This window comes from Mytilus galloprovincialis, chromosome 1 (assembly GCF_965363235.1).
Source record: "Mytilus galloprovincialis chromosome 1, xbMytGall1.hap1.1, whole genome shotgun sequence".
Taxonomy (NCBI): Eukaryota; Metazoa; Mollusca; class Bivalvia; order Mytilida; family Mytilidae; genus Mytilus; species Mytilus galloprovincialis.
The window spans coordinates 39590382-39717633 of NC_134838.1; the positions used below are offsets into that span (position 1 = coordinate 39590382).

General features: G+C 33.3%; 2 protein-coding genes and 1 long non-coding RNA gene across 4 annotated transcripts; 2 read left to right on the forward strand and 1 right to left on the reverse strand.

The window, feature by feature from the left end:
* Positions 1-26376: 26376 nt before the first annotated feature.
* On the reverse strand, positions 26377-28634 carry LOC143074057 (uncharacterized). Of its 2 annotated transcripts, none has more exons than XR_012977748.1 (2): positions 28454-28634; positions 26377-26792 (listed from the first exon to the last, which is right to left on the reverse strand). It is a non-coding gene; the product is annotated as an uncharacterized LOC143074057 (long non-coding RNA). The 2 variants fall into 2 exon arrangements; XR_012977747.1 differs by having other exon boundaries at positions 27724-28634.
* A 25572-nt stretch (positions 28635-54206) lies between these two features.
* On the forward strand, positions 54207-99567 carry LOC143074047 (uncharacterized). The gene is made up of 21 exons (XM_076249601.1): positions 54207-54429; positions 55601-55810; positions 56993-57211; positions 60029-60235; positions 62301-62492; positions 64992-65236; positions 66508-66830; positions 67313-67587; positions 68503-68714; positions 73817-73979; positions 74317-75468; positions 75910-76101; positions 76990-77234; positions 78223-78545; positions 79017-79291; positions 79826-80037; positions 93216-93378; positions 93701-94852; positions 95287-95844; positions 97407-97712; positions 98187-99567. Exons 6-21 carry the CDS (start codon positions 65060-65062, stop codon positions 98504-98506), a joined length of 6048 nt encoding a protein of 2015 aa, XP_076105716.1. The 5' UTR covers positions 54207-54429; positions 55601-55810; positions 56993-57211; positions 60029-60235; positions 62301-62492; positions 64992-65059; the 3' UTR covers positions 98507-99567.
* Positions 99568-110307: 10740 nt separating this feature from the next.
* Positions 110308-112968, forward strand: LOC143074068 (potassium voltage-gated channel subfamily A member 1-like). The gene has a single exon (XM_076249618.1). It carries the CDS (start codon positions 110686-110688, stop codon positions 112126-112128), a length of 1443 nt encoding a protein of 480 aa, XP_076105733.1. The 5' UTR covers positions 110308-110685; the 3' UTR covers positions 112129-112968.
* Positions 112969-127252: the final 14284 nt, after the last annotated feature.

Genomic DNA, 127252 nt, shown 5'->3' on the forward strand with positions numbered 1-127252 from the left:
CTAACGGCCTGTTTATAAACAAAATAATGAACGAAAACAAATGATATACAGAACTAAGGAAAATTACAGAATTACAGGCTCCTAATTTGGGACACGCATATACAGAATTTGGCCAAACCCTCAAACTAACCTTTGACAGTCAGTGGCGTAGCTAGGTCAGTTCAAGTCAAGTGTACGCCCGAACCTCGATCAGGGCCTAAAGGCCCTATTGGATCCAGGCCAATCATACCAGCTGGTAGTAGATGAGCGGGTGCTAAGCCTTCGGAAGTTTTAAAGTTATTGAGAATGACATACCATTCCTGTTTAATATTGAAAACTCATATCAATAACAACATTCTTTAGATTCAAAATGGTTATATTTTTTTTATGTTTATTCAATATCAGTCCATTACAGGATTTAAACAAATCAAATATTTTCATTTAATTTCTGCACAAGTTTCATTACAAAATATGGAGGTTTATAAATTAATCATGTAAATTAACTCGACATCATAATTACCAGGATGGAATTTTATTCTTGCGCTATACGCGTTTTCCTCCAAGAAAGTTTCATTAACTTTGACCACGGGTTTACAAATAATTTATATGCACCAAATTTTAACCTCAGATTGTATATACTTCAAGAAATTCCTTTTAAACATCCATAAATTACGGGAAAATTCATCATATATAATTTCGTCATGATGCACTGGATACTCTTTTGACCATTAACAGTTGTGTCCAGCTATCGTAAAATTATACGATAGTTTGACATAAATTTAGTTATTGATATATTAAAACTTTAACCACATACTGAACCTACATCTACACAGTTATAATAAAAAAAAATGCAAACCACATTTCGAATCTAAGTACATAAGGAATTGTTTTAAAATAGGAAAGCGAGTATAGAAATCACGGTAGATTTAGACTTTGACAGAAAATGAACAAATATATAAATATGACACCAATTTTGTCATTTTTATTCGAAATTACAAGCAATTGAAGAAAGTATTAGGAGGTTGATGTACTGTTAACCAATTCTTTTAATAATATCTAGATGAAAATATTTTGTTTTACCAAATTCAAGTGTACGCCCGGGCGTTTTGACGTAAACGTAGCTACGCGCATGGCAGTGGTTTAATAGCACAGAACAAGAACACGCTCCACAAACCAATAGATAAGGTTATTCCAGAATTGCGCTTCAGACGCATCAAATTTATACAGTGTTATTCATTTTCTAGCTCTTGGTTCGATTCCGCTGCTGGTGGGCTGTACGTTTCTGATTATCACCTGCTCAGTTATCAGTGCATTTGATCTCGGCATACTTAATAACATACTTTGCGCTGATAAAAAAAGATTAAAAAAATAGTAATATATTATATGTTATAGCAGAGACTTAATGTAACAACACGAACCATATAAAACGCAGGATATGAGCTCAGTTGTTCCGGAAGGGTAAGCATTCATGCCTCGAAATATGAAACTCACTGTGTTGCTGAGCAAGTAGAAATTTGACCACAAGTTCTTTTCAGGATTAAACACCATCAAAACAGATGACGACGGGATGGATTGTGGTTATGGCAATGAGAACAAATATATAGTCATATATGACACCGATATTGCATAAGGTCGAAAAAAATCTTGACAAATAATGATGAGATCTATAATAAAGTTAAAGATAATTTTTGACTACATGTATAAGGTTTTTCTTGATCTATCAATTCGACACTTTAGTATAAAAACAATTGTTACAAGATTGCATTTTTGCGAGCGAGGTTGCACTCTTATGTAAGCATAAAACTTTTCTTCCAACAGTTAACATGTAGACAATTACAAAATCACACATAAAGTTGCCTACCTACAGAAATACCATTTACATAATATGGATGCACATGTGCATCAATTTTCAAGTACCAAATAAATAATGTTTTCAAACCCCTTATTCATATATTTTTATTTAAAATTTGAAAAATAGATACTAAAGTATGGGATTTTTTTTTTTTTGAACTTTAAATTTGTGGTTTGCTTGAACACTACGGAGCCCCGCTAGGGACATGCAAAGAAAAAAAAATATAGTGTGCGCACAAAATAATATATTGTGCGCACAACTTAATTATATTGTGCGCACAAAATAATATATTGTGCGCACAATTTAAATATATTGTGCGCACAACTTAAACATATTGTGCGCACAATATGATATGGTGTGCAATAGTTCTTCTATATTTGGTTGTATGAAACGATTTTAATGTCTAAATGTCACCAAAGTTTTTTTGTGTGTTTTTGGTGTATTTCTCGGATACAGTAGGTAGATATATTTGGTGTACGGAATGTTTGTATGGTGTTATTGTCTATCTTGCAGTAATATTAATCTGACCTTGATTTTATATTCATGGTTCGTGTTATTTGAGTCTTGTTTGGTCTGTTTTTCAGATACTATAAGGAATAAGTGAACTTTATTTGTTTTATGGAATGAGTGTAATGTATATATATTTATTTGTCTGACCTTGACTTTATTTTCATGGTTTATTGGTCAATTTTAAATATCTCAGAATTGGTCTATTTTTTAGATACGATAATAAAGGTATAGTTTGACTGTATTTAATGTACAAAATAATTATAAGGCGCTCATGTTTTATAAGGTTTGTTTCTCAGATACATTTGGTTCTTCAATACAGCAAGAAAATCTCGCACCCAAAGGCGCGCTTCAGCTGGCCCATAAACAAACATATGTACTAGTTCAGCGATTATGGACGTCATACTAAACTTCTTAAGTGTTTCTCGTTTCTCGTTTTTTTTTATATAGATTAGGCCGTTGGTTTTCCGGTTGGAATGGTTTAACACTAGTAATTTTGGGGACCCTTATTTAGCTTGCAACCGTACTTAATCATGAACAAACAGTCATCTTTAATGATAAAAAATACTTGTGTACGTGTATTCAGTTTTCAGTGGATTTGACTTACTCTACACTTTTACAATGATGTGTTGAGGGAAACCACATTATTCATTAATGTTGATGACACTAAAACTTCATCATAAATTATAACCAAATCATTTACCATAAATAGAGACGGACTGATGAACGGACGTAAAGACTTTTAAACATAATGGCCATCTCCTTCGTCGACAGAGCATAACAAAATCAAAGTCGTGAATTGAGGAACATGTCAGTCTAGTGTCAATCAAAACAAAATCTTGAGATTTTCAAAAACAAAGTATAATGCATAAGTGCAAATAGTAGTTGTATATTTGTTACACGAAAGTCTACATAGGTTCGATAGTGTCCTCGCTCTATTGCCAAGTCTGTTTCAAACCGTTCCAATAAACTCTGTGGAGGCTTCCGACGCATCTGTTGGTAAACTAGGTTTCAGACAAAATAAACGTAATTTATTCAGTATTCATGTCAGGAGTCGATACAAATGCACTGATGATTTTTTGCTAGAGTATTTCCATGTAATCTAGCCCATTTCAAAAGAAAACCTTATGCATTTCTCCATTCTGTCACTTTAAAAAGGAGACATTGAAGCTCCGTACCATGTGTAAGGTCAAAGAATTTAACGCACACTATATTATGTTGTGAGCACAATATATTTAATTGTGCGCACAATATATTTAAGTTGTGGCCACAATATATTTAAGTTGTGCGCACAATATATTTAAATTGTGCGCACAATATATTATTTCGTGCGCACAATATATTTAAGTTGTGCGCACAATATATTTAAATTGTGCGCACAATATATTATTTTGTGCGCACAATATATTTTTTTTTCTTTGCATGTCCCTAGCGGGGCTCCGTAGTACTTCCGTAGTTATCTGATTTGGAAGTTTCTTAAAAAAGGTTCGACTTGATTATTGAAAACAATTCAAAGTCACCTACTAAACTAACAGAATCAGACGTCCACTCGTACAACAGGCAGAGACAGTATAACAGTTATAATCATCACCCTCCCTGAATGTTTAGGGTCAACGGCAAATAACATTGGAAACAAGATCAACACAGAAAAATAAAACAGGAAGATAGTTCTACACGGAAGATCTTGACATGATATTAAATCTTGTAAATATGTGTTAGCGTTATTTTGACAGAAACATTACACTGCCCACTCGAAATCAGTATCACTTACATTCGAATCAAATTTAGAAACAAAACGAGTCACTCTAAAGATATAAATAAACATTTAGTAAAGAAAATAACCTCGCTGTCCAAATTAAACATAATCAGTCTAATAGTTTGTACCATGAAGTACTTGTATCAGTACATGTATATCCTGAGATGAATTTTTATTCTTGCTTTGGTTGGTCGTGATTTTATCCAATCAAAATAGGGGTGTGTTTTTTCATTATGCCCGTGTCACACTGTCCCGATTTTTACGCCGATGGCAACACGATAATGGAAATTTTCAAAATCGAGACTGATCGTATCCAGATCGGGCTATTCGTAGTGCCATCTTTAACCTTCTTTAACCATCGGCCACTTTTTCTAGCCTTCGGGGACAACTTCGGGAAGGGTTCTAAATTTTTTAACATGTTAAAAAATCACCGAAGGTGCGTCCGATGTTGAGGGTTCGTATTGAGTTCGTATCACCATCCTCGCCATCGTAATGTCACCAGGAATGCATCTTTGCACATCGTATTGCATTCGTGTTTCCATCGTTTCCATCGGGCAGTTTTGACATTGCGATGTCTATACGAATGAATCACGAAGATACCCGAAGGTCGTACGATGGCAACACGACTTCGTGAAGACCTCGTAATCCCGTCGTGTTGCCATCGAATAAGAGTACGAAGGCGACAAGATGGAACTACGACGGCAATAAATCCAGCTAAATGTAAAAGTTAATTTTTTTGCGCTAAAATACATTTAAAGTGCCATCCGCGATATGCACTGGTCAGTCTAATACGACAGTTAAGAAAGACGTTCACAAAATATGGAGCTCATATCATATGATTCTATGAGAACAAGAAAGGCGACAGCGTTGTTTCTATTAATTCAAATGGAACAAGAAGAGCAGCTATTACAGGCTCAGGATTTACTTTTACAAGTAAAATATTATTTTTTGTCAATTTTTCATATCAAGTGACATAATGAAAATCATAAACGCGCCTCGTACACCAACACTGCAGGTACACGTATATATAGGGAAACCAACTTTTTCTGATTTTTTATGTATCGTCTGAGTTGTTGTCACACGAATGTTTACTCCATAACCATTTTGTTTTCTATATGTCATATTTTTCCGCATTTGTTGCTTTCCCCACATCCTTCCTTTTGTCTATATTATTATGATATTCTCCTGGAAAGAGCTCTTTTTTTTTCTTCTTAAAAGGGACCAACGAACCCATTACCTTACCTTTAAGATAGATCAGTAAACATGGGCATAATTATGGGTGATTATTCAGACTAGTGCACACATTCTACAGTTCAAACAAGGCAATGCCGAGCGTGGCATCCCCTCGTATGTACCATATTTGGGACAAATATGGACACTATATTTGTATATGACACATGCAGAAAATTGTAAATAGAATATGCATATTTGATACATAAACTAATTTTTTAGAAATCAACCATAACATTCAGTAACTGGACTTTAGAACCAGCAGGTTAAAAATGAGCAACCAATTTCCTGTGTATTATGCTATTTCAAGGAGAAAAAACAAGTCCATCTGCATGACCTTGACCTTTGGTCTTGAACGTAAAAAATGTCAGATCATTACAAGGAGGAACAATATACCAAATGTGGTTAAAATCTTTTGAAGCATATTGGTTTTAGAGTGTCCACAAGGGCGATATTGCCTTGTAATACAACTGCCACTGTGACCTTGACCTTTGAACTTTAAAGTCAATAGCGCTTAAGATATTCTTAACGAGTAACACCATACCAAGTTTTGAGTATTTTGGTTCTAGAGTGTCCATAACAATTGTATCTACACGCAACTTACATGTAGTAGGCGAGGGGATAATAAACTAAGTTTTATAAGAATTAGACAAAAAGATCGATTTCCCGCCATGCATGGCAGACTTGTACAGAAACAATATGTTGTCGAAATTCTGTTCGTATCTTTTAGACATCGTATGGCCATCGCACCATCATCGTAATCCATCGTGTAGCCTTCGTAATCCATCGTGTAGCCTTCGTGATCCATCGTGTAGGCTTCGGCTGATATATGAAGCTTAATACCCGTCTTCGGTTAACCTTCGTATGTCCATCTTTTGCTATCGTATATAATTTCGGCACCAACGTATAGACTTCGTTATTCATCGTACTTGCTTCGGTCACTTTTTGGTATTTTAACGAGATCGGGACCAACTTCGTACGAACTTACAATTTTCGCATTCGGATGTCCATCGTATATAAAAATCGGGACAGTGTGACGCGGGCATTAAAAAAATCTTTTTTCATTTAAATAATGAGTTTATAGTTTTGTTTCTTTCGTTTCCCCCCTTTTTGCATGCTGTTTGAAATAGCTTAAACATTTATGATTTTTATGAGACACTTTTTATGTATCCCTTCCTTTTTTAAGGAGTTAAAAGATCCGGATAATTGGTTTTTGTTTTGATAAACTAATGTCATTGTTATTTTCTTCAATTCGAATATTACAATGTTACTGTATTTTCATTGGCCTATTTTCGTCTTGTTCCTGTAGATTTTCGATGATTTTATGTCATTTATAAACACTAATCATTATATCATGTATAAATATCAGTAACTAACAGGCGAAGGGTGGATGTTTAACCCAATGTCCCGTGTGGAGCGATATATTGGCACGCTTTCTGTTCTCCTTTGTTGTTTTCATTATTTAAGAATTGAATGCTTCTTTTTGTAACTTGTACAAAATGTACTTCGGTCAACGCTTTTACACCTCAATGAAGTTACAAAAAGAAGCATTCAATACATATAATTACATTTTTTTAGCTATGATCATGAAAACACGAATTTTATAATTGTTTTTTTAATTCACCTGTGCACTTTTATATTGTGGGACCACGTGTTATTTTGAATGAAAAGTTTTATTTAAGAATTGAATGCTTCTTTTTGTAACTTCATTGGGGTGTAAAAGCGTTGACCGAAGTACATTTTGTATGAAGCGCTTCCGCGCTTCATACTAAAAATGTGCGCACGGTCAACGCTTTTACAACCCTATGAAGTTACAAAAAGAAGCATTCAATACTCATAATTACAATTTTTTTTTAGCAATGATCATGAAAACACGAATTTTATTATTGTTTTATTTAATTCACCTGTGCACTTTATTGTGGGACCACGTGTTATCATGATTGAAAAGTTTTATTGAGCAATGCAATTGCTTACGGAATAACACGTGATGTGCAATTAGCCAATCATAATAAAGTATCACAATGAAGCATACATCTAATGTAATTATTGAGTAATGCAATTGCCTAAGGAATAACACGTGATGTGCAGTTAGGCAATCAGAATAAAGTATTATAATGAAACATAATCTGATGTAATTATATCAATTTGATATGGCAAATTTGTTTTAATCACGTACAACTTGAAAAAAAATTGAAATCTCTTTTTTTGTTTCGATTTATCTTGATTTATATAATTCTTTATTCGCAAAACAAACAAAAACCAATTTTGGTTATGGCAAATACATAGACAAAACAAACATAACGAAAAATCGACAATATTATAATAGATATGATAAAAACAGTTATTGTTCTCCTTTCCTCAGTTGCAATGACTCTTTAATAAAAGAAACAACTGCTTTTATAACATTTGGTGTTGATGGATTTAGTATAATCACGAGTTTATCAGTAAATTAAGTGTATTAAAACTAACATTTTTTGTATATAATATTTTAGAAAGATTTCTCTTTTATTTTTATTAATTTTAAGTTAAAGAAAAAAAAGATATTACATATTTAACATTTTCTTTCATTTCGTGGTATTTTTGTATATCGTCCAGTTTCTATTAAGAGACAATGATCGCTTATTCTAAATTTTGGTTTACATTTTTTTTTCTTTACTTGGGTGCGAAAGGTAGTATTTCATTTGATCATTCATATTAGATTTAAGAATTTTTTTACATGTTTACACTGTTATACTGCTCTTTGATAGAACATCCATTTATATATCATAAAATTTGCAAATTGAAGGCTTAACAGTCTCCGGGACAAGTTTGCAATTCCGCTGAGTGCAAAAGTTGTCACCTTAATTTTTGAAGTTAAGTTAAAATGAAGTTGATAACTTGGTTGGTATTGGTTCCCTGATATTTGTCCTAAAAAATTTTGGCTCTAGCACCACTGTTGAAAAAGTTATGCCCCTTTTTTCAACAATTTCCTCAGAGGAAAAGTAGTTTTCCTCAAGGGAAATTAAATTTCCCTTAAGGAAAAACATTTTTCCTCAAGGGAAATTATTTTTTCCTCAAGGGAAAAAGATTTCCCTTAGGGAATTCTCTGCTTAAATATTTCCTTTGAGGAAATACTATTTCCTTTGAGGAAATACTATTTCCTTTGAGGAAATTCTATTTCCTCTGAGGAAATTTATGGCTGCAAATTTTCCTTTGAGGAAATTTGCAGCTTCAAATTTTCCTTTGAGGAAATTTGCGGCTTCAAATTTTCCTTAAAGGAAATACTTTTTCCTGTGAGGAAATTTTGTCAACTACAATTTCCTTTGAGGAAATGTTTGACAAACACTTTTCCTTGAGGGAAAATTCAAGACTACACATTTCCTCTAAGGAAAACATTGTTTTCCAAATTTCCTCAAAGGAAATTTCTGTACATTAAATTTCCCAAAAGGAAATGTTTTCCCCTATATTTTTTTTATTGCTATAGTTTGAAAATAATTTTTACAAGACTAAATAAAATTGATACAAATAATATTTAAAACTTTAATAAATTTTGTACGCAAAATTATCATGACATATTCAAACAATAGGTTTGGGTATTGTTATACTTTATATATATGTGACTTTAACTTTGATTTATAAATTATTTTTTTTAGCAAAACATTCTGTTTTCTTTGTTATTGTTTCAATGCAATACATTAGTAAGCAACCAATTTGAATGACAAACCATTTGTGGTGTTCTTAAGAATGCTTTCACATTTGCAGATTAAATAATAAAATAAACACTTTTCTTGTTAATTTAAATTTTCTTCTGTTTCAGCTGCTGTGTACAGTTATTCAATCCACTACATAAGAGTTCATTGCATAAATTATTCCATTCATTAAACATTTTCCTTCAATTCTTAGAGAAAACATTTTTGCAATTTGTTCTTCAAAGATCTTCTTTGGTAACGGGTATAGTTGATATGAGGGAGCGATGTGAATGAGTGGATAAAGCTTGTGTTCCTTTCAACAACAAAATACTAATTTTTCTACATTTCTCCTTCTTTACACGAACATTTGTTGTTGCATTTATACAACCGTGTTTTTTGTGCATCTATGATAGAACTCCATTCTGTTTATAGCCATTATCATTTGATTATGATTGAATTTCCTATTTCTTTTTTGCAGGAAAGCTTACATTCCATTTCACATTAATCTGTTAATCCAATAGACCACTTTCGAGTTCATCCGTCACCGGAAAAAACTCGTCAATTATACGCGCCTTTATGACGTCATTTACCAGATAGAGGGGGTCGCCTGTATCCCTGCACTATTTACGTTCAGCAAGCGTCTTGGTGATTGTCATTGTGCAGGATAAACTAGAAATAATGGCTGTTCTGTAGGTACTTAATGACAATTCCCTAATGACATCAATGCTGATTGTCAATTTTGAGAATTCAATTTGTCGTATAATTCGTACAATATAGAATTATAGTTTTCCAACCACTCGCTCAACATTGGAATGGAAGTGACGACGCCCCTAAACGCACAAATGACGTTCACTAAAACCAGAGTTTTTAACAGAAATGCATCGAACTCGAAAGTTGTCTATTGGCGCACCATATAGATAAATACATGTATCAACTTTTAGTTTCATCTTCAGTATTGACCTATTGATCCTGAAAACCAAGATGTCTGACCTATAAATACAAATAAATAAATAAATAAAATGTTATAAATTTATGGACATGATGGAAAGAGAAACAGCAATAAAAAAGCTTATTTGTCATGTTTATGAACATTTACAGAATATTTCCTTTCTTATTTGTAAGTTCTCTTAATTCAGGGCTATTTTGTCTATCCAGGTTTTTATATCAGTTGATTTTGTGCATTTTATCAGTCTTTTCAGTTGAGGAAATTGAAAAGATTATCTTAGTTTGTTCTTTATATGTTGAGCTGTTAAACCAGTCCAAAGTTAGGGTAGGGTTGACTGCTCACAAACTTGTTTTTTTTTAAACATATGTATTAGTTGTTCTTGATTTAAAATTAACTGTCAGTAATTGTGAGTAAATGTACTAACAGATCTTTGTGTCTTTTCGATTAAGGAAAATATATAAATTTCCTTCTTAGCCCAGTCAGTGTGTTTTTTTTTTTGCAGGAAATTTATGTCATTTGTTGTCTGGTGAAGAGTTGTCTAATTGCCACATCTTCTTATTTTTATATAACCTTGTCATATTCTTATTGTGCCTGTCCCAATTTCTGAGCCTGTAGTTTAGTATGACACTAAAATTTAGTGGTTGTTGTTATTCGATATTTTTCTCATTATCGAAGGCTGTCTTAGAGCCATGATCAAAAGTTTTCATAATTAATATATCACATCTTTTTATTTTTATAATAATCATCTTTCAAGTGCAATAACTTTTATAAAAGTGGCCTTACCATTTAAGTTTAGTTGACTATCATTTTTGCTGACATTTATAATTTCTCTGTATCTTCTTTAATTCTTGTCCTGTACATAAAAAGAGTTAAAAATATTATTCAATGACATCTTGTATCAGTAATTATTTTGCTGTTTTATGTATATTAATGCAGGTTTAATAAAAAGTTGTACCAGAGTGCCTTATAAGCTTGTTGCCCTTTTGGCTGGTCGTTGGCTTTAAATGAATTTTAATGGTCAACTTGAAAAACTGTGAGCACTGAGCAAATATTGGATGGAGAGTTGTCTCATTGGCACTCATACCACATCTTCCTATATCTATTTACATAACTGTAGAACGGTAAAAGTGACAGGTAGAGGACGGAAACTAAAAATTCACCAATTTTCCATTTGTAAAGGACATATTATTAACTCTAGAACAGTAAAGTGACAGAACAGTAAAGTGACACCATCAAAATTCAAACTTAATTTGTACTTTGTGGTTAAAAGCATTGTGTGCAAGTGTCATAACATTTGGTTGAGGCAAACTTAAGTTAGGAACGGGAAACCAAAATTTCAGCAATTTTTTCCAATTGTAAAGGGGCATAACTCTACAAAAAGTTACACTGACACTACAAAAAACTCACACTTGATCCGAGTTGTAGTTGTAAGCTTAGTTTCAAAACATTTGGTTGAGGCAAACTACAGTTAGAGAACATAAATTGTTATCAAAGATATATGTCTCGCTTTTTTGTAATTTCGATAATGCAAATGTTGAAATTAAAATAGCAATACTTTGACATGTAAGTTTTCAAATATTTAAAGTCAATGAATCATGACTGAAAGTACATGGCTAAACAATCTCCATGGAAATCAGATGTGTCCATTGTAATACAACTGCATACCAAATACCATTGACTTATCTTAAGTACTTCCCTTTAAACAAACCTAAACACAAACTAATACATATATGTAAACTAAGCAAAATTTCAAAGTCAATAGACCATGACTGAAGGGGCGGGGCCAAATATTCTCCATTAAAATTAGATATGCCAATGCTTTATACAACTGCATATCAATTATTATTAACTTACCACTAGTGGTTCCCCATAAATATGATAAACTGACCTTTTTATAAGATTAAACCGTTGGTTTTCCCGTTTGAATGGTTTTACACTAGTAATTTTGGGGCCCTTTATAGCTTGTTGTTCGGTGTGAGCCAAGGCTCCGTGTTGAAGGCCGTACATTGACCTATAATGGTTTACTTTTATTAATTGTTATTTGGATGGAGAGTTGTCTCATTGGCACTCACACCACATCTTCCTATATCTACTAATCACAAACTATAATACATGAAAACTAAGCAAAAATTTCAAAATCACTTGACCATGACTGAAGGGGCAGGGCCAAATAATCTCCATGGAAATGAAATATGCCAATGCTTATACAACTGCATACCAATTATCATTAACAAACCACTAGTGGTTTGCCTATAAACTAACCTTATCACAAACTAATACATGATAACTAAGCAAAGTTTCAAATTCAACAGACCATAAATGAGGGGGTGGGGCCAAATAATCTCCATGGTAATGAGATGTGCCAATACTTATACAACTGCATACCAATTATCATTAACAAACCACTAGTGGTTTGCCTATAAACTAACCTTATCACAAACTAATACATGATAACTAAGCCAAGTTTCAAATTCAACAGACCATAAATGAGGGGGTGGGGCCAAATAATCTCCATGGTAATGAGATGTGCCAATACTTATACAACTGCATACCAAATATCTTTGACTTACCACTAGTGGTTCTTTTTGACTCTGTCAAGCGAGACAAAAAAACAACTTTGGGACAGACAGACAGTCTGATATTTTCAGTATATAGTCTTTTTTGCACCTCATTTTTGCGCCTGTCCCAAGTCATGACTGATGAGCCTTTGACTTGTTAGTCTTGTAATATATGATTTTTAATATTAGTTTCTTTCATATATTTCAGAGTTTAGTACATGTAGTATGACGTCTATTATCACTGAACTAGTATACATTTTTGTTTAGGGCCAGCTGAAGCATGACTCCATGTGCAGGAATTTTTTTCGCCACAGTGAAGACCCATTGGTGAACTTCAGCTGTTATCTGCTCTTTGATCGAGTGATTGTCTCTTTGACACATTCCCCTTCTCGAATCTCAAAGGGGGGGGGAGGGGGCCCCCCCCCCTTAGGAAAAGTTCTGGATCCGCTACTGTTAAAATGTTAGGCTTCATGTTGATTTGTTTTACATCAACACAGCTCATCTACTTTAATGCCTTTAATGATGTATGGGTAGTGCTGTTTTGGTCTTCATTATAAATCACTGCCCCCCTTTTATTATGCATGTTATTATTATGGACTCCCTTCTTCTCTATCTGTTTATTATAATATACCACATATCAAATGCATTACAAATTTAAGTCCAATTAATTATTATGCCTGTTAATTATGGCATTTTGCTAGGCTAAATAATGTTTTCCTGCAACAACTTCAAATCCAACAATGAAAGATGTTTTCCTGCAACGGTGTCAAAGCAAAAATCAAAATAGCCTTGCAAGATTTTTTCCTGCAACGGCGTCAAAGCAAATAATTAAAATAGGAAGACGTCATAATTTTTTTAAACCTGTGCATTACAAATGTACCTGAGCTTTATCTTTTCTAGACCGAACTGCTCTAAACTATACTTCAGTCAAGTCCAATTAGAGTTTTATATATATATCATGTATATATGATATATAAAGGATATGCTGTTATCCAAAATATCTAACATTTATTCCTTTTATTGTTATTTTTGATTTTTTGTTTGTTTGCGACATCTTTTGATCCTACAATATTGCAAAATATTTTATTTTAAAACAATAGAAACATTGCTACAAATATAAATTATTCCTGAATTTGCATAAACCCATAGAAATCTAACATAAATTTTGCAAATATAATTGTTCGAGCAGAGATCTTGAGGTTGTATTGCTATTGTTAAGGACATATTTGATATTGGAATTGTTTAAGCCATATGATATTGTATTATTATTGCCACATGTAACTATATTACACCTTTTTTTTCAGTATTTTCCAAAATGCTCAAACTGGTGAATGTTAAGAAGAAAAGTCTAGGCACAAGGATTCAAGTCCCCAAAAAAGTCTAAGCAGTTGTGTGCAAACAGCAGTTGGCCATTCATGCACTAATCATGTGGACTAATATATATACATGATGTATATGGCATGCCTTCAAATAGAAATAGAAATACTAGTGTACAACTGAATGCCACTTTTGACCAGAACGTTCCTCTGAATATCATTTATGGAGGATATACCAACAATGTTTCATTGGATCATTAACATTTAATCTCTTCTACCTAAACTTGAAAGCTACGCTTTGTGTGTAGGGAACTTTGATAGTGACTTGATAGATGATCATGTGATACCCGGGTTAAATTGGATTATTTCTATATTTTAATATAAAAATAAATCATTGAACATCTTCTTTTAAATTCCATTACATGCCAGATTCATTTAATACTTCAAATCTGCTTGGTGTTGAGTGTATATTGACGATGTACATGTATGTGTAGTAAAATAAGCAAGGAGACATGGGATATGATTGAAATGAGACAACTATCCATTCAATATCAAATGAAGATTTTAAAAACTAGTAGTCTACATGTACAATGATTGAATCAATGAATGTATGTCAATCACCATCAACAAAACCCATGCAGCATAGCAGGTCGATAAATATTATCACATGAAACCAACAGCCCATACATAATACATGCACAAAAAATTGTTTTTATACCAAATTTGAAGTTAAGACATAAGAGTTAAGAGATGCGGGATGTGGTATGATTGCCAATGGAATGAGACCGCTCAGTTCACCAAAGAAACAAATGATGTTGATGTAAGCAATTATTCAATCTATTGTTATTTCTTATCTTGATAGACAAAAATTGTTTTACATGTATTATACAGTATATTCGTAATTATGAGCTATAAAATCAATACATGTACAAGGCAAAATTGTACAAAAAGTATCTTCTGTTAGACAATAACCATTTTATAGTTATCATGTACGTCTTATCAAAGACATTTATTGTAAAAATAGTTTTTATACCAAATTTGAAGTTAAGACCTAAGAGTAAAGAGATGTGGTATGATTGTCAATCGAATGAGACAGCTCAGTTTACCAAAGTTCAAATGATGTTGAAGTACCGGTAAGCAATTATTCAGTCTTTCCTTGATAGACAAAAGTCAGTGTTGTACATGCATATTAGTAACTGTGCGCTATAAAGTCAATACAAGGCAAAATTGTACAAAAAGTATCTTCTGTTAGACAAGAAACATTTTAGTTATGTTTACAAAGACATTTATTGATAAATATCTATATACACTACAGTTTAGACCTACCAAGCATGAAAGTTACAAACAGAAAAGTATTACTTTTGTTTTAATACTTGATGTAAACTGCTGTTGCGTACCTCATATGAAAGTGTACCAATGTACAATCAGAAAAAGATAGTCTTCTTTGATATATGACAAGTCGCTCTTTTCAAGTTAATTTCTGTATTATACGTGAATAATACATAACCAGGAATAATTCCATGACTGACTACTTGAGAGGCCGTTATACATGTATGACATGTATGACAGAGAGCTGGCACCTACGGGTGCGGGAATTCTCGCTACATTGAAGACCCATTGGTTGCCTTCGGCTGTTGTTTGCTCTATGGTCGGGTGGTTGTCGCTTTGACATATTCACCATTTCCTTTCTCAATTTTATACTATAAAATTGCCCTATCATGCCTATCAAATTCATGCACAAATTGATGAAAGTGCTCTGATAAGAAACAAAAGTGCATTTAAAGATGTAATGTTATTAGTACAATTAAAAAATTTTGCTTGCATTGATAATTTATAACACACTGGCTAACGTTTCTTTTATGCCTATATATGTTTATGATGATTGAAACCTGCTACAGTAACATGCAGAGGCAGTTTTATAGGGTTTACCAGTGGGCTCCCTCTGTAACAGTACTTGTTCCAAACTTATGATAATGACTAGCCACTATGTATATAAAACGCAATGCAGTAATTCGTCCTGAAATGTGTTGTCAGTTCTTTTTTGCCACAAAAAAATGTTTTGCACCTGTTTCCCGAAAGTTTTTGAAAGAGTTTCCGAAGATGCAAATTCGCATATAACTATAATGACATAATTTACAAGAATAAGATTTTTTTAAATTTCTTTGACAATTGACTGAAAATAAAAAATTACAGAAGTTAACATACAAACACATAATTTTTGTCAACTGCCGTTATTCACATTGCATTACAGATCATTACAATGTCCATCAAATAAAACAGTTAAATTATGCTTTTTCGTCAATTGAAACTTGAGTGAAAATCAATAATTATTACGTTTAAGAATGAATAAAGTCCTTAACCATTACTACATTGTCTATACGTGACAAAAATAAGAACACAACTCGATGCATGTGTACAAAAAAATCACGTTCCGATATCGTAAGTGACGAGTAGTAGTAGTAGTAATAGTGGCGAGTACCGAAGTCTCGCCGCGGAAGAGATTACGATAAACCGCGAGATTCCAATCCTTCTTACTATACAAATCCTTGTTTTCATCATCTTGTCTGAAATATTCTGAATAATGAGCTTCAAGGCGAAGCGCGAAAACATATTAGTCATGTGAAAATAAATACCAATATCAAACGTTGTACGGACAAACCCTTTAAAAATCCCTCAATAAATATTCATGTTGCGTTTTCTTCTTCCAGTAGCAGTCAACGTCAACTGGTTGACTATCCTGTCACTATTTTGGAGTGCGCTCATGAAAACAATTTTAAATTTCATAACAAAAAACAAAAAAATGGGTGAAATGAATTAGTATTTTGTTTAACGACAAACTTTTTTTTTAAATTGTCGTGACATGGTCAGTTAACTGATTAATTGCATGGCTGATTACCATTTTACAGGTGACCCAGTAATTTTCCATATGACAGTAGCGTGTACTACCCTTGGGGTGTGTATAACTTATTTTGAATACCTTAATTTTCTGGGGAACATCCTGTACACGTGTAATACTTAGTATATATTGCAACTGATGACATTAAACAAATTTTAGCATCGGTGTCCATTTCATGCTCAACCACTTAAATTATCACAAAAAAAGGATAATATAATAAAATCATTAAAAAGACACTAACAAATAAACTTCGTATTGAGTAAATGGGGATTTGTGTTTTAAAGGTCTTATTTCCAGTGGACATATTTCATACTATACATAACTAGACCTGAGATAACTTTAACTATTTATAAAGGACAATTAAAAAATCGATCTAATACACGTACCTCCAAAGAACAAAATTTTGAACAGCTTCACATATAAGGCCTTATCATTGGTAATGTACCATATTTGTCTCACTAATTGCTGAGAGTGTAACCAAATTAAAAAGACGAAACAGGCTCGAAACCGCATTTTTTAAAGATATTTTTTTTATCCCAAAAAAAGAGAATGGACATAAAGATTAGAGTCCAAATGAAGATTTATATAATTTAACTTTCTTTTCTACCGAAGTAAATATATTAACAATGATTAAAAATATACAGTTGGAAAAAAGTATTGCAACACCAAATTGAAATTGAAATTAAAAAAACCACTTTTCATTTTTTTGGGATATAATTTGGTAAAATAGAACTAGTTAAACATTATTTAAGTATCACCTGAGTTTAATCAATAAATATCGACTCGATATTTTTTTATCTGCACATGCAGCTACTGTACCCGTAAACAGCAAAACAGTTGTTTTTATCCTCTTTGTTTTCAACCCTTTAAATAACCAAATTTTTAAAGTTATGTGATTGACACCTTATAATGGGTCCTTGACAACTCTTAACTGCAGCCAGATGGCAGATTATCAGCACAAGGGAAGCAGGGATGTCGATGTAAAAACTGCACGTATTGTTGGTCATCACCATTTCACTATAAGTCGTTTTGAGAATAAATCAGGCAATAAACGCTGTTAAAGACATTTCAAGATAATGAAGACCCCCTATACCATTTGCTAAGGAAAATCAAGCATAATGAAGGTTGGTCAGAAGGAAACCCATTGCATACAGGACAATCCTAAAAAGAGAGTGGTGGCCATACAGGAGCTTTTTAACAAGAACTGTTCGAGATCGACTCATCGCTACTGGTGAACGTGCGATAAGACCATTTCGGAGACCTTTGCTAACGAACAGACACACAGTTTTCCGTATCCAATGTAGTGCAGAGCTCGCCAAAGTTGGAAATTAGCATCGTGGAGGAAGATTCAATGTTCAAATGGAATTCGGTTTATCTTCCATGGCAAGATCGTAGACCGGATTTCAACCATATCGAGCATATTTGGGACACTATTGGGCGGAAAGTGCGCGAAAGGACACCCCAGTTCAAACACATCGTGAAATAAACAATGCCCACATCAGAAATGGTTGCTGCTACCTTAGCAACAAATTATAGTCGATTTATGGCAGGATTCAGAAGACGTTTAGATGCGTTATCCGTTTGAATGGAGGCTGCGCACAAAGTACTAATTCTTTGGCGTATAACGATCAACCATGATATGAACAGTCATCTAAGGATTAATTTTGAAATGTCTGACATTGTAAAGTTCGACTACAGTAAAAGTTGTAAAATGCATTTTTTGGTACAAAAAACACTCCATTTTGGTATTAAAATTGTGGTTATATAAATTATTTTTTTTCAAACATGTTTTGTTCGTTTCAATGCCAATGTTATCATAAACTATGTTTCAATAATATTGTACACATATTTTATTATATTTCATCCAAAAAAAGAGGCTCATTTTTCAAATTTTAAAAAATCAAGGTGTTGCAATACTTTTTTCCATGTGTATATTAATAAATGATGAAGTTCATCAATTTTTTTTAAACTGGACATGTTAGGGACGACATCAAAAGATCGATGTAGGATAAAAAACTTAAATCGAATAGTTTGGGGGTGGGGGTGGGGGGGGGGGTCAACATTGCTGCAAGTTTTGTTAATCTAAAATCGATTTTACATATATCCATATAGGAAAATCAATTTTTCCCAAATTAAGTTAAGAAGGGGGGTAGGGGGGTCAGCGAAAAAACTATGTGAATTAAGTTTTTTATCCTACATTGAACTTTTGATGTCGTCCCTTAACCAAATAACGGAACAATTAAAATAAAGGGGGAAATTGGCCATACATTTTTAGACAGTGGACAACTAGACTAGTCAATTATAATTAGTTTATAATTGTTCAAATATATAAGAAAAAGTTCTAAAAATAGATTTATATTTATTTAATTTTTTTTAGTTTAGGAAAGTGTTTATTATCCATGAAGCCATTAACGTACTTGCCATTTTAAGTAATTGTTTGCTTAAATTAATTAATCATTATTGACTTTTAAAGAATACATTTTTAACTAAATCACTTTATTTATAGTAGTTCAAGAAAAATATACATATTTTAGATAACTTTTTCTTTATAATTAATGGAACAAGAAGCAAAATTCGTAAGCGAACTAGGGTAACTATAGAAATAAACAATAAAACGTTACTTAGAAGTAAAGAGGGACGTCCATTGGGCTGTGATGAAGCCACGTCCAACTGGGGACGTTGAATAATCGGATGCCTAGCTCGTGTAGCAAGAGTGCAATACTTTTCCGCATGAAGAACCCTTGCAACAACTTTACCAGTAGACCGTAAGTAGCCTAATATAAGGCCAAATTTATGTCCCTCCCTTTTCAATGGTAGTCGAAAATTTCCCGACCGTGTCACGGCCGGTCTCAACAAGACGGTCTATCGTATTTATTGCTAATTTTGTTAATTTGTTTTCGTCCTGAGCATACATTAAATATTTTCCACTGGACATTAATTAACCAAAACTCAGGACATACAAAGTGCACTCAGGACATGACATATATGTTTTAGTGAGTGGTGAAGGTATGCATTCGATAGATAATTTAATTCTCCATCTTATACTTTTTGTTTTGATAAAATCATTTTAACATTAAGGAGTTATTGAAATTTTCATCGGCACGCGCCGTTTTTGTGAAATATGTCAGGCATGACCGAGGATTATATTGAATAACAATTATCATGTTGATTAGGTCGTTTGATCTTTAATAATTAGGAGTGATAAAGTGATGGTCCTAACTTCATACAAGTAAGCTTGGCAAACAAACAAAATCAAGAAGTCTTTTAAAAAATAAAGAACAATTTAGAAAAAAACCGTTAAATAATCATTTTTCTTTGTGTTTGTAACAATTGAAGCCAGTCGAGAAATATGAGAAATCTACATATATAGTTGGGAAATGTTCGATAAAAAAAATAAATTTCGTTATTATTTTCTTTGTATGTTTTCGTATTTTATTAAAATTTCGTGCAATAAAAAGTTTAGTTTTATTCTTTATAGTTCAAAAATTAAGAAGAATAATTCTTTCGTATTTTCATATCTCTAGATATATTATATACAATAGAATTAAATTGCATTGTTCCATAGTTAAAAAAAAAAAAGAATCGGTGAAACACCATTTATAAATAATTTACTTTCAAGCTAACAGCTGTTAATCTGATCACTCACTAAAAATAGCGTTGAATTAAAAAATATTGGTATCATTGCGTTCTAATTATTATTTATAAAAAAGAAAGATGTGGTATGATCACTTATGAAACTCTCCACAAGAGACCAAAATGACACAGAAATTAACAACTATAGGTCACCGCACGGCCTTCAACAATGAGCATAGTCAGCTATAAAAGGCACCGAAATGACCACGTAAAACAATTCAAAGGAGGAAACTAACGGCCTTATTTATTTCAAAAACAAATATTTAACACATAAACAAACGACAACCACTGAATAACAGGATCCTGACTTGGGACAGGCACATACACAATAATGTGGCGGGGTTAATCATGTTTTGTTCTATTTTCTTGTCTTTGAGATTCATTCAAATAATTAAAACGTTTTAACCAATGAGAGGCTGTGTATGTATAACATAACGATTCAATCAAAATTTCATTTAGTTTGATTTATTCCCCTTTTGAAACTCGTTCTTGCCCAGTAAAAAAATCCTTGAACGAGTTTGAAAAGGGAAATTTTGTCATACTTTTTCATGAATTAAGATTTAGTTTTATAAATGGAACCCGTTCTTAACTGTAGAAGCCGTACTGACCAAAATATCATACGCTTTTCAAATAATCAAATCTCATTTAGTTATTGTCCTTAAACGAATTCTAATGTGAAAATAATTTCTGAAAAATTAATATATCATATTTGGGTATTATTTCTAAATAATTTCTAAGTAAACGAAGTCCGTCCAAACCACAACTTAGTCTTCGTGCACGGAGTTTGAAGTGCCAAAACACCACAAACTTGCTCGTAAGCCTAATCAAAGGAAAAGACCAAGGACAGCACATACGCAGCCAAGATATTAGACTAATACCGCAGTCCCACTAGGCCACGATCGCACTACGATCTGTGAAAAAAATGCAAATTTTGATGATCGTAGTACGATCGTGTAGATCGCAGTAAGGTCGTATCAAGGTCGTGGTGAGATCTTCAAGATCGTGATGAGCGTGGCCAACTTTGGACATGTTCAAAACAATCGTGGTGCGGTCGAGGCGAAATCAAGTCGTAGTAGAAGCGTAGTGAGAGCGCACTTAGATGGTAGTAAGATCGTAAAGGTCGCCGTACCATCGTAGCGAGAGCGTATAGCGAAAGCGTTATTCTATTCGGAGAGACTGCGCTACGATCTCACAGCGACGTTATTACGACCTCACTACGACCATCACGTTCTCACCGCGACCCAACAACGCTTCCACTACAACTATACCACGCTGTTCACGACCATAGTACGATCCTAGCACACCCTTGCCGTCCTCATCTCGCTCCTCTTACGACCTGACTACGTTCATACTACGACCATCATTCTCAATGTCAATGTCAGAAAAATATATTAAATCTCGCCAGGTTTTGTTTGTCTGTATGCAATTAGGACTTCTTGTCCATTTACTCTAACGACTCAACCATGATTCTCGTTTTTATATAGATTAGACCGTTGGTTTTCCCGTTTGAATGGTTTTACACTAGTATTTTTTAGGGCCCTTATAGCTTGCTGTTCGGTGTGAGCCAAGGCGCCGTGTTGAAGGCCGTACCTTGGCCTATAATGGTTTACTTTTATAAATTGTTACTTGGATGGAGAGTTGTCTCATTGGCACTCATACCACATCTTCCTATATATGTTGACACATCTGTGTCATCTCTGCTATCGTTCACTAAAATATCGTCATTTGAGCTTTATGGACCAGCAATAGGTTTTAATTTCGGTTGGATTGGTCGGTCCGACATCTCTGCTTGATCAGGATTCGTTACTTTGCTCCCTCTGCCTCTACATCAACATCTACTAGACCACACCCACGTGGTCTAGTAGATTTTGGTGGCATGACTGTATTGTTTCCGAGAAATCTACGTATTAATCAGAAATAGAAGGAATGGAACTGTATTGATATGGAACACGATGTTGACGGTATTGCTGAGAGCGTATAGTAAGATCGCGATATGAACGTAGTATAATCGTCAGTGGCGGATCCAGGGGGGGGGGGGGGGTTCCGGGGGTTGGAACCCCCCCTTTTTTTTTGGTCGATCAATGCATTTGAATGGGAGCATATAGTTGGAACCCCCCCCCTTTACTCTGGATTGGGAACCCCCCCTTTTTAAAATGGCTGGATCCGCGCCTGATCGTAGTAAGAACGTGCTATAATCGCAATAGAAGCGTGGTAAGATCGTGTTGCAATCGGGTAACTCGTGGTATGGTCGTAGTGAGAACGTGATGAGCGTAGAAAGATCTTGATAATTGTAGTGAGGTCGCAGAATATGTCCGATGAGAACGTGGTATAATCGTAGCGGGATCGTTGTAGAAGCGTAATGAGGACGTAGTAGCATCATTATTTACATTTTCATTTTCATTTACATTTCCATGCCGCTCATACCGCGACCTCACCACGATCTGAATTTATTTTAGATCGCGGTGAGCGTGGTGCGATCGTGGTCTAGTGGGAATGGGGCTTAAGCATATAAATAGATACTGATCTGTCTTATTTAGGTTAAATTCTAAATATTGTCATTGAAAATATAGGACCAGTTCATAATTTCAATAAACTTGTTATCTTTATTTAGGCTGTGAAAATCTTGAATAAATTTTGAACATTCATGAAAAAGGTTATAACGAATATCGTCGTAAAGTGTGCATTCCATAAGTTAATGTTTTTCAGTCTCTTCACTGTAACTTTCACAAAACTTAATAACATCGTGTTATTCATTTTAAAGAAACACAGTACTAACAACACAATTCAAGATAAGACAAGACAATAAAGATAATCCAATCAATTTTGTTAATTCATCCATCCTGTGTGCAGATACGATGACTATGAAGGGTCCTGAGTGCACATTGTATGTCCTGAGTGCACTTAGGAGGTCCTGAGCGGTGTTTAGACGTACCCATATTTTTAATGGGGTAATTATTACAGCCAGATACAGCTAACATTTTATCTAAAGAAAACGAGATGCTATATTCCAATTCTAATATATGAATCTAGTTCTTTTTAAAAAAAAATCAACATCAAATTCTACACTTTCATTTATCTGGGTTTTATTTGTCTCCGCTTCGAAGCCGCCATCCCGTACCAAACATATCTATGCACACGTACGATGTTGGGGTTTGGCAATATATACAATCAAAGTTAGCAATATACAACAGGCAGTATATCTGAATTTGTAAATTGGTATTTTGGATTTTACCTGATTAGGACGTGTCTCGTTGAATTTTCTAATAAACTTACACACACATAATCTAGCTGACTTTTAACTTGTTATGAGATCCATGAGAACATAGAGCTATAGACCTAGTTGCATGCAAATCTATACAAATTCTTCAAATTAAAAGAAAAGAAATTAGAATTAGCTTTTTTTTTATAAATATATAATAAATTCACCGTAACAGACATAAATACGATAAAATAAGTCCGTGAAAGCTCTCAGACTGTAAGATCCCGGCACTTTTAACTGTTTTATAACGCGTGCAAAAAAGGCAGCACCGGGTTTATGAATGTGACCCGGGGAGGGGGGGGGGCACTTAAATATTTCATTGATAGGGGGTGTGATTGTGTCGCTGGGGTTCTGTTACCCCACCCTTTTCATATAAGTTAGATCTTAAACATGTATGCCTCATTGACAATCATACCACATTTTTTTTTATATGTATACCTTTTCATATAGTGCGTAAGTAAAATTGTAACCTTTTCACATATTGGTTAAGTTTGGGGGAGGGGTGTTGGAAAAGTGGAATATTTAAGGCTTAGATTCTGTGTGTAATGTTTACATTCGGCGAGACTTTTGGCAATGAAAAAAAGACCGGACTTCAACTTGAGTATCAGTTTCATATACAAGTAACTAGATTCAAGGATTTGTATAGTAAGAAGGATTGGAATCTCGCGGTTTATCGTAATCTCTTCCGCGGCGAGACTTCGGTACTCGCCACTATTACTACTACTACTACTCGTCACTTACGATATCGGAACGTGATTTTTTTGTACACATGCATCGAGTTGTGTTCTTATTTTTGTCACGTATAGACAATGTAGTAATGGTTAAGGACTTTATTCATTCTTAAACGTAATAATTATTGATTTTCACTCAAGTTTCAATTGACGAAAAAGCATAATTTAACTGTTTTATTTGATGGACATTGTAATGATCTGTAATGCAATGTGAATAACGGCAGTTGACAAAAATTATGTGTTTGTATGTTAACTTCTGTAATTTTTTATTTTCAGTCAATTGTCAAAGAAATTTAAAAAAATCTTATTCTTGTAAATTATGTCATTATAGTTATATGCGAATTTGCATCTTCGGAAACTCTTTCAAAAACTTTCGGGAAACAGGTGCAAAACATTTTTTTGTGGCAAAAAAGAACTGACAACACATTTCAGGACGAATTACTGCATTGCGTTTTATATACATAGTGGCTAGTCATTATCATAAGTTTGGAACAAGTACTGTTACAGAGGGAGCCCACTGGTAAACCCTATAAAACTGCCTCTGCATGTTACTGTAGCAGGTTTCAATCATCATAAACATATATAGGCATAAAAGAAACGTTAGCCAGTGTGTTATAAATTATCAATGCAAGCAAAATTTTTTAATTGTACTAATAACATTACATCTTTAAATGCACTTTTGTTTCTTATCAGAGCACTTTCATCAATTTGTGCATGAATTTGATAGGCATGATAGGGCAATTTTATAGTATAAAATTGAGAAAGGAAATGGTGAATATGTCAAAGCGACAACCACCCGACCATAGAGCAAACAACAGCCGAAGGCAACCAATGGGTCTTCAATGTAGCGAGAATTCCCGCACCCGTAGGTGCCAGCTCTCTGTCATACATGTCATACATGTATAACGGCCTCTCAAGTAGTCAGTCATGGAATTATTCCTGGTTATGTATTATTCACGTATAATACAGAAATTAACTTGAAAAGAGCGACTTGTCATATATCAAAGAAGACTATCTTTTTCTGATTGTACATTGGTACACTTTCATATGAGGTACGCAACAGCAGTTTACATCAAGTATTAAAACAAAAGTAATACTTTTCTGTTTGTAACTTTCATGCTTGGTAGGTCTAAACTGTAGTGTATATAGATATTTATCAATAAATGTCTTTGTAAACATAACTAAAATGTTTCTTGTCTAACAGAAGATACTTTTTGTACAATTTTGCCTTGTATTGACTTTATAGCGCACAGTTACTAATATGCATGTACAACACTGACTTTTGTCTATCAAGGAAAGACTGAATAATTGCTTACCGGTACTTCAACATCATTTGAACTTTGGTAAACTGAGCTGTCTCATTCGATTGACAATCATACCACATCTCTTTACTCTTAGGTCTTAACTTCAAATTTGGTATAAAAACTATTTTTACAATAAATGTCTTTGATAAGACGTACATGATAACTATAAAATGGTTATTGTCTAACAGAAGATACTTTTTGTACAATTTTGCCTTGTACATGTATTGATTTTATAGCTCATAATTACGAATATACTGTATAATACATGTAAAACAATTTTTGTCTATCAAGATAAGAAATAACAATAGATTGAATAATTGCTTACATCAACATCATTTGTTTCTTTGGTGAACTGAGCGGTCTCATTCCATTGGCAATCATACCACATCCCGCATCTCTTAACTCTTATGTCTTAACTTCAAATTTGGTATAAAAACAATTTTTTGTGCATGTATTATGTATGGGCTGTTGGTTTCATGTGATAATATTTATCGACCTGCTATGCTGCATGGGTTTTGTTGATGGTGATTGACATACATTCATTGATTCAATCATTGTACATGTAGACTACTAGTTTTTAAAATCTTCATTTGATATTGAATGGATAGTTGTCTCATTTCAATCATATCCCATGTCTCCTTGCTTATTTTACTACACATACATGTACATCGTCAATATACACTCAACACCAAGCAGATTTGAAGTATTAAATGAATCTGGCATGTAATGGAATTTAAAAGAAGATGTTCAATGATTTATTTTTATATTAAAATATAGAAATAATCCAATTTAACCCGGGTATCACATGATCATCTATCAAGTCACTATCAAAGTTCCCTACACACAAAGCGTAGCTTTCAAGTTTAGGTAGAAGAGATTAAATGTTAATGATCCAATGAAACATTGTTGGTATATCCTCCATAAATGATATTCAGAGGAACGTTCTGGTCAAAAGTGGCATTCAGTTGTACACTAGTATTTCTATTTCTATTTGAAGGCATGCCATATACATCATGTATATATATTAGTCCACATGATTAGTGCATGAATGGCCAACTGCTGTTTGCACACAACTGCTTAGACTTTTTTGGGGACTTGAATCCTTGTGCCTAGACTTTTCTTCTTAACATTCACCAGTTTGAGCATTTTGGAAAATACTGAAAAAAAAGGTGTAATATAGTTACATGTGGCAATAATAATACAATATCATATGGCTTAAACAATTCCAATATCAAATATGTCCTTAACAATAGCAATACAACCTCAAGATCTCTGCTCGAACAATTATATTTGCAAAATTTATGTTAGATTTCTATGGGTTTATGCAAATTCAGGAATAATTTATATTTGTAGCAATGTTTCTATTGTTTTAAAATAAAATATTTTGCAATATTGTAGGATCAAAAGATGTCGCAAACAAACAAAAAATCAAAAATAACAATAAAAGGAATAAATGTTAGATATTTTGGATAACAGCATATCCTTTATATATCATATATACATGATATATATATAAAACTCTAATTGGACTTGACTGAAGTATAGTTTAGAGCAGTTCGGTCTAGAAAAGATAAAGCTCAGGTACATTTGTAATGCACAGGTTTAAAAAAATTATGACGTCTTCCTATTTTAATTATTTGCTTTGACGCCGTTGCAGGAAAAAATCTTGCAAGGCTATTTTGATTTTTGCTTTGACACCGTTGCAGGAAAACATCTTTCATTGTTGGATTTGAAGTTGTTGCAGGAAAACATTATTTAGCCTAGCAAAATGCCATAATTAACAGGCATAATAATTAATTGGACTTAAATTTGTAATGCATTTGATATGTGGTATATTATAATAAACAGATAGAGAAGAAGGGAGTCCATAATAATAACATGCATAATAAAAGGGGGGCAGTGATTTATAATGAAGACCAAAACAGCACTACCCATACATCATTAAAGGCATTAAAGTAGATGAGCTGTGTTGGTGTATAATTATTTTGATGTCAGTAAAAATGTACATTCATTTGTACACAATGTACGTTCACAATACCATGAATCATGATGCTGGTAAACACTGGGCTGAACATTTGAAAATATTACCATCCATGCATTGTCCCTTTCCACATCGGCAAAGGCAAATCTATGGAGTTTTCTATGGAACATGGCTAGTTAAAATTGATGTAAAACTATTTCAAAACACATGGTTTAACGATTTCATTTCGGTATAAACAGGAAGGAAGTATCAGATTATTATGACAACTGGATCCCCTCCCAATTTAGGCCTGGTAAATTGCGATTCATCTGAGAACCACATTGATGTTTAAAGACAGAAAAGTATCACAATTCCCTTATTTGGCGGTTTGAGTTTTCTTCAATACACTTTATCACCAATGTTTTACGTTTGTAAACATGTTTGAACATTAATCTAGGCCAATTGAAGAACTTTATTCATTTTTCCCAAGCCACCCCCATTTTCGCTCCAGAACGCCATTTTTGTTGTAATCAACTCAAAGAAACGTAAAAAAATAGGAAAACTAATGCATCAATCACTACGAAATTTACTCAATACACGAAGAAATCATATATCTATCAGAAAATATAAATTTTATCACTCATCTCCGTTTTTTGAGGAAGGAGTATAAAAATAGAAAATGATGATAGGACCGCCCAATAGGCGGGATAGGGTGAGGTCACTTCGGTCAATATGCAAATTAATTCTATGGAGCCGTGTATTCTTACTGCGATCGTAAAAGTTATTAATTACACCAGAACCCTTTTAAACTTCTTATTTCAAGCATAAAATTTGATAGATATGGATTGTAATACTTACATATCGGGTGTCAATTTGTTTAGGTGATGCAAATGTCCGCCATTAATCAAGGCACATTGAGCATTTTCCAGATGCATCACGGGTAATCTCACAAAATCTCGCGCCGCAGAAGATATTATACTACAGTCTATGCAAAAGCCCACGAGATTCCAATCCTTCTTACTATACAAATCCTTGATGAAAACAACGTTCAAGGTACTTTTTCGAATATCGTGAAGTGGCAAATTTTTAATTTAATTCCCATTCGTCCTTGCACTCTTCCTCTTTTCAGTAATTGTATACTTATAATTTCTCGTCATTTTAAAACCCTCTCTGTGATATATCCGTTATGCTAAAGTAACCCAACACTTGATAAACATGCATGCAATATCAGGGGCAGATCTAGTCAGGATAAAGGAGGTTCCAACTTATATGTCTCCATTCAAATGCATTGATTGTTCACAAAAAGAGGAGTCCTACCTTCGTATCCCATCCTCCTTCGATCCACAACTGAATATAAATATAATTTTTATTTAAAAGTCCTCGGAGGGTCCACTTCCTATATATACAAGCTAGGTGATTGGGCGTGCCGCTGGAATATGTCATCTTTTCAAGCTAGAAAATATGTGAATAGGTCGGGGAAACTATCATCTCGGCTACACGTATCCCTCACCAAACGAACACAAAAAAAATCAAAAAAAATGGAAAGAGTAACATTTTCACCCGTACGCAATATATCATGTGAAAAGGCATATAGTTCAGAAATTTAAATTATATGAAAAGGGTGGGGTAACATAACACAGCGGCACCCCCTGTCAATAAATTATTGAGGTGCAACCGAGCCACCCCCGGCCCGACGAGAAAAGTCATAGACTAGTACTGAGGACTCAGGTTCACAATTTTTATTATGGTACCCTGTCCAGCAACGGGTATGATAATAAGCAAAAACAATATCTTGTAGCAGAAAAAATACACAAAATTCTATTGATTGATTATTAAAATACATTGTATTCAGGAGCACCTGTCAGCTGCTATAATTAACCGCAAATAACTGCGAGATAATGAATAATGCGCAAGTTGACAATTGTCTCTTCTCTACTAAAAAATGTACTTGCAATATTCACATTAATTCAGATTCATTTGTGAGACCAACGACACTAATAATATTACCTCAAAGTTGGAGGTTCTCCGTTAATGGGAACTTCATATTGGATCCGATCAATGTATTGGTTCCATTCCCCTACAATTTTATGGGCCGCCTATTATTAATTAGCCATCCATTTGCACTGAACGATGAAAATCTAAAAGGTATAATTATTACTGTTGGGTTTGTATGATATACTAGTATAAGAGACATTGTATTACATGTCTCTGGATTATATATATAGTATAAGTCACTTCACTTCTCCTTCCTTCGGCTATGGCGTCACAGAAAAAATAAAATTCGGAAACTGACATGGCCTAAACAGTAACTCTTTACTTTCTGATATTTATACATTAAACAGGCGCGGATCAAGCCATTTTAATAAGGGGGGGTTCCAACTATATGCTCCCATTCAAATGCATTGATCGGCCAAAAAAAAGGGAGGGTTCCAACCCCCGGACCCCCCCCCCTTCTGGATCCGCCACTGTTAAATATGAAGACTATATATATACATGAATCAGACATGATATATGGAAGAATTAGATATTAAAAAATTACTTTACAAATTAATAAATTTGTATAAAAAAAAATCAATTTAACATAAGCCTCATCCCCCTTTAATTAAACATTGGCGGATCCAGGGGGGGGTCGGGGGGTTGGAACCCCCCTTTTTTTTGGACGATCAATGCATTTGAATGGGAGCATATAGTTGGAACCCCCTTTTTAAAATGGTTGGATCCGCCCGATTATAAATCTCTATTTTCAGACATAGGCTCATATAAATTTGATGTTTAAAGAATTAAAATAAATCTTGAGACAGCAAATGATATGAACATTAAAATATTTATATGCATGTGACATACAAAATTATAAAGTCATATATATATATATATATACAAAGCAATATTTTGCAATATTTAAATTATGTTGGCCCAAATCTTGATAGTTGAATTTGTAAGCCCTAAACATGTTAAACATTAAAAAATTAACCCCCAAAGCAAAGTTGAAACATAAGAATGACCATATAGTCTTTAATGTACCAGTATACATGTATGCTATTGCCATGAAACTAGGTAAACTGTCTTATAATGATGATAATTTCCTAATTTCAGTTCATTCCATGTTCGATTAGAATTAGTATTTCTTCTCTGCAAGGTCTCTAGCAGTCTAGTGTGGATAGTGTATATCTTACAACTGATTTCAATACTCCTTCCAAATTTATTTCTTTGAATATTAACATGAATAAGGATAACATAGTAAGTCGAGTGATTTGGTATTGTTTAACATGTTTAAAAAGGTCAAATATTAGTTGTCTGAATTTGTCAAACTAAATTACAGAAATAGCTAAAATTTTACAAAAGTTTAGTTTAAGTAAAGCATATTTGAAAATAATGATAAAAGATATAGGTCACCTATGAGTTGAAAAAAATATTTCAATTTTAATGCCAAAAAATGACATTTTTGCTGCAAAGGGAGATAATTTGGAGCTTTTTCAATGATATATAAATTTTAAAAGTCTTCTTGTGCCAAAACAAATTGATTATTTTGAATAATTTTTATACCTTATAAATGTTAAAGTAACAGCTAATAAAGTAATGAATAAAATTTGTAGTGCAAAAAAAAAAAGGGTTTATTTTTTCTTTGAAATTTGTATACCCTCGAGCCTCCTTAAACAGTAAACATGTTTAGCAAAGTCAGTGGCGGATGCAGAAATTTTCATAAGTGGGGGCCCACTGGCTGCCTAAGAGGGGGCCCACTTCCGTCACGCTTCAGTGATTCCCTATATAATCAACCAAATTTTTTTCTCAAAAGGGGGGAGCAGGGCCCCCCCCCCCCCCTAAATCCGCCTCTGAAAGTAAAATCTACTAATAAGTTTCATTTGACCAAATTTGTCAATTGACCCCTTAAGGAGTTATTGCTCTTTAAAGACAGTTTTTCCAAAAATTGTATATTTAGTTTGTATACATCATGTACATGGTATACTGTAAAAAAAAAATCTCCTTTGAAACAGCTGAATGAGTTTCAGAGTATATACTGTAGTATAAATTATGTATTTTATTTTCAAGAAACATACCCACCATGACTAAAAATAGGCAATGCTAGGAGTAAAATGCTTTTTTTTTTGCTTATGAAGAAAATATGACAGGTACAAAGAACATTTAAATGGAGTTTTTAAAAGCAATTCAGGCAATTAATTGAGAGTCCCTTGTTTTAATTGCTTCTGTAAGTAATACAGTCAAGGATATAACTCTATAGGATTATTACAGAAAATAACCTACAATTGTTGTTGTGGACTAAAAAAAAAAGAATGTTAAATGTTTCAAAGGGACAATAATATACATCATTAGTTTTGTCAAAATATATACAAGTTCTATTAATATAATTACTATTGTCTTTATGTATACTTAACCATGTTAACTGTAGAAAGTTTTTTTTAAATAACAAACATTTGTTATTACAGATTTAGAAAAAAATAGGATTAAAGAGTAGACAAGTCATGCAAGTATCTGTAATAACATACAAGTAAGTTATATTAAAACCCAGTAGAGTCATATCCCAGACTGTAATACATTAATTTGAATTTATGACAACAGACACATGCAGATTATACTGTTAGTAATATTTCAGAGTTTAACCTTGTAAAGCACACCAATCATAAAAGAATAATTAATCAGGTCATTGTTGTCCAATGAAAAATTAGTATGAACACGATGAAGAAAAAGTACGGGAATGTTTATTTGTTAAACTATTGACCAAGGTAATCATGGTAATAGTCTTTGAAACTGTTGACTGGCAAATAGTCTGTGAAATGAAAAAAAACAGAAATATTTCATTCCTTATTTTATATTATTGTATATAGAAAAACACATAATGATGTATAATAATGTAATGTAATGTAACTATAGTCATTAAATGATAGTTTTCACCCTTTTTAGGTCTAGGGCAAGAAATATAGAAGATAAAGAAATATGTAAACAGTTACAGTAGAAATGATAGACAAAACAAGATAAGCAGAAGACAACACTGCCTAAATGGTAAGGCCACTTCTATATAATAAAAGTGATTGCCCTTGAATGATGACTATTATAAAACAAGAATGTGTCCTCAGTACACGAATGCCCCACTCGCACTATCATTTTCTATGTTCAGTGGACCGTGAAATTGGGGTAAAATCTCTAATTTGGCATTAAAATTAGAAAGATCATATCATAGGGAACATGTGTACCAAGTTTGAAGTCGATTGGACTTCAACTTCATCAAAAACTACCTCGACCAAAAACTTTAACCTGAAGCGGGACAGACGGACGAACGAACGAACGGATGAACGAACGAACGAACGGACGCACAGACCAGAAAACATAATGCCCCTCTACTATCGTATGTGGGGCATAAAAATAAGAAGATTCGGTATGGTATATTCAGTGATCTTTCCACCAGAGTTCAATGAAGTGGTCCTGATGCAAGTGATTAAAGGCCAATGGTGGGCTTCGATCATGAGAAAACCGATTGTCCCCCCTTGTGTGGGAAACATTTGGTTGATTATATAGGGAATCACTGAAGCATGACTGGAGAGGCCCCCCTTTCCCTTATAAAAAGTTCTGCCAAACTTTATGAGTCAGCTGTTAAAGACCCAAACATGAAAAGTTTTAAGCAATCCAAATTAATTCAAAACTAATAACAATTAATAAAAAAAATGTCTGTGAGCACTCAACCTTACCATAATCTTATTCTAGGACAGTGGTTCAAATAGCACAACATATGAACAAATAAAAACTGTTGCAAGTTGCTCAACTTAAAATATCACTGCAAGGCACTAAAACAACCAATATTAAGTCGTGGACACAAGGCACTGAAATAAGAAAACTCATAAGTAAGAATATCCAATAAAAGTTTATTCAAACGTTCATATTAAACATGAAAGAATAAGCTTATTTTATATCGCTGTTATTTCTCCATTTATAAATTTATTTTCTTCATTTTTTGTATTTATAGGTCAGACATCTTGGTTTTCATGTTCATCAACAGGTCAATACTGAAGAGGAAACTTAAAGTTAATACTTTTCAACATTGTGTGCTAATTGGATTAATGTGAAATGAAATGAGTGCTTTCCAGGAAAAAGAAATAGAAAATTTCAACAAAATGGCTATAAAAAAAAATGGAGTACTATCATAGATGCATAAGAACACAATTGTGTAAACGCAACAACCTACATATATTCACTGAAGGATTAGTAAGAAATGTAGAAAAAAAATTGTTATCGAAATAAACAACTGCTTTATCTGTTTGTGTACATGGCTCCGTCATATCAAATATACAGCCAATGACAGAGGAAGATGTTTGAAGAACAGATTGCAAAAATGTTTTCTCTGTCAATTGAAGGAAGAATGTCTTGTGGATGGAATTATTTATGTACTGAACTGTTATGTAGGGGATTGAATAACTGTACACAGCAGCTGAAACAGAAGAAAAATTGAATTAACATGAAAAGTGTTTATTTTATTTAATCTGCAAATATATATGAGTGCAATATTAATAACATCACAAATGGTATGCTATTCATAGTGTTTTGCTTTTTAAATGTATTGTATTAATCAACCAGACTATCATGACTATTGTTTTTATACGACTGCAAAAATTTTAATTTTTTGGTCGTATATTGCTATCACGTTGGCGTCGTCGTCATGCGTCGTCGTCGTCGTCGTCCGAATACTTTTAGTTTTCGCACTCTACCTTTAGTAAAAGTGAATAGAAATCAATGAAATTTTAACACAAGGTTTATGACCACAAAAGGAAGGTTGGGATTGATTTTGGGAGTTTTGGTTCCAACAGTTTAGGAATTAAGGGCCAAAAAAGGGCCCAAATAAGCATTTTCTTGGTTTTCGCACTATAACTTTAGTTTAAGTGAATAGAAATCCATGAAATTTTGACACAAGGTTTATGACCACAAAAGGAAGGTTGGGATTGATTTTGGGAGTTTTGGTTCCAACAGTTTAGGAATTAAGGGCCAAAAAAGGGCCCAAATAAGCATTCTTGGTTTTCGCACAATAACTTTAGTATAAGTAAATAGAAATCTATGAAATTTAAACATAAGGTTTATGACTATAAAAGGAAGGTTGGGTTTGATTTTGGGAGTTTTGGTCCTAACAGTTTAGGAATAAGGGGCCCAAAGGGTCCAAAATTGAACTTTGTGTGATTTCATCAAAAATTGAATAATTGGGGTTCTTTGATATGCCGAATCTAACTATGTATGTAGATTCTTAATTTTTGGTCCCGTTTTCAAATTAATCTACATTAAGGTCCAAAGGGTCCAAAATTAAACTTAGTTTGATTTTAACAAAAATTGAATCCTTGGGGTTCTTTGATATGCTGAATTTAAAAATGTACTTAGATTTTTAATTATTGGCCTAGTTTTCAAGTTGGTCCAAATGTGGGTCCCAAATTAAACTTTGTTTTATTTCATCAAAAATTGAATAAATGGGTTCTTTAATATGCCAAATCTAACTGTGCATGTAGATTCTTAATTTTTGGTCCAGTTTTCAAATTGGTCTACATTAAGGTCCAAACGGTCCAAAATTAAACTTAAGTTTGATTTTAACAAAAATTAAATTCTTGGGCTTATTTGATATGCTTTATCTAAATATGTACTTTGATTTTTGATTATGGGCCCAGTTTTCAAGTTGGTCCAAATCAGGATCCCATATCAAGTATTGTGCAATAGCAAGAAATTTTCAATTGCACAGTATTGCACAATAGCAAGAAATATCTAATTGCACAATATTGTGCAATAGCAATTAATTTTCAATTGGAGTTATCTTTCTTTGTAAAGAATAGTAGTTGATAATATATGTTGGAAATTTGCCAGACATGACTATGATGTCATTTTCTATTTTTATTTGCCAATAACTTTATGTAAATAACTTCATTGGAAATTTGCCAATATAAAATGTTGCTGATGAAGTTTTTTTTATTGTTTTATACAATAAACAATGTATATTCACTTTTACTACCAACCAATCTTTACCATTCAGTGATAACAAGCACTTTATTTTACATTTTAATATTTTATGATGTATTTAAAAGAGTAGTTATTGTTGCAAACTCCATTAGAAATTTGAATTGATATCAGTTTTGGAAAAAGGGAAACGGGGATGTAAAAAAAAGGGGGGTGGTTTAAATTTTTCTTATTTCAGATTTCATAAATAAAAAGAAAATTTCTTCAAACATTTTTTTGAGAGGATTAATATTCAACAGCATATTGAATTGCTTTTAAGTTCATTAGACTACATTCATTCTGTGTCAGAAACCTATGCTGTGTCAACTATTTAATTTTAGATTTAAAAAGTTTGAAGAAGAAATCTTTAATTGATTTGTAAAATCTTGACATTTGTTTTGTGTAAAAAAAAACCATGTAATGTCAAAAATTTTATCACAATCCAAATTCAGAGCTGTATTCACGGAGCACCTGGTTGTATTTTACTCATTAATGAAAATTTATTGAAGTTTTAATCATGTCAATTATCATTTGTATCAACAATGATCAATTATTCATACTAGAAAAAATTATGTTCATACTGTTAAAAAGTGTTTGAACTGTTATGAAATTTCCATAGAGGAAAAATAGCGGAAAACATTTCCTTTGGGGAAATTTGATGTACAAAAAATTCCTCAGAGGAAATTTAGAGAACAATGTTTTTCCTTAGAGGAAATTTGTAGTCTTGAATTTTCCCTTAAGGAAAAGTGTTTATCAAGAATTTCTTCAAAGGAAATTGTAGTTTTCAAAATTTCCTCACAGGAAAAAGTATTTCCTCAAAGGAAAATTTCAAGCCACAAATTTCCTCAGAGGAAATAGAATTTCCTCAAGGGAAAATTTGAAGCCGCAAATTTCCTCAGAGGAAAAAGAATTTCCTCAAAGGAAAATTTGAAGCAGCAAATTTCCTCAGAGGAAATAGAATTTCCTCGAAGGAAATATTCATGCAGCAAATTCCCTAAGGGAAATCTTTTTCCCTTGAGGAAAAAATAATTTCCCTCGAGGAAAACTGTTTTTCCTTAAGGGAAATTTAATTTCCCTTGAGGAAAACTACTTTTCCTCTGAGGAAATTGTTAAAAAAAGGGGCATAACTTTTTCAACAGTGGTGCTAGAGCCAAATTATTTTAGGACAAATATCAGGGAACCAATACCAACCAAGTTATCAACTTCATTTTGATTTAACTCCAAAAATTAAGGTGACAACTTTTGCACTCAGCGGAATTGCAAACTTGTCCCGGAGACTGTTGCTTCTTCCCCATGATCCATGTAAGATATCTTGAAACATGCATATATGTATTCTATGTCAAAATTATCATTCGTTTACAATTCTTTTTTAGGCTTATATCGTATATTCATACTCATATTACTATTTGACCGATTTTAAAACTTTAAGATATAAATACATGTAAGCTGGTCACGTGAATAAAGTCGATCTGAAATACATATTATTCTTGCGTTCTGTTAGAAGACATGCAATTCTTTTTAGAGATTGGTTTTATTTGTATGGTATTAATTTGCACTGTTTTGGATAATACGTGAGTTGTTTTCTTGCTTTCATTTATTGCAACAGATTTACATATTATACGTTTAGCAAATTACCTTTAGAAAGAATTTTTTTTCTATATTTTGTTATCAATTTGTCTAATTCAAGCAAAAGCTGTACTACAAATAATAATTTGTTTTGAAATATAATTGTTAGCTAATTTGGAAATAACTATAGATATATATTGTATTCAAGCTTGGTCATGCAATAGTCTTTACTGTCAAATCCCCTTTTTTTGGGACGATCAATGCATTTGAATGGGAGCATATATTTGGACCCCCCTTACTCTGGGTTGGGACCCCCCTGACAGGGCTGATTATACTATCGGTGACTAAGAATTCAACAACAGGGGTATCGACCTAGTGTTTATAATAACATCAACGGTACTAGATGCACATTTCCCTGAATATTTCAAAGATTTGTGACTATGTGAATTGAATGCATCTATACCATCGTACTTGAGATCAAAGATACAACAGATACAATAAATTGTTACACATATCTTGACTAACATCTATAAAATGACAATGTGAATCGGTTGAAAACAAAACTTTACGACAAAAGAAGTGTTTTCAGCTTCTCAATTGTGAACTTTCCATTTCTGTGTATCTATATCAGCGCCAGCATATGGAGTATACATATATCCCAATTAATTATGTTCGGAAGGTGCAATCTCCATTGCACTTCTTGTTATTCCCACATCGCTTTTATATATCAGACGTGTATGTATCAATTTCCGTAATATGCAAAGGAATCTTGGTTTTTTTATATTGTGGATCACTAGTTGATCTTTAAAACGCTATAAATTGTTCTATTTTAGTGAAGCAGGATGCTCAGAAAGATATAGAAGTAGTTATACTTGTTATAGAAAAAGAAGTTCACAGTGGACTCACTCTCAGCACTGTGGTTGGCTTTGGAAAAAAAGATGTTTCAGACATCATAGGTAAGTATAAAAGGTAAAAAGTTTTAATGAAAATAATGCTATGCACTTATACCTATTCATTAAAAACTGTCCATTTGAATTTGCCATGTGATTATGGACTTTCCGAATTGATTTTCTTCTAAGTTCAGTATTTTTGTGATCTTACTTTTTCCAGTTATATATATACCTGCATCAAATGCAAATATGAAAAAAGACCATGTTTATCTTGTATTTAATATGCCCATGTTTATCCATCAGACAAAGACAAACTAGTTCTATTTTTGTTTTGAAGGTAAATAATTTATAGCTCTGTTTTAAATGTGGATCATGAATAACGTTTTCCTTAAAAAAAAAAATAACGTCTCCAAATTAATCATTATTTGTGTTTGTTTATCTTGCCGTTTTTCATTTCTTTTTTTATGTATAATGAAATTGGATACAATGTACCAAACCAAAATCGGGACAAATACGCGATTATTTTTTTTTCATTTTATTTTGGTGATTTATTTCTTTCAATAATCATATTATACCCTAAAATTCTAAAATCGATATTAAAAATTAAAACTTTGTCATCATTTTTCAAAAAAATAAATTTGACCCATGTTTTCAATTACGCGGTTTTTTCCACGGTCTAATTTGGTGAGATTATTCTAAATCATATATGCATAATGTTTTTCTTTAGATACTCCAACAGTTTTTCCTATTTATTATATCTTATGATGATTGGAGTTAAAACCTGTGTATTGTAATTTATTTTATTGGTATATGTACATATATTTTAATTAACTGTGCATTTGTATTCAGATATCGCAGATCAAATTTATTCGTTCATTGTTTAATCATACGTTTTTTGATTGAGTTAAGTCTGCCAATTGATATTTTATCGTATGTTTTTCTTTGTTGTGATGTTATGCTATTGTTTCAGAAAAAGGGAGAAGGTTTGGATCCATTAAAACGTTTAATCCCGCTGCAAATGTTTGCACCTGTCCTAAGTCAGGAATCTGATGTACAGTAGTTGTCGTTTGTTTATGTAATATATACGTGTTTCTCGTTTCTCGTTTTGTTTATATAGATTAGACCGTTGGTTTTCCCGTTTGAATGGTTTTACACTAGTAATTTTGGGGCCCTTTATAGCTTGTTGTTCGGTGTGAGCTAAGGCTCCGTGTTGAAGGCCGTACTTTAACCTATAATGGTTTACTTTTTAAATTGTTATTTGTATGGAGAGTTGTCTCATTGGCACTCACACCACATCTTCCTATATCTATGTTTATCAATTCTATCGTGTCAAGCATTATAGATCTCTCAGTCTGGATAGTTTTTGTTAACAGTCAAATATATAACTTTTCATATTTCAGCTACACTTACTATAGTGTGAGTGATACTTGCTATACATACAACGATTGTCCAAGTAAGTTTTTTTCTTCTCAAATAAAATATCGTACGAAGTGGAGGATCTAGATATGTGTCATCCTTTGTGATACTTTTTAGAGAGTACTACCCTAACAATGTGTTAGTTCCTTTCCCCCGTCTTTAATTGTATGATAGCGAATATTTCTCAAGACATTTAAGTATACAAATCGTACCATATTAATTTATATTTATCAAATCACAACATATGTGAGTTTTGCGTGCATTGATAAATGTTAGTCAAATGATCTTTTCACCCGAATTTCAAAAGACATCTTGAATTAAAGGAGTCTATTAGATTTTTGAATTTTGATTATAATGTGTTGATTCATGTATGTTTATATTAAGGTTACTGGGGTTGGAGCAGTTGGGGATCATGGGGAAGCTGGGGAAGTTGTTCAGATTCCAGTTCTAATCCAATCAGGTACAGATATAAATATAAAACTTGTGGCAGTTCTGACAGCGACTGTTGCTACTGTGGGTCTAGAGGGAGTCAGACATCAACTTATACATACGAGAAATGCAGTGAGTATATTTACATAATTTTATAAGCTTTATCCATTTTGATTTCAAGTAGATAGGTCTTTCGATATTTCAAGGGCATACGATATTATTAAAGAGAAGTAATTGCAGATTTATACTAATGGTTCACTTGGATGAATTTGAAATAAAATAAAATGTGATCTTTTCGGTTTTCATCTGACTCCAAAGGTCAGTGTGATCAGTTTGTTTCACTTCTGTTTCTCGAATTTTATTTCTTCGTGCTAAATTGAAATTTTGAATTTCTTCTTCTGAATAAGTAAACACCAGTTACAGTTAGATCTGCCTCACATTTACACGTTATATATATATATAGCACGCCTTTTACGAATTAACTTATTTAATATGGGCATATAGATTTTAAAATGTATTCGATGACCACGGCCATTAACAGAGATGGCCGCCATGGCTAAAAATAGAACATGGGGGTAAAATGCAGTTTTTGGCTTATATCTCTGAAACTAAACCATTAAAATAAAATTGTGCATGGGGAAAAAATGCATCCGTCATGAAATTTTCAGACGCATCAGACAACCCATTGTTGGGTTGCTGTCCATGAATTGGAAAGGAGTAGGTCCGGTAAGACCCCTTTTTGGCCCCAAAATATAACAGTTTTACAAAATTGTTAAAATGTAAACTTTTAGTTATTTATTGGACAGATGAATGCGTCTGCCACATAAATATGGACTGTTTTTGACTATGCAATGCACATATATCGGGTTGTAGCGCCGTTAAGTCATGCTAAATCACTGAAATCTTCAAAATTCTAGCATTTGAGTTAAATTTTAGACGGTTTCCGTGTAAAACGAAAGTGGCCGTATTCGTGTTCATCCTTAATATTGAAATGTAAGTTGTATTTTATGATAATACATAACATATATAAAGGTTGTGGATGAACACGGATGCGGCCACTTTCATTTTTGACAGAAAACCATCTGTAAAGTGACATTTTTCAGCATATTTGGTAGATTTTTCTTATTTGAGCTGGAATCGGATCGTTTTTAATGACTAAATCAGTTAAAATCTTTCACATAAACTAATTGAATCAAGTGAAATAGACACTTAAGTGTTTAAAAAGTGGTCAAAATCTTTCGTCAGATGAAACTGAAATTTGAGGCCAAAATGAGTCCTTACCGGACCTTCTCCTTTTAAGGAAATTGGACTGTTTTTAGTTATTATCTTGAATATTATGAAGGTAGAGATAAACTGTAAACAGTAAAATTGTTCATTTAAGTAAGATCTACAAATGAGTCAACATGACCAAAATTGTCAATTGACCCCATAAAGAGTAATTGCCCTTTAAAGCAAATTTTTCACAATTTTTCATATTTTTTTCCAAAATCCTTTGCTCTGAAACTACTGGACAAAACATTATGGATAGAGATAATTGTAAATAGCAAGAATGTTCAGTAAATGTAGATCTACAGACAAGTCATCATCACCAAAACAAAGAATTTTTGTCATGAATTCTATTCTTGTCTGTAATGTGTGTCCTTTGTTTATTATGCATATAGACCAAGGAGAGCGACACAGGCTCTTGAGAAGCTCTAGGATTTTTTTTTACATGGAATGGTAGTATTTTCTTTGACCTTTGAATGTTTTTAGTGAGCCTTTTGTATCTTCTGCCACTTTTTACGCCCTGGCGAAACTACAGGAGGGGCATATTTGGAAAGTATAATAATTGTGTTATCGTATTTATAACGGGATAATTTAAGGTCGTCAATCAATGGCCACAGCTACACTGTTTTGAATATGATTCTATGAATATGAGCGATGTTAAGTCTTGAAATTTATTACGAATGTTGGTTGAAGGAATCACATTTCATTATTATGACAAGAGTTCTTGAGATCACGATATTTATCTGTTGATTTATTCATCTCATGAATATTCATTTGTAATTTGCATATTAATCTCAGTGTGTATTTTTGGAATCTCAGTGTGTAATTAACATTTCTCGTGTGTGTTTTTCAATTTATTTCATCTCAGTGTGTCTTTTTAAAATCTCAGTGTGTAATTTTGAATTCTCAGTGTGTTTTTTATTTGTTTAAATCTCAGTGTGTAATTTCGATTTCTCAGTGTGTTATTTTAGGTTTTTAAATCTCAGTGTGTATTTTTTTCGAAAAAAGGGTTTAAACATGGTTTTGACGAGAACGGCTTGCCATAGTCCTTGGTGTTACCAACATACCTTGTATAGGTAGCAAATTAACCTGACGATATCGGGATATGGGTATTTAGTCGGATCTTAACACGTACTTGTGATTTGTTTAAAACCGGTTTTAACGAAGAAATGTCGAAATGTTCAGAACTTAATTAAATCTGTTTTTGGGTAAGATGGTGCAAGCATACGATTTTTATTGCGTCTTACACTTTGAGAAGCGAATAATCTTTCGCTATTTTATTTAAATATTGTGCAAAAACGTTAATTATGAGCTATGAAAGTCAAGTGGCTCAAGCATTTTACTGAGGAAGTTTTAAAAAAATGCAAAGAAATATTTTAACAGTGGGTTAGATTTCATTAGTCTTTACTATCTATAGATTAACAACTTTTGGTTATATTTATAATTTAGAATCATCATTGAAGGTGGAGCGCGATTGCACAGTTAATTAATTATATTGATGTGCCATTTGTATGCAAGAGTGACATATGAGGGCCCTCATGGGGTTTTTGATTATGTGATTACTTGGCCGTTTTTTTAATGATTATTTGATTATTAAGCCAAATATTTCATGATTATTTGATTACCTAGGACTGTATTTTTAGTTTATGATTATTTGATTACTAAAGATAAGCAAATATTTAATGATTATGTGATTATATTGGCAAAAAAATGGTGATTATGTGATTACTAGGACCCCCCCATGAGGGGCCTCACATATCGTTGTATTATGTGCCAATTCGAAAAAGTTATGCGAGTATTGTCTCCCTTTAACAGGTTCATTATTTTATAATTAAGTTTAGGTTTCTGATATAAATTTGAATAGTTACAAAATGTATCAATTGAATATATTTCAGTTTTTGTTATTGGTGTATCAAAAACATTGATGTACGAAAATAATTTCATAAATTTGAAACGTTTAAAATGATTACATACCAATATAAAGAACCGTTCATCATTTTTGAAAAAGACTATGATTAAAAGTCGTAATAATTATCTTCCCTTCATGATAGAATGATTGGGAAATGAATCAAAGTTCTCTACAGGTAATCACAGAGAGGGACTAGAAAGCAATTTTTAATTATAGCTTATTTAACGTTAAAACATCTTTCACTATAAACAAATGTTATTTTATACAAATATAAGGACCTTGTTAGCTAAATCTACAAATTTTATTAGATATTATGAATTTTTATTACAATAGATTAATATGCTAGTACAGGTGAAACATTATATTGTTAAAACATTGTTAAATAAGAATTATATTTCATAAATACTATGATGTCTCGCTTGTTAAACATGAAAGGAACACTAAAAATGCTACTTGTTATAATAGAATGAAATTCAAAACAGTGTGGCTGTGGCCATTGATTGACACATTAAATTCATCCATTGACTGGGACAATTTAGGTGAACGTTTGTATGTAACGAACACTGATCACTATGTACTTTTTAAAGTCACTTAAACTATAGGGTCACCAAAGGTTCTCAACACCTCAATAAAGTAATTCGAAAAAATTAATCAGAAATAACATGATGTTTTGATTTATACCAATTATATAAATCAAAACAGAAAGGTTATTCCTGATTATTTTTTCGAATTACTTTATAATTAAAGGCGTTAAGAAACCTTTGGTGACCCCGCAGTTTAAATGTCTATCGTAGGTATGTCGTGAACAGTGGTCGTTACAGACAAACGTTCTCGTAAATTGTCCCAGTCAATGGATGAATTTAATATGTCAATCAATGGCCACAGCCACACTGTTTTGAATTTCATACTATATTCAGTGAAGTTACAAAACTGGTCAATAGTGTTTCTTTATTAAAGTGGTCTCACCATTGACAGTAACTACAATGATTTAGATGTATACATTTAGATATAGTTGCAAAATAAGTGCTCCATTTCCCTATTCTATAAGATAAGAAAAGAAAAGATAATTTTATTAATCAATCATGGTGCCTATACAATCAAATGAAATACAAAATAAAGCACAGAAAATGATCAGAATGATTAGAAGTACATTTTTACAACAACAAAAAAACATGAGTAAGGTCAATTAAAATTAATTGATAGATTGTCATCCCCGCCCGCCCCTCTGAAATCGTCCTGCCCCGATTTTTTTTATTTTTGAAAAATTAACGATTTCCGGATTTTGTTCATCTCCGTTTCCGGTAACCGTCAATAATTTTGTTTCCTTCAAAACTTCCTGTTTCAAATTTCGGCTGTCGTATTTTTTGGAGTAATTAAAAAAGATTCTGTAGCTCTATGATGATAAAATCGTCTCCCGAGAATAGAGATTGATTATCGAGAAGGGCATGAAATAATTGTGTTACAAGTAAAATGTTGTCCAAGATGGCAAATTGCGGCATGACACAAATTTCTGTGATTAGAAAACGTTGATTTATTTATTGATAAAATGACTTTGTGGCCGGAATTTTGGACTGTGAATTATACCCAAAGAACAAGAATATTGAAACACATTGGTAAAAAAACATCACTGTATAAACAAAATGACACAAGCACGAACTTGTTAGATTTATGACAGTATATTGAGTTTAAAAAGTCGACAAACATACGCTTAGATTTACCCATGGCTATTTTTTGGTTGACAATCAGCAAACACCTTCTGTCCCAATACCCTCAATAGAGCCATTTAACAACTTCTCTTTTTTGGTTTAGTTCATGTTTTACATATTAAATATATTTACATCTATAAGAAGAACCATAAAAGCACCAACCCTATTGTTTTCATAAATGTTTCATTTTATTCTGTACTCGTAATTCTTTAGTTGCATATTTGTTTCATTTAATGGAGACGAGAAAAAAAACGTCGATTAGAAAGTCACATAAATTTGGTGAAGGTAGTCCAACTGAAGAGAGCAGTCTTTTTTGTTTTTGCTGTTAAGATTTCTAAATCCGCAATTACATGTAGAACAGTGGTTGCCAATTAGAGATTTTTATGCAGGTTATGATTTGAAATACATTTATATACATGATATAAGCTTATCATTACACTTGCATATTTGAAGAACACGTCACAAGAGGGTTTCATAAGAAATAAAAATTAAAAAATTAAATCCTGCCACCCGCTCCATTTATTTCCAAATTTTGGATGAAAATCTACTAATTAATTTTAGTTGGCCTAACCTGACTACAAACCTAGTTATTGGAAAAACATAAAGGTATTTTGGGTGCCACTGTGACCTTGAAAAATGACCTATTTTTTTATGTTGTCCCTGGTGTGTGTTTTTACACTCAATATCTTTTCTTCAAATTAAAAAAAAGTCTTCGGAAAATGATTTTATAAGGGTACACCATTGACACTATTTTCATCTGCGATATACCTTTTTCTTACTTTTAAGATTTTTTCACTAATTTTTAACACAGATTGTTTGGGTTTGTTTTGCATAACATGCTTACAGGTAACATTGCTCAAGGAGAAACTATTGTATATGCTGAAATCTTGAGAAGGATGACTCTTACCAAACCCCTTTGCCTTTCGGTTACAACGGTGACTTATAAAAGTGAGACTCTTCTTTTTGTGTTTTTTTTTTATTATAAAACCAGCGTACACATCCCAAATCATTAAAAAAAAATGTTTGTATGTATCAAAATGCCATAAATAGAGATAAATCCTAATAATAATTATATGTATAATAGTCCTATTTTAGGTCTGAAAGGTATGATAGAACAGTTAATTCTGGCTGTATCCAAGGGTTTCAGAAAACATTTAGACTGTAAACTGTATATTGTGTATCACAAAATATTCATATCTAACATATACAAGTGTTGTTTTTGATATTATACTTTCATGTCTGTTACTTAAAAAGACCAAATAACATATATTTGCATGTTTTTTTTAATAATGACCCAGGTATATAATAGATGATGGATAAATATTGTTATATTATCATATCTAGTTTGTTTACCAGATAATGAAATTACCATGCTAATTTTTTTATCATTTAAATATTCAATTTTCTTTACCTCCTGTTAACTTCAAACCTAAAACAATAAAAACAAATATATGTATCCGTAATTATTTTGAAAATTATAACTAAGTGCTTTCAAAAAGTTTTTTTTATTAATATATTCATCAGAATCATTTTTTTAAAGTTATATTCTGACATCACTGTTAATGTGTACATTTATATACTGTTTGCTTCACTATCCAAGCCTACATCGGATAATAATCTATGTTTTTTTTATAGAGATGCATGTATGTGCACCCTAATCTTCTTTCAACATATATAAATATTCCTGATGTATTTTGATTTTCTATACTTGATTTGTACTAGTTCTAAATCATTTTTTAGTTCATGGCGGATGGAGTGGATGGGGATCTTGGAATGAATATAGTGGTTGTTCAGCAACATGTAGAACATGTGGATCACACCAGTATCCGAAACAGAAATACTATAGAACCCGTTCTTGTTCAAAACCCTACCCTAGTAAAGGAGGACGTTCTTGCAGTGGATCTTCTCAACAATACAAGAATATCAATTGCAATACGCATTTTTGTAAAAGTATTACAAGTTTAAAAATACGTGTTTTGAATATCCGATTTTTTTTTCAAAGTAAAATTAAAAAAGAATAAATATTTAGGCAAGAACTTTCATAAACTGTGATATAGATACAATGGATAAGCGTTGATTCTTTAAAAAGAAACCATGAGCCCGGAGGGCGAATTGTTTGTTTTTCATGAATCAATGCTAATCCATTGTATCTATAACTTAAACTATTGTGTTAATGTCTTGTCAAAATTAACGCCTATTCTTAATTAGAAGGTATTGTAAGTGAGTTTAAATAACCATGTTGTCGTGTCAAACGATCCATTACAATAAATTAAATATCACAAATAAATGTTTAAAAATACAAATACATTAGTACACAACACGTCTGCCCTTTAAGATCTTCATATTATCAGGCATCTGAATATTATCTGTTTATACAAAATAAGTTCTATTCGGACTCAGTTCTATTAAAATTGAAAATGGAAATAGAGAATGTGTCAAATGGACAACAAACCGACAAAGAAGATACATATAGTGCATATATGTTTCCGAAATTTTTTAGCACGAAGCCTCATTCTAGGCACATAACGATTTTCTAGCATAGGAATTTGGGAATTAACATTTGTAAAATTATGTAGTAAAACAGATGAAATCATATTATATTAATTTATAAAACAATAAGGGACAAAAAGAATGTAATCATTTTTATTTCAAACATGTGGAATATAAAAAAGAAGATGTGGTATGATTGTCAATGAGACAACTCTTCACATGAGACCAACATAACACAGAAAATAACAACTATAGGTCATCGTACGGCCTTTAACAATGAGCAAAGCCCATACCGCATAGTCAGCTATAAAAGGCCCCGAAATGACAATGTAAAACAATTCGAACGAGAAAACTAACGGCTTATTTATGTAAAAATTGAACAAAAAACCCCACTGAATTACAGCTAGGCTCCTGACTTGGGACAGGCACATACATACAGAATATGGCGGGGTTAAAAATGTTAGCGGGATCCCAACCCCCCTAACCTAGGACAATGGTATAACAGTACAAAATAAGAACGAACTATAAAAATCAGTTGAAAAAGGCTTAAGTCATCAGATGGACAGGATTACAAGTGGACGTGGAATAGCCAACATTAATCTTATTATAAACGACCAAACTCGCTTTTATTACACAAAATATCCACAATAACATACAAAACAAGAACAAAAACTGGAAACCCAGAGATTATGGACAACTAAGAGAATTCAGGGATTCAAACCTAAACAGACAAGACCTAAACTTTAACGCATTAATCTTTACCATGAAACCTCGTGGCTACCAACTCATATTGTACGCTTGCCTATTATTAATATATAAAGGTACAAGCCATGTGTGTATGTTGAACCGATGTATATCATATATTCATTTATATATATAAAATAAACATCTAAATCGTAACCAATTGGTAGCCCAGACGTTTCATCGATATGTTGAAGTCAGTAACTTTAACAGAATTCATGGACGGGTTCGATTCCCAGTGAAGGCATATAGAAATTACAAAAATTAAAGGTAAGTTTTTAAAATAATTCCATTAGTGAACAGAAATCAGTAAATTAGTCAATTCAACTTAATGAAATTAGACACACAAAGGAAACAATAGATTATAATCTGGTGAGTCCATTTCAGCGACGGATTTAGGAAGCGTTGATTCTAGAAAAAGAATCCACGGTAAATGAATAGGCTGACGTCACCACAATGGTTTAAGTTTATATCTACACCTCCGGGAATATTTAAAAAAAACCTACGCAACACCCTCGTTATGTTGGGAGGCAGATAAACTATCTGCTCGTTCTTTAAGCAAATAAGATTATATATATCTAATGGACTGAATTAAAGGCACTTTTGGACATTATCCTGAATATGCAAGTAATCCAAATCACTGATTGTTGATGAATCGGTACCAAAATTTGTTTCCTTAAAATTGGCAACGCTGTTGCAGCTAGATGTATTCATGGAGGGACGAATTATGTTTTTGTGAAAAGCAACTCATAAACTATTAAACTTACCAAAACTTGGTATTTCGTTTTATTGATAGCATAAATATATGTTACATATACACGTATTTTTAAACTATCAGCATTCCTATGGGCACCAATAGTGCTCATTTTCTTTTCGACTTATTCATGTATTTTTATGTAGACTTAGTGTACTTTACGCATGAGCTGTTTTTGTAGGATGACAAGAATCACTATCATTTAACTTTATGTTCGACTATAAGGGATGTTTTCTCACTAAATCATTCTTATGCTTGTGGCTATATTCATTGTATGTATACACTTTACTTAAGGTCACAGATATAAGTTCAGTCTCTTTTATATCTAGACTAACATTTAGAAATAAACAAAGAGCGTCACACTCAGTTTAGAACTTGATTGAAAAACAAACGAGAGACATTCTTTTTATCTTTGCGAATTTTTACTTTATCTTCCGCATTTTAAAATGTGATGGAGCTGAAACTATGTTTTTGCTATTTCAAGCATTTTGTCGTCACCTCCTCTTCGAGCATAATAGTTTTAAACCTTCAGATGAATCAATAAAGTGTATTTTGTATATATTAAACCTGGTTCCAACAAAAAGCAATTGCTAGTAAAGGGAACCTTTGATAATATATGATTGTAACCGAATTGCAACATTCTATTCATCTTCTATAATATTGAGCCACACAGTACTTGTTTCAAGTTGAATATATGAATAAACATAACCACCAAAATGGTACAAAGTTTTCATCTGAATTTCTGTTCTAATTGGAACATAAGTGGGAATCGTTTATCTATGACTTTCATAATACTTATCTTTCAAGACGTATGGCACATGCATGTTCTTAAATATTTACAGTAAATGGTGGATGGAGTAGTTGGGAACAATGGGGAAGCTGGGACAATTGTACTGCTGAATGTAAACCATGTGGATCATCCACCGACCCCTTTCAGAACAGAACTCGATTGAGATACTGTAGCAGCCCGATACCTGCTTGTAACGGAAATTATTGCTCTGGTTTAGGGGAAATCTCAGAATCACAGACATGTAACACACAATACTGTATTGGTAAGTTGATGTTGTAAATATGGCTAGATTATTTTATAATCATAAACTCCATAATTAAAGTTATTTTAAATTACACGAAGACGTCTTATAAAACGATAACTATTTGCGGTGTATGGAACATAATAATCAAGACAAAATGTAAACAGTTCTCTGCGTTTGGTGCCCATTGATAATATAGTAATACTACTAATAATAAATAATGGACACATATAATCCCGACTTACACTAAGCAATAAACAATTATATTATGTTTAGAATTAGAGAGGACTGTGAACATTCCATTTTGTTGAACTTTCCATTTCGGTGTATTAGTTTTCCAGTAGTACTTACACATCGAGTATGTGTCTGCCAGCTGATCCGATATTCCGGGGTTTGCTTTTCTATAAAGAATTTCATGATAGATAGCTTCTTCTTTCAGAGAATACAAATGGCAAATTAGGAAGACATCCCTAAGGAAGATTACCGGACGTAGTTATTTGTTTGACGTTATTGAAAATTTGGTCATAACTTGCCGTCGGCCGTCTGTTGTCGCCGTCCGTCGTCTGTTGTCTCTTGAGAGCCTCTTGTTTGCCATAGCTAGAATCAATGTGTCGTCTTTAACTGCGAATGTGTCAGAACTTTTCTTGCCATGAGTATAGGTTTAGTGATGTGTGTACCATTTATCATTTCGTTTTTGTTCTTTTTGTTTATGTTTATTCGAATTATCACTTGATTACAACTTTAGTATCTGTCCCTCTTCCTTGGAACAAATAGTCTATAATATCACATATATGTATTATGAGCATTCTACAAGTGTTGTCTCGTGATACTACTGCTATAAAACGACATTCTAAATAAAAAAAATCTTAACCACTTGCATCACTTAATCAGATGCTGTTAAACATTACAATTTTTTAACATTAGACAGAATCATTATGAAAATTCTTTTGGAAAAAATTTGGCATTTGATGTGATCAATTACAAGTGTTTTTATATTTGTATACATGTATCTTTTTATTTTTAATTTTTAACTAATTGCCATATATTCAGCTAAAGTAATTTTATGGTACGAAACAAAACAAAAGTGAAGTAAGAGCAATAAAAATCAAACCAACAACTAGTTAAACCTTCGAAAGGGTAAGCAGATCCTCTTCCACACATGACACCCGTCGTGTTGCTTAGGATAGTACATACTACGTGATAATCTAATTCAGAGGGGAAGGGACGGAATTCTAGTTAAGACAAATTGAACATATCCGTCCTCATCTATAAAAAAGATATTTCATAACGGTTGACATGTCCGTGAAGTTTACGGAGGCATGATTTCAATTTCACTTATTGGCACTCTTGATTTAATATTTTTCTTGTGAGCAGCAACCCTTTTTCAAGAAAATCATGATAGGAAATACAAGCCATTGAATATTGTATCAATTGGGAGATTTATATTCAGTAGAAAGTCGCTGCTGGAATGTTGTTACATGGAAAGTGAAAGTTCAAAATTGGGAAGCTGAACTCAACTCGTTTGTAGTTTTGTTTTCAACTCAACTCTATTGTCATGTTCTATATGTAAGCCAAGATATAAGCCAGAATTAAATATTTCTGTGAATCCTCCTTCATCAGTTCGATGGGATAGATGCGTTCAACATAGTCACCAAATTTTGAACTTCTAAGTGAGAGAATATCATCTTTAAAGCGGAAAGTGATTTTAAAGGATACTTTCTTCATAAGAAATTTATGTATGAAATAAGCTTCATATGAATAAAAGAACAAGTCGACAAGAAGAGGAGTACGTATGATTTCATTGGAAAACCGATCGTTTGTTGGAAAACTCGACCCTAAACGTAACAAATATATTTTTATTCCAGAAATCAAGAATCTTGAGATATTTTTTTAATGAATAAGAGTGATATATTACAAAGTAATATTTTCTCTTTCCCTAATATCTTTGTTGATCATTTTGTTTTTATGAAAACCAATACTTTAAAGGAGTAGGTCCAGTAAGACCCCTTTTTGGCCCCAAAATATAGCATTTTTACAAAATTGTTAAAATGTAAACTTTTAGTATTCATTGGAAAGTAGAATGCGCCTGCTACATAAATATGAACTGTTTTTTTTTATCATACATGACACATATATCGGGTACTAGCATCATTAAGTCATGCTTAATTACTGAAATCTTCACAATTTTAGCATTTTGGTTAAATTTCAGTCGGTTTCCGTCTTAAATGAAATGGCCGCATTTGTGTTCATTCTTAACATTGAAATGTAAGTTGTATTTGTTGATAATACATATTAACATATATGAAGGTTGAGGATAAACACGGATGCGGCCACTTTCATTTTTGACAAAAACCATCTGAAAAGTGACAATTTTTGGCATATTTGATAGATTTTTCATATTTTAGCCTGAATCGGAGCGTTTTTAATGATAAAATCAGTTCAAATCTTTCACATAAACTAATTGAATCAACTAGAATAGACACTTAAGTGTTTAAAAAGTGTCCAAAATCTTTCGTCAAATGAACCTTTTTCCTTTGTATTTTAGTTCGAAATGAGAAATTCTTGTGTATAGTGTAGAAAAGTCAAATGTTTAATACTATTAAGATGAGGAATCTTAGATTGTATGTTCTCCTAAAGAGCTTTGTATAAATTTTAAAGATACATGTAAAATGCATCTGACAACCTCATTCCTCTGACATCCTACAACAATGAGACATTGTCTATGATGTTGCATCTAAACAAAATTTTAACGACAGTGATATAGTTCCTTGTATTTTATACTTTATTCCCATTAAAAAGTTCACCATAGTCAATATAAGAAAAAGAACAACTAATCGAAGAATCCCAAAATAGAAATATATTCAACCTCTTCGTGAATTATGTTTTCTTCGGTCACGCGTTTATTATGTAAACAGAATATCCAACCTTTTCCCCGATTTTGCTTGCATCTTTTTCAATGCTGTTTGCTGTAATGTTTTAAGGTTTTCTTAAACGCATGTGGTTTTTGGCTACAAAAAAGTAAGATTTGACACCAATAATAGCAAATGTGTAGTCATTATGGGAAGAGTACTCGGAAACGGCTTTCCATAAGAAATAGATTGTGATATTTGCTGACATTTTCATTGTGACTTTTATGTACAGTAATATATATTTTATACAGTAAACATGTGGATGGAGTAGTTGGGGTTCATGTGGAAAATGGGACAATTGTTCGGCTGCATGTAAACCATGTGGACAGTCATCGGACCCTTACCAGAAAAGATTACGTTACAGATCCTGTACCGACCCGAGACCTGCGTGTAATGGAAGTTTATGCTCTGGATCAGAGTATAGTTCTGTATCCCTTCTTTTGACATTTTTTTCCTATGTCCTAAGGAATATGTCAAAGAGACACCAACCTATGGACAACAAATATGTCTGTTTGTTTTCAACAAATTGTTGTCAATATAATTGAAATGTATGGCACTTTCGTAGAAGTGAGAGGTTAACTAGCTTTAAAACCAGTAAAACCTACCATTTTCTTCATACCGAAATAGATATGACATTTGGCTTGTGTTTTAGCTTTTGATTTTGCCATTTAAAATGGCACTTTCCGTTTTGAATTTTCCCTTGAGTTCGGTATTTTTTTGCTAAACCTTTATGCCTTTTAAAAAATCCGAGGAATATTTATTCACTCCTATCTTTCATCAATAGTTTTTTGGGGGTAAGACCTAAGGTGGAACTGCATAATTATGCAAGTGTGTGCAAATAATCGTAACTTTTATTTTACATAACTTGAGAAAATGACAAAATGATGAAATTTGTAATGAAAACAATGATAAAATATGATGATTATTATGATGTAGAATTTGCCCTTTTTAATATCTATCTTATTGTGATTCCGTCAATAAAACACATATGTCGCTATATACGTCAAATGTATGATTATTTTAACACTATCTCTCAATTGCTGTTTTCAAGGAGAATAACATCCACGCTATGTCGTTTAGAAGTGTTTGATTTCCCATTCACCATTGTACGATTGTACGTATATCCACTTTTAGAACATGCTACTTGGAACCCCAACAAATACCTTCAATTTTCCACGGACTGCAGAACACCACATAGGTTTTTGCAATTAAGAACAACGACGTTTTCCTTCGACGACATTGTGCCGATATTTCGTCCTTCATATACCGTTATCATATGAGTATAAAGTCGAACGTTTTCCCAAGTGAAGAATTCATGCTCCTTCAGGATCACCAGTGATGACGGTGTGAATTTAAGATCCAATTATCACCAAGATGGTACAAGAAGATCTCGAAAGGTCTGTTTATTAGCACTGTACCAACATTGTAAGCCACTTATTATATACTAAGCATATCCTGTTTTTCGTGGGTTCGTGTTAATCAGCCTTTGGCTTTCTTTGTTGTTTGTATACTGTTGTTTTTCTTTTCCACCTCTCTGTCACAGTCAATGGCGGATGGAGTAGTTGGGAACAATGGGGAAGCTGGGACAATTGTACTGCTGAATGTAAACCATGTGGATCATCCACAGACCCTAACAAGACTAGAATTCGTTACAGAGATTGTAACAACCCGAGACCTGCGTGTAATGGGAGTTTATGCTCTGGATCAGAGTATAGTTCTGAATCAAAATCATGTAACACAAAATACTGCATTGGTAAGCTTAAATTGTATATATGTCTAAACTATTCACAATGTTGACTTTGCATGCTGTATCCCTTCTTTTGACATTTTTTTCCTATGTCCTAAGGAATATGTCAAAGAGACACCAACCTATGGACAACAAATATGTCTGTTTGTTTTCAACAAATTGTTGTCAATATAATTGAATTGTATGGCACTTTCGTAGAAGTGATAGGTTAACTAGCTTTAAAACCAGTATAACCTACCATTTTCTTCATACCGAAATAGATATGACATTTGGCTTGTGTTTTAGCTTTTGATTTTGCCATTTAAAATGGGACTTTCCGTTTTGAATTTTCCCTTGAGTTCGGTATTTTTTTGCTAAACCTTTATGCCTTTAAAAAAAATCCGAGGAATATTTATTCACTCCTATCTTTCATCAATAGTTTTTTGGGGGTAAGACCTAAGGTGGAACTGCATAATTATGCAAGTGTGTGCAAATAATCGTAACTTTTATTTTACATAACTTGAGAAAATGAGAAAATGATGAAATTTGTAATGAAAACAATGATAAAATATGATGATTATTATGATGTAGAATTTGCCCTTTATAATATCTATCTTATTGTGATTCCGTCAATAAAACACATATGTCGCTATATACGTCAAATGTATGATTATTTTAACACTATCTCTCAATTGCTGTTTACAAGGAGAATAACATCCACGCTATGTCGTTAAGAAGTGTTTGATTTCCCATTCACCATTGTACGATTGTACGTATATCCACTTTTAGAACATGCTACTTGGAACCCCAACAAATACCTTCAATTTTCCACGGACTGCAGAACACCACATAGGTTTTTGCAATTAAGAACAACGACGTTTTCCTTCGACGACATTGTGCCGATATTTCGTCCTTCATATACCGTTATCATATGAGTATAAAGTCGAACGTTTTCCCAAGTGAAGAATTCATGCTCCTTCAGGATCACCAGTGATGACGGTGTGAATTTAAGATCCAATTATCACCAAGATGGTACAAGAAGATCTCGAAAGGTCTGTTTATTAGCACTGTACCAACATTGTAAGCCACTTATTATATACTAAGCATATCCTGTTTTTCGTGGGTTCGTGTTAATCAGCCTTTGGCTTTCTTTGTTGTTTGTATACTGTTGTTTTTCTTTTCCACCTCTCTGTCACAGTCAATGGTGGATGGAGTAGTTGGGAACAATGGGGAAGCTGGGACAATTGTACTGCTGAATGTAAACCATGTGGATCATCCACAGACCCTAACAAGACTAGAATTCGTTACAGAGATTGTAACAACCCGAGACCTGCGTGTAATGGGAGTTTATGCTCTGGATCAGAGTATAGTTCTGAATCAAAATCATGTAACACAAAATACTGCATTGGTAAGCTTAAATTGTATATATGTCTAAACTATTCACAATGTTGACTTTGCATGCTGTATCCCTTCTTTTGACATTTTTTTCCTATGTCCTAAGGAATATGTCAAAGAGACACCAACCTATGGACAACAAATATGTCTGTTTGTTTTCAACAAATTGTTGTCAATATAATTGAATTGTATGGCACTTTCGTAGAAGTGAGAGGTTAACTAGCTTTAAAACCAGTATAACCTACCATTTTCTTCATACCGAAATAGATATGACATTTGGCTTGTGTTTTAGCTTTTGATTTTGCCATTTAAAATGGGACTTTCCGTTTTGAATTTTCCCTTGAGTTCGGTATTTTTTTGCTAAACCTTTATGCCTTTAAAAAAATCCGAGGAATATTTATTCACTCCTATCTTTCATCAATAGTTTTTTTGGGGGTAAGACCTAAGGTGGAACTGCATAATTATGCAGAGTTATATCAAGTGTGTGCAAATAATCGTAACTTTTATTTTACATAACTTGAGAAAATGACAAAATGATGAAATTTGTAATGAAAACGATGATAAAATATGATGATGATTATGATGTAGAATTTGCCTTTTTTAATATCTATCTTATTGTGACCCCGTCAATAAAACACATATGTCGCTATATACGTCAAATGTATGATTATTTTAACACTATCTCTCAATTGCTTTTTACAAGGCGAATAACATCCACGCTATGTCGTTTAGAAGTGTTTGATTTCCCATTTACCATTGTACGATTGTACGTTTATCCACTTTTAGAACATGCTACTTGGAACCCCAACAAATACCTTCAATTTTCCACGGACTGCAGAACACCACATAGGTTTTTGCAATTAAGAACAACGACGTTTTCCTTCGACGACATTGTGCCGATATTTCGTCCTTCATATACCGTTATCATATGAGTATAAAGTCGAACGTTTTCCCAAGTGAAAAATTCATGCACCATCAGGATCACCAGTGATGACGGTGTGAATTTAAGATCCAATTATCACCAAGATGGTACAAGAAGTTCTCGAAAGGTCTGTTTATTAGCACTGTACCAACATTGTAAGCCACTTATTATATACTAAGCATATCCTGTTTTTCGTTGGTTCGTGTTAATCATCCTTTGGTTTTCTTTGTTGTTTGTATACTGTTGTTTTTCTTTTCCACCTCTCTATCACAGTCAATGGTGGATGGAGTAGTTGGGAACAATGGGGAAGCTGGGACAATTGTACTGCTGAATGTAAACCATGTGGATCATCCACAGACCCTAACAAGACTAGAATTCGTTACAGAGATTGTAACAACCCGAGACCTGCGTGTAATGGGAGTTTATGCTCTGGCTCAGGGAATGTCACAGAATCAACAACATGTAACACACAATATTGCATACTGAATATAGGTATTAATCAGTGTTATAAAAAAAAAAACAACAGAAGGTTATGGAAAAGTCTTAAAATGTGATCATATATTTTTCATAAGATAGAAGTCTTGCTGCGTCACATGCTTCTTTTTTTAAAATCATTTTATAAATAAATTATAAATAAAACTTGATCACAAAAGAACAATCTGAAAATCGGAATTGTTTGAATAATCAGAGACAACACAACTTTTTAAGGTCAACTTTATTGGGGAATACCTTTCAAAATATACAAAATGTGGTAGCTAAGAAGTTTGTTTAAAGTTAACATTTATAAAGATTAATATATACCCAAAATGAGGATGTAGAAATAGCAGTACTTGAAAGTACAATCTCGGTGATTTAAACATCAGTAGCCTGACATTGTAAGACATTGTAAAAGCATTTTTAGAGAAAAATTTACTTTGCATGTGTTCGTGAAAATTATGAAAAATCGTGTAATCGTCTTAACTTGAGCATGTTTTCTATATTCATATCTAATTTCGATAGCATGACAAAAAAAGATGTGGTATGATTGATAATAAGTGAACTGACAAGCAAAGTCCAGATAAAGCTAGTTAGAATAACTATAGGTCACTATACCTATTGTCAGCTATAAAAGCAACGACATTGCTAGGTGCGGAACCGTAGCTCTTAGGTCCTTATGCTATTTTTTGACTATTTGCGGACCATAGAGCTACGGATTTTTCCTATTTCAAAACGTTCGGAATTGCGACCCAGGTTCAGGTCGCACTTATTTTCCCAAAATTTATTGTTTATAATCAATGCAAAGCTTGTCAATATATATAGTTCGTTTCGTCAGATATTTTTCTAGGATATGACGTACCTATTTATGTTTGAATATTCATTTCCTTAACACTATTATCTAATTATTCCCATTTGTATACATTCTCCGCCTATTTTGTTCGGCCATATTGAATCTCGTGGTGACGTCACGAAAATCAAGAAAAGATAACTCAGATATCCTCGATATCCTATGTTGGAGGTAAGGAACGCCTACGAAAAACAAGAACAGATAACTCTTATAGAAAAACACATGTTGGTGTGTTTACTTATTTCTAAGCGAGAATCGAGTGTTTATAAGACTTTACAACATTTATTCATACTAAATATTTTAATTGCTTGAAAGAATTATTATTTCCATTAGTATCTAACTTTAATTAAACGTACTTTCATTCAAAAAGTCATGAAAATAAAATAAAAGACAACGTATACAAACTAACACGTGCTTTCCTATAAGAGTTATCTTTTCTTGTTTTTCGTGACGTCACCACGAGATTCAATATGGCCGAACAAAATTGGCGGAGAATGTATACAAATGGGAATAATTAGATAATAGTGTTAAGGAAATGAATATTCAAACATAAATAGGTACGTCATATCCTAGAAAAATATCTGACGAAACGAACTGTATATATTGACAAGCTTTGCATTGATTATAAACAATAAATTTTTGGGGAAATAAGTGCGACCTGAACCTGGGTCGCAATTCCGAACGTTTCGAAATAGGAAAAATCCGTAGCTCTATGGTCCGCAAATAGTAAAAAAATAGCATAAGGACCTATAAGAGCTACGGTTCCGCAGCTACGACATTGCAAACTGTGAAACTATTCATCAAACGAAAAAAAAACCAACTACATGAGTTATGATAAAACGCTTAACAAAAACAAATAGACAACCACTATAATACAGGCTCCTGACTTTCAAACAGGCACATGTTGAATGTGGCAGTGGCTAAACACATTGTGCGTGAGTGCTCAACCCTCTTTTTATCTTGAAAAAACAAGACAAAGCGTATGAACAAACTGTAAAATCAATTGAAAATGACTTCACTTATCAAATTTTAAGAGTATTCGCAGAAGCAGAAAGTTTTTTTTATTAGATTTTAGCTTATACATATAGCATTTTCACTTTTTAACCAATCAATACGAATCCAGTAGATTGCAAACGTTACTTCAATGCAAACGAATGATCTTTCAGAACAAAATTTGTAGAGGTTGTTTCATGGTATACCGCCATCTTGGATTGTATAATCACAGTACAAAATCAGTCTAGTTACCTACAAATTAGGAGACAAGATTTGCAATTTATTGGTTAGACTGTTTATTTATATAAAGAAAACTTGGTGATTTATTGTTAAACTCAAAATATTTAAACTTATATCCAATTTTGAGTTTTTATTCTTATTTCTTTTCCAAATAAGCTATTTTAGGGGAGATAACTCTTTTAGTAAAAATTATATACTGGACTGATAGGTAAATTTTAAATTTTTATTTATAGCAAGAAAACATGTTCGGTGGCACCATTTTTTCTTTTTTTTTCTTATAAAATATTATGAAACCTATCTTTTCACAATTTATTTCTAAATTCTATCTCATAGATTTTTTTTATGCACACAAATGTGTTTTTTTTTTTATTAACAATCTAACCAAATATAGGCAACGACTGCTTGCTTGAAAATAGCACTGTACCACATACTTTTTAAATTTTATAATATTTTTGAAAAAAAAACATAGTAAAATCTTCATTTTGACAAAGTATAAAAAAATTCGAACTCAAGAAATATATACCTATGATCTACTTTAAATATATTCACAATTCCAGTTATATGAATTATATGTATATCTAAAATTGATAACTAATGTCGACAAATATACTACTTTTTGATTGTTTTAATGAGAAATCGATATTTATTTAAATGTATTTGACAGTAGCATCTCTATCCATAATGTAACGTCAAAGAAAGTAAAATACATAAATTTCACATAAAAATATTAAAATATAAGTTACTTGTTTTAGTACATGGTGGATGGGGATTATGGGAAACATGGACAACATGGACTAACTGTTCATCAAAATGTAGGGAAGATGGTTCAATATCACCAACAAGGACACGAACCAGAGAGAGGCTCTGTAATAATCCATCACCCGCATGTCATGGAAGATCCTGTTCCGGCTTGACCCTAGAAAATTCAACTGAAGAGTGCAACAGACAATATTGTCCTAGTAATGTATTAGTATTTTATTCTGTGATTATATTGTCTAAATGTACTACTGTATTGTTTATTTGTGTATTTCTCTGTCCTGAATTTTCTTGCAATTATTTGTATTGAATTCTGTCATGTAATGTTGTCATTTTAGTGTTAAATTAAACATTGCCATAAAAGCGTGCAATTCGGCTAGCCAGGTTCAACACACCATTGTTTATAAAATTTCCTGTACCAAGACAGGAAAATGGCAATTGTTATCTTAGAGTTCGTTTCTGTGCGTGTTACATTGTCGTTTGATTTTTTTTGCACAGTAGTGTTTTTTTGTTTTTTTCGTTGTTTCCCTCTCATTGTTGATGTATTTCCATCGGTTTTATTTTGAAACCCGGATTTGATATTCTTCCTGAGTCGTAATAACCTTCCATCATTACCGAACTTAAGGTAGCAATACACAGTTAGGAAAAAAACTTAAAATTGACACTCATAATTTTTAAACACCCTCTTTCCCCTCCTGTCTAACAAAAATGGCTTTATATGTGTGTTATGCATGTATATACTTATAGAAAGAGAATCTTCCATAGATTTGATTTCTAATGGTCATAAGGGTGAAATATAATCCCTCTTGGGTGTAACCATGGCAACAATCTGCATTTCTTAGATACAAAATATAGCAAAAAAGGGGGGTGAACATGTCACAAAAGTCTCCAAAATTTGGTCTAAAGGAAAATTTCAATCAATTACAGTAATACCTTTCCTGAATCCATAGGTTTATATCTATCAAGTGGTCCCAAAAAAATCATATGCTTATCTGCTCGTTTTCCCATAAAATTGAATTGAAAAGATCGAGCGCAAAATCTTTGTTGATAAACACTACAATAATGTATGGACCTATGAACGGTACGGATAGGAAAATACGGACTGTCAATCATATAAATGGCCTATAAAACATGTTAAAAACAATCTTAATGTTCATATAAACCCACTAAGAAGGCTATATTATTCTTCAATTATCTAAAAATCAATTTTATTGTACAAAAACTTTCATATTTAAAAAATTCACAGGGGCCATAATGCGAAACTAAACTTCTAACTGTGTATTGCTACCTAACAAAGAAATAACACGACGGGTGCCGTATACGGTGCGGGAAATGCTTACCCTTCCGGAGCACCTGATTTCACTCCCGGTTTTTAGTGGAGTTCGTGTTGTTTCTAAATTATTATTTATAACTGTTGATGAACATGTCCTTTGGTTTTGTGCGTCTTTGTTTACTCCTTGGTTTTGATTGTTATTGTCTTGTTATCTTTCAATCGATTTATGACTTCCGAACAGCGGTATAGTACTGTTGCCTTTATATATTCCCCAAAAAATCGTTTCGAAAGGATATTCTTATATAAAAAAGGAAAAAACACAACTGAAAGTCTAAAATAATTGTAAAAAAAATTGTACGAAGCCATGTTTCATATTTGCACACAAAAAAAAACATCATTTTCAAAAACAATTCCATGAACTCAATAGATTAGACAGGATTTGTTGACTAGAAAATAATATCGTAGAACTGATAAAAGAGGGATGAAAGATACCAAAGGGACAGTCAAAGTCATAAATCTAAAACAAACTGACAACGCCATGGCTAAAAATGAAAAAGACAAACAAACAACAGCACACACGACACAACATAGAAAACTAAAGAATAAACAACACGAACCCCACATGCGGCACCCGTCGTGTTGCTTATGTGATAACAAATCCGGTAAATAGTCTAATTCGGTAGGTCACATTCATGAAAGGGAAGGGGATTGTAGTTACGACGTCAGGAACATATCCTATATAATTTGTGAAACGGTTATTCCATAACGGTCAACCAACTCGTGATGGCGTCCGTAAAATTTACGAAGGGATGATTTCAACTTCACCATTTGGAACTCTTGGTTTAATAGCTTCCTTGTGAGCAGCAACCATCTATCAAGAAAATCATGATAGGAAATGCAAGCACGGGAATATCGTATCAATTGAATGATAATCTAGAAGATATAAGTTTGTAGGTAAAAAACTTTAGTTAGTTGATATTTATCGATATTTGTAGTTGATGGTGGTTGGACACCTTTCAAATCATGGTCTGGATGGACTCAATGTAGCCAAAGCTGTGGTGGAGGACTAAGAGAGAGGAGCGGATTAAGATCTTGTACAGACCCTATACCTTTGCATGGTGGCAAAAACTGCAATGGACTTAATACGAGTGTCGTGTTTGAAGATTGCAATACACTGAAATGTCAAAGTAAGTATTTACTAAACCAGTGTTATGATCTTATTAGGAATTCTTATCACTTAACGTCTTTCGTTGTATGTTTACCTTTACAAAAAAAAATTTTAGGAACAAATATTGTTGAAATCGTCAGACGACTCCTTTTAGGATAGGAGTTATTACGCTGAAATAACTATTTTTATTTCTTCGTGTTTATTTATCATTTTGACCTGAGAGTCACTGATGAGTCATCTGTTGACGTAATGCGCGTCTGGCTTTGATAACAATATACTAACTAAATAAACGCATCATAGATACCAGGATTAAGTTTTTTATTTACGCTTGACGCGCGTTTCGTCTACTATAAACTCATCAGTGACGCTCAAATTCCAAAAATTAAAAAGGCTTAGTAAAATACGAAGTTGAAGAGCATTGCGAACCAAAATTTCAAATACAGCTAAGGTAATCTAATCCTGAGGTAGAAAAGCCTTAGTATTTCAAAAATTCAAAAGTAAACAGTTAATTTATAAATATGACCATATCAAGGATAATTTATCTCAGCACAAAAGTAGGTATCGAAAGAAAAATTATATGAGAAAAATAATTAACAAAAAAGGATTGATAAATAGATCAACTTGATCGAAATCGTCAGTTAATTTTTGTAGGTGATATTAAAATGACGATCTTAGCCATTCTTTTGCTTTTTTATATAACTACAAATATTAAGATGTGGTATCATAACACTAAACCCAATAATATTTTACCGTACGGCCTTCATCTTTTATTGCATTGTTGCAATAAATTACGTATGTCACGTGTATAGCAGGATCTTTTAAACTTTCTGAAGCAAATGAGATCATCCTCGATTTTTGGTGGGAGGATTCCTGTTGCTCAGGCTTATGTTTCCAATGTTGTGTGCAGTAGACTGTATCTTTTATGGTTATTTTTCGTTTTTTTTTCGTCACATGTCTGTTCGTTTTCGAAGTTTGAATATCCATTTGGTTTCTTCCACCTCTCTATTAAGTTAGAAATGTAACTACATCGTATGCATCATAAAGAAATTGGGTCTTCGAAAATTTTTTGGCGATTCACATGCAGTGGATAACATTGAGAATGGAAATGGCGAATGTGCACATGAGACAATAATCCGGCCAAAGAAGGAGAAAACAGCCAAATATTAAAACAGCTGGGTTCATATTCAGATTAAATGTTGGGAACCTTTGTTTACATAGTTGAAAAATTACATTGAGCTATTGCTACAACTTAAGGTTAGCATGTCATTTCTATAATTAATTACGCTAATCGAATAAAGTTTTGTTTACCTCTTGAATAAATTGTGTATTTCGAATAATACGGTTAATTCACCTTGAAATCAGAGAAATCAATACAGTCATGATTAGATAGATATGCTTTTAAGGGCATACGATACAGGTACAGGGGAGGTAATAAGGTTGCTAACGTAAAATGTTTTTTCGCGACATCAAACTGTGACATATCGGGAAAAGATGCATTTTTCGACTGATTTTGTATCATTCAAACTGATATAATTTGAAAACGAGAGCATGGACCCCTATTTTTTAAAACGACATTTTGTTTCATTTTGCAGGGAAATTATTATAAACCTTTTCTAAAAAACAAATTTTATAAAACTGTAAATAGTGCAATTATTTTAATTTTGATAAATATACAGCAAAAAATGACGTTTTTTTTTCTCAACTCATGACCATTTGATTAATATGAGTTAATTCTGAATAAAAAATGCATAAATTTTTTGGATACTTATAAAATACAGAAATTACAAATTATTTGACAAAAAACAATTGTGTTGATCTCTTAAAACAAAAAGTTATGTCTTTCTTTCGAAATGACAAATACGGCCACAAATCCGAGTTTTGAACAAATATACAAAATTTCGACCTTATTTCACTTAAAAAGTAACACATGAAGGTATATTTTTTATTACATATTTGATCTAATAACCCAAAATTAGCCTGTATGGAAATTTTCATCAAACTGTAAATACGGGATCAAAACTGTATCGTATGCCCTTAACAGAGAAAAACAGGGGAAGACGTGATTGTTACTCTAATATAAGTAGGAACATATATACTATTCCCAGATATAAATAAGTACAAAACCACAAAAATATTTCTATATTTGAAATTTATTGAGATATATGAAATTATCTTTACAATAATAAACTTTTTTAAGTTATAAATGGGACTGAACTTATAAACCTGGTATCCTTTCATAAACCGCGAAACTGCATCAAATTCGTGTATTCTGGTAATGGTTAAATAAAATATCAAATACTCGCTTCATTTTCCTCCGGAAATTTCTGTTGTATCAGTAAAAAGGACTAAAACATGTATTACAGCGTTACAATTAAGTGTATTTTGTGCTGATAAGATTTTCGATTTTTCGAAAAGTGAACATTCTTAATTTGAAAGTATAAATAAACAAAATTCCACTACGAAAACCCTGAATATTCCAATTTCAAATAAATCATGTTTTGTATTTTTTTATTTATAGGTTTTTGCATATGTTCAGGATACGGCGGTGTCCATTACCACACACCAGATGGCGCAAATCTACATTTCATGCGAACATCTAAATATATTTTGTGGGAGTCTACATTTCCAAATGATCCGTGTTCATTTAGAGTCGAAACGAAAAACAAAAGAAGATATGGTTATTTGCTTTCTTTCTACCCTCTGTTGGTTGATTTATATATCGTGAATACAACAATTCGTATACTGCAAAACACTGTTACTATGGTAAGTTTTGTTTGTTTATTACATCTGAATGTAATACCTTAGTGATAGTCTAGTTTATAACGTTCTCAATAAAAACTGGCTATCTAACAGTTAATTTTGTTTTGTTTGATGTAACATCCTTAAATGTCAATTCAGTAAAATTAAGTTGACTTGACTTGTGTTCAAAAGTCATAAATCGACTGAGAAAAAACAAATCGGTGTTACAAACTAAAACCAAGAATATTATGTCTTCATTTCAGTACTTTGCAACAGAAGGTTCTCGTACCATTTTGCTTTTGAAGGATTTGTTTTGTATAAATAAACATTTAACGAAAAAGATACATATTAAATTAAATGATTTTAGGAAATGAACTTTTTTTGTATCTATGACATGAAACACATGATAACATGTTTTAAAACAGACAAACTATAGTACACAAAACACATCCCAGAAAATTAAGGACTAAGCAACACGAACCAATAGTTGGCAGGATGGCAGATTCTGCTCAACATGTGGCACCCGTCGTGTTTCTCATGGTAGTAGACACATGGTAATGAATATAATTCCATGAAAAGGGAACGGGATTGTAGTTACGATATAAGGAACATATCCGCTTTCATCTTTGAAACGGATATTCCATAATGGTCAAACAATGTTAAAACGTAATTTCGAACTGTATTATAAGGATTGTCTATAATATTAATATTTCTGTCAATTCGATATAACCCCAACAGTACACTTTTAAATAACCCGATACACAAGCTACCAAGTATGCACTACATTTATGACGTTTCGTCCCCGAAGGTAGCACCAGCCCAGTAGTCAGCATTTCGGTATTGACATGGATATCAATTATATTGTCTTTTTTTATAAATTTTTTGTTTACCACACTTTGAATTTTTGGAAAAGTTAAGGATTTTCTTATCCCAGGCATATATTACCGAAGACGTATTTTGCTCAACCTTTTTGGAATTTTGGGTCCTCAATGCTCTTCAACTTTGTACTTGATTGATTTTATAACTATTTTAATATGAGCGTCACTGATGAGTCTTATGTAGACGAAACGCGAATCTGGCGTACTAAATTATTATCCTAATACCTTTGATAACTATTTACATCTTCACGGACAGAACAAATATTACAGTCATTCCTTAAATGAATATACAGATATACATAGTTTTCAATAAAGATGGCAAAAACCCTATTTGAGAAAGTTGTGCAACGAACTCTGAATTTTTTTTGTATGTTTACTTTGTAATTCACACAACTGCTTGTCGTACTTCCACCTTAGGTAAATGGTATTGCTATTGAACTACCAACTGTTTTGGTAAATAAATCAATGGAGATAACAAGAAGTGGGAGTTACATCACAGCAATTCATTCAAAATGCAACATACGGGTCCAGTTTGATGGTGATCACATGATCAACGTAAAGGTTTCTAAAAATCTTTTTGCTGGAAAGTTAACTGGTCTTTGTGGAAACTGTAATGAAAATAAACAAGATGACTACCAGACCAAGTCCGTAACAGTTGTTTCTGAGAAGGAGTGGGTTGACAAAGGAGGCGTATCAAAAAGTTTCAAAGATTCGATAGCTGGTGAACAACCATTAATTAAGTAAGATTTTCAGGGAATTTTTATTATTTGGCGTTTAATATCTTAATCATGTTTAAGTAAAAAGTAGAATAGAAAAAATACCATACTCCGAGAAAAATTGAAAACGGAAAGTCCCTAATCAAATGGCAAAATCAAAACTTCAAACACATCAAGTGAATAGATAAACACTGTCATACTGATGACTTTCTACAGTAAACTTTTCCTCTTAATTTATTGTTCGTCACAGCTGTATTAGTACTCGTTGACGTAAAATTACATGGACTTTAATATTTCTTTACAAAACGAATATTGTGAGCATCACGTATAAGATTTCAAATTCTGAAAATATTTAGAGATTATATATTGATTTGATATTTTACGAAGCAATTAAAAGCGATTGAAACAGTGAGTATATAGTTTTGGATTTAATATTTTGATAGAGTGGTCATCTGATAAAGTTATTAAATACCTGGCATCGTGTTAATGTTAAATCTTCTCAACAGTTTAGTTGGTGTCCATGACCAAAGTAAATGTTCGCTAAAAGACAAAGTACGAGCTATGAAGGCTGATCGTTGCTGGTACCTTATGTCAAAATCCAGTCCATTTAAGATTTGTAAAGAATCAAAGAAAGTAGATTTTTCCAAGATGTTCTCTAGTTGTGAATTTGATGTTTGCTTCTCTGATCACGAAAATGCCCATTGTCCAACATTACAGCATACAGCATATGAATGTAGTCAACATGGATATATGGTGAAATGGAGAAACTCAAAAATTTGTCGTAAGTTTTTAACTGTTAAAAGAGAATGTTTGCCAAAAAAATTAATGACGTAGACAGACATATGCTTGACATCTCTGTAGACAAGCTTTTCATTATATAGGCTCAAAATCGAAAGTGAATATTTCTTTTGATTTAAAAAGACCTGCTTCGAGAACAGAAATTACCCTCATGTTGAAATATTGCAATTGTTTTTTACCACAATGCTTGCTGTCATATTTTTCGAATATGACGTCACCAAATTTTTACTTACATACTTACATGAAGAACACGACAGTTGTCAAATAAAAGACAATATAATTATGTTTACATTTCCGTAGAAGAGTATATCATTTCTGTTTTGAAAAGGGAGCAAGGGGTCTAGTTGTTTCAATCATTGTAGGTAGCCGATTTCTATCTATAAGGTAGCTGGTATCTTTCAACTCTCATGTCTGTTATATTTATTTTCGCAACTTTTGATATTTCAAACCGTCAGTTTTGTTCTCTGTTAGTCTTGAGGAAACGATGATAGTCCATCGATAAAAGGCTGACCCGTGTTAAGAGATAGCCATATCTCTTGCACGTAAAAGACACCCTTATAGATTTCAAAAAAGAGCAGGCTAATGTCGCTACAAGACAGCACTCGCACCCGCAAAGTGGAAAGGGGTTAATATAAGTTACAAAACTTGTTTCCCAATTCATTATAAATGAATATGTTTAAACTAAACTCGTCTTATACAAACAGAGACATGCACGAGGAAATTCAAACATGAAAACAAATATAGAAATATATATATTTAAGCTCACCTTTTTAAAATGAAATTTCGATCACATAGCTTGTTCCTTCGCACACAAAGAATTCTTATTATACGCATTATATGAACATGTTATGCTTATAATTTATCAACTAATAATAAAATCTACCATTGCATATTATAGCCCTACATTGCACAGGGGAGTTTGTGTATAGTACGTCCGTTTCCTGTACCAATACATGTGAGAACCAAAGATCTACACAGAATTGTCAAGATCCACCTGTTGACGGCTGCACATGTCCAGATAAAACATATTTGAATGGCGGTAAATGTGTTTTTATTGACAATTGCGGGTCATGTGATCTAAGAATTGAAGGCATATCATCAAAATTAGCAGTAAGTGTTTCTTTATTTGTGCTTTTATAAGAAATTGAACCTATGAACAAAACCTGCAGAAATATATCGGTCTTGAACTCTTAACCAAACGTTTGCCTTTCAAGTTAATAGTAAATATTGAAATATTTTTTGTTATTAGAAAACAATTTTTTTTTTAATTTCTCGTGATAATTGCTTGACATATATTATTTTTAAAAATAAACGTTTATAGGGGCACTAGCTGTCAAATTCATGGTCACCGATTTGACTCAAATTCTTATGTTTTATTCATAACAATGTTAACAATTATCCCAACTATAAAAAGTCTAAAGTAAGCAGTTTTCAGAGCATAGGGTCGTTAATATGTAGTTTCGTTTCGTTTGTATTTTAGTCTATACTCCATCTAATTAACTATCAAGTTGACCTGAGATTACCATATAAGCGATGTAAATGTAAATATAAACAGATTAAGTCAACTTTTATCGGTCTGTTTAATTCTATTTTATAGATTAAAAGTATATGTATCTCATCGTTTTACCTGTGGATCGAATCAGTCATTGAATGATTTACCTTTGTTTCACTTTCAATGTTGACATTCGTTCCCTTAATTAATCAGGACACGTATAATGCATGCGTTGTCCATCTCTAGTTAACGGGTTAAACTGAAGTTCACATGAATATTGATTACTTGCAAGTGAATAATTCATTATCAATGTTATTTATCATAATTTGACAAAATTGAACCATTTTGGCTACTAAAAGCGAATTATTATTTCACTATGTCACTTTCATTATTGATTGAACAAAAACAAATTATACTTTAGATTTTTTATATATCTCGTAGCTAGTGCCCCTTTAAGATGTTTCGTCTTTACATTCAAATCTGGTTTATTTTGTTAACCGAATATTTAGTGTTTTTTTCAGCTTTTCTATCAGGTCATATTTTAAGGTTATATTATTTATATTAACCAAGGGTTTATGACCACAGTGGTGACCAATATAAAGTGTTAAACAATCGACTTATCGATGTTTACGACTTATGACTTATAAACATAGTTAGAACATTAATCAACAGTTATTAAAATTAAGCACAAACTGCTGGCAATTCCTATAAATTTGCGCCTTTATTGTTTTGTTTTTAAAAGAGTCCGAAATGCGCAATTATTATTTTTTTGTGAAGGTTTTTGTGAACTCTACTTCTTTTTAATGTTTCTATTTAACCCTGAAATTTTGTCTGTTTGGAAATAACTAATCACTTAAGATTGTTGCTCGATATCTTCTCTCTTTTTTGATGATTTTGACAACATTGGTTCAAAGTGAATTTAACTTTTGTTTTTTTTTTTTCAGGGAAAATTACCTTTGTTTAATGACGCATTTCTTCCCCAACATTTGAATTTTTTTATCCAATTCGGTTGTTTTCACCAACTGTCATACGCAGGATGTTTACATATGTTACTCAAAACATTTTTCTTCAAACAGGCAAACTTGATGTTTTCCCCATAAAAAACCGTGATATAGCATTATTTTCAATGATAAAGTAAATTTTGTAATCAAAATACGAATGAAATGTATTTATGTAAACCTTATGGTTCTTTTTGTGATACTCATATTTTTATTAATAGGTTGACATATTTTTGGTATTTTTATTACTATAACTTAATAAAATGCACAGGTGTTACAGTTTCTGAAATTTATTGTTACATGTAAATTTTAAAATTGTTTGTATGCACATTGAACGACAAATCTATGTGATGTATAAAATTTTCTGACGTCAGACACACAAATCAATGAATGTGTTTGTAGATAGATGTTTTTGTGTTCTGTTAAATTGTTCCTTTTAAAATTGTTATACGATGATGACTGATGTTCCCATATTTTGACTATTTTATTTATTGTGTCTGTTTAGTTAACGCATCAATGTAAATATAACGGAATTTGATGAGACTGTCATCAAAGTGAGAGGGTTAGCGCTATAAAACCAGGTTTAATTCACCATTTTCTACATTTGAAAATGCCTGTACCAAGTCAGGAATATGACAGTTCTTGTCCATTCGTTTTTGGTGTTTTTTGTTATTTGATTTTGCCATGTGATTATGGACTATCCGAATTGATTTTCCTCTAAGTTCAGTATTTTTGTGATTTTACTTTTTACAGTACATATTCCTTATTATTGAAAGCACGTGTTTATCCAAACAAAATTGGATTGTAATAGCTTTCAAGAAGTTTGCAATTTGATAAGGGACTTTCCGTTTTAATTTTCCTCGGTGTTCGGTATTTTTGTTATTTTACTTTTGACATCAAAAGTTCCAAGTAGTAAAGTTGAAATAATCACTACGCAAATTTTATGGACGCCAAAAATTAGTTGATTGAAAGTTATGTTGTTGTCCCCGCAGATAAAGCCCCAAACAACATCGTTTTTTGTTTGTCAAACTCATTACATTAACTGCTTGATAAACGAATTAGGTATTGACAATTCACTTGGAAACTCAACATATACCCTCACGACACTTACCAAAGAAGAAATCCTGGATAATCATAGGTCTGTTCTGTGTTCCTTTGGAATTTCAACCAAAGATGAAGAACTGGATCTGCCATCACTGTATTGGATACCTAAACTACATAAGTGTCCTTACAAACAACGGTATATTGCTGGGTCTTCCAAGTGCTCCACTAAACCTCTTTCTAAATTATTAACATCTATTTTATCAGCAATCAAAGACGAGCTTCAAAGTTATTGTGAAACTGCATATTCTAGAGGGGCAGTGAATCAGATGTGGATACTTAAAAATTCCAAAGATCTTTTACAGTACATACAATCGAACTCTCTTTCTTCTTGTAACAGTATTAAAACATTTGACTTTTCTACTCTGTACACTAGTATTCCACATTCCAAACTAAAAGACAAATTGAAAGAGTTGGTATTGCTTTGCTTCGTAAAAAAAGAATGGCCAACGTAGATACAAGTATCTTGTCTTAGGGTGGGATAAATCCTACTTTGTAAAGGATCACTCTGATTCGAACAAAAAATTCTCTGAAACTGATATTATCAAGATGCTTGATTTCTTGATTGACAACATATTTGTTACATTCGGAGGACGTGTTTTTCAACAGACTGTCGGCATTCCAATGAGAACAAACTGTACCCCCTTACTTGCCTACTTGTTTCTATATTATTATGAGGCTGACTTCATGCAGGAACTTCTTAGAAAGAAAGATAAGAAGTTAGCAATATCCTTTAACTCTACTTTTCGCTATATAGATGATGTTCATTCACTAAATAATTCAAAATTTGGTGACTATGTGGAACGCATCTATCCAATCGAGTTAGAGATAAAGGATACTACAAATACAGTTAAGTCGGCCTCATTTCTTGACTTACATCTAGAAATTGACAATGAGGGTCGGTTGAAAACAAAACTTTACGACAAAAGAGATGATTTTAGCTTTCCAATTGTGAACTTTCCATTTCTAAGTAGCAACATTCCAGCAGCACCTACATACGAGGTATATATCTCCCAATTGATACGATATTCCAGTGCTTGCATTTCCTATCATGATTTTCTTGATAGAGGGTTGCTGCTCACAAGGAACCTATTAAACCAAGAGTTCCAAAAGGTGAAGTTGAAATCATCCCTTCGTAAATTTTACGGACGCCATCACGAGTTGGTTGACTGTTATGGAATAACCGTTTCACAAATGATATCGGATATGTTCCTTACATCGTAACTACAATGCCTTTCCCTTTGATGAATGTGACCTACCGAATTAGACTATTTACCGGATTTGTTATCACATAAGCAACACGACGGGTGCTACATGTGGAGCAGGATCTGCTTACCCTTCCGGAGCACCTGAGATCACCCCTAGTTTTTTGGTGGGGTTCGTGTTGTTTATTCTTTAGTTTTCTATGTTGTGTCGTGTGTACTGTTGTTTGTTTGTCTTTTTCATTTTTAGCCATGGCGTTGTCAGTTTGTTTCAGATTTATGAGTTTGACTGTCCCTTTGATATCTTTCGTCCCTCTTTTATGTTATATATGTTTAAAAAAAGGCAAATATGTTACAACTGTCGTAACCGCTATTCCGTCCTCTTTTTCCCAAATGTGACCTACCAAATTAGCCTTATCACAGATATATATTAACATGAGAAACACAAAGGTTGCTACATGTGAAGCAGGATCTACCTTCTCTTCTGGGGCACCTGAGAACATCCCAGTTTTTGGTTTTGTTTATGTTGCTCAATCTTGCTGTGTTTTGTGTACTGTCTGTTTTTTTCGTTTTTTGTCATGTTATTGTCAGTTTGATTTCGAAGGATGAGTTTAAATACCCCTTGGTTTTTTTCGATTCTCTTTTGTCGTTGGTTCGTGTCTGTCATATTTATTTTTGTAACTTTTTATATATTGTAGATTAAATGAACATACTCTGCAAATGTGCTTATCGACAAGAAAATGTCATTCAAATCGTTTTCTATAAGTTGTGTTCTTAGTATTTCGACCTAAAAATACTACTGCTATAGTGTGTCAACGCAATTCACCTTAAACCAAACAGCAGAAGTATGAAGATAATAGAAACAGAATATATCAGATGTGCATGAGCCTATGCTCCGTGTTGAAGACCGTACCTAGACCTATAAAGGTCTACTTTTATAAATTGTGACTTTGATTTAGAGTTGTCTCATTGGCACTCATACCATATCGTTTTATATCTATATTTACAAAAAAAATATCAGTTGATTTTAGAAGGAGTGATGTGTTTTTGAAATTAGGAATCTGGGGAGAGTTTGTTTGCTCAATTGCAATGTAAAGTCGTGGGATACTTGAGGTAGCTATAGTTCACACATGTAAATTAATTGAAAATATTTGTTCCACAAATGAAACGTATTCAATTCGAATATACTTTGTAACAAAGTACACATTCATACACAATTGATGAACTATGGTCTTATCAACACCGAAAAATATTGGTTTACTTGTAATTACGTTTCTTTGGAATCTTAACAATGACATACATATATTTTCATTTTATCAATAACTTAATACGGATGTTCAATGATCACCTCAAAACCTAAATTTTGTAGATGTTGCCACTTTGAATCGGAATTTATGTTCATTGTTTATATCATTGTAGGTAGGCGATTCATATCCAAAAGGTAACTGTATTGTGTCACAAAGATGTGACTTGGTAAATGGAAATTTTGACTTGGTAACTACGCAGGCAACGAAAATCTGTGAAGAAGATGAATGTTGTACAGCAAACGACTTTGGACTATATGATTGTACTAAGAATTCCAGTAAGTTTATTTTGTGCACTTTGACAATCAGCTCGGTCTTCAAAGACAATATTGTAATAAATGGTCCTCATCCATTTATGTTAAACCATATGAAAAGTTTTATGCATACACATCCAATTGTAAAGAAAATGTTGTCTCAATCAGTTTAATAGCATTAAGTAAATAAAAATATTTTTTTCTTTTTTAAGTTATTTAAAGAAAAGTGTATCAGACGCATCATATATATTTATATTAAATGTATTTTTAATTCGTATTAACCTAGGAATTTTTATTCACTGCAAAAAATATAATAGTCAATTGCATTTTTGTTATTCAATAACCTTTTCATTTCTTATAGCATGTGATACAGAGACAAAACCAAATCAGTCGAAAAATCAAAATGTTTTATTAGTGATACGCAAACAAGTAACACAAAGACAGTCGTTACATGGAAAACCAGATAATTCGGTGAAATCAAAAGAGAGTATTCCAAATTCAAGTTCTACTCAGGCCACACAGAACTATGTATCCAATAAGGCATATACTGATGTAAACACAGCATCTGTTCCAAAGCGAATATCTAACGACTTAAAAACATCTGAAATCGTTCGTCAAGAAACTACGATAGCAAATCCATTCACATCAAAAGACAGATTAACGAATCAATATGATCAAGAAATGTCTACAAAAGCAACAACAGACAAAATTACTACAAGAGAATTTGACGTTTTTAGAAACACTGCAATCACAACCACATTCAGAACAAAACTTGTAGGAACAACCCCATCTAATTTGACTAAATCAGTAACAGAAAAAAAGGAAGCAGAATCGACCTCAAAAGAAGATAATGTTACAGTGAATGACACGTTATCGCCATTTACCCCTGTAACAAGCACTCTACAAGAACACTCAACCAAGTACTCGACATCTCAAGCAAAAAATACTACTGGAAATTTTTCAAACATAACTGAGGATCAAACATTAGAAGCAACTACGACACAACAGTCAAATAGTTTTTCAACTCAACAAACGTCTTTAACATTTGAAGGAGCTCTGACTGAGTTAATAACAACAAAAACGACTCTTGTCAATAGAAAATCTCCAGTGGAAAAAAATACAAAAGGACACGAAAATGCAACACACAGTTTTAATTTACCGACAGAGAACCAACGAATAGAAACTATTGTTGCTACCTCTGTCAATCTAGATGAAAACCAGAAAAACCAATATGAAACAACAAATGATTCGGTTAGGATTACAAATTATAACTTCACCTCAAACACTCTAGGTGAAACCACGATAAGTTCAAAAGAAAAGGTTCAGCTTAATGCTATGTCAACATTTAAAACAAATAATATAACATTGAGTACAACGACAGATATGTCTGGTATAGACGCAGCCTCAAAAATTAACACAACACCATATTCTCTTATCACAGACCACACAAAACAGAGAACTAGATCGTCTACGCTACATATGTTTACAATCCCCCAAGATGTATCAGAATCAGGTATATTGAAAAAGAACCTAGCTAGTTTTGATTTATTTTGTATTACTTATTCATTTTCAAAAACAGATTGCATGTTTCTATTCAGAATGTGTTTACTTTGAAATCATGATTTTTTTTAAAAAAAATTTAATGGAGCTTGTGACATATGGGAAACGGAACATTTCGTTAACTCCTTTATCAAATAATTTTAATTTTGTTAAGGAAATTATAACAGTTGCTCTAATTAAGGATGGAATACATGTTGTGTACTTTTTTTAAATTCATCTCATTAAATGATATTCGAAAATTGAATAACAAGCACTTTTCAAAGCTCTATTATTCTAAAATTGTCGCTAACGGAAAATTTGGTTTTTTTTCTTACAGCTTTTAACATGTGTAAATATTATAGGTATGCTCGAACGTCAGAAGTCTTTGTAATATGACTTTGATCATTATTTATAGTAGCTAGCGAGTGGTCATCATTTAAATCATGGTCAGAATGGACTCATTGTAGCCGAAGCTGTGGTGGAGGTACGAGAGAGAGAATCCGGTATAGAAATTGTACGAAACCTCGACCTGTGCATGGTGGCAAAAATTGTACCGGACTTGATAAGGATATAATATTTGAAGATTGCAATACCAATATATGTACAAGTAAGTATTTACTCAACCAACTTTAATATAATTTGAAAAACGGTCATTTGATTTTTATTTACCCTCGGTTTCCTTGTGTTTTGAAAATTATGCAAATGTTGTATGATAGTTAATACAATAAGAATGTTTGCAAATGTTGTATAGTGGTAAATACAATAAATGGAGCTCAAAATCAATTAAAAGGAATGTGAACATTTGCAGTCAACCGTTTGGCCATTAAAAATGATCAAATCAATGCCGTATAGTTAAACATATTATTTTCGGCCTTTTACCTTGCTATGTGCCATCGGTTTTGTTCATAATGAAGGCGATACGTTGACCTATAGTTGCTAGTTTTCGTCATTTGGTTTCTGATGGTGAGTTGTCTTCTTGGTATTCATATATTTTATCATTTTTATAAAGTTTTTTTTAAAGTATTGAGAGCTTGGGAAATATACGACACTATTCAAAAGAATTAAACCAATGAACTAATAATAAAATTAACGGTACCAATTTTCTTGCACCAGATGCGCATTTCGACAATACATGTCTCTTCAGTGATGCTCGTGGCCAAAATATTTGAAATCCAAAGCTTATATAAAAGATGAAGAGCTATAATCCAAAAAGTATAGCCAAATCCGTGAAAGGAATCAGAGCTAATAAATGTTGGTTTAGTGAGTAATAACATAGAAATCGCTGCCAAATACAACCGATGGATTTCAGTCTCCCCGATTTGACTATTACAATGTAGAATAATGACAAAAGAAACAAATATCAACCAAACACTAACGATATGGACGTGAACAGCTACAGCTTTCTACTACGCCTTCAACAATGATCAAACACTAACGCTTGTAATCGTTTATTGTTTTATATTATTTTCTGTCAATATGTTATTGCAATTTTCAGGTTTTTGCACTTGTTCAAGGTACGGTGGACTCCATTACTACACTTCAGATGGTGCAGATGTGCATTTTATTAGAACCTCTCTATATACCATGTGGGAGTCTACAATACCTACTGACCCATGCTTCTTTGAAGTTGAAACGAAAGACAAGAAAAGATATGGCTACATGCATGATTACTCCACATTATTAGTTGACTTTTTTATTGGGAATACCTCAATTCGAATACTACAAAATGACATTACTTTAGTAAGCTTTTTTTCTAATTTATAACATATAAATGTTATAACCACGTTACTCAGTTGCACAATTACTAGTATTGTTTGTGATTTAAAGAAAGATGCATGTTTTCATGGCGGAGAAAATATAAAAATGTTGGGTTAAAAGTAACGTCAATTTAATGCCTTTACAGATCAAATCCATGCACACACGGTAAACATATACGATAGAAGAAGCATTTGGAGAGTCAACATTGCATCAATATATGTATGCCAGCTTTTCTGTAGTGCCAGACTTCTGCAAATGATAAATGCGTAAAAATGAATTGACACGCTCAAAACATGTTTGAAGAAGTTTCTATAAAACAGCAATTGGTATGATCAGTCAATTATTAAAGACATCAACATCTCTTTGTCATTATTGCAAAGAAATTCTCTTTCTGTGATTGTTTTTTATTTTTGTTTTTTGTGTTTGTGATATTTCTCTTTTGCTGTCTTGAAAATGCTGTTATCTCATAAAAGTCGAGCTTATCTTCAATTCTTGAATTACTTGTAATTCTCATTCAATGATTACACGTGTGAGTCAGTGTGGACAAGATTTTCATAATGCAAATTGGGAAAATATGTGGTAAACTCTTATACAGAGATTTTATGCCAAAACCAACTCCAAAGTCTGTAACGTTTTTAGTGATTACTCAAACATTACCACAAAATGTTAACAAACACCTTATACTAGTATTAGAAAATGGCTACATGTCAATTGAAAGTTGATAAAAAAAAACAGAATCATGTCACTTGTCTCGCGATAATATTGCTATAATAGGAATGAATAATAAATAGTAAGCTAGCCACTAACAACGTTCTCAGTTATGTAGAAAGAAACATGCTAAACATCCGAAGACTTACATTAAGAAACGTACAACACATAATCAAAAATCTCTAAAAGGAGCACTTTTAAAATATTCGAATATTCATATTCAGTAAAAATGCACACCATTTATGTTTAACATATTTTTCAGTTAAATGGTATTGCTATAAAATTACCAACTTTATTGATAAACAGCTCAATAGAGATAACGAGAAGTGGTAGTTTCATCACAGCAATTCATTCCAAATGTAACATACGCGTCCAGTTTGATGGTGATCACATGATCAACGTAAAGGTTTCTAAAAATCTTTTTGCTGGAAAGTTAACTGGTCTTTGTGGAAACTGTAATGGGAATAAACAAGATGACTACCAGACCAAGTCCGTAACAGTTGTTTCTGAGAAGGAATGGGTTGACAACGGAGGCGTATCAAAAAGTTTCAAAGATTCGATATCTGGTGAACAACCATTAATTAAGTAAGATTTTCAGGGAATTTTTATTATTTGGCATTTAATATCTTAATCATGTTTAAGTGAAAAATAGAATAGAAAAATACTCCGAGTAAAATTGAAAAGTCCCTAATCAAATGGTAAAATCTAAAACTTCAAACACATCAAGTGAATAGATAAACACTGTCATACTGATGACTTTGTACAGTAAACTTTTCCTCTTAATTTATTGTTCGTCACAGCTGTATTAGTACTCGTTGACGTAGAATTACATTGACTTTAATATTTCTTTACAAAACGAATATTGTGAACATCACGTATAAGATTTCAAGTTCTGAAAATATTTAGAGATTATATATTGATTTGATATTTTACGAAGCAATTAAAAGCGATTGAAACAGTGAGTATATAGTTTTGGATTTAATATTTTGATAGAGTGGTCATCTGGTAAAGTTATTAAATACCTGGCATCGTGTTAATGTTACATCTTCTCAACAGTTTAGTTGGTGTTCATGACCAAAGTAAATGTTCGCTAAAAGACAAAGTACGAGCTATGAAGGATGATCGTTGCTGGTACCTTATGTCAAAATCCAGTCCATTTAAGATTTGTAAAGAATCAAAGAAAGTAGATTTTTCCAAGATGTTCTCTAGTTGTGAATTTGATGTTTGCTTCTCTGATCACGAAAATGCCCATTGTCCAACATTACAGCATACAGCATATGAATGTAGTCAACATGGATATATGGTGAAATGGAGAACCTCAAAAATGTGTCGTAAGTTTTTAACTGTTAAAAGAAAATGTTTGCCAAAAAAATAATGACGCAGACAGACATGTGCTTGACATCTCTGTAGACAAGCTTTTCATTATATAGGCTCAAAACCGAAAGCGAATATTTCTTTTGATTTAAAAAGACCTGCTTCGAGAACAGAAATTACCCTCATGTTGAAATGTTGCAATTGTTTTTGACCACTATGCCGTCATATTTTTCGAATATAACGTCCCCAAATTTTTACTTACATACTTACATGAAGAACACGACGGGTGCCACATTTGGAGCAGGATCTGCTTACCCTTCCGGAGCACCTGAAATCACCGCTAGTTTTTTTGAGGGGTTCGTGTTGTTTATTCTTTAGTTTTCTCTGTGGTGTCATGTGTGCTGTTTTTTGTTTGTCTTTTTCATTTTTAGTCATGGCGTTGTCAGTGTGTTTTAGATTTACGAGTTTGACTGTCCCTTTGGTATCTTTCGTTTCTCTTTTATGCTTATAATTTATCAACAAATAATAAAATCTACCATTGCATATTATAGCTCTAAATTGCACAGGGGAGTTCGTGTATTATACGTCCGTTTCCTGTACCAATACATGTGAGAACCCAAGATCTACACAGAATTGTCAAGATACACCTGTTGACGGTTGCACATGTCCAGATAAAACATATTTGAATGGCGGTAAATGTGTTTTTATTGACAATTGCGGGTCATGTGATCTAAGAATTGAAGGCATATCATCAAAATTAGCAGTAAGTGTTACTTTGATTCGTGCTTTTTAAAAGCAATTGAACGTATGAACAAAACCTGCAGAAATATATCGGTCTTGAACTAATAACCAAACGTTTGCCTTTCAAGTTAATAGTAAATATTGAAATACTTTTTGTTATTAGAAAACATTTTTTTTTATTTCTCGTGATAATTGTTTGTCATATATTATTTTAAAAATAAACGTTTAAAGGGGCATTAGCTGTCAAATTCATGGTCACCGATTTGACTCAAATTATCTTATTTTATTCATAACAATGTCAACAATTATCCGAACTATAAAAAGTCTAAAGTAAATGGACGTCAAGTTGGTTACCTATTCCCTATTCCCTATTCGTTACCTATTCCCTATTCCCTATTCGTTACCTATTCGTTACCTATTCGTTACCTATTCGTTACCTATTCCCTATTCCCTATTCGTTACCTATTCGTTACCTATTCCCTATTCCCTATTCGTTACCTATTCGTTACCTATTCCCTATTCCCTATTCGTTACCTATTCGTTACCTATTCCCTATTCCCTATTCGTTACCTATTCGTTACCTATTCCCTATTCCCTTTTCGTTACCTATTCGTTACCTATTCCCTATTCCCTATTCGTTACATATTCGTTACCTATTCCCTATTCCCTATTCGTTACCTATTCGTTACTTATTCCCTATTCCTTATTCGTTACTTATTCGATTTTTAATATCCTTCCCCCTTTTTAATTAAGTCTCCCAAACAAAGTTTGGAGACTTATTGTTTTTGCTCAGTTCTTATTATTTTTATTATTCTTCTTCTTCCTCTTCTTCCTCTTCTTCTTCTGCCACTTTAAAAATGAACTTGTCCGCAGCATTTCTCCAAAACTACTTGTCAGATTTACTTAGGGTTTCATAAAATGTTAGACTAATATGTCTAGGTGAGCCATCAATCGTTCATTTGTGCATTTGGTCTATTAAGGGGTATTTTTTTTTTGGGAGGGGGGGGCAGAAAGAAGGGAGGGGTTTACTATAGAACCCTATGGGATTTTATTTTCTAAAATTTTCAAATGACTATAACTTGAACACTGTAAGTGAAAAATACATGCAGTATTCAGAAATGATTAAAGGACAATAAAACTAATCACCTGAAATATAGGGGAGTCCCTGGGGGGTCATCCCTACCCCTTCAATTCGAGAATATGCTTTTAACTTGTAAACGGTCCAGATCCCCACCCCTAAACCATATATATTCTTGTATGGGACAATAAAACTAATCAAATTAAATTAAATAAAAGTTCCTGGGGGTCACCCCCACCCCGTTCAATTTGAGAATGTACTATTATCTTGTAAACGGTCCAGATCCCCACCCCTAAACCATATATATTCTTGAATAGGACGATAAAACAAATCAAATGAAATTAAATGGAAGTCCCCGGGGGTCATCCCCATCCCGTTCAATTTTAGAATGTGCTATTATCTTGTAAACGGTCCAGATCGCCACCCCTAAACCATATATATTCTTGTAGGGGACAATAAAACTAATCAAATGAAATTAAATGGAAGTTCCTGGGGGTCACACCCACCCAGTTCAATTTGAGAATGTACTATTATCTTGTAAATGGTCCAGATCCCCACCCCTAAACCATATATTTTCTTGTAGGGGACAATAAAACAAATGAAATGAAATAATAAGAAAGTCCCTAGGGGGTCACCCCACCCCCTCTTGTTTGAAAACTTATAAACGGTCAACATCCCCAACCCTAAACTATATGTATTCTTGTAAGGGACAATAAAACTAATCAAATGAAATTAAATGGAAGTTCCTGGGGGGTCACCCCACCCCGTTCAATTTGAGAATGTACTATTATCTTGTAAATGGTCCAGATCCCCACCCCTAAACCATATATGTTCTTGTAGGGGACAATAAAACAAATGAAATGAAATAAAAGGAAAGTCCCTCGGGGGTCAGCCCACCCCCTCTTGTTTGAAAACTTGTAAACGGTCAACATCCCCACCCTAAACTATATATATTCTTGTAAGGGACAATAAAACTAATCAAATGAAATTAAATGGAAGTTCCTTGGGGTTACCCCCACCCCGTTCAATTTGAGAATGTACTTTTATCTTGTAAATGGTCCAGATCCCCACCCCTAAACCATATATGTTCTTGTAGGGGACAATAAAACAAATACAATGAGGTAAAAGGGAAGTCCTGATGGGGTCATCCCACCCCCTCTTGTTTGAAAACTTGTAAACGATCAACATCCCCACCCTTAAACCATATATATTCTTGTAGGGGACAATAAAACAAATAAAATGAAATGCAGGTAAAGTCCCTGGGGGTCACCACCAACCCCTCCTGTTTGAATACTTGTAAATGGTGGAGATCCCAACCAGTAAGCCATATATATTCTTGTATGGGACACAAAATCAAATCAAATGAACATGGGACCATATGAATTGCGAGTTATGGGAGCTTTGTTTGGGAGACTTCGTAACAGCATCCTGTTACAATTACTTCTTGTTGTTTATACTCTTATATCTGGTAATAGTTCTAAATTTGTTGAGGCAAAATGATCTTTTTATGACCTATTTATATGTGTTTGTGCTCAACCGATCCTTTTACTTTATGTTCGATACTCATTTGTTCCTTATTTGATTTTTATACGTTCTACCTTTTAACTGCTTTATGTCCGTATGTTTGAAGATGGATCTTGGTTCGAAGGGATGAAATCACCGTGTTAGCGCTTGCATAAAAAAAAAAAGATGTGGTATGATTGCCAATGAGACAACAACCCACAATAGACCAAAATGACACAGAAACTATCAACTATAGGTCAATGTACGGCCTTCAACAATGAGCATAGCCCAAACCGTGTAGTCACCTATAAAAGGCCCAGATATGACAATTTCAAACAATTCAAACAACAAAACTAACGGCCGTATTTCATATACAAAAAAATAAACGGAAAACAAATATGTAACACAAAAACAAACGATAACTACTTAATTTCAGGCTCTTGTCTAGGGACACATACTAACATAATGTGGTGGGGTTAAACATGTTAGCAGGGTGTACATCGTTTCGGAGCATGCTATTACCTTGTTTAATTCGTTCCATCACTCGCTTATAATTCGCTTATAATACGTGTATCATACGTTGCACCTTTTAAAACATGATTTTCAATTGTTTTGTTGTCTCTGGTGGTAGATTTGGGTTCTTAGAGTTGATATAACTCTATAAGCGCATATGTACCCGTTCCAGCGCTCGGATAATACCCTGTTAAATATTCGTTACTTATTCGCTTTTAATACGTTTGTTGTACGTTGCACCTTTTAGAAAAGGATTTTCAATTGTGTTCATATCTCTGGTGGTAATAATATGTTCTTAGAGACGAAATGACCCTATTAGAGCGCATGTACCCGTTCCAGCGCTCGGTTAATACCTGTGACCTATTCGTTACCTATTCGTTACCTATTCACTTATAATACGTTTGTTGTACGTTGCACCTTTTAGAAAAGGATTTTCACTTGTGTTCATGTCTCTGGTGGTACCAATATGTAATTAGAGATGAAATGACCCTTTAAGCGTGCATGTACCCGTTCTAGCGCTCGGTTAATACTTTGTTACCTATTCGTTACCTATTCACTTATAATACGTTTGTTGTACGTTGCACCTTATAGAAAAGAATGTTCAATTGTGTCCATGTCTCTGGTGGTAACAATGTGTAATAAGAGATGAAATGACTCTATTAGCGTGCATGTACCCGTTCCAGCGCTCGGTTAATACCCTGTTACCTATTCGTTACCTATTCGTTACCTATTCGTTACTTATTCGTTTTTAATACGTTTGTTGTACGTTGCACCTTTTAGAAAAGTATTTTCAATTGTGTTCATGTCTCTGGTGGTAACAATGTGTTTTAAGAGATGAAATGACCCTATTAGCGCATATGTACCCGTTCCAGCGCTCGGTTAATACCCTGTTACCTATTCGTTACCTATTCGTTACTTATTCGCTTTAAATACGTTTGTTGTACGTTGCACCTTTTAGAAAAGGATTTTCACTTGTGTTCATGTCTCTGGTGGTAACAATATGTAATTAGAGATGAAATGACCCTTTTAGCGTGCATGTACCCGTTCTAGCGCTCGGTTAATACTTTGTTACCTATTCGTTACCTATTCACTTATAATATGTTTGTTGTACGTTGCACCTTATAGAAAAGGATTTTCAATTGTGTCCATGTCTCTGGTGGTAACAATGTGTTCTTAGAGATGAAATGACCCTATTAGCGCGCATGTACCCGTTCCAGCGCTCGGTTAATTCCCTGTTGCCTATTCGTTACCTATTCGTTACCTATTCGTTACCTATTCGTTACCTATTCACTTATAATATGTTTGTTGTACGTTGCACCTTTTAGAAAAGAATTTTCAATTGTGTTCATGTCTCTGGTGGTAACAATGTGTTCTTAGAGATGAAATGACCCTATTAGCGCATATGTACCCGTTCCAGTGCTCGGTTAATACCCTGTTACCTATTCGTTACCTATTCGCTACTTATTCGCTTTAAATACGTTTGTTGTACGTTGCACCTTTTAGAAAAGGATTTTCACTTATGTTCATGTCTCTGGTGGTAACAATGTGGAATTAGAGATGAAATGACCCTATTAGCGCATATGTACCCGTTCCAGCGCTCGGTTAATACCCTTTTACCTATTCGTTACCTATTCGTTACTTATTCGCTTTATATACGTTTGTTGTACGTTGCACTTTTTAGAAAAAGATTTTTACTTGTGTTCATGGCACTGGTGGCAACAATGTGTTCTTAGAGATGAAATGACCCTATTAGCGCGTATGTACCCGTTCCAGCGCTCAGTTAATACCCTGTTACTTATTCGTTGCTTATTCGCTTTTAATACGCGTGGTATATGTTGCACCTTGGAATAAATCGATTATCTATTGCTTTCACGTCTTTGGCGGTAATTGTGTGTTCACTGAAGTGAAAAAAATCCTATTAGCGCATATGTACCCGTTTCAGCGCAACACTGATACCCTGTTACGTATTCGTTTCTTATTCGCTTATAAAACGTGTTGTAGCGGTTAGTGCATCGGGCTACTAACACAATGGTTCCTGGTTCGATTCCCGTTCGGGATGAAAATTTCAGGAACTCAATTTTCGGCTCTCCCTTGACACCATTTGCGACTATGGTCTTCAGGAAACGATGATAGTCCATCGGAAGGGGACTATAAATGGCTGACCCGTGTTAAGAGAGAGCCATATCTCTTGCACGTTGAAGACACCCTTGTAGATTTCGAAAAAGAGTAGGCTGATGTCGCTACAAGGCAGCACTCGCACCCGAAAAGTGGAAAGGGGTAAATATAAGTTGCAAAACTTGTTTCCCAATCCACTATAAATAAATATGTTTAAATTAAAAAAATAAAACGTGTGTTATGCATTGCACTTTAAAAAAAGAAATACGTTTGTGTCTTTGGTGGTAACTGTCGATTTTTAGAGGTGAAATAACCCTAATAGAACATATGTACCCGTTTCAACGCTCTACTGATACCCTGTTACTTATTCGTTCCTTATTCGCTTTAAATACGCGTGGTATACGTTGCACCTTGAAATAAATCGATTATCGATTGCTTTCACGTCTCTGGTGGTAATTATGTGTTCTCTGATCTGAGTTGAAAAACCCTTTTAGCGCATATGTACCCATTTCACCGCTCAGTGATACCCTGTAACTTATTCGTTCCTTATTCGCTTTTAAAACGTGTGTAATGCGTTGCACTTTAAAAAGAAATATTTTTGTGTCTCTGGTGGTAACTGTCGGTTCCTAGAGGTGAAATAACCTTAATCGAACATATGTACCCGTTTCAGCGCTCGACTGGTACCCTGTTACTTATTCGTTCCTTATTCGTTTTAAATACGCGTGATATGCGTTGCACCTTGAAATAAGAAGTAACGAATAGGTAACAAGGTATTAGCCGAGCGCTGGAACGGGTACATACGCGCTAAAAGGGTTATTTCATCTCTAAGAACACATTGTTACCACCAGAGACATGAACACAAATGAAAATCTTTTTCTAAAAGGTGCAACGTACAACAAACGTATTATAAGCGAATAAGTAACGAATAGGTAACGAATAGGTAACAGGGTATTAACCGAGCACTGGAACGGGTACATGCGCGCTAATAGGGTCATTTCATCTCTAAGAACACATTGTTACCACCAGAGACATGAACACAATTAAAAAACAATTATTTCAAGGTGCAACGTATACCCTGCGCATTAAAAGCGAATAAGTAACGAATAAGTAACAGGGTATTAACTGAGCGCTGGAACGGGTACATATGCGTTAAAAGGGTCATTTCATCTCTAAGAACACATTGTTACCACCAGAGACATGAACACAAATGAAAATCTTTTTCTAAAAGGTGCAACGTACAACAAACGTATTATAAGCAAATAAGTAACGAATAGGTAACGAATAGGTAACAGGGTATTAACCGAGCGCTGGAACGAGTACATGCGCGCTAATAGGGTCATTTCATCCCTTAGAACACATTGTTACCACCAGAGACATGGACACAATTGAAAATCCTTTTCTAAAAGATGCAACGTACAACAAACGTATTATAAGTGAATAGGTAACGAATAGGTAACGAATAGGTAACAGGGTATTAACCGAGCGCTGGAACGAGTACATGCACGCTAATAGGGTCATTTTATCTCTAATTACACATTGTTACCACCAGAGACATGAACACAAGTGAAAATCCTTTTCCAAAAGGTGCAATGTACAACAAACGTATTTACAGCGAATAAGTAACGAATAGGTAACGAATAGGTAACGTATAGGTAACAGGGTATTAACCGAGCGCTGGAACGGGTACATATGCGCTAATAGGATCATTTCATCTCTAAGAACACATTGTTACCACCAGAGACATGAGCACAAGTGAAAATCCTTTTCTAAAAGGTGCAACGTACAACAAAGGTATTAAAAGCGAATGAGTAACGAATAGGTAACGAATAGGTAACAGGGTAATAACCGAGCGCTGGAACGGGTACATGCACGCTAATAGAGTCATGTCATCTCTAATTACACATTGTTACCACCAGAGACATGAACACAAGTGAAAATCCTTTTCTAAAAGGTGCAACGTACAACAAACGTATTATAAGTGAATAGGTAACGAATAGGTAACGAATATGTAACAGGGTATTAACCGAGCGCTGGAACGGGTACATGCACGCTAATATAGTCATGTCATCTCTAATTACACATTGTTACCACCAGAGACATGGACACAATTGAAAATCCTTTTCTATAAGGTGCAACGTACAACAAACGTATTTTAGTGAATAGGTAACGAATAGGTAACAAAGTATTAACCGAGCGCTGGAACGGGTACATGCACGCTAATAGGGTCATTTCATCTCTAAGTACATATTGTTACCACCAGAGACATGATCACAAGTGAAAATCCTTTTCTTAAAGGTGCAACGTACAACAAACGTATTTAAAGCGAATAAGTAACGAATAGGTAACGAATAGGTAACAGGGTATTAACCGAGCGCTGGAACGGGTACATATGCGCTAATAGGGTCATTTCATCTCTAAGAACACATTGTTACCACCAGAGACATGAGCACAATTGAAAATCCTTTTCTGAAAGGTGCAACGTACAACAAACGTATTAAAAACGAATAAGTAACGAATAGGTAACGAATAGGTAACGAATAGGTAACAGGGTATTAACCGAGCGCTGAAACGGGTACATGCACGCTAATAGAGTCATGTCATCTCTAATTACACACTATTACCACCAGAGACATGAACACAAGTGAAAATCCTTTTCTAAACGGTGCAACGTACAACAAACGTATTATAAGTGAATAGGTAACGAATAGGTAACGAATAGGTCACAGGTATTAACCGAGCGCTGGAACGGGTACATGCGCTCTAATAGGGTCATTTCGTCTCTAAGAACATATTATTACCACCAGAGATATGAACACAATTGAAAGTCATTTTCTAAAAGGTGCAACGTACAACAAACGTATTAAAAGCGAATAAGGGACGAATAAGTAACAGGGTATTATCCGAGCGCTGGAACGGGTACATACGCGCTAATAGGGATATTTCATCTATAAGAACACATTATTACCACCAGAGATATGAACACAATTGAAAATCCTTTTCTAAAAGGTGCAACGTACAACAAACGTATTTAAAGCGAATAAGTAACGAATAGGTAACAGGTATTAACCGAGCGCTGGAACGGGTACATGCGCTCTAATAGGGTCATTTCGTCTCTAAGAACACATTGTTACCACCAGAGACATGAACACAATTAAAAAAACGATTTATTTCAAAGTGCAACGTATACTTACCCCGCGCATTAAAAGCGAATAAGGAACGAATAAGTAACAGGGTATTATCCGAGCGCTGGAACGGGTACATACGCGCTAATAGGGATATTTCATCTATAAGAACACATTATTACCACCAGAGATATGAACACAATTGAAAATCCTTTTCTAAAAGGTGCAACGTACAACAAACGTATTAAAAGCGAATAAGTAACGAATATTTAACAGGGTATTATCCGAGCGCTGGAACGGGTACATATGCGCTTATAGAGTTATATCACCTCTAAGAACCCAAATCTACCACCAGAGACAACAAAACAATTGAAAATCATGTTTTAAAAGGTGCAACGTATGATACACGTATTATAAGCGAATTATAAGCGAGTGATGGAACGAATTAAACAAGGTAATAGCATGCTCCGAAACGATGTACACCCTGCTAACATGTTTAACCCCACCACATTATGTTAGTATGTGCCTGTCCCTAGACAAGAGCCTGAAATTAAGTAGTTATCGTTTGTTTTTGTGTTACATATTTGTTTTCCGTTTATTTTTTTGTATATGAAATACGGCCGTTAGTTTTGTTGTTTGAATTGTTTGAAATTGTCATATCTGGGGCTTTTATAGGTGACTACACGGTTTGGGCTATGCTCATTGTTGAAGGCCGTACATTGACCTATAGTTGATAGTTTCTGTGTCATTTTGGTTTATTGTGGGTTGTTGTCTCATTGGCAATCATACCACATCTTTTTTTTTATGCAAGCGCTAACACGGTGATTTCATCCCTTCGAACCAAGATCCATCTTCAAACATACGGACATAAAGCAGTTAAAAGGTAGAACGTATAAAAATCAAATAAGGAACAAATGAGTATCGAACATAAAGTACAAGGTTCGGTTGAGCACAAACACATACAAATAGGTCATAAAAAGATCATTTTGCCTCAACAAATTTAGAACTATTACCAGATATAAGAGTATAAACAACAAGAAGTAATTGTAACAGGATGCTGTTACGAAGTCCCCCAAACAAAGCTCCCATAACTCGCAATTCATATGGTCCCATGTTCATTTGATTTGATTTTTTGTCCCATACAAGAATATATATGGCTTACTGGTGGGGATCTCCACCATTTACAAGTATTCAAACAGGAGGGGGTGGTGGTGACCCCCAGGGACTTTACCTGCATTTCATTTTATTTGTTTTATTGTCCCCTACAAGAATATATATGGTTTAGGGGTGGGGATGTTGACCGTTTACAAGTTTTCAAACAAGAGGGGGTGGGATGACCCAATCAGGACTTCCCTTTTATCTCATTTCATTTGTTTTATTGTCCCCTACAAGAACATATATGGTTTAGGGGTGGGGATCTGGACCATTTACAAGATAAAAGTACATTCTCAAATTGAACGGGGTGGGGGTGATCCCAAGGCACTTCCATTTAATTTCATTTGATTAGTTTTATTGTCCCTTACAAGAATACATATAGTTTAGGGGTGGGGATGTTGACCGTTTATAAGTTTTCAAACAAGAGGGGGTGGGGTGACCCCCTAGAGACTTTCCTTTTATTTCTTTTCATTTGTTTTATTGTCCCCTACAAGAAAATATATGGTTTAGGGGTGGGGATCTGGACCATTTACAAGATAATAGTACATTCTCAAATTAAACGGGGTGGGGGTGACCCCCAGGAACTTCCATTTAATTTCATTTGATTAGTTTTATTGTCCCATACAATAATATATATGGTTTAGGGGTGGGGATCTGGACCGTTTACAAGTTAAAAGCATATTCTCGAATTGAAGGGGGTAGGGATGACCCCCCAGGGACTCCCCTATATTTCAGGTGATTAGTTTTATTGTCCTTTAATCATTTCTGAAGACTGCATGTATCTATCACTTACAGTGTTCAAGTTATATTAATTTGAAAATTTTAGAAAATAAAATCCCATAGGGTTCTATAGTAAACCCCTCCCTTCTTTCTGCCCCCCCCCAAAAAAAAATACCCCTTAATAGACCCAATGCACAGATGAACGATTGATAGCTCACCTAGACATATTAGTCTAACATTTTATGAAACCCTAAGTAAATCTGACAAGTAGTTTTGGAGAAATGCTGCGGACAAGTTCATTTTTAAAGTGACGGAAGAAGAAGAGGAAGAAGAGGAAGAAGAAGAATAATAAAAATAATAAGAACTGAGCAAAAACAATAAGTCTCCAAACTTTGTTTGGGAGACTTAATTAAAAAGGGGGAAGGATATTAAAAATCGAATAAGTAACGAATAAGGAATAGGGAATAAGTAACGAATAGGTAACGAATAGGTAACGAATAGGGAATAGGGAATAGGTAACGAATAGGTAACGAATAGGGAATAGGGAATAGGTAACGAATAGGGAATAGGGAATAGGTAACCAACTTGACGTCCATCTAAAGTAAGCAGTTTACAGAGCATAGGGTCGATAATATGTAGTATCGTTTCGTGTGTATTTTAGTCTATACTCCATCTAATTAACTATCGAATTGACCTGAGATTACCATATAAGCGATGTTAATATAAATACAGATATAAACAGATTAAGTCAACTTGTGCCATTGGACTTTTGTAGGTCTGTTTAATTCTATTTTATAGATTAAAAGTATATGTATCTCATAGTTTTTACCTGTACAAGAAAAAAATGGTGGATCGAATCAGTCATCGAATGATTTACCTTTGTTTCACTTTCAATGTTGACATTGTTTTCCTCAAATAACCGTATAATGCATGCGTTGTCCATCTCTTGTTACTCAATACATTTTTCTTCAAACAGGCAAACTTGATGTTTTTTCCCATAAAAACCGTGATATAGCATTATTTTCAATGATCAAGTACATTTTGTAATCAAAATACGAATGAAATGTATTTAAGTAAACCTTAAGGTTCTTTTTGCGATATTCATATTTTTGTTAATAGGTTGACTTATATTTGGTATTTTTATTAATATAACTTAATAAAATGCACAGGTGTTACAGTACATAGTTCTATTCCTTAATATTGATAGCACGTGTTTATCTAAACAAAATTGGATTGTAATAGCTTTAAGAAGTTTGCAATTTGATAAGGGACTTTCCGTTTTTAATTTTCCTCGGTGTTCGGTATTTTTGTTTTTTTTGTTTTTGACATCAAGAGTTTCAAGTAGTAAAGGTGAAATTATCACTACGCAAATTTAAGGATGTCAAAAATTAGTTGATTGAAAGTTATGTTATATATAAAGGCAACAGTAGTATACCGCTGTTCAAAACTCGTAAATCTATGGACAAAAAAAAAATATCGGGGTAACAAACTAAAACTGAGGGAAACACATTAAATATAAGATGAGAACAACGACACATTAAAATGTAACACACACAGCAACGGACTAAGCATTAGACAAAATCCGATGAGAATAACAAATATAACATCAAAACCAAATACATGAATTTGGGATAGAAAAGTACCGTGACACGTCTTATAGTAATGTGAATTCACACTCAAATATAAGAGAAAACAAACGACACAACGGAAACACAAAGTAAAAATGTTACACACTCAGAAACGAACTATGATATAACAATGGCCATTTTCCAGACTTGGAACAGGACATTTTTAAAGATAAAAATGGTGGGTTGAACCTGGTTATGTGGTATGTCAAATGGTTATCAAAGGTACCAGGATTATAATTTAGTACGCCAGGCGCGCGTTTCGTCTACACAAGACTCATCACTGACGCTCATATCAAATATATTTATCAAGCAAACAAATACGAAGTTGAAGAGCATTGACGATCCAAAATTCCCAAAAATTGTGCCAAATACGGCTAAGGTAATCTATTCCAGGGATAAGAAAATCCTTAGTTTTTCGAAAAAATTAAAGTTTTGTAAACAGGAAATTTATAAAAAAAAAATGACCACATATTAATTGATATTCATGTCAACACCGAAGTGCTGACTACTGGGCTGGTGATACTCTCGGGGACGACACGTCCTACCGCAGTGGCATCGACCCAGTGGTGTACATAGTTATCAAACCTCGCACTTTAATGGCAATGTTAAATATAACATTAAAATGACAACATAATATTACAGGACTACAATACAAATAAATAGGTGAAGTATTAGGCAAAGAAACACATGAATAATAGATAATAAAAATGCATCAGGTTTAAAATTCAATACTCCAAAAACGCGCATTGTCCACACAAGACTTACCAGTGACGCCCAGATATAAAAGTTCGAAAGTAATAAAAAAAGGTACAAAGTTGTACAGCACTGAGGATCAAAAGTTGAAAAAGGTTGTGCCAAATACGGCTAGGGTTTTCTGCTTGTGATAAGAATATCCTTATCTCATTGAGTTGTCTCATTGGCACTCATACCACATCTTTCTATATCTATATCCACAAAAAAATATCAGTTGATTTTAGAAGGAGTTATGTGTTTTTGAACTTAGGAATCTGGGAAGAGTTTGTTTGCTCAATTGAAATGTAAAGTCGTGAGATACGTGAAGTAGCTATAGTTCACACATGTGCATTAATTGAAAATATTTGTTCCACAAATGAAACGTATATAATTCGAATATACTTTGTAATAAAATACACATTCATACACAACTAATGAACTATGGTCTTATCAATACCGAAAAATATTGGTTTACTTGTAATTATGTTTCTTTGGAATCCTAAAAATGACATACAATATATTTACATTTTATCAATAACTTAATACGGATGTTCAATGATCACATTAAAACCTAAATTTTGTGGATGCTGCCACTTTGAATCGGAATTTATGTTCATTGTTTATATCATTGTAGGTAGGCGATTCATATCCAAAAGGTAACTGTATTGTGTCACAAAGATGTGACTTGGTAAATGGAAGTTTTGACTTGGTAACTACGCAGGCAACGAAAATCTGTGAAGAAGATGAATGTTGTACAGCAAACGACTTTGGAATATATGATTGTACTAAGAATTCCAGTAAGTTTATTATGAAAAGTTTTTATGCATACAAAAGTCATATCCAATTGTAAAGAAAATTTTGTCTCAATCAGTTTAATAGCATTAAGTAAATACAAATATTTTTTTCTTTTTTATGTTATTTAAAGAAAAGTGTATCGGACGCATTATATATATTTATATTAAATGTATTTTTAGTTCTTATAAACCTAGGAATTTTCATTCACTGCAAAAAAAAGGTGCTTTTGTACGTACAAAGTATGCTTTTAAAAAGGTTTCTTACATCATATTGGCAATAGTCGATTGCATTTTTGTTATTCATTAACCTTTTCATTTCTTATAGCATGTGATACAGAGCCAAAACCTAATCAGTCGAAAAATCAAAATGTTTTGTTAGTGATACCCAAACAAGTAACGCAGAGACAGTCGTTACATGGAAAACCAGATAATTCGGTGAAATCAAAAGAGAGTATTCCAAATTCAAGTTCTACTCAGGCCACACAGAACTATGTATCCAATAAGGCATATACTGAAGTAAACACAGAATCTGTCCCAAAGCGAATATCTAACGACTTAAAAACATCTGAAATCGTTCGTCAAGAAACTACGATAGCAAATCCATTCACATCAAAAGACAGATTAACGAATCAATATGATCAAGAAATGTCTACAAAAGCAACAACAGACGAAATTACTTCAAGAGAATTTGACCTTTTTAGAAACACTGCAATCACAACCACATCCAGAACAAAACTTGTAGGAACAACCCCATCTAATTTGACTAAATCAGTAACAGAAAAAAAAGAAGCAGAATCGACCTCAAAAGAAGATAATGTTACAGTGAATGACACGTTATCGCCATTTACCCCTGTTACAAGCACTTTACAAGAACACTCAACCAAGTACTCGACATCTCAAGCACAAAATACTACTGGAAATTTTTCAAACATAACGGAGGATCAAACATTAGAAGCAACTACGACACAACAGTCAAATAGTTTTTCAACTCAACAAACGTCTTTAACATCTGAAGAAGCTCTAACTGAGTTAATAACAACAAAAACGACTCTTGTCAATAGAAAATCTCCAGTGGAAAAAAATACAAAAGGACACGAAAATGCAACACACAGTTTTAATTTACCGACAGAGAACCAACGAATAGAAACTACTGTTGCTACCTCTGTCAATCTAGATGAAAACCAGAAAAACCAATATGAAACAACAAATGATTCGGTTAGGATTACAAATTATAACTTCACCTCAAACACTCCAGGTGAAACCCCGCTAAGTTCAAAAGAAAAGGTTCAGCTTAATGCTAGGTCAACATTTAAAACAAATAATATAACATTGAGTACAACGACAGATATGTCTGGTATAGACGCAGCCTCAAAAATTAACACAACACCATATTCTCTTATCATAGACCATACAAAACAGAGAACTAGTTCGTCTACGCTACATATGTTTACAATACCCACAGATGTATCAGAATCAGGTATATTGAAAAAGAACCCTTGTCTAGTTTTGATTTATTTTGTATTACTTATTCATTTTCAAAAACAGATTGCATTTTTGTATTCAGAATGTGTTTACTTTGAAATCATGATTTTTTTTAATGGAGCTTGTGACATATGGGAAACGGAACATTTCGTTAACTCCTTCATCAAATAATATTAATTTTGTTAAGGAAAATTATAACAGTTGCTCTAATTAAGGATGGAATACATGTTGTGTACTTTTTTTTTAAATTCATCTCATTAAATGATATTCGAAAATTGAATAACAAGCACTTTTCAAAGCTCTATTATTCTAAAATTGTCGCTAACGGAAAATTTGGTTTTTTTCTTACAGCTTTTAACATGTGTAAATATTATAGGTATGCTCGAACGTCAGAAGTCTTTGTAATATGACTTTGATCATTATTTATAGTAGCTAGCGAGTGGTCATCATTTAAATCATGGTCAGAATGGACTCATTGTAGCCGAAGCTGTGATGGAGGTACGAGAGAGAGAATCCGGTATAGAAATTGTACGAAACCTCGACCTGTGCATGGTGGCAAAAATTGTACCGGACTTGATAAGGATATAATATTTGAAGATTGCAATACCAATATATGTACAATAAATCAAAATATTGTAAACACTCCAACCATATCAATGCCAATCACAAACGAATTTAAGACATCGAGTGTCTCTCCTCAAAAGACAGCAATCGTAAATCCTTTCGTATCGACACAGAATGTTAACGATGTGTCAACGAAGGAACCGACTGACACAACTGCAATCAGAAAACTTGGTTTTCTAGATAACACTACAGTAGAAGCTGAAAGAACTATTACTACACCCAAAAGCATAACCAAAGCTGCATTAACTCGACAGAATTTGAATGAATCCGTAACAGAAATGGAAAATATATGGGAGATGCAAACAACTTTAACAGATAACGACTTACAAGCCACATCAACAACAACAACAACAACAGAAAAAGGTACTTGTTTTCAAGCGATCCGTGCTAACAGTAAAATCAATTTTATCGTCACGACTCGAAGAAATGTGCATCCCAATACATGGCATCTGTAAATGAAATTATTGCTTCAAATATTTCAAAATAAGTAGCTGGAACAACGCCTGAGTCTTTTCAACACAACAAGCTTCTTTTAAAACTGAACAATTTTAAACTTGAGCCGATAGTCGAGTCAAACTAAGTTTTAACCTCAAACTAATTGCAACAGAAAATGTTTTAGTTCTAATCTATAGCATTAAGCCCTAAATATTCACAGAGAAAAATCTCATAAAATCTAACTTGAAGAAAACTCAATTTCAGCATTTTTAATTTCAAATTCAAATTAACATTGCAAGGGGAGATAAGTCCGAAAAATTGAGTCTTTTTTTTTTTTTTGGAAATATTTGACTATATTATATAATCTTCTGCTCATGAAATGTACAAACCGAAATATATTAAAATTTTAAATTTTTTAGTGCATTTTTCTTTAAAGAGAAGGCCAATTTGTGGCTAGGTAACCATCTAAAAAAAAATATGAAATTTGGTATTGTTTATATCTGTCCAGTATATTTGTTCAGCATCTACCTTGTTAAAGGAAACTTTAAACCATAAAAAGAAGAATATATGCTTTAATATTTTTTTTAAGTTTGAGATTCTTTACCTTGACATGTTGAAAAATTCAATTGAAGGTCAACCAATGAATTACAAAATTTAGATTGTAGTTTAATAAAAGATATGAAAACACCTTAATAGTTGTTTGGTATACTCTAAAGACGCCTTAGATATCAAGAATAAATATATTCCGTAGAATTGAAGCGGTAAAGTTATAATTTTGTATCAATTTTTATTGATATTTTCTGCCTTTTTTGCAGAGCTATCTCCCTTCTCAATGCAAATCTCCATAGGCATTTTAAATCATGATTTTTTAGTATTCCTCAAGTAAGATTTTATGAAACTCTTTCTGTGTATGTAAGGGGTAATTAAAAAATGAAATTTCTTTCTTAAATGGCTAATCATACGCTCAAATACATTAAAATACATGCAAAGCAACTGTCACCTCCATTTAAGAAAACTGATTAGTAAACGTAGTTGTATAAATAGCTTTACCTCTCACTTCGTATAGAATTCAATTACATTGGTAACAATGTGTGCAAAATGAACAGAATGATAGGTATTATAAAAAAATCGGTACACATTTTAACTTTCTGTTATAATCAAAGCCATATCAAAGTCAAATCCAATTGATAGAAAAATAAATTAATGTGAGACACCATATATTACTTAGATGTTATTGTACAGTTTCTCATTACAAATAAATACAAGAATTGCATACACAATCACTTCTATATGAATAATTAAGATACACTTTACTGCAAATTTTTAAATGCAATTACATGCTTTCTTTTGAAGAGTTGACACGTAGGGTCTTTTCAACAACAGAAGTGTCAAAGCCAAAATTTTGGAGAAGTAAAGGTCATTAAAATGTGAAATTGTCTTTTGATTAATTCGTGTTGGTATCTTAGTAACACTCTCCATTATCTTTTCAGATTTACTGAATGTTACTATTTCCCCAGCTTATGTTGATGTCCTTGAGGGACAATCTCAGTTAATCACATGTAATGTAACTGGAATACCGACAGCTACGTCCATTACATGGTTGTTCACACCAACTGGTTCTAATAAGTCAAATTCCTTAAACATAAGCAATGCAGATGAATATTCCGGTGGCACCATTCGGAATCCTTCCTTAACGGTACTAGATTTTCAATTGTCTGATGGTGGTACATATGAATGTTTTGTTACAAATGCTGTTGGAACAAGCAACAGCTCATCTTCAGTTCTTAGATTCATTCGTGAGTATATATAAGAAATGTCAATGTAAAGTGCTATATCAAATTCATATGTCGAGAAAAACGGTATTTTACTTTGAACTCATTTCAGAAATCTCAATCTATTTGGTTTGTTTGTCCCTTTTATCGTTTTACCATTACACATCATGTCAGAAAGAGACATTATGACTTACATAAAGTGATCATTTTTATCTTTCAATATAAAGATACAAAAATGATGATTCAAGATTCTGGTTTCCAAAGAAATTCCGATAGAAACAACCAAAGAAGTTTCGATAGAAACATTTTTCAATGATTATAACAGGTTGAAAAATCCAGATAAATTTCAGGAGTATTAAGACTTTTGAAGTCGTTTACCACATTTTATGAGAAAAATAAAACTGCAAATTTTAAACATTTTTTTTTTTTGTGCTGAGTCCTGAATTTATTTTAAAGTGAATTCCAGTGAAAGTTTTACATATTCTTTTTATTTTTTAGAGCACCTAACAATATCAGTAAATCCGTCAAATGGTACTGCTATTTACGGAGACATCTCGTACACGATTGAGTGTACTATAACTGGCATTCCCCAGGCTACATCATGGTCTTGGTTAAAGAGACTCACCACAGGCGGCACATTGACAACAATATCTATTGGAAGCAAATATAATATAGTAAATTCTGCCACTCTTCCACATTTAACTATCAACAGTATTGTGGAGGATGATGAACAGGACTACTTTTGTCAAGGGACCAATGATGCAGGAACACAAATCAGTACACATGCAAGGCTTATTGTTAATGGAGGTCAGTTCTAAGTTTAATCGGATGAAGTAAATAAAAACTACATTCTAATGACATTTAAAGCAATTGTACATTACATTATTAATTGCATTATTTAATTATTGTAACAATTGATCAGGGGAAAACTTGTCAACGAAATACACCATATAAAAGAATGTATAATTGAGATATATTGCTTGTGATAATGAAGAAAAAGAAATGCGCTTAGAATTAGTTTTATGTAATAAATCAAGATGAATTTTACTTCAAGTTTGGATAAGTTTTGTTTGAAACGCAATTGCGTGCATCCCTTTTGAAGTGTTGAATCCTGATGTCTTTTCAACAGCAAAAGCGCGAAATTCGAAATCGTGAAGAAATGCAAGTTATCATTTTATGTAAAATCGTCTTTTAATTAATTGCTTATAATGCCAAATAAACAATATCGAAAATGTTTATTATCATTTCAACTTTTTGAGACGGGTACCGAGATTTGCCCATATAGGATATGTTGTTTGTATATGAATAATCGCTTTCAAATGAATCCGTCTGAATTCTGTAGTTTTCATTTGTTTCCATGTACAGTACATGTACATTAATATTTGAATGGTCTATTAAAATTGTCTAGCAGTTTTGCTATCTTCATCCACATCAATTTGAAGTAATGCTCTTCCGGCTCTTGTAGCACACTTGTCTTCCGGCTCTTGTAGTTCTGGGTACACCGAGTAGCATCTAACATTGCTTCCGGCTCTTGTAGCTAACTACACCGAGTTGACCGCTACACCGAGTTGAGCATTACTTCCATGTGCATTACTGACATTGGTATTCCGGATCTTGTAGCCTAAGCTACAGTGAGTAAACACCTACTCTTATGCTCTAAAAGCTTTCCAATAGCTGCTACACCGAGTTTAAGTATGTCAATAATTTAGAAAATGCTGTGTCTGCCCCAAACCCAAATCAAGTATAAGTTTTTAGTTATTTTGTATTAAGAAGTTATGTAATATAGTATGATCTTTTTGACTAGAGTAATTTTTAGTGATTTATTGTGTATGTAAATATTTTGATATTATGTGTTTTATTAATAGAAATTATTAACTACTTTAGTTTTGTCTAATTATTACATTAGGCAGCGATATAATTAGAGAATCAGAATAGTAAGTCGACATCACTTTTCTTATTACTAAACTAGTGGTAAGATCTGTCGTCAAACTATCCATACATGTAAATGCAGAAATTGGTATATGAGAAGCTGCACTCCCTTGCAAATATGGGGTATATGTCAATGCATAGGATGATACTAAGCAGAGTCTTTACAGTACTCAGTAACTGTTAGACCTTATAGTAGAGTATATGGTATCATTTTTGAGCTGTGCACACACTTGGTCATCTTTATAGAGTTTTGTCTTAGGTTGTTTCTTGCTTCTAGGCATATGTATATGCACTTGGTTTATTTTCAAACTCTACAGAGCTCACAATGAGAAGTTACTTGCAGTACACTATGAACACTAAAACATCAGGAACATCTACAACTATACATGTATGCTGATTGAGCTCAGATTACGATACAACACTATTACTATATTTGTGTTACCATTCAAGGTGGGATAAGAATACAGTTGAAGGATCGAATTTGGTTTTCTATTCTAATTAGTATTTACAAAATAAATGCGAATATCTCTAGTTTTTTCTACCAAATGTCTTCTTCTGATTGTGACTGCGAAGTAATGAAACTGAGATGAGATCATTTTATTTACCGATGGTAATAATGCATTGTGGTTCCAAAAAGATAATCAGATACTTTATTACCTTATTAGGTTGATTGTGGATATGAAACTATACATTTGGTGGCTCTCTAATTTGTAACACGTTTTTTTTCAGGAATTTCCATTCTTTCAAAATATAAAGTCAAGTACTACAGCCCTGTAGCACTAAAATTGAAAACCACGAAAATTAAACAAAAGTTGCGTCATGAGGCACAAAGGATTCCATTAAAATTTCAACTTATTTCAATAACAGCGGATATCCATCGTTTAGGTTTTTCATGAACATTTTTTTATGCTGTTTTCATCTGTATAACACATTTTGATTTGCGTTATATCATTTATGTCTTACGCATAGTTATATACATGACTTTTGTACTTTAATTCAGTCACGGACCCGCGATATCACGGAAGTGTTCTAGTAATTCTAATAAAATCCCTTTGACATGATATAGTAAACTGTTTACATCCACTTCATTTGCACTTTGGCGAATAGTTATTTCATAGGTTTTTATATAGTTAGGTAATTTAAAAGTGAGTGTTGTTTGTGTTTTGTGTTAATTATTCAATTATCTCACTTGAATAGACTGGAAAACACGTGTTATATTTTATTTGTAGTACAAATATTTAAAAACTGAAGTTACCACCCATTATCATGTTCATTTGAATTATTTTAAAATATTTGAAAAACAAAACATTTTTTACTCTATTAAACTTATAAATTCAAAAGAGTGATAAACTATTTATATACAAAATACAACTAACATATCAACGAGTTCCTTCCCAAAAGTTAAATTGCAAGACTCAGAAATAAAAAAACACCGAAAATTGCATTATATTCTTATTTAGATAAAAGGATTCATTTCAATGTGTAGGGGTGCGCTCTGACCTAATAACGGGAACTGAAGGTTACGGCGTCAATTCTTCCAAAATTCTGGTAGGCAGTGGTGTTCTCGCCAATGGACTGTTATAATTTACAGCGCCGACGGAGGAGAACCTGTTACTGCTTTACAAGGTGTAATTTCTTCTGGCTTCGAAGAATTTATTTAGGAACGGATCTCTTTCTATCTTCATTCATTCTCTTTATTCTTTAAGACTCTCTTTGAATTTTTCAATTTTTTCTCACTGTCTACATGGTCTATGTTTCACACTTATCTCTTGCATACTCTCTTTTACTTTCTCTCATACGCTGTTTCTTACACTCTTGCTTTCTCTCCCATACTCTTTCTTACTTTCTCTCTCACACTCTTTTTTACTTTCTCTCAATCTGTAACAGTGTGACTGTTTGTGTCTGTGAGAGAGAGAGAGAGAGAGAGAGAGAGAGAGAGAGAGAGAGAGAGAGAGAGAGAGAGAGAGTCTAGGGGTGCTATAAACTATTTCGTTTATAAAACTAGGGGTTATTCCCCGACTAAAAATAGCCATGGTGGAAATCCCTTTATATACTTAATTGGTGAAAAAGTATCATGTTTTTTGTATTTGATTGTAAATATTAGTTACAATAATTAACTTTCAATTAAAACAGGTTGAATGATTAAAATCATTACGAAATTTTATTAAATATACATGTTTTAGGGGAGACAAAACTGTAAACATCCTGGTTTGTGTTTTTGGCAGTGAAAATGGAAAACTTATTTGCAGCCACTGTAGCTCTTTCCGGAGCAGGAGAGACTGTACCCTGAAACAAATTTTTTTTGAAAGGCCAGATAAAAACCTTTAAATTGCATGTACAGTTTTGATTATGTAAGATGTGTAGGTATCATGTCTTCATGGGTATGCACATGGCCTGATTTCAGGTTTTTTATGTTCAAATTAGACATCCCTCCCCCACCCATGTTCTTAGGATGGATTTTTTTAAATATATCAAAAGTACACTTTATTTTTATTTTATTATAAACTAGAGAACATTCTGATTCCAGTGATATCTAGTGTATATAAAACTAGAGGCTCTTAAGAGCCTGTGTCGCTCACCTTGGTCTATGTGCATATTAAACAAAGGAAACAGATGTATTCATGACAAAATTGTGTTTTGGTGATGGTGATGTGTTTGTAGATCATACTTTACGGATCATTCTTGCAACTTACAATTTTCTCTATCTGTAATGAACTTGGCCCTTAAGTTACAGAGGAAAACATTTTGTAAAAACTTTTAAAAATTTACCAAATTAATGAAAATTGTTAAAAATTGACTATAAAGGGCAATAACTCCTTAAGGGGTCAACTGACCATTTTGGTCATGTTCACTTATTTGTAGATCTTAATTTGCTGAACATTATTGCTGTTTACAGTTTATCTCTATCTATAATAGTATTCAAGATAATAACCAAAAACGGCTAAATTTCTTTAAAAATTACCAATTGGAGGGCAGCAACCCAACAACCAGTTGTCCAATTCATCTGAAAATTTCAGGGCAGATAGATATTCACTAGGTAAACAAGTTAACTCCCTGTAAGATTTGCGTTAAATGCTTTGGTTTCAGAGTTATAAGCCAAAATCTACATTTTACCCCTACGTTCTATTTTTAGCCATGGCGTCCATCTTGATTGGTTGTCCGGGTCACGGCACACATTTTTTAAACTAGATACCATAATAATGATTGTGGCTAAGTTTGGTTAAATTTGGTCCAGTAGTTTCAGAGGAGAAGATTTTTGTATAAGATTACAAAAATTTACAAAAAATTGGTAAAAAATGACTATTAAGGACAATAACTCCTTTAGGGGTCAACTGATCATTTTGATCATGTTGACTTATTTGAAGATCTTACTTTGCTGAACATTAATGCTGTCCAGATATTGATTGGAACACAATGTCAATAAACCCAAACGCACAAGATAAAGAAATACAAAAAGCCCTTATGGAAGTCCTAATGTCACACTCGATTACTCAGATCCATGAAACACCAACTAGAGGTGAAAATTTACTGGACATAGTGTTAACCACCAACCCGTCACTCATCAAAACATCAACAAATGCTCCAGGAATATCTGACCATGACATGATCATAACAGACTGTGATACAAAACCACAATACCAGAGTAAACGGCCACGTAAATGCTACATTTACTCGAAAGCAAAATGGGAAGATCTCCATGAAGAACTGGATACATTATCCAACAAAATCAGGGATATGAACCAAAACAACGCCACAGTACAAGAATTATGGGACACATTTAAATACGAACTCTACGTTAATTTGGACAGAACATACCATCAAAACTCATCCGCTCTAAAACAAGCTTACCCTGGATAAATCACAAAATTAGAAAAATGTTCAAAAAGAAAACCAGGCTATACCAACAAGCAAAGAGAACAAAGAACTGGTCAAACTACAGGCACTTTCAAAAAGAATGCAAAAGACAAGTCCGAAAGGCTGAATGGGAATACATCAACAACACCATAATGGAGGGACTAGAAAACAACAATCCAAAACCTTTTTGGAAATACATAAAATCTAGGAAACAAGACAACATTGGAGTATCACCTTTGAAAAGCAATGGGAAACTAGTGAATGGTAGTAAAGGGAAGGCAGAACTACTGATACAACAATTCAAAACAGTGTTTACAAGGGACAACGACAAAACACTGCCGAAAACAACAAAGCACATAAAGAACTCAATCCCATTCTTCGAAATAAAACATGAAGGAGTCGAAAAACTACTCAGGCAACTGAATCCATCAAAAGCTTCAGGACCAGACGGTATACCTAATAGAATCCTCAAAGAGTGCTCAAAACAACTTGCACCAGGACTCTCAATAATATACCAAAAGTCAATAAATACTGGAGAACTGCCAAGAGACTGGTTAAACGCTAACATCTCGAGCGTCTTTTAAAAAGGAGACAAACATGCACCAGAAAATTATAGACCAGTATCACTAACATCTGTGCCGTGTGAAATACTTGAACATATCATCTGTAAGCACATACTAAACCATTTAGACAAACACAGGGTACTAACATCATTCAACCATGGATTCAGATCCGGATACTCGTGTGAAACACAGCTACTAGTCACACTGCACGACTTCATGAAATCACACGATGCTGGTAACCAAATTGATGTTGCTATCCTGGATTTTTCAAAAGCATTTGACACAGTTCCACACAACAAACTCCTGCACAAACTAGATGAATATGGTGTGAGAGGACCACTGAATAAATGGCTAGAAATGTTTCTAACTCAGAGAAGGATGAAGGTTGTCATTGATGGAGAGAAATCTGAAGAAGCTACAGTGGATTCAGGAGTGCCACAAGGAACCGTACTCGGCCCCCTTCTCTTCCTCTGTCATATCAATGATCTCCCGGACTCAGTTAAATCAACTGTTTGACTTTTTGCTGATGATTGTCTGCTATACAGAAATATAAAAACACAACGGGACCACACACTGTTACAACAAGATCTGCTTAGCCTAGAAAAATGGGCCAAAGACTGGGGTATGCGTTTCAATGCAAAGAAATGTTACATCCTGAGCATTAAGAACAAAAGCCAGAAGTTCTATACCCTTGATGGACACATACTCCAACAGGTCAAACACAATCCATACCGAGGACTACAGATATCGGACGATCTGAAATGGACCAATCACCCACATTTCAAATGTAGCTAAGAAAGCAAATTCTACACTAGGCTTTCTTAGACGCAATCTAAGATTCTGCCCAAAAGACTGCAAGAAAACAGCATACATTTCATTGGCGAGATCTACGATGGAATATGGGGCAATTGTATGAGACCCTTATACATCAAACAACATCAACCAATTAGAAAGAATCCAAAGAAGAGCAGCTCAGCCTCGATTCATCACAGGGGATTATAAATCAAGAGAAGAAGGATCGGTCACCAAAATGCTAACAGTACTTGAACTTGAAAACCTACAGTCCAGAAGAAAAAGCCAAAGACTGGTATTTCTGTACAAAGTGGTTGATGGGTTGGTCCCAGCTATCAAACCTGACGAATTTTTGGTAAAAAAAAACAAACCAAAAGGACAATCAAACCGACACGCTTTGTAGACTTTGAAAGCACAAACATAGTGAACAACTCAGTAAAAAACAACTCAAAGGCAATTGAAACTACAAACTGTAAAACTGAGCAATTTTAAAAGAACTCATTCTTTGTCAAGACTGTGATTCACTGGACCCAACTGGAAAAAGAAATAGTGTGCGCCAAATCAGTTGAGAGCTTCAAAACAGCTCTCCAACGCCGACAATATGCGCTCTCTCTCCCGTCGAGTAAAAGCCAGTATTGGTACCTTCGACGTAACGATACAGATACAGATAATGCTGTGTACAGTTTCTCTCTATCTATAATAATTTTCAAGATAACGAAAACGAACAAAATTTCCTTAAAATTACCAATTCAGGGGCAGCAACCCAACAACCCATTGTCAGATTCATCTGAAAATTTCAGGACAGGTAGATCTTGACCTGATAAACAATTTAACCCCTATCAGATTTGCTCTCAATGCTTTGGTTTCAGAGTTATAAGCCAAAATATACATTTTACCCCTATGTTCTATTTTTAGCCATGGGGGCCATTTTGGTTTGTTTGGCGGGTCACCGGACACAATTTTTAAACAAGATACCCCAATGATGATTGTGGCCAAGTTTCGTTAAATTTGGCCCAGTACTAGTTTCAGAGGAGAACATTTTTGTAAAAGTTAACGGCGACGAACGACGACGACGGACGACGGACGCCAAGTGATGAGATGAAACTGAGAGGAGAAGGGCAGAATTCTTTAAAAAAAAATGTATCCAAATATGTAATAATAAAACATATACCTTCATATGCTATTTTTTGCGTAAAATGTCAAAATTTTGTATATTTGCTCAAAATTCGGATTTGTGGCCGTATTTTCCCTTTCGAAAGAAAGACATAACTTTTTTGTTTTAAAAGATAAACACAAATTGTTTTTTGTTAAATAATTTGTAATTTCTGTATTTTATAAGTACTATCCTCAAAATTTATACATTTTTTATTCAGAAATAACTCATATTCATCAAATGTTCATGAATGTAGAAAAAAAAAAATTTTTTTACTGTATATTTATCAAATTAAAAAAAAAAAGGCACTATTTACGTTTTCATGAAAATTGGCACAAATAATCTTCTTGCGTAATCAAACCAAATGGCATTTTGAAAAAGAGGGGTCCATGAACTCGTTTTCAAGTTCAATAAGTTTGAATGATAAAAATCAGTCGAAAACTGAATCTTTTCCCGATAAGTCGTAGTTTGACGTCGCGAAAATAACAATTTACGTTAGCAACGTCATTACCTCCCATGTAACTGTATCGTATGCCCTTTTAAATGGTGGAATTAAATATCTAACGTTTGTAAACTTAACCATATCTGTTGATATTCGGTGTGGTTAAACAGATATATCATGTTAGGCAGGGTTCAGTTGCGGAGCCAGATTTTTTTATAATGGGGTCGTGGTGTCACTGAATGCCATAGGAGGAGGCCCGCTACAGTTATGCTAGAGTGATTTCCTATGTAATCAACCACATTTTCCCAACGAAAGTCCCCCCCCTCCCCGTTCCCGTCTGTATCCGCTGGGGTTATATGTGAAAAAGTTCAGTTGGGAGGAAAATTTAGGTTTAGACCATGTCCCTTCTTTTTCTCTGTGTGTATACCACAAGGATATAAAGTTTTTATGAATGAATGGATATGGACATTGTGTACTGGAATAAAAGAGATGATTTTTCATTTCCTATCGTTAATTATCTATTTTTAGATGGTGACGTTCCCATGTCACCATCTTATGGTGTTTATATATCTCAACTTGTACGATTCGCTCGTGTATGTAACAACGTATTAGATTTTAGCGAGAGAAATTTATGTATTACTGAAAAATTATTACACCAGGGTTTTCGATATCACAAACTGGTCAAAACATTTACTAAATTTTATCACCGGTATAATGAAATAATTCGTAAATATAACTCAACATGCAGACATCTTATACGTTCAGGTATTTCACATTCAATCTTTTTGGTATTATTCTTTACAAAGCACAAAAATGTCAATATTCACCTCAAAAGCTTACAAAACCTTTATACAGACTTATTAAGAAGGGATATAGTTACGATACTGTTGTCAGGTCATTAAAGAATGCATATTTTGACTTTAATATTGATTCACTTATAGGGTCTTTGCATCGGAACTATACACATTTATTTTTTTTAAAACAGTTTTTGGCATGACACGGGTTATGTTCTTCTCATATATTTTATGATAGTATGATACTAAACCCCTAACGGGAGGGATTGTGCCTGATATTCATATGATGAAAACATAATCTTTCAATCAGTTTAATTGAGGTCTGGAGCTGGCATGTCAGTTAACTGCTAGTAGTCTGTTGTTATTTATGTATTATTGTCATTTTATTTATTTTCTTTTGAAATCGGACTCGGACTTCTCTTGAACTGAATTTTAATGTGCGTATTGTTATGCCTTTACTTTTCTACATTGGCTAGAGGTATAGGGGGAGGGTTGAGATCTCATAAACATGTTTAACCCCGCCGAAATTTTGCGCCTGTCCCAAGTCAGGAGCCTCTGGCCTTTGTTAGTCTTGTATGATTTTTAATTTTAGTTTCTTGTGTATAATTCGGAGTTTAGTATGACGTCCATTATCACTACATACTAGTATACATATTGTTAGGGGCCAGCTGAAGGACACCTACGGGTGCGGGAATTCTCGCTACATTGAAGAACCATTGGTGGCCTTCGACTAGTGTCTGCTCTATGGTCGGGTTGTTGTCGCTTTGACACATTCCCCATTTCCTTTCTCAATTTTATTTGTCTATTCAAAAAAAGAAAATGTCATTAAATACAAGAAATAAGGCAAGATTGAAAAAGGAAATGTTGAGGTCATTAGGCCGAATTGGTGACCAAGATATCAGTGTCAATGCAGGATGATAGTTTTCAATAATTTAGGAGGGGGTCTTTCAGCGATTTTATCATTTGTTATTAGAAAGCATGATAAACGCGGGGTATCCAACTCATTGTACAACATCTTGGTGCAAATAAGAATACGCACCTTCGGGTGCGAGAGTTTCTCGCTGCATTGATCCCTGAACTAGTAACATATATTTGTTTAGGGGCCAGCTGAAGGACTCCTCCGGGTGCGGGAGTTTCTCGCTGCATTGAAGACCCATTGGTGGCCTTCGACTGTTGTCTGCTCTATGGTCGGGTTGTTGTCTCTTTGACACATTCCCCATTTCCATTCTCAATTTTACATTGAGAATAAAAGAGTGGTGCATGTGTGACAGCGATAATTGTTCATGTATTTCTTATGTTAAATAATAAAAGTAACTTTTCTGTGGACTCTTTAACTTTTATCATTCGGACATTTTTGTCAAGTTCAGCCACTTAATCTAACAGGTTTTGATTCACATGTATGTGCTTGTTACATGAATTAACATTATGTACTTTTAATCCGTTTGCCACTTTCTATACACAATCTATATCTTATCATTAGCACTTTTTGTTAGTTTCTAGTTAATCACATATGTAATGCTAGGCAATTAGTAATCCGGCGAGCTAAGATACATTTTGTGTACGCAACACATAAGAATGTGTACGAATACTTTACGAATGCGAATACTTTATTTCTCATAAAATTACAATTACATAGTTATATAGAACATACATAAATATAACTATAAGGTAAACTTATAACAAGCATGTGTGAACAATACAATAAAATTAACTTGGAGGACTGACTTTCACATTTATGAATTTACATAATTTTTCTAAAACCCGTGATAAACTTTTAATATTGTATTTGAACGTGTATTTCAAAGTATACTTCAAACCGTTATAATCATCTTAACTGTTGATAATTAGAAATTCAATTGATTTTTTATTGACCAAGATTGTTTGATTCTCCTCATACCATAATTTCTGATATTGCAGAGTTGTCAAACATCCCTGATATATAGATATATATACACATAACAATTGAGTTACATATACACATAACAATTGAGTTACATATACACATAACAATTGAGTTCTTCGTTTGAAACAGAAAACATGACTTATTAACACGAATTTTGTGTACAGAATCATAAAGTCAATGTACAGTTTCAAAGGCAAACACAAATCTCTTAGATTTTCTATTGACGGTCTAGTGTTTACCACTACTTATGCTTTTCTAAATCTGATTCAAGTGTATATGATTTAATTTTTTTGAGAAAGCAACATTCAAACAGTATCCGTGTTTTGAATTATATAATAAAGGAATGTTCTACATGAGAAAAAGAATTAAAATATTAAAGTTTTTTTTTGCTTGATAAAGTTCTGAAAAGCTGAGTGTCTGGATGGAGTATACATTTGTATATACTAGTACATAACAGAGAGCAATAGCAGAACGAAGAATGAATGGAAACAAAATTAAATTCAGAATAGAGAGAAAAAAATTATAAAAATTATATAAAAAAAAAAATAATAATAGAATAACATATCAAGAATAGAGAATAATGGAACGCTAACATATAAAGAATAGAGAATAAAGGGGAAAAGTTATTAAAAAAATAGGGAAAATTACATAGAAAAATTAAATAATTCAAAATGGAATGACTCTCCATTTAAACCTTCATAGTATGTGCCGAGTTCAAAAAAAAAAAAATAACAATTCGTTATATGGCTTTTCTGGATTAACCTTCAGCAAGAACGATTAAAACCGAATATTTAACAATGATATCAAGAACAGTTACAGAGCTATATAATAAATACCCAAAAAAATGGAAAAAGTTAAATTTAAATCTAAGGTCAATTTTGCCCGGTAGTTGAAACATATGATATATATACATTTTATAATTTCACGATAAATTTTAACTTGATATTTAATACAAAACGGTGTTATTTAATTTTGGCAAATTCCTCTATAAGAATACTTTTTTGCTTTTTTTTTTTTAAGGTCATACGAAATCGTCATTTAATAAAATATAAATTTATAATCCATTTTACTGTTAAATAATCCAGTTAAACCTTAATCCAGGAGAATGAATATTTAAAGGTATATAATATACGCGTAACATACTTTTGAATTGGTTACTTAATTTCCCCTGTATAGAAATAGGTGTACTTAAAACCATTTAAAACCCGCTAGCGAAATAAATTACAAGAAGACAAACAGTCATTGCCAAATTTTAAACGGGTGTTCAATAGGACTATTATCAAAATAGAAATACTCAGAGTCTTTTTATACCGAATTCAATGATTAGAAGTTGAAGTTCTTCAATTTTGGTGTATACAGTTTTAATGACACCTATGAATGGATAAAGGAGTATTTATTATGTGAACGTGACGTCGAAGATACAGTTTATTATACAGTGATATACATTTATATACCTTCTTGTTCGTTTCGGGAGAATTAGATACAACAGTTGTAATTGTGGAAGAATAGTCAACCAGTTGACGGTGGCCGCTTACCGGAAGAAGAAGAAGAAGAATTGGTTTAGCAATGCACGTGATCAGCCAAACACAAACACATCAGCCAAGGGGTTCAATTGCAGTAGGGCGAGATGGGTATCTTTCGCCGGACTACCATCACCATTCGCCACATTCGCCACATTTTTTGCGAAAACATCGCCGGAACGCATCATGTGATTCCAAACGGTCCGAACTTATTCCTGAAAGATGTGAGCCTGATTCTGACCATGAATCCGTTTGTTTGATAGAAAAGCCAGAGTTCCTGGAAACTACCAGTTTAACGGATGGTCATAATTGCAAACAAGAAGAATGCGAAAGGATTATTATCAATGTCAGTGGTCTAAAGTTTGAAACACAACTGCGGACACTCAATAGACTTCCGAACACTCTTCTTGGAGATAAGTTTAAAAGAGAATATTACTGGGATGCTAAGCGGAAGGAATTTTTCTTTGATCGACATCGACCAAGTTTCCCCGCTATATTGTATTTTTATCAAAGTGGCGGTAGGCTTTTAAGACCTATTGAAGTTCCAACTGATGTTTTTCTAACCGAGTTGCAGTTTTTCGAGCTTGGGGCCACTGTTATTACTGCTTATAAGGAATCTGAAGGATTTTTAATTGAAGATACTGGACATGAAATAATGCCAAAGAATCCTCTTCAAAGAAAGATCTGGGAACTTTTTGAATACCCAACGAGCTCAATACTTGCTAAAATTTTTGCATTGTTATCCGTCATTTTTATAGTTGTTTCTGTTGTCAATTTTTGTGTGGAAACTTTACCTCAGTATGCAAATATGGGGTGTATAAATGTTACACAGATTCATCCTGGAAATGTTACTTCTCGTAAAGAGGTTCCTGTCTTTGCGCAGCCTCTTTTTATCATAGAAGCAACATGCATGTCGTGGTTCATTATAGAGTTAATATTTAGAGTCATCAGTTGTCCTTCTAAAGTACTTTTTATAAAGAATTTCGTCAACTGGATTGATATAGTTTCAATTATGCCGTTTGTTGTATCGTTAGCCATGCTGTTTATAACTGGAGAATGTGAGGGATCGTCAAAAACTGGTGCTATATCAGTTCTTAGGGTTTTAAGAGTTGCAAGGATACTGAAATTGAGCAAGCATTCTGAAGGACTCCAACTTCTAGGAAAAACTTTAAGAGACAGTGTACAAGAACTAATGATGTTCGTTCTTTTCCTTGGAATAGGAATTGTTATATTTTCAGGTGCTATTTTCTATGCGGAACTATCTCAAGAAAACACGCACTTTACTAGCATTCCGGGATCGTTTTGGTGGGCAGTCGTTACCATGACAACTGTCGGGTACGGAGATATGTATCCGGTTGGCATTTTTGGAAAGATTATCGGCACATTGGCAGTTTTATGTGGATTGCTGTCAATTGCATTGCCAGTTCCTGTTATTGTTACAAATTTTAGTAACTATTACCGCGCATCTACTGGTAGAAGTGGCTTTTGAAATTTGAAAGTTTCAAACAGAAATTTCTGTCAATGTATACACTTAAAATGATATAATTCATTTGAATGCTTATTTTGAAAGTCATCTATTGTTTATTTTGACAAATGAAAACTGGACGAAAACATTTATATATAAGAAAGTAAAATCAAAATAAGGAAACTTTAATATGCATGAGAATAAAATCAAAATAAGGAAACTTTAATATGCATGAGAATAAAATCAAAATAAGGAAACTTTAATATGCATGAGAATAAAATCAAAATAGATAATATAACCAGCATCGAATTTATTTTAATTCATGTTGGATCAGGAATTCATTATGCAAGATTACTATTTCAGTATATTGAACTTAGCTGCATTACCAATTTAGTTTTTACGGATTATTTTGTTATAATTAGTTTACTTCAACATTATTCTAATCCTGTTATTCGTAGCGAAAGTTTCAAAAACATTACGTCACATTCATGGTTACCATTGTTCGGCATTATTTGCTAAAGGATATTAAAGTAGTAATAAAGGTTTAAAAAGAAAAACTCATCAAATTTATATTGTGTTTAAGTTATGAATGAGTCTCGTGTATTTTCATTTAAGATTTCAGATAAACACATTATTTAAACACTTCTGGCAATTTTACAATATATTATATTTAGGACTATTGTCATTTTTTATCGTCAGATGAAAAACTTTTTATAACTATGGCTGTACATGTTTTATACTTACATTTGGATAAAAGAAAATGTGTGGATTTGAAGTATGTCGAAATGTATATATTACTAATGTCATTTAAAACTACAATGTCGCTCGAATGTGATTTACCAATTAGTATTAAATAAAGCAGGTTAAAAGTTTTATAATTATTTTCGTCTCTTTTGTGCTGTTTTAAATTCCCTTTCGTGCTATTTGCTTTATCAACAAAGGTACGGCAAAATTTGGCTTACAGCACAGGTTTATTATACCTAGTAACCGTGTGGAAAGTCAACAGTCGATTTAAAGTGTTTTCGTAAGATTTTGATAAAAAAAAAACCGCAGTATAAGCTCCAAAATGTGTCAAGACAGTCCAAAAAGATAATGAGAGCATTGGCTGAATGTTCACTCAGATGGTTCAAAAATCTAATGACTGTAGAAAAATTGATATATACCCATCTCACCGAGGAATTTATATGAAGCCAGGGGTGTTCTCCTTTACCCCACAGTGTAAATCATGTCATGCAAGTTCCCGATTATTGCCAAAAGGGGGATTTAAGTAATAACAGGTAACCATCTGAGGTAACCATACAGCCTTCAAAAATGAGAAAAGCCATACTGCATAGTCAATTATAAAAAGCTCTGACATGAAATGATGTGAAAAATGTCAAATCAGAAAACTAACGGCCTGATTTTTTACAATGCAATTCACGAAAACAAATATGACAGACGTAAAACAACGAAAACCACTGAACTACAAGCTCCTGACTTTCGAACTTTTTTCATCCGAGCGTCACTGGTTAGTATTGTGTGGACGAATCTGGCGTATTAAATTTTAAACCTGGTACCTTTTGTTAGCTATTATTCTTGTGTTTCTCTGTCCTATATGTTCTCCCATCTATTTGTATAATTGTAGTCTTATCATGTAATGTTGTCATTTAAAGGTTATATTTAACATTGGCATAAAAACGGGAGGTTTGGCATGCCACAAAACCAGGTTCAACCCACCATTTTTTTCTTCAAATGTCCTGTACCAACTGCCAACTTCAATCTATAAAAATACAATTCACAAAAAAAAAAAAAAACAAAAACAAAAAACATACATGACAGATATGAACCAGATATGAACCTCCAATGAGTGACAGCCTGACTCGTTACAGGTCCATAAAGAATATGATAGTATCAAACATGTTTGTGAGCGGTCAACTCTCATCTAACCTGTTACAGTGGTGTTATAGCACGACAAAAGAAGAAAATGTAAAAATCCGTTGCATTTTGCTAAAAAGATCGGTACGAAGTACAAAATTATCTACATAAAAGCACTAAACATATATCGGCGACACAAGAGCACTCGCAGTTACTGAAAGCTAGTTTAAAGCTTAAAACAACAAATACATAAATAATGTTTTCACGGATCTAAGTATAAATCAGAGCACATCCAACGGTTTTAATGTAAAGAGATAAGCAATCAGAGTTACGCTTGAACTTACGCAATGCCAAACTATAAGTGGATCGTATTTAATTTTACGGGCTCTATAAACGACATCACCGTTCTGATATCCCGTTTAAATAATAATTCTACAGGTGCGGACAACCTTCCTAACAAAATCTTTGTAGACATGGAAAAATTGCGGAAGGTAAAAGTTTTAATTTATTGTTGGTAACGAGATCAATTGCTTAATTTTTCGCCAGGTATCTACTATACATAGATTTCGCTCATTGGAATCTATAACATCCTTACAGACACGGACATGGTAAACGAGTTGTGATAGGTAAACGCAGTAAGATTGGCCAGCAGATTTATGCTTTTGTGCCGATTGACATTACATTTTCGACAAAAAAAAAACTCTTTCATTGTGCCACAAACCATATTACACTTGTGCCAATATAATACATCTCATTTTCGCGAACAATAACCCTAGTCAACAATACAGTTGCTGTGAGGGGGTCAATTCACAACAGCATAATGTATTGCACAAAAGCAAAAAAAGGGCAATAAACAATTTAATTTTTTTTTTGGGGGGAGGGGGGTTAACTCGTAACAGCAAAGTGTATTGCACGAAGGCAAAAAATTGTAATCCTATAACCAATTGAGTTCTTTGACTGTTATTCTGTGTCAGAAACCTATTATGTGTCAAATATTTAATTGCAATCCAAATTCAGACCTGTATCAAGCGTGAATATTGTGTCCATTTTTTCGGGTTGGGGTTGGACCTCTGCAGTCGTATCCAGCTGCGCTCAGGGAATCAATTTTTGTAATTAAATTTCAATCAGACGCACACCGTCCTTCAGTCTTTGTTCTAATTCTACGTTATTTGTTTGTCACTTTTAAACATTAATAGAGGCGGGTTAAATAAAGCATGATTATTTACACATCAGATCGTACTGGTTACTGGAACTTTGGATTCACCAAACTTGGTACCAAGTCTTCATAACTGAGAAACAGTCAATATATGCCCACAATTTATGTATATATATATCTGTACCAATAATTTCTTATACCTATACCAAACCTATTGCAACTAAAATTTTCAATTACAAACGCGTTTTGCAGGATCTCGATATTGACGACTTCAAGTCTAAACCTCCTGATTGCACTTGTGCTAGTTCCAAATTCACATATAATCCTGCTGGCCACGTTATTACCGGTGACCTTAACATTGTTAATAACACTTCTCTACGAAATGTGTTATCGAAAGGTCCCAAATATCGTGAGCCTAAATCCATCAATTGGAAATACAACTTTAAAATTTTGATGGATTCAGTCGAGGATTATGCCAGGCAATGGGCTAAGCGCGAGAAGGAAGACGTAGACACTCTTTCCGAATGGATTAAGGCAGTGAGGTCGTTGATACAAATCAGAATTAAGAAACTGAATGGGTCCATCAATGCCCATGCTACGTCAATCTTTAAAGACCCAAATGTTGCAAAACACCTATCCGACCTCCATGACAAATATGTTGTTGTTCCTGCAGATAAAGCCCCAAATAACATCGTTTTTGTGTGTAAAAGTCACTACATCAACTGCTTGATAAACGAATTAGGTATTGACAATTCACTTGGTAACTCAACATATACCCTCACGACACTTACCAAAGAGGAAATCCTGGATAATCATAGGTCTGTTCTATGTTCCTTTGGAATTTCAACCAAAGATGAAGAACTGGATCTTCCATCACTGTATTGGATACCTAAACTACATAAGTGTCCTTACAAACAACGGTATATTGCTGGGTCTTCCAAGTGCTCCACGAAACCTCTTTCTAAATTATTAACATCTATTTTATCAGCAATCAAAGACGGGCTTCAAAGTTATTGTGAAACTGCCTATTCTAGAGGTGGCGTGAATCAGATGTGGATACTTAAAAATTCAAAAGATCTTTTAGAGTACATACAATCTAACTCTCTTTCATCTTGTAACAGTATTAAAACATTTGACTTTTCTACCCTGTACACAAGTATTCCACATTCCAAACTAAAAGACAAATTGAAAGAGTTGATATTACTTTGCTTCATAAAAAAGAATGGCCAACGTAGATACAAGTATCTTGTCTTAGGGAGGGATAAATCCTACTTTGTAAAGAATCACTCTGATTCAAACAAAAAATTCTCTGAAACTGATATTATCAAGATGCTTGATTTCTTGATTGACAACATATTTGTTACGTTCGGAGGACGTGTTTTTCAACAGACTGTCGGCATTCCAATGGGAACAAACTGTGCCCCTCTACTCGCCGACTTGTTTCTTTATTATTATGAGGCTGACTTCATGCAGGAACTTCTTAGGAAGAAAGATAAGAAGTTAGCAATATCCTTTAACTCTACTTTCCGCTATATAGATGATGTTCTTTCACTAAACAATTCAAAATTTGGTGACTATGTGGAACGCATCTATCCAATCGAACTAGAGATAAAGGATACTACAGATACAGTTAAGTCGGCTTCATATCTTGACTTACATCTAGAAATTGACAATGAGGGTCGGTTGAAAACAAAACTTTACGACAAAAGAGATGATTTCAGCTTTCCAATTGTGAACTTTCCATTTCTAAGTAGCAACATTCCAGCAGCACCTGCATACGGGGTATATATCTCCCAATTGATACGATATTCCCGTGCTTGCATTTCCTATCATGATTTTCTTGATAGAGGTTTGCTGCTCACAAGGAAGCTATTAAACCAAGAGTTCCAAATGGTGAAGTTGAAATCATCCCTTCGTAAATTTTACGGACGCCATCACGAGTTGGTTGACCGTTATGGAATAACCGTTTCACAAATGATATCGGATATGTTCCTTACGTCGTAACTACAATCCCCTTTCATGAATATGACCTACCGAATTAGACTATTTACCGGATTTGTAATCACTTAAGCAACACGACGGGTGCCACATGTGGAGCAGGATCTGCTTACCCTTCCGGAGCACCTGAGATCACCCCTAGTTTTTGGTGGGGTTCGTGTTGTTTATTCTTTAGTTTTCTATGTTTTGTCGTGTGTACTATTGTTTTTCTGTTTGTCTTTTTTATTTTTAGCCATGGCGTTGTCAGTTTGTTTTAGATTTATGAGTTTGACTGTCCCTTTGGTATCTTTCGTCCCTCTTTTATGAATTCATTAAAACAGTTTTGTATCATTCAAAATCGCTAGTTATTTAATTTGATACCTTTATTATCAAAATATATTTTACATATTGATATATGCGTAAAAACTATTTTGTTGTAAATATGAATTTGATTTTTTTTTTATAGACTCATTTTTTTATGATATTACTCCATGGTTATGTTCCTCAATTAACAATTGTGGAATGATCGTCAGTTTGCAAAGACATACGCTCATACCGGTGCAAGTGGGGGTTTCTTAAACCTGCAGTGAGGTGAGAGCTATTTTGCTCCATGTTGAAGGCCTCAATGTGACTGACTATGCGATGAAGAACAGCAATAAAAAAAGCTGTTCCTTTGCTTTTTGTGTTTTACTATGCATAGTTTTATGTCATGGATGGGTACATCTCCTTCCTAGTAAATAGTATTTTGATAAATGATAGATCTATAATGAAAAGATATGTTTAATACTTATGAATGTTACAACATAGTTTTGATAGCATAATTTAACATATTCATCATAAATCACATTCATCATCACCAAAAAATAAAAACATTTAACAGTTACACTGATTAGTTTTTTCCTAATGGCTTTGCAACTTTTTTTCGATAGTTTTTTGTGTGTATATCTATTCAATTTGTCTCCGTTTTTCACATTATATATCCTAAATGTGAGATTTTTAAAAATTACAATAGCATTATGTTCATTTTGTCTTCTCTAACATGTGAAGACTGCAATTTTATACCTTTAAGTTACTTTGAGTACTAGTAAAATGACAAATGTTTATGAACTCAATGACTCACACAATTTCTTCATCGTGAGCATAAAATTTGATTTCTTGCAGAAACACTCTGAAAAGTAAATGAAGAATAGAATGAAATATTAGCCAATGGCGATTAAAGAGTCCCAAAATTTAACGAAGCCATTTCAATTTCAAGCAAATTTTAATAATTGAATAAGCGAATCTTTGAAAATTGTGAGGTAAGTAACGAACAATTCAGTATGAGATCTTTCTTAGTTAAGGGGTTTGATCTTTAACTCAAATTATGTTGAGTGTTCTCTACGCGATATAGTTGAAAAATTGAATGAATAGTTAAGATATTGGTAACTCTATATAGTCATATGCCAGGGCGGATCCAGGATTTTAATTCAATTAGGGGGTCGCAAACATTCAAAAAAAATTTTGGAGGTAAAATTATCTATATATTCTTCTACTGAGCTGAAGAGAACCCATGCTATTTTAGGGGACGCACGTCTACCACGCCCAAGCCTGAATCCGCCCCTGATTTAAGCATGCTAGAAAACGTAAAAAATGGTCGATGGGCATGTTACCTGGTTATAATTATGAATATTAACAGCTGTGATGTAAACCATGATAAAATACGAAAAGACGTCACAGGTAAGCGCGTGCAGTAATATAAGGTCGATTTTGACTTGCAAGCCAATAATGCATCAGTGGTGGGTTTTTCTCTGTCACTTCTTCTTTTTCACAATTGAACCAAACCAATCAGGAAATATTAGTTTTAAATCTGCTGATACAAATGATCGAAACAACAAACAAAATCACGCTTTATTTCTTTTTAATAAATAGAAACTTATATCCCTTTAAAGAAAACCGGCCTTGAAGAGCTTAATTAAATGAACTACAAAAAGGATTATACGAGTGAATACACTGAAGCAATTAATTTTGTACAATTCTGTATTTTTATACCTTTACACGTATTTCAATTCAAAACATTTAAATATAATTGTATATCTCGTTATAAGACGAACTAAAAATATTTGTAAGAAATATTTTACCGGGATAAGAAGACTCCAACTTGTTTGCTACCCTATCTTTAATCATGGGTGGGTGAACACACTTTTATCATACAATATATATTGAGGATATAGCAGGTAATAATTATCAGGTGAATTGTCTACTTAACAAGTATGAACACACAAAATGGATCACGATAGCGGATGTGTTAAAGATATGGGAGAAGAAATTTGTTTTCTTGGCGACATCGAAAAAGCTGTATCATGTGGATTGAGCGAAGAAACGGACAGTGATATTCACATGTGTACTGACGAGGAATGTCGACGTATTATTATAAATGTAAGTGGACTGAAATTTGAGACCCAAATCAAAACATTGAATAGATACCCCAACACTTTACTTGGGGATAGAACTAAAAGATGCTTTTACTGGGACAAAAAAAGAAATGAATTTTTCTTTGATCGTCATAGATTGACGTTTCAGTCTATTCTTTATTTCTATCAGAGTGGTGGGCGTCTGAAACGACCACCAGAGGTGCCATCTGATGTGTTCCTGCAAGAAATTAAATTTTATGAACTCGATGAAGAAATTGTTGAAGCTTATAAAGAGAAGGAAGGGTTCCCACCAGATGAAACAGAACCACTTTTGCCATCTGGGAATTTACCGGCTAAGTTATGGCTCTTGATGGAATATCCAAATAGTTCTGTTGGCGCCAAAGTAATGGTTGTTTTGTCTGTTTTGTTTGTAACAGTTTCCATAGTAACCTTTTGTATAGAGACATTGCCGATGTTTAAAAACTGTGTTTGTATGAACGCGTCTATTGAAATAAGGAATGAAACCGCATACATTAACGTGCCAAATTTCAAGCATCCTCTGTTTGTGATTGAAGCCTTTTGCATGACATGGTTTATTTTGGAATTGTTATTGCGTTTTATAGTGTGTCCATCTAAGGTACAATTTCTAAAAAACACTCTGAACTGGATTGACCTTGCTGCAATATTGCCGTTCATTTTATTCATTACATTATTTTTAATAACAAATGATTGTGGGGTTGCACAGAATACAGGTGCTATTTCTGTCATACGAATTTTACGTGTTACCCGTATTCTAAAGCTCGGCAAACATTCAGTTGGACTGCAACTTCTAGGGAAAACTTTATCAACAAGTTGGAAGGAACTATTCATGCTTTCTGTATTTCTTGGAATATGTATAGTGATATTTTCGGGTGCTATATATTATGCCGAATTAGGAGGCGAAGATTCACATTTTGACAGTATACCAAGCGCCTTCTGGTGGGCGGTTGTGACACTGACTACAGTTGGGTACGGTGATATGTATCCGCTAACTCCCGCTGGTAAACTTGTTGGTACGTTAGCAGTTTTGTGTGGAATCTTAGCCCTCTCTTTTCCCGTGCCGGTAATTGTAACAAATTTTGGCAAATATTACAAGAAATATTCCAAGAGAACATTTCGAGACGATTGTTTGTAAAAGGCTGAGGAACGCAGTGCGTATTATATTTAGAAACCAGTTTTAATATACTCAGTCAAAAATGGTAGCAAAAATCAGGACCGTCCATAGTTTTGCATAACTTTTATCGTCTTAAATTATGACTTTTAAATGACATTGTAATAAAATATTCAAGTTACAGTTTATATGTTTGATGTTTAATTTATGACTTATTTTTCACAAATGAATATTTAAAGCGAAAGAATGTACAGAGGTAAATGTCTGTGAAACACATTTTAGAGTTCTAGTAATGGCTGCGAATACACTCCACACGGACATTCCGGGAAAAAATGACAAGACCGCCATGATAAAATATTGCGGCCATGACCATAGAGGCCCCTCATGGGGGGGTCCTAGTAATCACATAATCACCATTTTTTTGCCAATATAATCACATAATCATTAAATATTTGCTTATCTTTGGTAATCAAATAATCATAAACTAAAAATACAGTCCTAGGTAATCAAATAATCATGAAATATTTGGCTTAATAATCAAATAATCATTAAAAAAACGGCCAAGTAATCACATAATCAAAAACCCCATGAGGGCCCTCACCATAGCAAAGTACATTAGCAGATAGCTCAATTATCGGCTCTGAATCTACAGTGACTTGACTGTTAGTGTTGCTATTCACCAATTGCAACTCATTCAAAATTTTCACCCAATTGCAATTTGTTTTATTAAATCAAATTGTTCAACTGGTCAAAAATTTGAACAAACTGTTCAGCCAAAATGTGAAAGTGCAAAGTGATAAAATAAATCATACTTACAATCCTATAAGTCTGTAACTCCACTGTATTGATGTAATTCCTTAATCAGTCTATCAATCTGTATAGTTATATTACAGCCATTATCATACTAAAGGTGAACTGTTTTATTTTGAATTGCTATAAAAATGTCAAAACTAAGCTTTTATAGAGTTTTTCTTTCGAAAAGTATTCTATATTTATAAGAATCACACATTATGTGAATAAAAACATTTCATATTCAGTAAAATATGTATGAAATAACAATATGCTTCCTTGGGGAGATAACCTAAAATACTATTCTTTTGAATAAAGACTTTTTGAAACCAAAAAGCGATTATCTCCCCTTCCTACAAACATATTGCAATTTCAAATATTTTACTGAATATGAAATGTTTTTATTCACATAGTGTGTGATTCTTATAAATATAGAATACTTTTCAAAAGAAAAACTCTATAAAAGCTTAGTTTTGACATTTTTATAGCAATTCAAAATAAAACAGTTCACCTTTAGTATGGTAATGGCAATAATATAACTATACAGATTGATGGACTGATTTAGGAAATACATCAATACTGTGGAGTTACAGACTTATAGGATTGTAAGTATGATTTATTTTATCACTTTGCACTTTCACATTTTGGCTAAACAGTTTGTTCAAATTTTTGACCAGTTGAACAATTTGATTTAATAAAACAAATTGCAATTGGGTCAAAATTTTGAATGAGTTGCAATTGGTGAATAGCAACACTAACAGTCAAGTCACTGTAAAAGAAAGGAAAAAGATACCCGAAGAACATTCAAACTCATGCATCAGTCAAAAAAAAACCTGATAACGCCATGGCTAAAAACGAATTGAGTTTTGCAAGGTTTTAGTTTTGTATATCAGCTATCCTTGCGTCTGGCGTAAATATAAAATTTCAATCCTGGTACATGTATCTATGATGCGTTTATTTGCATTCTAATTCAACTGAAGGATTCCCATTCACATGGTATTCTATTTATATGGATAGTCGACCTTCCCATGGATAGATACAAGTGCCTGTGGTACTGTGCTTCCATCAGTCAAATTAAAAGCTTTCGTTTTTCATATAAAAGAGGTTGGTTAATATCTAGAAATTTTTCACAAAATCAAAATCAGCCTTTCAATAGCTTATGGATATTTGGACGATTTTAGATGAGACTATAGTTTACTGATTATTTTTTTGAAATAAACAATATATCAAAGGAACAGCGCTTTTGTTGTTCTTCCTTTTGTCACTTTCTGGTATGCCTTTATTTGTGAGAATGCGCACAGACACTCAACTGAGTGAAACGTTGTACTTAGGCGACATTGAAATAACGTACAAAGAGATTTATAATAAAAGATCTAATTCTGTTGCAAACAATACGTTGAAAGCCTGGGATACTAGACAAAAAAATTCTAACTCAGTTGAGCCTCAAGCATAAAAATTATATAGGGCCTTATGAGAAAAATAAACAAAAATGGTGATCCCACAATGGCAGATTTGAGTAAATGTGTTGACTTAACGAATTAATTAGTTTAATCTGTTTAAACTGTTATTTTATCTGTTTGACATGAATATCTGGTGGCATTATTAAATTTGACTTTTGTTCTGTTTCTTTGCTGATCTGTGACCATTATCTGGTTTTAAATCAACCTTATATCATATATAATCCCCCTTATCTTATCTTTATCAAAACTATATTTTACTGATATACATGTGTATTTCAAAAAGACGTAATAAGTTTGTTAAACCATGATCCCTTAAGAAGAATTAAAATTTATATAACTAATTGGTCAGGTCTTTTTTCATTTTTGAAACTTGATATTTTTACAATAACTGTTCAGACAATTTAGCTTCATGCACCAAGAAAAAAGAAAATCCCGAACAAATTAAACAATAATTATGTACTCTTTTAATTCTGAAACTTAGACTTAACTGTATTGTTACATCCAATACATTTTCTATACATACAGCAACACTGGATTAAAATTAGAAACTACCAAAATAATCAATTGCAATATCAAATGTCTTGTCCTCCATCGATAGTTGCAGTGTAAAAACTTTATAAGTTGTTCTGGATTGAGCCTTTTGTTGAATCTGAACCGTTAAAGTCAAGCAACGAAGATTAAAAAAAAAAAACATAAAAAGGTCAAAATAACTTTAGACCATTGATTTTCAAAATGTATATATAAAAAAGAAGATGTGGTATGATTGTCAATGAGACAACTCTCCACAAGAGACCAAAATGACACAGAAATTAACAACTATAGATCACCGTACGGCCTTCAACAATGAGCAAAGCAAATACCGCATAGTCAGCTAAAAAGGCCCCGAAATAATGTAGTTTGCATTGTTTTTAAGTTGGGAAGTTGACAGTCAGCTGATCGGGTAATTTATGACATCTAAAAATTAAACCAAGAGTTCCAAATGGTGAAGTTGAAATCTTCCTTTCGTAAGTTTTACGGACGCCATCACGATTTGGTTGACCGTTATGACATACCCGTTTCACAGATGATATCGCATATGTTCCTTATGTCGTTGCTACAAATCAATCCCTTTTCACGAATGTGACATATCGAATTAGACTATTTATCGGGTTTGTAATAACATGAGTAGCACGACGGGTGAAATATGTGGAGCAAGATCTGCTTATGCACTTCCGGAGCACCTGATATTTACCCCAGTTTATGTTGGGGTTCGTGTTGCTTAGCCTTAGTCTTTATATTAGTTTTCTAAGTTGTGTCTTGTGTACCATTGTTTGTCTGTTTGTCTTTTTTTTTTAGCCATGTAGATGTCAATTTATTTCAAAAAGTGAAAAGTTAAACTATAAGGTTGTCGTTATTATCTCATAGCGGTCAGGAGTCTGTACTTCAGTGGTTGTCATTTGTTGCTGAGTTGCATATTCTTTTTTCGATCTTTGTTTGTACATTATTAAAACCGTTATTTTTACTCGTTTGAATTAAAAGAACTGTCTTTTTGGGGACTTCCCTCTGGTATCTTTCGGCCCTCTTTTATAGCTGACTATGCAGGGCTTTTCTCATTATTGAGGGCATTATGATTACCTATAGTTGTTAATTTCTGTGTCATTTAGTCTCTTGACAATCATAATACATATTCTTTTATATATATATAGCGATGTCGTTAATACGATATAGTGATGTCGTAATTATGAGATCTTATGTCGAAATTACGACACAGCGATGTCGTTATAACGACATGTTATGTTGAAATTACGACATAGCGATGTCGTTAAACGACATGTTATGTCGAAATTACGACATAGTGATGTCGTTATTACGTGCTATGTCGTAATTAATAATTAATATTTTTTTGAATGGCCCTTATCGGCTTCCGTAGACAATTGTTTTGAAGAGAATAAACCAGTTTCGTGTACATATATTTCATAAAGTTTTTATACCTCTGACATGAATATAGTTATCAAAAGTACCAGGATTATAATTTTATACGCCAGACGCGCGTTTCGTCTACATAAGACTCATCAGTGACGCTCAGATCAAAATAGTTAAAAAGCCAAATATATACAAAGTTGAAGAGCATTGAGGATAACAAATTACTAAAAGTTGTGCCAAATATAGCTAAGGTAATCAAGCTACTCCTGGGGTAAGAAAATCCTTAGTTTTTCGAAAAATTCAAAGTTTTGTAAACAGAAAATTTATAAAAATGACCATATAATTGATATTCATGTCAACACCGAAGTGCTGACTACTGGGCTTTTTTCTATTTCTATGCTATAAGACACGAAAACTACACATTGACAAATGAACTATAGAAAAAATAGGTCAATGTCACATGAACCCTACCAGACGGACATAAATTCTATATTCATTGCAATGAATATATGATCATATATATACCAAATAAAGTTGACCTAATACTTGAAAAAAATCGTATCATAAAACAGATTATTTTAAACCGTCACTGAACCAAGACAAGAGTGCACACGCTGAAATGTCTCGCCTTCTTTACTTATCATTGATATCATGTTGATAGTCCTGAATATAAAGCTTTATTACAATTTAAACATAAACTTGACATTAACCCAGAAAACTAAAAATTGACCACTGAACCATGGAAAAGAGGTCAAGTCGAGATGTACCATGCCAGGCACACATGTACAGCTAACAATTCTTCCATACAACAAATATAGTTGACCTATTGCTTAGAGTTTAAAAAAAAAACCCGGACCAAAACACAAAAACTTAACACTGTGCAATGAACCATGAAAATGAGGTCAAGGTCAAGTTCAATCTGAGCGACTGACATATAGATCATAAAATATTACATACACCAAATATAGTTGACATTGCATATAGTATTAAATAAAAAGACCAAAACTGAAAAACTTAACTTTTACCACTGAACCATGAAAATGAGCTTAAGGTCAGATGACACATACCAGCTAGACATGTACACCTTACAATCATTCTATACACCAAATATAGTAGACCTATTGCATACAGTATATGAAAAACAGACAGACAAAAACACAAAACTTAACTATAACCACGTCACTGAACCATGAAAATGAGGTCAAGTTCAGATGACACCTGCCAGTTGGACATGTACAACTTACAGTCCTTCCATACACCGAATATACTAGACCCATTGCTTATAGTATCTGAGATATGGAATTGACCACCAAAACTTAACTTTGTTCACTGTATGACGGGCATGAGGACCTTGCAAGGTACGCACATACCAAATATAGTTATCCTATTACTTATAATAAGAGAGAATTTCACATTAAGTAGTCACTGAACCATGAAAATGAGGTCAAGGACATTGGACATGTGACTGACGGAAACTTGGTAACATGAGGTATCTATATACAAAGTATGAAGCATCCAGGTCTTCCACCTTCTAAAATATAAAGCTTTTAAGAAATTAGCTAACGACGCCGCGCCGCCGGAACTCCATCCCTATGTCGTGCTTTCTACAACAAAAGTTGCAGGCTCGACAAAAACAAGGTCAAGAACAACAGACATGCTAGACGAATAATACAAGATATGAAGTATCGATGTCTTCTACCTTCCGAAATGGGTAGCTTTATACCAATGGTTAATACTGTTGGTGTCACCAGATTACTTACTAGCATCCCTATTCCCCATACTCTGCAATATTCTACATCTTTAGATAGAGAGATAACAAAAATTCTGAGACACATCATACCCAAGTTAATTGATTGATTGCTTTCATGTCGTGTACACAGGTATTTGGGGCATGGACACCCCTTTTTTGGACCTCACTAAAAAAAATATTGTTTAGTATTTTTTTTATTTATTTACAATATTCTACAATGTATAAACACATATCAAGTCTCAACAGTCCATTGCTAGTCGATTACAATAACTTTTTTTACTATCCATACGAGCCCAAGTGAAACTTTTTTCATTGGTAATTTAGGGAATGACTGGAGCAGACTCTCTCTTATGGCAGTAAGTGCCTCCCCTTCCCTTATGAAAAATTTCTGGATCCTCCAATGAGTATTCTCCGCAATGTATGGATTAGGAAAATGAAAACAAGGTAAAGTGATAAGGACAAAAAGCTGACCAGATTTTATCATTTACAAGATCTACAAAATTAACATACACCAGAAGTTACAAAATTAATTAACAAACATTACTATTTTTGGTTGTATTTATAGGTTACTTAAGTTAATATTTAGTTGTTCATTAAAGAAATTTAACTCCAGCCTAACAATTAAATTCGAAATTCGACATGGCCACGAATAAAATGACAAACTAATACATAATGGTAGTTGCCTTTATTTATCACATATACATCAGTATAACAATCATG

Bases quoted from the DNA above. Each gene is read 5' to 3' on its own strand.
- LOC143074068 (XM_076249618.1), top strand. From the start codon at position 110,686: ATGCACGTGATCAGCCAAACACAAACACATCAGCCAAGGGGTTCAATT.
- LOC143074047 (XM_076249601.1), top strand. From the start codon at position 65,060: ATGCGAACATCTAAATATATTTTGTGGGAGTCTACATTTCCAAATGAT. The intron at 66,831-67,312 runs GTAAGATTTTCA...TCTTCTCAACAG, and splicing joins GGTGAACAACCATTAATTAA to TTTAGTTGGTGTCCATGACC. The intron at 76,102-76,989 runs GTAAGTATTTAC...TGCAATTTTCAG, and splicing joins CAATACCAATATATGTACAA to GTTTTTGCACTTGTTCAAGG.